Source organism: Colias philodice, chromosome 19 (genome assembly GCF_061535455.1).
Source record: "Colias philodice isolate Cphi_HAF_F1 chromosome 19, ilColPhil1 Martin Lab GWU primary, whole genome shotgun sequence".
In the NCBI taxonomy this organism is placed as follows: Eukaryota; Metazoa; Arthropoda; class Insecta; order Lepidoptera; family Pieridae; genus Colias; species Colias philodice.
Genome location: NC_143104.1, coordinates 963,424 through 1,084,950, shown reverse-complemented (window position 1 = coordinate 1,084,950; position 121,527 = coordinate 963,424). Strand labels below are relative to the sequence as shown.

Sequence of the window (121,527 nt, the reverse complement as noted above, 5' to 3'; positions counted from 1 at the left end):
ATGTAAAATCATATTGCGTTACTGTATCTTGTCCTATTGAATAATATTTTTTTAGTTTTACTGGTACCTATTTTGTTTCAATTATGTAATTGCGATCATGTGATACGTACGTTAAATTACACGTTTTACATTATCATAATAGATTTTACTAAGATTCTACTCAATAGCTTAGCACTTTAAAACTTCGTAGATAAAAATTGTACTTAATAATAATAGTAGATATATAAAATATACTTTATTATTTCCAATTTCTATTAAGTAGGTATATCTATTCATATTTCTCCTATTTTTAGTATTAAAAACCTAGTTCAATAATGTTTATTATGTACTGTAAAATTACAGTTTATATTATTATATTGTAGGTACTTATTGTTTGATATTGTAATGTATTGTGTATTTTTATTATACCAAGGATTGTAAGAAAATCCATTTCATCATAGAGTAAAAATTCTAGTAAAGCAGTTCCTTTTTTTTTGTTATGGTAACCCCATTACTCCTTAAACTAGATTCTTCTCTATCCGTAGATAGGCACTTTCAAATTGTAGCTTTAAACCTTAGATCATTAAGTAATGGATAACACACGCAGGCGTTTCCCCTTTTGCCGAGGTATAAGATTATTCGAATCGAAAAATCTTATGCTTTCATAAAAACTACTTGCGTAATCGATTACGAACACTCTGCGTATTCGTAAAACATCGAAAGGACGTCTGCGAGTGCTCCGCTAAAAATGCCGTTTTGCACTGTCAAGTCTTGCAGAAGCAATTCAAACATGTCGAATATTAAAAAAGATGGAATAACCTTTCATTTGTGTATATTTTTTTATTTTTTTAACGTACATTTCTAATTAAATGCAATTTCTAATAATCGTCGATGTATCGTTTAGCGATATGATCAAGACAAATAATCGAGTCATGTGTGTACTCGATCATTGATGCGGCCTCACGAGACTATCATGGAAAGAAAATATACAAATTTAATCTTTATGAACTAAGCGATAAAGTTGAATTTAGAACGCGATATTGAACCGCACTCCCCACGAGACTATAAAGTGATGTAGCGAGACTATCTTGAAGAGAAAATATACAAATTTAATCTTTATGAACTAAGCGATAAAGTTGAATTTAGAACGCGATATTGAACCGCACTCCCCACGAGACTATAAAGTGATGTAGCGAGACTATCTTGAAGAGAAATTCAAATTTAATCTTTATGAACTTAGTGATAGAGTTGAATTTAAAAACTCGTCGCTTAAAAGGTCGTTATTTTTTACGACTTTCTTAGTGACGGACTGCTTTTAACTTGAACGTCGATAAAAAAATATTTTTCTAAGTATAATTTGAAATGAGATGAGAATTAATCTCTAACGCTACGACCAACAGGAGTGGAGCCACGGGGGTGAAACCGCGCGGAGCAGCTACTTTATTTATATGTATGTACGAATATTGCGTATATTTCAGATTTACAAAAAATCCTGCTTTAAGGCTAAGGTGGATTGAATGCTGTGGGAGAAAATCAGAATGGACACCTCGGTACAGAAATAATAAAAATTTCTGGGCCGATATTTATTTTATTGAATATAATATGTGATGTGTTGAATAAATACATATTCAAATACAAATAAAATGGCGTTTTATTGTTTTTTCGTATGCATATAATAATGATGAAAACGTTACAAATGATCTGTGTAGTATTTTTTATGAATATAATATTAATGTTATTTCTAATTTCAACAAAATTATTATTTTTGTAATATCGATATGGTTACATCCCTTTAGAGCGATTGTATTATTACGTATATGTATAGAGATTTTTCTGTGTAATCGATGTATGTGTGCAAAAACATGCTAGTCTGTCCATTTTGTAATAGTTTGAGTTTGTAAAGACACAAATTATTTTTGTGAATGTGTGATTGTGTTTCAAAGTGTGAGTTACCCTCCCCGCACCAAAACCGGCAGAAAGTTTAGTTAGAACATTTGCCAGCGTGCTCCATCCATTACTTAATGATCTAAGCTTTAAACAGTTAAACCCGATTGATTAAATGCGATTAATGTAATAAGAAAAATGTTTTAAGCTCTCTTTCATTTTTCGTAGAACTATGTTTGTTTGTTCTTTAATAAAAATCTGCACGTTTTTTTAATCCCACAGATTTCTTTACTAGTCACTAACCACTTCAGCAGAATTTATAAATGTTTGCGTGTGATAATTTAGATTAATTGCTGTGTGCGTGAAAACTTAAAAATGTCGAATCTCCATTTTTTTCGTCTGCTATCGTAAGCTAAGAAAAACAGTTACGAGGAATTTTGGGATGTTTCCAGAATTATTATGCTTTCTTCTGATGCTAAACGCATTTTAATTTTTTATGAATATGAATTATTAAGAATTAAGATATATGCCTGTTTGTTATATTGTTTATTTAAAAATAGTTTAAAATCTGAAGTAGTTACAAAATTGTCTAAATTTTTTACTAAATAATATGAATACAATTAAGTAACTTTGTTTATGACCTACAGTAAACTTTTTTCTTTTTTTCAAGATTTAGTTCCCAATATTCAAGTTCTTTTGAACTTGCATTCAAATCTGTAGTATCTTCGTGATTGGGTGCTAAAGGACCACGGATTGATTAGCAGTAAACAATTAATATGAAATCCACAGAATGGACCAAAATACTTTTTTTTTAAATAAATATGCAAGGTCCATAGACAATTTACACAGAGTGCATTAAATGTTTTATGGTGCATTTACACATTCATGCGAAACACGAGGCCAATAAAGAACACGTAATTATTAACAGTCCACTTGCTATTCGCGTATTCGCAACTAAGAGCGGTTTACGGATGTAAACAAGGACTTGAATGGCTAACACGAACTTACTGTACTACAAATTTGTGAGCTGTGGTTCGCGACGATACAGTAAACGAAAGTTTTGTCGAATGACGAGCCGAATAGCGAACAGTGAATACGAATGTGTAAATGCACTACTAAACGGATAGACGTATTAAAATACGAATGTTGTTGTAAAATACGAAAAATGCGTAGACTATAAAACAAGCTTTGTTTGCAAAATACTTAGTGTTTGTACGTTCGCTAGTTAAGAGTACCTAGCACTGGAAAGTTAAAGCAATAATTGATAAAATATAATAAATTGTATATCCAGTAAAAAGTTAGTATAACTACACTAAACACCAATGTTATATAATTACTAGCGGTCCGCCCCGGCTTCGCCCGTGGTACATATGAAAAATAGATGTTGGCCGATTCTCAGACTTACCCGATATGCACAGAAAATTTCATGAGAATCGGTCCACCCGTTTCGGAGGAGTATGCAGACTAACATTGTGACACGAGAATTTTATATATAAGATTTTATTATTGTAAATCATTGTCACTATTTTTTGCTATTTGATTTCCGTGTTCATGATTTACTTAGAAAATATTATGCAAACATTGTGGATTTGTATGTCTTTTTGTGTTTTAATGTTACCATTTTTTTAGTATATCGAGCCAAAGATTTTTGAATAATATGTAAATACTATGTAATGTAAATAAATCTTATGATTAGCTTAATTAAATTAGCTATTTTTTAAATATTTCGTTTGTTTTATTTTTCACATACAAAATTAGCTGCAAGGTATTATGATTTATTAAATAAAACATAGTTGCATTATAATAAATTACAATTTATATTTTAAAAGGACTTTATACAAATAGAGGAATGCATAGTAATAGAAATTACACGCGAGACTGGGTTAAATATTAGTTTGAAATGTAATTAGAATGTACTGCGATTCTACACAGATACCTAATTGATTAACAAATCGCAGCAAGTCAACGACTATTAGCAAAGGTAGTTGGGTCAAACGTCGTATAAGGGTGCACTCACACACATCAGTCACCGTCAAGTCACCGATGACTGATCGGTGACGGTTCGTGTACGTATCCACAAACACCAGTCACCGTCATGTTGTCCGTCAGTCACGTCGCCGGTTTGACTGAATCATTGAACACATACATCAGGTTAGTCAGTGATTAGACGTGTGTCAAGCTAGAGAACATGTAGCAATTGACGGTAGCACGACGCTGACTGAACTGAGACGTGACGGCACCGGGTGAGTGGGGATAAAAGTATGATACATGTATGGAAAGATTATTTGACGTGCCTGACCGGTGACGTCACTGATAGATTTCGTGCCGGCGACTGTCGTGTGGGAACAGAGTCATACTAGAACTATTGATACATATTTTTTTTTAATCCTGTCCGGTGACATGCCGTGACGGTGACTGATGTGTGTGAGTGCACCCTAAACCGTCCGAGCCCCTAGGCACGATCCGTACGATTGCGCCATGAGTCATTGTCAAAGGAAAGCGGCAATTTATAGTATTCGACAGCTAAGCATGTTCTGACAGGTGACAGTGACAGCTATATTGACAACTATTCATCCACAAAAATATTAAATCAAAAGTTACGTCTAACCATGCGTCTAACAATAGTTTATAACATCCATTTGAGTTATTTATCGCACAGAGCAAGTAATATAGGTAAGAGACGGCACTCAGTACTTCGATTTCGAGCTCACGCACACATATGCATGTATTCGCTATGGGAAATCTTTTATACCAACCTATGAGAAGTTCACGTCAAAAATGACCCACATTGCTGCCAACATTTAAAAGTTGATGTTGCTAGTGATGCCTATTTAGGAGTGCTAATATCGATAAAACTTTTTATCGATATCGATAAAATTTTTGATGCTCGGTACAACCCTACTAATTCTCATCCCTAATCAAATTTAGAGGAAATTAAAAATAAAACATCAACAATGTAGATCAATAAGTTTATTATAATATAATATTAATTATATAACATTTTTATATAATACCTATTAAAACACTATTAACAGCAAAAATGGATAATTCCATTTGAATTTTACTGAATATCTTTATTTAGGCATTTAGTACTTAATTCGACTTGATTAGTATGTGAATACAACTAGATTCATATTTTATACTTTTCCTTGAAATATTTTGTGGGATTTCTGTTTTAAAATCTCGTTATAAATTTCGATACCAATATTGAAGCCGTTGTTTTCTTTGTTATAACAATATCTCCTCTCCAATTGATTCTACAGCTAGAACATGTGTTAGAGAATACATTGTTATGTAATTATTATGTTTTATCTTCCATATAGAACAGTCATCGGGTACAAATTGCAAATATTTAGTCACAAATTACAATTATTATTTACACACAGATTACATTGCTTACACATAACACTTTCTTCTTTTTTCACTTTTGGCATAAATATTACAAATTTGCAGAGCAGGCTTAGTTCAATGTATTTGGGATAATTCAATGTACTGTACATTAAGTATTAACTGAGTAAATAACATAATCTACGATGAAGAACAAATTTTAACTCTATCCACCAAAACAAACAATAAAATAAAACGCCATTTTGAATTCAAATCATCAAGACGTTGTCTATGCTTAAGTCTTAACCATTGACAAGAAATCGAAGAAAGAATGAAAAAATTTATTAATGTACTAGCTTAAAATTAAAATGTACAAAAGTAAGGTTTAAAAAAAAAGAAGAAATAATAATAAATAACTAAAACTAAAATATTAAATCTAATATTATACGATTACATCGGAGAGGCCAACATTAGAAATATTTTTATTTTTTCTAAATGTTGGCAAGCTAAACTTAACATAGGCTCTTGAAAAAGTACAAATTAATTTAAACTCTATGTCAATGTAATGAAGTTTAAAATTGCTTGCAAATGTAAGCCTAACCAAAACGATGTTCTAAGTGTCGACCCACTGATTTATCGTTACATTGTCAGGTATATTTTGTTTGTAAAAATGTCTAAGAAAACTTTAGAGTTTAGACTAGAATTTATTTTAAGTGTAACTAACCTTAACTGTAACTAAACTTAACCCGGCGTCATTGTTGCCGGGTATCTAATACCCGACGCATTTTAAAACTGTCATAATTTTAAAACAAAATGCGCACGTCTTTTGTCCGTTATAGTAGCAACGGTCGTTGACCTCTGTTCGCATATTCTCTTCTCTAATCTCTATTTTGTGTTGCTTCGGCTACCTCGTAGTGTAGACATATGTGTAAAGCGAAATGGCGAGGGGGATTCGAAATAATCACCGAATCCCCCTCGCCATTTTGGTAGGTACATATTTTCACTCTATAACTCGAAAAAATAAATTTGACCTCGAACATAGCAACGTTTTATTTTACAACCTTTTCAACTGTATTATTAGGAATTTATTACCTCTATTGTTCGAACAAAAACAAGTTACCGACTTTAAGAACGTGCCGACAATGTAAGTACCTACACTATTGTTTCTTAGTTTCCTAGAAAACATTTTAGGAGTATACGATAATAAATTTATGACTCACGTAAACACGTGTTTGCTTGATTCGACTTAAATACTGTCAGAAGTAGTTTGGTTCTACTGCAATACACATCTATTAGTACAACAGTTAACAATATGAGTGCTGTGAAACGTAAACAAAAAACTTTGAGTCTTGGTGAAAAATTAGAAGTGCTCGAAGCTGTGAAGAGGTGTCAAAAAAAGAAAGATGTTGCTGAACAATTTGGCCTGCCAATGAGTACTCTTTCAACAATAATAAAAAATGAATCAGACATCATGAGAAAAATACAAAACGGTCAAAGTTTGTCTTGCAAAAGACAACAAATTGTAAAATATCCGGCCTTGGAGGAATGCTTACTTAAATGGTTTGAGCAGTGTCGCAGCCAAAATATCAGTGTTAGTGGAGCACGGTTAAAAGAAAAAGCCCAAATATTGTCTAAAAAATTGGGAATCGTTAATTTCAGAGCCAGTAATGGATGGTTAGAAAAATTCAAAAGAAGACAGGAACTTGTTTTTAAAGAAGTTAAAAAAGATGACATAGAAGACGTGAAAAGTACATGCGCTCCATGGGTTTCCATCGAAGAGGCGCGAACCGCATTGATAACCTTACGTAATTTTATAGATCAAACCAGTAACTCTCAAGAAGAAGAATTTTCTGCTCTTTATAGATAAGACAATGCTATAGATAGAGAACAACCAAAATATGTAAAGCAAAAAAAAATTACTGACTTTTTTAATGCCATATTTTTTATTTTAAAATAATGTTGATTTATAATTAATATAAATATGTTTGTCACCTCTGCAAGTTGAATTTTTATTTATTTTACCTCTCTAATTCAAAATTTATAAGAATAAACCTCAAACTCTTTATGTTGAATCCAAATCTGCCTAAGTCAAAATCCTCCATAAGTTGAAAACTCGTTAACTCGAATTTTTTGGCGTCTCCCTTGATGTTCGACTTAAATAAGTTCTACTGTATCTAAAACAATTGATTTCTATTTCATTTTTTATACAAAACAAGATCCATGAACAATTTTATTATTAAAAATATGTACATCTCTCATTCCCTATCTCAACCTATTCACCTTACTGCATGAACTCAAGTAATTTTCTCTGATACAGTCAAGAATATATTTATTAAATAGAATATGAGTAAGAAATTGGTATACAGAGTGAATTGAAACTAGGTGTGTTGTGTGGTAGGCAAAATACAATAAGGTGAGGAATATTTAAAATAGAAATAAAATAATTAAATTATTATAGTATCCACTTCACTAGTTTCAAATATGATTTTATTATTTTGATATTTTTCTATACATCATTACATATTAGTCAAAACTTACAGAAACAATTTGTTCATCATTTTAAAAACAACAAGAACTAGTGAATAGTGTGTATTACTTTAATAATTTAATATCCTATAACTCAGTTACATCATAAGAACCAATAACTTACAAAACAGATGCATTACAATAACTTATTAACATGATTATTATAAAAACTACCACTTAAGTCCCTTAGCAACTAAGTCTTTGTTAGCTTCTTTTATCTGTCTCTGCAACTCCAAAAATGCGGCTTCACAGTTATTAAAGGTGAACACTCTGTATAAGACCACTGTTAAGGCATACAAGCCAAATACTATTATTAACCATATAGGTGATAGTAAAATAAGGTTCATATTCGCTTCAATTAAAGGGTGTTTCACATAACCTCCGATTAACGAATACCATACTGCAAAGAACGCTGATATAGCGGATATCCATTCTAGTAGTTTTGTCATTGTTCTGAAAAGAGAAAAAAATGACTCAATATAATATTAATTCTGATTATGACATAGATTAACTTGTGAGTCGATGTATGATCATTGATCGTAGCGTTTTTAATACATTGCCACATTTTTAATACATTTAAAACTAAAAAAATACATAAATATTTCACTACTACATTTTTTATGAATAGGAACACAAAAATAATTGACATATTATAGTGTACATTTATGAACAGCAAGAAATTCCCACACTCACCTTTTTAAGTTTAATAAATTGTAGAAAATTTATTGTTTGAGGCACTTATTTACTTTACTTTCGCCTAAATTGTTCGGCTACAATCGATTTGACATTAGTCGTGTATACGAAGTGACAGTTGTATGAACCAGTTACCAGTAACCAGTATCGTAGACCAGTATGAACTCAGAACTATGAACTCCAACATTTCTGTCAATGTCATCTAAATTTGCATTCAATTCGTAGACAGAGGGCGTATTCAGAAAGAAAGCTTGAAACTTACAGGTAAATTAGCTTGGAGAAATTTTTGCATATGTAGTGGTGTGTATATTACTCAGATCTTAGAGCGCGTTTCCACTATATCGTTCTGGCCTATACAAAAATGTTTCGATATCCTAACATTACTATTTAACTTTATACTTATTCCTAGCAACACTTTTGTTTTCAATAAAAACAAGTTTTTATTTGAAAGAAAATGGTTTTGACCTCAGAGGAATAAACCTATAGAGTACTTGTATCGAGCGTATACAATTTACATATATTTGTTTCTCTCTATCTAAAGAAAACGTCGTATGAAAGAATGAGATAGCTATAGACTACAAGCTACGTTTCAACATAGTCATGGCACCATTTTTACTATAGGTACGTATTTAGATAGATAGAAGGTGATAGTGATGGGATGTGCTTCAATCGATAAAATCGTGAATGCATTTTGCATTTACGGTTTCGTGAAATAATAAATAATAAAAAAAAACAAAATTAATCATAAATTTCAGTTGAATACATTATTTGTTTAATCCTACGAATATAATAAATGCGAAATTATGCGAGAATGGATAACTTTCTCTTTCACTGCTGAACCGATTACAATGAAATTTTGTACATACACACATAGGATAGGTTTTATACCGGAAATCCCATGTGAACGGGAACTGTGCGGGATTTTCTTTAAAAACGCGGGCGGAAAGCTAGTATATTTTAAAATAAATTTTAAAACTTGAAATGTAACTAATTTAAAATAAAGATCAATAAAGTTAAAGAAGTGAGGAGAAAGGCACAGTCAGCATGAATTTTAACAAGTTCATAAAAGGACAGTCTTAAAGAAAACATTTTCCTTACATCCTACTAATAAAGCGAAAGTTTGTGAGGATGGATGTTTGTTACTCTTTCACGCGAATATTACTAAACCGATTACAATGAAATTTGGAAAAATTACTTTTGATCCCGTAAATCCCACAGGAATGGGAACTATGCGGGTTTTTCTTTGAAAACGCATGTATATTAATTATTAAGTATGTATTTCAATAGTACTTTCTCATCTATGAGAACTGTCATTTAATCAACCGTTTAATTTTCACATAGTTACACATTTAAAGTAAATGTGTAAAAAAATTTCCAAATAAAAATTCACTCACACACAAATGTATTTATTATCTAAAGGAACAAAAAAAAAACGTAAGCGTAAGATTGCACAATTCTTCTAGAGTATCCATCTTGATAACACGCAGGCTCGAAATGCAGTGAACACAATATAGCAAATTTCGACGGCGTCCAATCTACACGTCTCATGTTTTATACCCATTTTTTATTTAGCTCTGGAAATCTAAAACAAAATGAATTTATTAATAATCTAAAAGAGAAACAACAAACTAAACAGATAAGTCAAATAAAACAACCACGTGGTATTTTTTATTTTCCTGCTGTAGAAAATTTACATACAAAATAAATAAATCAACGTTAATATGAAATAGATTTTTTGTCATAAATCGATAATATACGCTAGATGTGTTACAACACTACGGTGGTAAACAAAATGCCAAACGTGATAATATTGTGACATTTTTTAAAAATTATTTAATTCTTTTGTATTCCACAACCCCATAAAGTGGGTAAATGTTACAGTTACAACATAAACTTATAAAAAAGCGCTTGATATAACCTTCAAATAGGGTTAGAACATAAATATTTATCAATTTGCTGAAAATCACTTACCGATGGAAAGATATTTTTTCATTGTTTTCATCCAAAACTCCCATTCGACTAGTAATAGCCGATAGCTAAACATACAATAGTCATTTTAGCACACTGGCAAATAAAAAGAAACACTATACACTTTATATTTTCTAAATATTTCGTTAAAAACACTTGACGCACTGAGCCCACCAGCTGGTTGGAAAACAAACTGACTGCCGGCGCGCTACGTTTAAAGACAGTGCAGATACTCTATCGCTATCTCAATCTGACTTATGCTGTTATTGACTAAGAGTAAGTAGATTAGAAAATATGTATTTTGTTCTGTCTCAATATAAGAACTCTATAGGTTTATTCCTCTGAGGTTTTGACTTTATAAAAAAAAATATATCATTCAATTTTACGTCCTTGAGCAAACGACAAGGCGACTACCGTGAAACAATAAAATATCGTGTCCATAATAATTTGTTTCATAATTAATATTTGACCATAATAATTACGAAACAAAACAAATAAATAAATCGTCACTTGATAGTGGAAAGTGGAAACACGCACAAAACCAGAATAAACCAGTTTACGCTGTCCGCAGGTGCCACGTGCAGTCGTTTGGTAGCGTTAGAACATAAAGCACATTTCATTCAAAAATTATAATTATTATGTACGTAGTTTAATTGATAAATTTTGTATTTGTTGATTGTTGTTATTATTTGTTATTATTGTTATAATATTTGTTGAAGTGAATTACATGTCCCGCAGCCGGAGGCCCCAAATGAAAACTCAGATGTACTTAAAAACTACATTTAATAGCTAAAATGAGACTTTTACACCCATGTCTGCACGATGCAGACCGGAGTTAAAGAATGAATTTATACAGTTTAATAATTATAAAGACGTAAGCTTGGATGCTATAAGGGAAATCGCATCCACATTCTATTCCCGTGCGAACGGCGTATTCAGCAGTTTTGTATGAAGGCAGGGCCATAACTAGTGTTTAATTTGTGTGTAAGTGTTGTAACTTTATATTGTTAATTCAATATGGCTCCAGTGTTAAAACATGGTCGAGGCAAGCCTTTGACTTCTCAAACTAAAGAATTAAACTTTAAATGTCGTTTCTTTTTCAGGTTAGTAAATTTTTCATTTTAGTAACATTGTTAATGTAAAAGTTATATGTATGTTAAATGTGCAAATATTAAAATAAAGTCTCATCTTTTTCAGAGGAGAAACACATATAGTTTAATTTAAAATCCCTTATATATACAGGGTTACTTGTAAAACACCGGCAACCTCGCAGGACAAGATAGCTAACATCATAAGTAACAACATTTCGACTTTTGATAATTTGTTAGATTTTATTTTCATACAAAAATAAATATTCATTTAATTTTCCGTCTGAATATTATAAACTCTACGCCTCCCAAAAATTACGTAAACAAAAAGCGAACGAGAGGGGGAAGGGGGCGTCGCGTCGTCCATCCGATAATTAATAGAACATAGACTTACAAATGTAAGGAGAGTACAATAAAAGTTTAAAAAATCATTTAAAAATAATTTATTGCGTTATGCCAAAAGTCGTAGAACAAATGTTGTTATTTATGATGTTAGCTATCTTGTCCTGCGAGGTTGCTGGTGTTTTACAAGTAACCCTGTATAAAATAAAAACTAAAAATAAAATGTTGTTTTATTTTATTTGCTGACCATACACTACTACAAACGCAAAAATTTCTCTAAGCTAATTTACCTGTATAAGCGCTTATAAGCGCTTATCGGCGCTTATAAGCGCTGGTAACCCGCGCAGGAAAATATATGAACATGCGCTTATAAGCGCTGATAGGCGCCGACAAGTTCCAACAAGTTTCAACAAACTTGTCGGCGCCGATCAGCGCTTATAAGCGCATGTTCATATATTTTCCTGCGCGGGTTACCAGCGCTTATAAGCGCCGATAAGCGCTTATAAGCGCTTATAAGTTTCAAGCTTTCTTTCTGAATACGCCCAGAGAAACCAATTGGATTCTCTGTCTACGATTCAATTTCATGGATTCCTCAGCACAGAGTTCGCTTACACACGCATAACATGAGCATTAACCACGCATTAACATAAATTGATCATCTGCTCAAAACTTGACATTGGCAGAATCCTTCCTCCAAAGAGAATAATGCCTTCCTCACTGGGATCGGGAGTTACCACTTGAAAAAAGAAGAAAAAGAAGATTCAATAATGGATTGTTACTTGTATTTTCATGATTTTCTCCATCCAATTTTTACATATTGCTATGATTGTTATATCTTGTGGTTATATATGTTTTGTGTCTCGTACATTTTTACCCTTTGCATTGGTAGCATTCAAGCAGCAGTTAAACAAATTTTCATATAGCAATACTCATCTCAAGACTCAAGTCATAAATGACATTTGACAATAATAAATCAACAGATAAATTTTTATCTATCCAAAACAAATCAGATTTTGGCAAAAGGAGCAAACAATGAAAATAACTGCAATTTATTAGTTAAATAAATTAATATATATTAAGCTGTGTGCATAAAAAACATTCAAAATGAACGAAATGGACGATAAGTTTTACTATGTGTATAGTTCATCGTTGGACCACAAAGTTGAAATAAAAATGTATGTAGACTTAAATTTAATTTATTGTATGTAATAAAAATATGTATAAAACATTTAACACGCATATAATTCATTTATTTATAGTTTGAAACTAATAAAAGACTAGTGGAAAGTATAAATATAATATGTTACATTTTTTCTTCACTAGTTTACTAGAAAACCTGTGTGATAGAATTTATCATTTTCTAATATCTCATGCGTGAAATACAGATGAAATATTACAATTTACACATTCCATTCCTAACACAACAAGTGTAAAAAGTAGAATGTCACCCACTACTCTATATATTCGTTTTTTATTTAAAACTAGCTATTTACCTTAGCTTTGTCTGGATTGTATGGTATGGTAAAAGTATATAAAACCAGCAATATTCAAAGTTCAAATTCAAATCGTTTATTCAATTAGGGGCCGATTTTTCAATCGTTGGTTAAAATTTATGCGTCCAATAAAGTATTACACGAACATTTTAAAATGTCACCTGTATACTGTCAAATATGGACAAATATAATATATTTTTGAAATGGTAGTTTAATACGTTATTCGATGAATAAGTTTTAACCGAGGATTGAAAAATAAGCCCTAGGACTAATTGGATTGAATTTGCTAATTAGGACTAATGATTTTTCCAACATACTTGTTTTTTCATACAAAACCTAATCACACATAGTCACATGTAATACGCATAATTTGAAAGAATGTGCTGATGAAAGTTGATAAACATTTCAAACTACTTTAAATCACCAACACCCACAGGTATTATGAAAATAATATCTAAGCACATCTGTTGAAAGTGTTTTACTTCTAAATATCATTCATATTAATTATTACTTACATTTCAGTGGTACTTTAGAAGGAAAGCGATCCAAACCTGAATACGACAAGCTCCTCTCCGATCCTATGCTAAAATTCTCTGGGCTATACCAGGAAGGGTGTTCCGATCTCTTTGTGACCTGCCAAGTGTTGTGCGATGGGGTCCCTCTAGCACTCCCAGTCACTACGTCGTATAAAGCTTTTACTAATAGATGGAAGTAAGTAAACCACAACAATATTAGTCATAATTAAAATACATTCATGAATTAAAGCCTATTATATATATAAATGCGATTTTAATTTATAATTGTATAATACTCGCGTAAAATCAAACTCTAAAGTATCGTCTACAAAAAGTTAAAATCGATTCAAATAACTGTAACTGTTACAATGTTTTCTGAAATAATTACTATACACATATTTAAAACAACATCTATGATGTTTTCAAATTGATTATATTTGTAGCAACAATACATGCATAAGGTCTTTAAGGTGCAAGTATATAGTTTTATCTGAAGAAACTATATACTTGCACCTATAACTGATACTTAATATTATAAAGCTGAAGTGTTTGTTTGTTAGCCCATTTATCAAGAAAGGCCATAGGCTATATTATATTATCTCACTCAGACCAACAGGAGCAGAGCACTGCAGATAAAACCACGGAGCACAGCTAGTCTGAAATACATATATGGTTTACATACTATTCAACAAACAAACCACATCATGACAATATCTACACTAAAAATTATGAACTTGAAACTAAGATATATCTTTCTGTTCATAGTTGGAATGAATGGGTGACTCTACCAGTGTACTACAGTGATTTGCCTCGTAATGCTATACTCGCCATGACAATATATGATTGCGCTGGGCCAGGGAAGTTAATGGTGGTTGGTGGTACCACCATTTCATTGTTTGGAAAACATGGCATGTTGAGACAGGTGAGAAAGTTGTATTATAATTAGGTGCAAGTTATATTATACAAATTTTTAAATCAATATTGTTTCATATTACGATTGCTGAGGTCACATATTACAAATCTTTTTATACTGTCTATGACTTATATACAAAAATATTTAGTGAAGAAGATATATTTATTTGCTATATTCTGTGTTTTTATTATCTGTCTGTATCTGTGTTGCATATATTCTATGAATTATTTGAATATATTTTATAAAATTTGTCTATGAAGTTCCAACTATCCATACTTATATCAAAATTAATCCAATTCTTTTGAGGCTAAAAAATATAACAAACCGGCTTATAAACTAGTATTTATGCTCCTATATTTTATTAAAATAAAAAACACTTTACTCATATTTTGCGATGTCTTATTAGTAGAATTAATGAACAAAAAATAAGAATAAAATCGTTTTTTTTTTTAGGATTGTGCTAAAAGCATATAATATGAAGTATAAACAGCTTATCTTTACGTATGCAAAAGGTAAATTATTAAATATTATTATATCTTAAAACACTATGAAGGTTAATGTATAGAAAGGTTCACTATAATTTTTGCATTCACACAATTTTATTTAATTTCCATTGTGTTCTTTATCACACGAAGGTTACTATAATAATAATTAATATCGAAATCGTGTATTTTATAATAATTAAAGTCATTAAACTTATTTAAAAAATGATAAATATTTAACGAACCTTGAAGCTAGCTTACCCGTTCAGCGCACAGCGTGGTACAACAGCGACTTTTTGTTTATATAAATTCACGAATCGGGCTTTATGTGCAGGCTCTTTGTTTAATAGCTATGGATTTTTTCTTTATAATTTTACCTCTCTATGTATGAAACATACCTGTCTAATACAACTATAATTTGGAAAATCCAAAAGTGCACGCCTCATAATTTTTTTTTAATAATTATTTATTAATTATTATTTTTGTTTATTTAATAACAATTAAACCACATCGAATCAGACCCTGAAAAATGAAAGGGTTCTATTCCTGAGCATACTCAAGCGTAAGAGAAAAAAAAAGACTCGATTAGTAAAGTATTTCGGTCGCTATCGTGTTAACAAGAAAATCCTCCGCACATACAGACACACGGACGTCCAAGACAGAACTTTTTTAAACTGTTTTTTAACTAGTTTAAATAACAAAAATGACATCAAAATATCATGAATGTTAAAAATAGTGTTTTTTTCTTAATATGTGTGTGTATGTATTATCTTACAAGTGCAATGTATGATACATAAAGACATTTTAAGTTTGAAAAATCAGATGTTTTGCGCGAAGTGACAGTAGTACCCACCTCAACGCTTCGCTTATGAGGCGTGCAATACACATCATGAGATTTAAGTAATACGGACCTACCTTCATTTTGCCGATCCAAAAACATTCACGTTTAACAATGTCTCATGTCCGCATTTTTACGATTATTTCTATTTGGTGTGGTGGTGGTTATAGCTTCCTAAGAATATTATTATTGTTTCTCGCAAATTCCCATACAATAACATAATTACAATTTACAATTTACTAAATACAACGTACGTGTACGTGTGTAATCAAATCATGCCAAAACAACTTCAAACTACCTACAGAGGCATTCAGCTGAAATGCCGCTACCGTACTCTAAATTAATTATGTACCGATCGTTGATTTAAATAAGCCATAGGTATTTATATCAATGATGCAAAAAATAAAGCTATGGCAGCTTCCCTTTTAATTTATTATTCTAAAATATCTACGTTAATGTTTTTTTTTAGAACCTTTCAGTCGTTTTTGAGACTTAACGTACCTTTATCACAAACAGTAGCTAATAGTTATTATTCTGTGGACTGTGATACTACTAAAACGCAGACCTGACCTGACTATATTAGGTAGGCACTTATTTTTTTTTATATAAAAACGATTTTAGCCATTAGCCAGTCAAAAGTGCATTCGCCACGAGACATGTAAATCATCCTTAATTAAATTGGAAAATTATTATAATTTTTCAAACGGGTTCGTTTATTCGAATATTAGAATCACGTGGATTGGAATTACCTATTCTATCTATATTATTATGTATAATATTTAAATTTTAGGTTGTAAACTGTAATATTAATTAACTTTCTTATCTTTGTTTAAATGTAACTAACATTATTTTAATGTTTAAAGATGTTTTTGAATACACACTTAGCTTTTGAGTATATCTACTTACTTATTCGTTTCGAGCTTTCCGCTTGTGGCTCAGCAGCTTTTTCTAAAACTTAATAAATAATTTACTGAAACTTTATTCAAAAACCACTCTATCTATTAATAAAAACAAATCAAAAACCGTTGTGTAATTTTAAAGATACATAGGGACATACATAGGGACTGACAGACAGCGGGAAGACTCAAAGCTTTATAGTTTATCCTTATCCTAGTGATGACATACATACAAAAATAAAAATCTCTTCTTTGTATGATATTAGCATTACTAATTAATTTTACAATAATAAAAGTCATGTATGTTGTTTGATAAAATAAATACTAAACAGTTAACACGATTTGAACATTAATCTGATGGCGTACTGCATTTGAGGACCGGTTTTTATAATATTATTCAGAAGTCGGAAGATATCTACAAGTTATGTTTTAGACTTTAGTTTGTTGGACGTCGCGAAATATTGCACACGTTGATCGAAGTATTTTCCTTATAAAATTATGTAAATTTTTGTTTACAAACAGTTTTGGTTTCTGTACAAATGTTATTGAAACATGAGAATTATAGTTGGATAACTCGAAGAATGTTAATTGAATAAACTAGGGGTGTTTGTTAGGTTTAATTTAGATAAACTATAAATTGCTATTGTTTTTGTAAACGGTGGTTTTAATAGTTATTGTTTTGAATCGTATTCGCAGTTTTTTTGTAAACAGTGGTTTGCTAAAAGTTAAATTTTTTTGTCAGTGTTGTGTGAAAAATTTGTGCTTCTGCAGCCTTCGAAGCTGGTTTACGTAAATCAACCTACTTTTTTCTCTATTGATCGATTGTCCTAACGTATTATTTATTGTTTTATCGAAAAACAAAGTTTGCTAAAATATTTTTAATTAAATATGTTTCATTAAAAATCTAATAGGTGCATGCGAATTTTATTTACTAAAATAACTTATGATTTTATATTGATCGGTAATTTTATTATTCTGTATATTTTTCAATTTCAATTTAAATAATATATTTCCAAAATCTTATCGTTCTTCATAAACTTATCCCATGGGATGGGATTTAAATGGACCTATTACATATAATTATAAATAACTAGCTTTCCACCCGCAGCTTCGCCCGCGCAGTCAAAGAAAAACCCGCATATTTCGTTCTTTCTTTCTTCTTTCATAGTTCCCGTTCCCGTGGGATTTCCGGGATAAACCTATCCTACCACCCGGGATAAAAAGTAGAGTATGTCCTTTCTTGGATATCAAAATATCTCTATACCAAATTTCATGCAAATTGGTTCAGTAGTTAAGGCGTGATTGAGTAACAGACAGACAGAGTTACTTTCGCATTTATAATATTAGTATGGATTCAATCCTAAAATAAATTGTTTTGTTATAAGTACCTAACAAAAAATATTACAATGTTTTCGATAAAAGCTCCATTTGTGCTGGACATTTTTAAATCTCCATGTTTATTTATTTTAACAAACCTTAATGTAAAAAAGAAATCATCTAGGTAACTGTGTATTGATGACTTGTTTTAAGATTTTTGCTTCGCTTCTGCAGTACCGGCTAAGCCCCTGTTTAACCGGAACAATAAAATATAATACAGCCTATGTTACTTACCCAGCTTTCTACTGAATAAATAATTTACAAAGTTCTACTTTAAGAAAAGTTAAAAAAATTACAAAGTTATTACTTCCATCTTTTTACAAGATTTTTGTTTTGTTTGGGAAGTAAATCAGGATTATTTCAATATAAAATTATGTCTTGTTTTCACATTTTTTTGTAAATGTTATATTTTTATTCCAATTTAAAAAGCGGAAACGATAACATGTTAATTGCATTGCTTAATATTGATTATTCATATTTTAATTAATGCATTTTTTATTCATAATTCACTATTGTTATGGATTATATTTTTTGTTTAATAATAATAATTAATTAATTAATTAAAAAATTAATAAAAGATTTTTAGTTTTCTGACCGTAGGTAATTCTATTCACGTGAAATAGTTTTAGGGGAAATTAAATACCTCCATTAAAATTGGTCCAGTATCCGGGATTAGAAAAATAGACTATCTATACAAATATTATAAAGAGGAAAGGTTTGATTTTTTGTTTGTTTGTTTGTATGAATTGAATAGGCTCCGAAACTACTTGGCAGATTTGAAAAATTCTTTTACTGTTGGAAAGCTACATCATTTCTGAGTGACATAGGCTAGGTTTTATCCCGGAAATCCCACGGGAACGGGAACTATGCGGGTTTTTTTTTTGAAAACGCGGGCGAAGCCGCGGGCGGAAAGCTAGTCTGTTATAATTAGATGAAAAAAAAATTATGAGCTGATTTCAATGTTATGAATCTATTAAGAAAACCTCTACCATAATAACTAGGTACATTGAAGTTAAAAAAAAATAAAAAAAAATAGTAAATAATAATCGCACAACTCAATTATAAATTTATAACTCTTGCCCTACTTTTAATATTTGTTACATAAAAATTGATTCTTAATATGTGAACTTTCAAATTTATGTTAAAAGCGTAGGATGTCGAATATACCTATTAGATATTATCATTATACCACTTAAATAAAATTTAGCATTTTGTCTAGCCAAACAGTTCAGACATGTTAATTATTGATGATAGTTTATATGACAAGGAAAATGTATCTCCAGCATTTTTATAAGTATTGTTGTAAGTTGTAAGTTGTAAATGGCAAAGCACCTGTAACACTTCTAGTGTTACAAGTGTTTATGGGCGGTTGTGACCACTTAACATCAGGTGGCCCACCTGCTCCTTTGCTTGCTCTGACATAAAAAAAAATTATAAGTAACTAGTTAGTTATATAAAAAAAGCATTTTTTTATTAACAAGATAAGCTGCAAAAATGCATTTCCGTTTTCATTAATTACCTACTCAAAAACTTTAATTATGTTACTTTGACAAAGGACATACCTTATCTCAAACTCAAGGTTTAAAGAATAATATGTCGGATCCAAAAAATTATGTATATGAAATCAAAATGAAAATTACATATAGACTTGGTAAATTAGGGTTAAAAAACTTTGAAGGCAAAATCTTATTAAAAAAAAATAATAAAAAATATCCAGTAACTTGTGCTATTTCGAAAATGAGTTTTTTAAAACGTTTTTCATTGTTGTACTTATATTTAACTTTTATTTCCTACTTCGGTGTTTTGTTTCTCTTATTTGCATACCGTAGGTTTTTGTTTTGTTTTTCATGTGAATGTTACTATGCATTTTTATAAATAGATGCTAGTTTACCAGACTTGCAGATCTTCTGAAAATCTGTGTGAATTTTTTATAAATGGTTTGATTACCCAAAAAAAATTAATTAAACAATATGCAATTTTATATGCAAATATGCAATTCTCATAATAATCAGGAAAAAAGCAGCAATATATCATTAATACCTTCAACTGTTTCATAGATACATCTAAATGCTAATTTGATCTCCGCAATTAACGATTAAAAATAATTAGTATACAAAAAATAATGTTGTCACTACAAATCGTATTACATACATAGTTAGTTATGGCTCGACTAGATATCGACCTCATATAAAAACCTTGGAATAAATAAAACTAATGGTGGCTTGAAGGTCTTATCCACATAATATGACGTTATGTATAAAAATATAGTTATGTATTTTAAACTGTCAAAGGAACATTAAAGTAAACAATTAAATACATAATATAATTAAATAATTTGGAAAATCCAAAAGTGCACGCCTCATAATTTTTTTTTAATAAATATTTATTAATTATTATTTTTGTTTACTTAATAACAATTAAACCACATCGAATCAGACCCTGAAAAATGAAAGGGTTCTATTCCTGAGCATACTCAAGCGTAAGAGAAAAAAAAAGACTCGATTAGTAAAGTATTTCGGTCGCTATCGTGTTAACAAGAAAAAGGATCCGCACATACAGACACACGGACGTCCAAGACAGAACTTTTTTAAACTGTTTTTTAACTAGTTTAAATAACAAAAATGACATCAAAAATATCATGAACGTTAAAAATAGTGTTTTTTCTTAATATGTGTGTGTATGTATTATCTTACAAGTGCAATGTATGATACATAAAGACATTTTAAGTTTGAAAAATCAGATGTTTTGCGCGAAGTGACAGTAGTACCCACCTCAACGCTTCGCTTATGAGGCGTGCAATAAATGTGATTAAAATATATTCCGGGATATGTAAGCTTACTAATGGTAGAGTATACCAACTTTCCTTAGAATATTTTTTTCTAGAAGTCTTCAAGTTGTTATTTTAACTGCGTAATATAAAAACAACTGGCACACTGTTTGATTCAATTAATCTTATAACATTACGAGTTTATTTATTACCTTTATGTTTGATATAAACTACAAAGTAAATATTTATCGGGTTCATGACATCTGTTTAAAGGTTACGTGAGACATTTTATTACAAATAAGCTTAATGCAATTAAGTTTTCTAAAAATAAAATATTTTTGCATTTTCATAAGCGTTGAGCACTCATTTGAGACGAGGAATACTAATTAGTTTGGATAATTATATACTAGCAGAGGTAATACCTATTCTAATAGGTACAAATTATGGTATTACCTTGTCTGAACCAGCCATTATACTTAAACTGTATATTTATGCCTTAGTGCTTATTACAATATGTACCTCAATACGGATTTGCATGTATTTCGATATATGTATATTGTAAAGGTAGTTGGAACTTTAGAGATGGTCATAGGCTTTTGTGAAAATATTAATTGAATAGAAGTTGTAAATTTCAATGCTACACCGCAGCGTAAAGCGCACTTTTCTACCAAGTCTGGAAATTATAGAGAAAAGTTCATTTCCTGATGATTTTTTACCGTTTCCAATATTTCTATTTGCTATATTTTTATTTAAACCACCTGCTAAAATAGGTACTTCTGAAAATTCAGAACTTCTTTAACCCATTTAGATTTTTGTTCACAAGCCTTAAGTTGGTAGTTAGTTCTGCGTGACCATGAGCTCATAAGATCAAGTTGGATCCTCGCTGATATGCCGCCCCGCCCACATATAAATAATGATCGATAATTACTCCGTTATGTTTATATTGACCTCAGCTATCGTTGCGTCACAATCCTGCAAGATAGTTCAGTGCGTTTCAAACTCCCGCGCTTTCTAGAACTCTAAACACTAATGTATCGAAAAAGCGGGAAAGCTTGGAGCATGGAGGAATTGACAAGTGATAGTGTAGTGAATTGATATGGTTTGTGTGCGTTAAAATGGGCAATTCGACGAGTACGTTGAACGCCTGCAAGAAGTGTTACCTGTACCTCGTGGGTCAGCTCAAGAAGTTACTGTTTGTCCCAAAGGGGATGTTCGATCTTCGCGTGTGGCCCGGCGTGGAGGGAAGTGAGAAGACGCCAGGCAAGGCGCCGGATAGGGGCAAGGAGCAGATGCAGAGGTTGGCCAAGCTGGCCAAGAAACATCGCAATGGCCACATGCCAAAGGTGAGTTGATTTTTTGTACGTAATAAGGGAACGAATTTTGTATGAATTAGCAAAAGCATATCATCGTGTAGATAGGTTTTGCTTAATATATGTGAATTGTGGACTTTTTATGGGACTTCAAATATTTTGGGCACAAAAAATAATGACTTATTTTAAATGAAAACTTAAAAGGCATTTATTTTTTTTAACCCAGTAATAGAATAGTTAATGTATTTACTTTTTCTTGTAATATACGTAATACATATATTTTAACATTTATAATTTGAATGAGATATTTAATTAGTTTTAATAACAAAAGAAGCGGATACATTATTTAAATAACATCCCAAATGCCAAAGGCGTAATAAGAATAAATGAAGTCATACTTGTAATTATATTTTAAACATTACCATATTAATGGCAATATTACATTTTGGATAATAATAATGTCTGCTACATCTCCACTTTATTGTTAAACTTGAAATATCAAGTTATAAATTACAAAAAATCAAGAAAAAGCTTTGTAGGTGGGTAACACTTACCACCTTATTTTTCAACATAGTTTTTTCAAACTATGACTAAGTATAAGAAAATTTTATTAAGAAGGCGTCAAAAAAAGACAAAAAAAAACTATTGTGTTCTTTTGCAAAAAAAAACTTATATTAAAATAGAAACATGTACCAGAATTTCCATGTTTTTCTAAAACCTACCATTTAAAAATACAATAGAAACCAAATAATATGGTTATAGTATAGAATTAACGAGTAGAAAGTAGATTTGACAAAAGATATAACAAAATAAAAGATTTCTATTAGACTATTAAGATAAAAAATACTATCAATTCCATTCATGGCACTCAATAATATATTAAAATATTCAAAAACCATATGTAGGTTAGAAAGGCTTTGGTTATTGCTTACATAATTAATAACTTATGAAACCGATGTTTATAAACAAAGATGGAAGGCCGAATGAACCTGTTCTATAATTGATAATATATATGGGAGTGACGTCACGGTTCGAATGGTACCATTGAATATTGATACACGTGTCCAATTTTATTAGAAATAGTGTCTTCTGTTTAAATTAAGACGTATCTACACGTGTGATAATTGAATTGGAAATTGTGTATGTCTGTTAGGTTATCAGTTGAAAAGTATTAGAATTTAGTGTGGTAGTGGTTGTCCAAATTTGCAAGTTTAAGGTTGTAAAGATGGGTAAGTTATTAATAACTCAGGCCCCGGAATCACAGACACAATAGAAAATCTATTGTGTCGTGGACCGATCGGGCCGTTCGGGGCTCAATGGGTTAATATTATTTTTACAGATAAAAGCTATTGATCAGATTTTATATATTATCCAAATGTGTTGTCTCGTTCTCTCTTTTTGTATTGATCAGCTATAGACATAGAAATCAAAGAGTACATTTTAAACTTAATTTTATTAAGTAACGATATTATTAAAGTTATTATTTTAATGTATTTCAGGTGGACTGGCTCGACAGACTCACATTCAGAGAGATTGAAATGATCAACGAAAAAGAGAAGAGAAACTCCAACTATATGTACCTCATGATCGAGTTCCCGACAGTTCAGATAGATGGCGTTGATGTAAGAAATCCTTATATGTAAATAGTTGAGATAATCTATACTAATATAATAAAGCTGAAGAGTTTGTTTGAACGCGCTAATCTCGGGAACTACTGGTCCGATTTGAAAAATTATTTCGTGTTAGATAGCCCATTTATCGATGAAGGCTATAGGCTATATATCATCTTGCTAAGACCAACAGGAGCGGAGCAATGCGGGTAATACCGCGGACTACAGCTAATGAGTTATAATTTGGTCAGATAAAGAAAGAGATTGAAAATTGCAGCTATCTCGTTCACTTAATATTTCTGTCTAGTCACATCTAAAGGCAAAAAACAGATTGACAGCTGAGTGACGCCATTTTCAATCTCTTTCTTTATATGACTATTTTATAGTATGTACTAAAGTAACCGAATTTTGGACTATTTACATATGTAAAAAAAATATTATTTTACAGCACGCAGTAGTATACTACGAACAAGACGGCGACGAAATGTACCAGTTCAGAGCGCAAGCTGAAATTGTAACCGTACCCGATTACGAAATACTACAGGTATAGCAAGAACTTCATGCAAGCTATTATGATTGTAATTAAACAATTTTATGTAAAATTGTTATATTTGACTCCATTTTCTATGTTAAAAAAATGTCCATCAATATTGAATTTTTATTTTGTTGTTGAAAATGTAGTTCGATCGAGAAGTAACAACAACAAAAAAATCAATCTCTCATATTTTTCACCCAGGAGAACCTAATAGAAAGCAAACAACATCGCTTAGCTCGTTCAGTCCGCGGTGTGGCACCAGCTCGTGACGCGAAGCCCTCAGCCGGTGAGAGGGATCGTCTTGCGGGATTATTGTCCAGCCCACCGGCACCGCTGTCCGCTGATGAACAGGATCTTATATGGAAGTATCGGTAAGAAATTGATTAGGACCAGGAAACTTGGGAAAAGATGGTTGGAATAGGAGATTTTGAGGGTTTTGTTGAAGTTGGGTGGGTAGACCATGCAGAGTTTGGCGACTTTTTATAAAATAACCTTGCAGAGCACAAACTATATAGCTTTTGGGAGTACGTTTCTATTTCTGTGTTTCTGGACAAATGGATTAAAGTCATTTTTATGATAAAAACTTTTTTTTTACAGATTTTATCTGTCAACTCATCGGAGAGCACTCACGAAGTTTTTGGAATGTGTCAATTGGAATCGACCAGGTATAAAATTTAATTTAATACTTACCTTTATTTACTTTAAAAAATACAAAAAATGGCGATGTATTTATAATTATACATTTTATTTACCAGGTGAGGTACGTCAAGCATTAGCAATGATGAAACAATGGGCGCCCATGGACGTAGAAGATGCCCTTGAATTATTGACACCAAAGTTCACGCATCCCGCTGTAAGAAAGTAAGTTATACATACAAAAATTATAGAAATAGAAATAGAAAATGTTATTTTTTTGCTGCGAAAATTAGCCATACGCAAAATAACGTCCAATAGGTCAGGCTGACTAACGTGTCTTAACTAGATTAACTTAACAGTTAATAATAGCCCGTATTTAAAATAAATTTATGTTTCAACAGGTACGCAATATCTAGACTAAAACAGGCACCCGACGAAGACCTACTGTTGTATTTATTGCAATTAGTACAAGCGTTGAAGTATGAAGACTTTCTCGAAATACATGAAGGTAGGTGGATATTTTTAGATTTTGTAAAAAAAAATATTTTTTTTTTCAATTAATTGTGGCCTTTTGACAGAAACATATGTCCTTGAAATAAGCAAAGTAGGCCACATCGCCGCTTCTCATCAGGTGGGATTAAGGCCAAACGTCTGCCTATTCATAATAAGAAAAAAAAAAGCCCTGATTTGAAATTTAATGTTCTGATAAAATTATTTAATGTTCTGATTGAAATTTAATGTTCTACATAGTCTGACAGTATTTAAATTCACACAATTTCTCAACGGCTCTCTAAATAATATCGATACAAATAGTATCCACCGATTATTTTGTATAGAATACGTGCGAGTGTGTGGGAAAGAGTTGGCGATACCGACTGAGGGAGAGATCCGACCGCAACACCGCGGTAGCCAGACCACATTACTTTCTGCGTCTGGTGAGATTTATATACCTATTTTTTTTATTATTGTAAAAAGTTCAGAAAATTTTGCTCTAAATTTATATTAAACTACAAAATTTATTTTTGGTGTTTAAATAATTCTTGTGGCGCAAATAAATGAAACTAATTACTTAGGTCTTAGGAGATTAAAATCATTTCTGACAGATGTTTACATATTGTTATGTACTGTATTAATCCGTTTTTGTATAATTGTAAATATTTTTAACTTGGTGTGGTACATTAAATTGTTAAATAAATAAATAAATAAATGTTTAAAAGTAAGTTGTATAACCATTCAAAAAATAAGTAAGGTAATAAATCGTTTTAAGGGTTAACAGCAAGCGAAATGACAACATCAACTAGTAGTCGACATTCGGATACAGCGGAAGAGGGGGGTTCCGACTCAACGATACAAACACTCGAGGATAATGCTGAATTCAGGTAATATTTGTAGTTTTTTTTTTATACTAGATTTCCGTCTACGGCTTTTACAGTTTTCAAAGAATATCGCATAGTTCCCGTTCCTGTGGGATTTCCGGGATAAAAAGTAGCCTATGTCTTATTCTGGGTCTTCAGCTACCTTGATACCAAATATCATTGTAATCGGTTCAGTAGTATTTGCGAACATCCATCCATCCTCACAAACTTTCGAATTTATAACATTAAACTAAACCTGACGATGATATTACGAAACCAGTTGTAGTTCTTATAATTAAACTAGCTGTACCCGACAGTCGACCAGGACTATATTCGCGTGAACTGTCAAACGTGAAGTTTAATGGCCATTTATATTTTGAAGTGATACTTCTTTAGGCGCGTTGAGAGTACAATTTCAAGGTCACGTCATGGAGTAAGGTAACGATTCTGTTATCTTTGAATCATGCCAAAGAAGTTTCACTTCTGACACGTTTGCTCGGCACACACGCTCTTTTTTTAATTTACTATTTTATTTTTGTCGCAAATTTCTTAAGATTTAATTTGATAAGAAATTTGAATTGTGGAAATCGGTTCAACCCATCACGCGTGATGCCGCGAGTAAGGAAAATATGGATTCATTTTTATAAGATTTAATTTAAAAGTAAATAAAATTGGAATTAACGAAATTTTTTCTTCAATTCAAAAATTTTAGCTATTTGATTGATATAAATTTATAAATATACATTTGATTGATTTCGCTGTTGCTTTTTAGTTTGTTGCATATTTGATTCGTCGAACATAAGACGTCATTAAAAAGATTATTTTGATATGCCTAATTGCCGATATCGAAAAGATTTCGTGGATGGATTAAAACTTTCCGGACTCAGTTATGCATATGGTGTCCCACAGGGTTCCATGTTAGGTCCTTTTTTATTTTTAATATACAATAATGATTGACTTGAGAGATTGTGCGATTTTTCTATGTTGATAAGTTTATAACGGTGTCCGGAACTCATTTAAATCTAGTATATTCATAGAATAACCATTTTTTATAGAACCAACACCCTTGCACGTTGAAACGGCGATACATTTATGCGTTATTGACAGCTATTTGTATGGAATTTAATCGATATTTTGCTCGAATTTTGTTTTGCGTCTTTAGTCTAAATGACTTGTTAACGAATTGTATGTCAATGAGTGAGTGAGTGAGTATGTGAGTGAATGAGTTAAGTACTAACATTAGATTTAAGTTTTTCTTCGCCTAACAAATGTATATGCGTTATCCGAACTCTTTTTGACGTAAATACTTCCGATTGGCCGTTCAGCCCCACGGAGCCGGCGGAACAGAGTCTGGCGTCGTTTCTGATCAGCCGCGCGTGCCACAACAGCGCGCTGGCCAACTACCTGTACTGGTACCTGCTGGTCGAGTGCGAGGACGGTGACGCACCGCGACCGCTGCCCACGCGCGGCATGTACCTCGCCGTCATGCGTACTCTCTCGCACCGTTTGGCCAAGGGTGAGTGCGTGACGTCACACGCGTGCACATGTGGTGACGTCACACACATGCACAACAAACACATATAGACAACACACGTACACTAGTGATAAATGCAAAACACACGCACGCAACACGCATATACTAACTCACCAAAAAAATATCTACTCACACGCTCACATACTCATGTTTAATACACCCATAAAGTTGTACGCTTGCACAACAGAACATATTACGCACGCACGCGCATATACGTAATAACGCACCTACACATGCAAACACTAATACGTACAAATTTTATATGTTCCAGATTAAGAACAATAAAACGTGACATGTAACCGCACATGAACACAGAACTCCCTCTATATGAAAAAAATAATAATTAAAAAAAAAATCTTCCCTCAGGTAGTTGCGCACAACAGCGCACACGATCTTTCCTAGCGCGACAACAAGTATTCATAGACAAGCTAGTGCGACTCGTCAAGAGCGTCGCACGAGAGAGCGGCTCGCGCCAGCGCAAAGCGGAAAGATTGCAATTACTATTGGCCGATCCGGACCACTTCAAGTACAACTTTGCCAACTTCGAGCCGATGCCCTTCCCGCTCGATCCTACTGTCACTATTAAGGTACAAGAGAGAATAATGTTTGTGTGTACAACTGGCAGACGTGAATTTGACGTGTGATTGTGTTTGGGTGTGTGTGTGAATAGTACATGTTTGTTGATACATAATTTTCTTCCGATAACAAGATGTTAAGTTAGTAATCTATACCGTGATTGCATTCATGATTAATTGAACAAAAAATATTTTATCATACCAATTAATGAAGTAAAATAAAATTCAGAATCAATTACTATAAAATGTATTGTTTTGAAACTTTTGAAACGTTTGAACAGTTGGTAATAGTTTTAACCTAATTGTATTTGATGGAAAAATTGTTGTAGATTTATTCACAATTTGTGAATACCCAACAACATTATTACAATAATATATTTCATTCAATGCTTTCATTTTCAGGGCATAGTAGCGAAAAAGGCGAGTCTTTTCAAATCTGCCTTAATGCCGTGCAAACTAACATTCCTCACGACGGAGGGAAGCGAGTACGAAGCTATATTCAAGCATGGAGACGATCTGCGACAGGATCAGCTAATTTTGCAAATGATAACACTCATGGATAAATTGTTGAGGAGGTAAGATAGAAAATATTAAAAGAAAAAATCAAAAGAAATGTTGTTGTTTTTTTTTTAAGATTTCTAAAAAGCTGTGTTTTTTCTTTCATATAGTGCTTTGTAATAATATCATAGCATCGGTTTATAATTCTGAAATCGCAATATTTAGGTTTTCTTTACAATTTCATCGAAAAGTTTATATGAAGTCATTCTTATACATTATGAATAGCAATGGACCCAACAGATATCCCTGTGGTACTCCAAATATATTTCTTTCCAATGCATCATCAGAATTTTCTCATTTAATAAAATGAACAAAGATGTATTTTAACGTTGCATCTAAGAGCAAATATTGTTTATCCCATTAAACTGGTTTACCGGTTAAAGCTTTTTTTACTGTTTTTTAATTAAGGGATTAAGAATCCTTGTTCGTTTGCATGTTTTTTATTTTTATGGTTGCCTGGAAGTGATTGCTAAAAGCAAAAACACCACCTGTTGTAGATTTTTTCATTAATGTTATTTTATCTTTTCTTATTTCTGGTAATGTACAATAATTCGTCAAATAAATGAGGCACAAGTGGCAAGTGCGTTTCTTGCCGGTTTTTCTCCTTAGACACTGCTTTCCGAATCGGTGGTAAATGTAAAAATATGTTATGACTTGGTTATGACGATTCAAAAGTGGAGGAAGTCTAATTGAATAAATTAAAGTTTTAGTTTGAGTGACATATAAAGGTGTACACTTTACACTCGGTTGCAGAGAGAACCTGGACCTAAAGCTGACGCCATACAAAGTGCTGGCGACGAGCTCGAAGCACGGCTTCCTGCAGTTCGTGGAGTCGGTGACGGTGGCCGAGGCGCTGGCCAGCGAGGGCAGCATACAGAACTTCTTCCGCAAGCACAGCGCCTGCGACACGGCGCCCTACGGCATCCGCCCCGACACCATGGACACGTACCTGCGCTCCTGCGCCGGCTACTGCGTCATCACGTACCTGCTGGGTGAGTGGCAGAAGTGGAACTGCTTCCGCAAGCACAGCGCCTGCGACACGGCGCCCTACGGCATCCGCCCCGACACCATGGACACGTACCTGCGCTCCTGCGCCGGCTACTGCGTCATCACGTACCTGCTGGGTGAGTGGCAGAAGTGGAACTGCTTCCGCAAGCACAGCGCCTGCGACACGGCGCCCTACGGCATCCGCCCCGACACCATGGACACGTACCTGCGCTCCTGCGCCGGCTACTGCGTCATCACGTACCTGCTGGGTGAGTGGCAGAAGTGGAACTGCTTCCGCAAGCACAGCGCCTGCGACACGGCGCCCTACGGCATCCGCCCCGACACCATGGACACGTACCTGCGCTCCTGCGCCGGCTACTGCGTCATCACGTACCTGCTGGGTGAGTGGCAGAAGTGGAACTGCTTCCGCAAGCACAGCGCCTGCGACACGGCGCCCTACGGCATCCGCCCCGACACCATGGACACGTACCTGCGCTCCTGCGCCGGCTACTGCGTCATCACGTACCTGCTGGGTGAGTGGCAGAAGTGGAACTGCTTCCGCAAGCACAGCGCCTGCGACACGGCGCCCTACGGCATCCGCCCCGACACCATGGACACGTACCTGCGCTCCTGCGCCGGCTACTGCGTCATCACGTACCTGCTGGGTGAGTGGCAGAAGTGGAACTGCTTCCGCAAGCACAGCGCCTGCGACACGGCGCCCTACGGCATCCGCCCCGACACCATGGACACGTACCTGCGCTCCTGCGCCGGCTACTGCGTCATCACGTACCTGCTGGGTGAGTGGCAGAAGTGGAACTGCTTCCGCAAGCACAGCGCCTGCGACACGGCGCCCTACGGCATCCGCCCCGACACCATGGACACGTACCTGCGCTCCTGCGCCGGCTACTGCGTCATCACGTACCTGCTGGGTGAGTGGCAGAAGTGGAACTGCTTCCGCAAGCACAGCGCCTGCGACACGGCGCCCTACGGCATCCGCCCCGACACCATGGACACGTACCTGCGCTCCTGCGCCGGCTACTGCGTCATCACGTACCTGCTGGGTGAGTGGCAGAAGTGGAACTGCTTCCGCAAGCACAGCGCCGGCTACTGCGTCATCACGTACCTGCTGGGTGAGTGGCAGAAGTGGAACTGCTTCCGCAAGCACAGCGCCTGGACTTCAAAAAATTAGGAATGAATTAATTTTTCTATCTAAGTTATATATAAAAAAAACTAGTGGGAGAAATTTTTTCCAACGCAAAATCTAATTCTATTCGATCCACATCAGCAAAATATCCCCTAACATTCATATTTATTAATTATCCAACAATTGTTGACCAACTTTAAACACGTCATTCAAATCAACCAAATTCTCCACAGGTGTAGGTGACCGTCACCTGGACAATCTCCTCCTCACGAAATCCGGGGCATTATTCCACATCGACTTCGGTTACATCCTGGGCAGAGATCCCAAGCCACTTCCCCCACCGATGAAACTCAGTAAGGAGATGGTGGAAGCCATGGGTGGGGTCCACTCGGAGCATTACCATGAGTTCCGTAAACAATGCTATACGGCTTTCCTTCATTTGCGCAGGTAAAGACAAAAATAAGACGGGTTGCACTCCGGGAGTGCCGGCAAAATTGAAAACTTGATTATTAACGTTGAGCATGTTTGATATCCATCCGTCTTACGCTTTTTCGATCAGGTCACGTGTCCTGACGCGAGTTTAAGATTTTATACCCAACGCCGCTAAAGAAGTTTTCACTTCAAAAATCCTAAAACTTTTTCAGAAAATGGTAATAGTAATTGAAACTATCCTGATAGTACTAAGATCTTTGGAGACATTGCACAAATGTTTTCCTACATTTGCGCTGGTAATAGACCTTTTATTGAAGATATTTCTCATTGATAATAGTAGTAAGGTTTAGACATAAAAAAATGCTCATCATGCAAAAAAATTACATCAATTTATTTTTAAGTATGTCAATATTTTCAGAATTTGCCATGTGCAAAATAAAAGTACTTTTCATATAAATAAAGTTAATAATCCTTCCAGACACGCTAACCTGATGCTGAATCTGTTCTCTCTGATGGTTGATGCGTCTGTACCAGACATAGCTCTCGAACCGGATAAAGCGGTTAAGAAAGTGCAGGATAAACTGCGGTAAGTTTAGTGGGCTATATTTTGTTTAAAAACTTGTTTTTGTGATAATATTGCGAAGTTTTTTAAAAATGAAAAATAATTTTCCCATTAATTGTCTCTTTTCATATCGTAATTATATTTATTGGCTGTATTTTTTTTTTTTGAGAAATAAAGCCTTCTTTTTTGTTAAACTGTCTTATTTTAATTAATTTTGCTGGCTATCTAAATAAATAAAATAAATAAATAAAAATCATTTATTGAGTAACAATACATAGACATAAATTATACAAACTCGACGATCGCCTCAACTAGGTATAAACCTGTGCTGTGCTAAATTCACTTTCAATTTTTTCATTATTTTCTGGGTAATTAGCCTTGTGGGCCAAACCTTTCACGAATAAGAACTACAACATCATTTACTTGCTACTAACACCTCGCTATTATAGACAAAAATTATTCAATTCCGTTGTTCTACAATTAATTGCGTTAATTTTGCCATTTTAATAACCATGTCTTAAATTTCTCTATAGCCTGGACCTGGGCGATGAAGAAGCGGTACATTACCTACAGAACCTTCTAGACTTATCCGTCACGGCTGTAATGGCGGCACTCGTCGAACACTTTCACAAATTCGCGCAGTACTGGCGCAAGTAACTTGCATGCACTGGCGCAAGTTACTTACTAACTTGCAAGACACTTTCGCGAATTATTTGAGTTTATTATATAAGCTAGCGCAAGTAACTTGCGTTTACTGGCACCAGTAGAATAATTATTACTCCATAAAAATAAAGATTGTGTGCGTATTTGAACCTACTAGCGCAAGTTACTTGCATTTACTGGCGCAAGTAGAATAATAACTCAATTTAAGGAGAGAATGTCGCGAAAAAATTAAATAATCGAAACGAAAATAACATTTCGAAGCAGTCCAAGTATTATTTGGAATTAGTGTGTAATTAATCCCTGCTTTATAATCCCTGAATAATATTTTAATTATTATTTAATTTCAATTCTGTATAAATTTAAACTATCATGTACTTGACCTTTGATTTTGCCTTTAAAAGTAATATAACGGACTTTTTATGCATTGATTAATACTTTCTTGCTAAATTTAATTATTTAAAAAAACATGGTATTGCATATTACAAACTGTTTTCCGAATATTATTTGGTGCAGATGCTTGTATTTATAAAAAAAATCATTTGTAATATAAATTAATATTCATATTTATGTCCCTTTCTTTTCTTACAGTTAAAAGACAGAGAGACGTTATTAAAAAAAAAACTTTATTTATAGTTTTTATTTCTACCTTTAAATATTCGGAGCAAGTAAAACTTTTTGTAATATTGACACAAATCTTAATTGATACATACATATTTTTAAGGCAAAATCAAATGCTATGGGTTTTTCATTAAAATCGGCGCAAGACAATACTTACTTAACCTCAAAATAAGAAGATATATTCTTCAAAGGCTTAGAAATATTTACCACATCTCGGACCAAAAGCTTATTAATATTAAATGCTGTAGATTAATTAAAGTTAATAATATTATACATAATTGCATGTTATGTCGGCTATCTTGCTTGCGATTTGAAGCCGTATTATTAATAATTAAGAATGTAGGATAATTTTTTACTGTGATAAATAAAACGAAATATATATTTTTTACTGAATTTTTGTTTTATTTCAAGCTTAACAGTGATGGAGATATTTATAATAAATATACAGTATATTTAAATCTATACTTATATTATAAAGCTGAAGAGTTTGTTTGTTTGTTTGAACGCGCTAATCTCAGGAACTACTGGTCCGATTTGAAAAATTATTTCGGTGCTAGATAGCCAATTTATCGAGGAAGGCTATAGGCTATATATCATCACGCTAAGACCAACCGGAGCGAAGCAATGCGGGTGAAACCGCGCGGAACAGCTAGTATTATATAAACTTAATGCAATGCATAATCATTAGAATTTGAGATATATGATGAGATAAACAAAGTGAAGTAATAAATAATAATACACTTACATAGAAATAAATATCATTCAATGACAAATGAAGAGGGGATTCCCTCTATAATTAAATATAGGCAGTGCTGTCTCACCAATATATTTTAACAAGTATTAAGACTACCTAAAATTGGTACCCATAATTCCTTTTTTTATTCAGAGTATTTAATTCCTTACTATCTGTTGTAGTAAAAAAACGATGTAAACGATATTACATTCGTACATTAATTCTACTGGTACAATTTACAATCATAATATTATATTGAGAACATAAAATAGTCATCAATATATACACATAACAAATGAATCCTTATGTTAATTTATTCATATATTAGCGGCCATAATATCACTGCCGCTAGCTATACAATCTCCAGCGATAATTATCTTGCTCCCCGTCGCCGCCTGCACAACATCACAAGCAGCTATTTCAGCATACGTCACCCCGCCAATAATAAACACTAAAACCGTCCGAGGCTTTATACATAACCCACTATTCATTTTACTATCACTTTTCAACACTTTCAAAATCGACTTTGCGTCCTTACTACCAAGATCTATATTACTTTGCATGGATAGATTGGAAAGCCTTTCATTCAATGTTTCCATACCAGTTTTTAACTTGTCTACAACAGCGCCACCTACTTTCAAGTCATTTAAAGCTGATAGTTTATTCAGTACTTCCACAAGAGATTCAGAACTCAGTAAAGCATTACAGAGAGTAGCGACTAATGGTATATAACTCCCATTAAAAACATAACCAGGGGATGTACCAGCTTCAGTTTGTGGCAACTGTTTTAATTTATTAGCAATATTCTGAAAGCCAGTCTGCCATTTCGGTAATCGTTCACTAAGATTGCTTAAGTTGCTAATATTTAACGATAATTTTGGACTAGACGGCTGTACTAACAAACCAGCACTAATTAAATTATTAAACACATACAAAAATTTATATCCGAAAGCAAGTAAGTATTTGCTAACTAAGGAATTATATTCGTCATAAGATAGGCCCTGAGTTAAGCTTAATAAACACATAAGACGTAAACTGTTATACATATGAATGTCTGTACCAAACTGTTCATCGACAAATGTGAAGTTTGATTTTTTATTTCTATTATTCAACATTTCACTCTCAGCTTGAGTCAAATTCTCAAACTTATTGTTCATTTCTGCAATAATTGTCTCACTAGCCAACACATGGTTAACTAAGTTCTGTTTAAAAAGAGTCACTTGCTGTAATTTTGTTGCAACAAAGTCTTTCATTTCTTGAATACCAAGAGCTTTTATATCTTCATTCTTCAACAATTTTGCCTTTGAACTTAACACACTTAAAACTTCAGAGAAATGCCTGTGTTTAATTTCACCGTATAAGTTATCTATAGAACTGTCTAACGTCATCACTGTGTTTTTTGATGATTTATCCTCGCTAGACGTGAAATTCATTTTGCCCTTTTTCAATTTTGTTTCTTTGACATTCAGGTCTAAGTGACCACAGTTTATGCTGAAGATTTCATTCAATAGACCACTGTAGGTAGCAGGAGTAAGTAAGCTAGAGGCGTAATCTTGGTCTCTGTCCATGATAATTAAAGCACCTATTTCTTGGGAATTTTCCATATTAACAAAATCTCTTTCATAGCTTTCCTTATACACCTCCAATATATCAAGAACACTGGATGATAATTTGCCAAGCGATAATATACATTTCGGCTGGCCAGTAACATGGAATAAACTCCATAAACACATAGAAATGCTGCTCAATAAAGACTGATTTTGCTCGACAAACATTTGTCTATAGAGAAATGGTAATTCCAAACTTAGTAATTGTTCATCTAAACTAAATAATTCCCAAGAAAATGAGTGTAATTTTACAATGTCGTACAGGCCTTTACTTTCAAGTATAGAATCGTAAGTAGACATTGTTTTGGGCACAATAATAACATTGAAACATTTGGCATCAGTCAGTGAAGGATTTTGGCTGAGTACTGAAGAGATTTGGTCAAGAACACATTTGTATTTTTGAAGGCAAGCCGGTATCAGATATGCACGATTTGTGTTAGCTGTATTTCCCAATTGTGGTTCCATCTTGTAAATTTTATCAACACCATGTTGCCTGCAAGAATTCAATAAGAATTAATGACTAAAAATATTCCTAGGTTTCTCAAAAGTGAGTACAATTGAAAGATAAATAAATATTTATTTAGAAAAGAGGTATAACAGAAAACGTTGAAGGCATAGTAATTTTAGCTACTTGTTGCTTTGTAATTTTTAGTTTGATTAATATTAATAAAACTCTTTTCTCTCAGACGTACCTTAACCAACTCACTCCACATATTCTTTCCAAAGGTTTAATGAGAATTGGGTCAATAATCAAATCTAATTTACTGCCGCAAGCCGACAGTATACATTGGAGTTTGTGTTGGGAAATTAGGCATAATGATGCTAATTTTAACGACAGAGGTTGATCCATCACTGAAGTGTTTTCATACTACGTTCATTCAATTATTTAAAACATTCAATACAGTATTTGAAACAAAAATAAACAGTATTTTGTTATTATTTTTCAGCAAGATTTTGGCCAATTCGCAAACATGAAACAGCTGACAATGACGTTTACGAAATTATTGACATCTGGCATTAAATTATCATGCGTTCAGTAATTTTTTATCCATTTAGAGAAATCATTGTTAAAAATATTAAATAAATTTAATTATTCACATGTTTTTGTTGATAAGTATGGTATAAGGTAATCTCTGCAATCTCCATATATATTTTTGTAAGAAGATGCAGGTGTAATAAAATATTTTATTTAAATCGACCTTGGTAATTTGACAGTACTTTCCGGTCATGCGTCGATGTCTTGCTCGCAATTTCCTCCCCTCCGCCTCTTGCCGCGGAGTCTTGTCGTCGTAATATAAAATTTTAGTGAAATGGCTGCAAGATTTATTAAAAAAATCGTAAGTTTGTGATTCGTGAATGCAATAACTAATTTCTATTGTTTATCTGCATGCTATTTCTTCTTTCTAACACATAAAAGCCGCTTGTGTAGTTAATTTTTCCCATCCAAAAATAGACTTATAGTTATGTCGAAGAATTACATAAATGCGCTTTTGAAGCCTTTTCGTGAGAGTAAAGTCGTAGAGAGCTTGTTGAAATTGTTCGATTCGGGGGTGGAAAAGTCGCCCAGTGCGGTCGGGAGTGTCGTTAGTAAGGTTAACATAATTTTATTCAAGGATGTAGTTAAGTGTGCGAGGTTAAGATAGTGGTGATATATTTTGTGTTTTATTCAGGTTCCGGCGAGCAGGGCAGGTGCTGCGCAGTACAGCACTGGAGTGCGGAAGGTGACTTTGATCCCTGGACATGGAATCGGGCCGGAAATTACCGTGGCGGTGCAGAAAATATTCGAAGCAGCCAAAGTTCCTATCGAGTGGGATGAAGTCGATGTGACAGCTGTTAGGGTAAGTACCTGCGACAATTTAACTAGATCTTGTTGGTTATGTACACTACTTCATAACAAACATTCTTCAAGACATTGATTATGTTATTAAATTTAATTATGATTTATAACCGTGCATTAAAATTAACCTATAATTTTAGGGTCCAGATGGCAAATTCGGCATTCCTCAAAGGGCGATTGACTCTGTCAATGAAAACAAAATTGGGCTGAAGGGTCCATTAATGACTCCAGTTGGTAAAGGCTACCGATCCTTGAACCTGGCTCTCCGTAAAGAGTTTGACCTGTATGCTAATGTTAGGCCTTGCAAGAGTTTAGATGGGTGAGTGAAATATGTATATTCAGTTAAAATTTTATATTTGACTAAGTATACCCGTCCGATTAGGGCCCTTCTGGCCTCCTCCACTCAAGCGACAGCTCAAGCCGAGGTTCGTGGTCCCCGTCAAGGGGGGACGCCCTTGTGCATGTCGCTACCAGGGTGAACCTTCAGTTCACCCCCGCGTCCGCGTTAAAATGTAGAAGCCCTTCTGGCTAACATTGAGAGACACCACACAAAAAAAAAAAAAAAAAAAAGACTAAGTATAATGCTCTGCATTTTTACCAGTGTTTCAAAAACAATACACATTTTTGTATGTTGTTTTTAAATGTAAGTACGCATAAAATATACCTAATTATATCTTAAAGTGATGGTTACAGTTTTTTCATCATTCATATACTTAAAGGGAAAATTTCATTCATTGTATGTATAAAATATATTCATGAATAAAATGAATCATTATTTTAATTGACTTATCATAAACTATTTTATTGGAAGATAGGTGTAAAAATAAACTAAGTATTCATATTTGTGTCATAAAACCTTGATGTTCCCTTACCATAAATTTATTTTTAACAGCATTGAGGATAACATGTAGATAAGAGAATAGATATTTGAAATATTAAAATTACTCTGATAGCAAAATATGGGTAATCCCAAAAACTTCTGTTGAAATTTTGTCACACTGAATTGTATCAATTTTATACACTGTATATTCAATATACAGTGTATTAAATTATATAGATATATTGTTTTAATATACATTATCAACAAGTTAAACAGTGTGATCATTATTAACTTATGAATAGTGTCCGACCGAACTTTCGGTTTCGGTTTCGGTTTCGGCCGAGTTTCGGCCAAAAATCAAGTTTCGGCCGCAGTTTCGGTTTCGGCCAAAATCGGCCGAAACTTTTGCCGAAACCGAAACTTATTTCGCAAGTTCAGTGAACTTAGTTCACACACGTTCACGCTCGCCTAACTTCGTTTTCCTCGGCAACGCTTTGACGGACGCTGTCAAAGCGTTGGTTGACCCACGCTGGTGGAAACAATTTTTGATTATCTATGTTGAGATTGGAACTGGGTGTAATAGTAATTAATAATTATTATTTTTATATAAGAGGTACCTAAAAGAGACTGATTATTCTTCTAAGTACAAATATCAATCCAAAGTATTAAAGACTCTTTAATAAAGAGAAAGATCTCAAAATACCAAAACTTAGTATTTAAAGTAACAATAACAATTACTGATTTGATTTAGATGACTGATTTTACTGAGAACTTAATTTGAAAAAATAATAAAAATTAAAATTGTTATTATTAATATTTTAAAAAATATTATTTTTTTATTTTATATTAAATAAATGATTACAACAAATTTAAAATATGTACTGTGTTTTCATTTCATGCCCTAATTAAGGCAAAATAGTAGGTAAAATGCACCAAAGTTCAGTATTTTTAGAAATTTCATACTTGACCACGTGAGTTTCGGTTTCGGTTTCGGTTTCGGCCGAAACTGAAGCCACGGCCGAACATTCGGTTTCGGTTTCGGTTTCGGCCTGGAAACCAGTTTCGGTCGGACACTACTTATGAACTACTAGCGGTCCGCCCCGGCTTCGCCCATGGTACCTACATGTTCAAACTATCCTATCTCTCAAGTTGGATCGAACTGCACATGGTGTGCGAATTTTATTATAATCAGTTAAGTGGTTTAGGAGTCCATTGAGGACAAACATTGTGACACGAGATTTATATATATATTAGACTAGAGGTCCGCCCCGGCTTCACCCGTGGTACATATTTCGCAATAAAAGGTAGATAGGTAGAAGGTCCTTTCTCGGGTATCAAAACATCTCCATACCAAATTTCATGCAAATTGGTTCAGTAGTTTAGGCGTGATTGAGTAACAGACAGACAGACAGAGTTACTTTCGCATTTATAATATTAGTATGGATAGGTTTTAACTTTTAACATTGGCTATTCAATCAAATAAGTCCAGCCATTATGTGAAAAATTTACAGAAAAAAAATGAAGTCCCATGTCCCCTAGTGGGGTTAAGGGGCAGATGTATTAGACATCTGTTACAGAGATCGCTACAAAAGTTCCCAATCAAAAGAAATAGAATAGTGATTTAAAACATATTTATAATTTTAATTCTAATTATATAACAAACCTATTTTAAATATATATATAAATCATATTTAATTAGTAAGAATGGGATTAAATTAATAATCTGCAGGATATAAATGATTGAAATCCAAAGTATGTCGTAAACGGCTCGCCTATCAGTGATTGATTTTTCACATTCAGCATTGACTGATTATGCTTATCTGTAAGTCAATGTTGCATTACAATTATAAAAAAAGTAAATCATGTTGTCTGTATGTAACTTTATTTTTTCACCAAAAATAATGACAGGATGAATGTATTATTTCCAAGAAATGTTTACATTGTATCAGTTGACTTATATGACTCATTTCATTTGCATATTTATTTGTTGTAACATGTAAAGGATTGACAAAAGTGTAAGTTATTAACTTAGGATATTGCTCTTGCTTCTCAGTTTTATTTAGAAAAAAGACATAGTCAATTTTCTTATTTATTTTTCTCATTCCCAAGCCCACAATACAATAAATTTTAATGCCCAATAATACCAGTTAAGTATTTTTTTAAAGTTTTGATTCACATACAAGTTTTTCCACACCGTCTATAAAAAAACGCCAAACGTAAATATTTGATTCTATTTTATAAAGTACTAGCGGTCCGCCCCGGCTTCGCCCGTGGTACATATTTACGTTTTCTCTACATAAAAACCACCCTCGTACTTCAAGGAATATAATAAAAAAAGAATTATCAAAATCGGTTCAGCCGTTCTCGAGTTATGCGCTTACCAACACATTTTGCGATTCATTTTTATATATAAGAGAAGAAGATTGTAATTTGGGCAAAAGAAAATACCATCTGTGACAATGTCGACTTTTCACACAATTTAATTTCAGACACAGTCACACCAAAGATTCATAATAGGCTTCTGTTTGTACCTCTAGAATACAGAACCCTAAAAAGTGACTTATTAATTAAGAATAACATCAGACAGTCACGTAATTGTAAAAAATTGATAAGTACTGATAACAAAATGTACGTAATCCGTTTGAATTCCGCACACGATAAAGTCAGGAAATATAATCTGATCGGGAAACCTGATAGCCCATTATCTACAAGCCATTGTCGTATTTACTGATATGACATACAAAATTACAATCAATATGTAGCCATATCACTTCAAGTATGTTTTATTTGGAAGTCAGATACAAGGAGATAAAGTAATATAAAAATCGATCTAGCCGATTTGATGTATGAATTATGTGACTTTGTTTTATATGATATGATACTTCACCTTAAACGCACTTGAAAACGCTTATATCTTGTCTACTCAATGCGCTCACTTACAAACTCATCAATACAACGACCTCGCCTTAAAGTTGCATAACACAAACAGTACCTATTTCAAGTATTTCAATACAAAAATGCTAATTTATTAAAGAAAAACATGAGAGACGAAGATAAATGCCAATTTAACCAAACTATGAAATTGCACAGCTCAGAGCTATGAACTATGAATGAAATAAACACGACGAAAGCAAAAAAAATAAATTAGGTCCGAATGCCGAAGTGAAGTGTTTGTTTTTATTTCGTTGTTTCACTTACAATGTATCAAGTTGGGAATACTGCCAACCGCGCGACAGAACCATGAATTATTCAAAGCGTTTAAATATCAAATTATCGTCAATTTGAACTCGCAATTCAATCTATCCACACTTATCTTTCAATTTGTTACGCTTCCTTATTCCGTTGTCCAGTAAATATGATTATGTATTCTTTCTATGAATAATATTTTTGTAGTGAAACTTCTTTAGGCGTGTTGAGAGTAAAATTTCAAGGGTGCGTCATGGCAATGCCGTCACGTCATGAAGTAAGGCGACGGTTTTGGTATCATTAAATCTTGTTAAAGAAGTTTCACTTCTGACACGTGTGCTCAGCACAAACGCTCTTGTTTTTTATGTAGTGGATATAGTACTAAGTACCCACATCAAATGCAGAACTAAATGAAATTGATAACAGCAAAAGTGACTAAGAAGTTCGTCAGTACAGGGTCATCGCTTTTGTTTTATGTCTTTTGTTTGTACTAGATTTACAACGGTTATTTTGTTACTCACGCTTTCAAGCCGAAACGTCCTTTTTTTGTCAGATTTCTTGAGAATCATCGGCATACATTTCGTTTAGAATGCCATATACCCATTAAAATGAAGACTTAGATGATAGATCCGTATTAGGGTATCGATTCCTAATAGAGGCTAATAAAAATAAATTTAATCTCGCATAGCACCTAAATATGGTTCACCCTGCTCTTACAGAAAATCGATCAATTAAACAGCTTTCCGGTAATATTTCAGTCTGTATCTGTGTCTGTTTCAGTTTGTATGTTTGTTACTCCTTCACGTAAAAACTACTGGACTGATTTTCATGAAATTTGACACACACATAGAGGGTGACTTGGATTAACACATAGGTTATAATATATCAAAACTCTAAGACCGAATAGGAGGGGAGCAATGCGGGTAGAACAGGGCTCTCAGGGAACTCGGGGCACAGCTAGTTATCTATGAATATCTCTTCTCCCTTACAGTATCAAAAGGAATGCGGGTAAAACCGCGGGACACAGCTAATAATAAATTTTTCTTCTCCCTTCCAGTATCAAAACCCTCTACGACAATGTGGACGTGGTGACCATCCGTGAGAACACAGAGGGCGAGTACTCTGGCATCGAGCACGAGATCGTAGATGGCGTTGTGCAATCTATCAAACTGATCACGGAGGAGGCTAGCAAACGTGTCGCTGAGTTCGCGTTCCAATTCGCGAGGGATAATAAGAGGAAGAAGGTCACTGCTGTCCACAAGGCTAATATTATGTGAGTATATGTATAGGATATATGCGGGTTTTTAGATCTACCCGCATATACAACGCGGTCAAATTAAATTGACACGTCTCTGGAATGCGAGCGCCTCGGTAGATATAGATAATGGTAGGTACGTAGATGTATTGCAAGATTGGCTAATAAAAAATTAAAATCTAAGGCCCAAAATTAAATTGGTAATTTTAATAGTAGATGCTTTTTATAGTAAACCAATTTGAAGTAATCAACGCTAAGTTTCAGGTGACCGCGTTGTACACGAAAAACAGCGTGTTTTTATTTGGAATTGTTGAATACGGGGGACCACAATTCTTTGTTTGGATAACAGATTTAACTGGTTGCAATTATTTGAATGTATGTTGCGCTTTATGGTGATAGTGTTGACATAACTATTATTAAAATGATTATAAGCTCCTAAATAATAGCAAAGTATTTGTATTCCTACGAAAAAGTCATTCACAATTTTTATTGAGAATAGTATCATATTATTATTCAGAAAAATATCCGATACCAGTAAATACAAAAAATAAACCAGAATACTGTTGACTTTACTTATCAATTTTATTTCCAAAACACCGCAAAACTGCTAAACTTGTTTATACAACTTAATTTTCATCTATCCAAAACCATTTCATACAATACAGCTAAATACTGAACACACATTATGCAATAGATATGGCATAGTGATAATAGAAACATATAGTCTTGTTAACGAGGTGTCGGGTGGCCCATTTGTATTGTGTTACTTGGCAATTGTGGCTTAAGTGTAGATATGTGATACTTATACTAGCTGTTTGATCTGACTTTGTCCATTTAGACATAATATTTAAAGTGAAACTTTTATTACATCGTCTCAAACTTTTACTCAAGCAGTGTTCGGAACCGTTCGAACAGTTTCACTTTTACCGTGGTTTCATAAAACCACACAACATTTTATTTTTGTTTTTCAAGTATCTTCAATTCAACGTTTTGAAATAAACACAATTTTCGTGAATATAACGTCTATTAATTAGTGAAAAGCATTAAAATAAGTAAAACTGTTTCTGAGATTAGCGTGAATGGATTCACACTTCACAGGCATCGAAAAACAGTAAAAATAATAATCATTAATATAGAATGTCATGACCGCCTCCTTGGTACAGTGGTGCGTGAGCGTAGAACCGAGGGGTCCTGGGTTCGATTCCCGGTGGAGACGCAGAGTCTCGGTCTGGCAGGAAACAGAAGGCTGATCACCTACTTGTCCCTAAAGAAAATCGATCAGTGAAACAGATGTAGGAATAATGCATCTGCCCCTTACCCCACTAGGGGACATGGGACTTCACTTTTATAGAATTTCATACCAATATCTATCTCCTCATATAGGTACAGGGTGTCCCACTGTTGGTATACTAAGCTCAAAGGAGGTTATAGTTTTGCATACGCTGAGTTTGTAAAAAATAAATAAAATTCCAGACGCATTCTTTTTTCAAAAATATGAATTCTTAAAACTCTATGTGTACACCCATAACAAGCAACCCATCCAACTTTGCCACCCGCACGTGAGCTATTGTTTAAGATTATGTTTTCATAGACATAATGCTCACATTAGCGAAGCGGTATAGGCCGGCTGCACCAAGCTAGAGAAGAAAACATGGATTTTCAGGAAAAATTTAGCAAAAAATTTTTGGCGTAATTTTGTTGTTTAAATATTTTTTACGTGATCAGTGCATGCAAAACTACAAGTCCCTTCGCGCTTAGTATACCAATAGTGGGACACCCTGTATAGCCCTAAAGATATCTTGTTTGTACAGACAACAATCAGTTATACTTTTCTTATGTGTAAAAGTTATTATGTAACATGTTTAGACTGCGACGGTGTAATAAACATCTAAACTAGTTACAATTAGAGATTAATTTACACATTGATAGTGAAATTAATTTTATTCCAATACTTGAACCATATGGAATAAATTAATTTGCCATAATTAATATGATTTACAAAACGGTTAATATAAAAAAAATATTATTATTTTCTTATATCAAATATGGACGCACATACCTAGATTAATTAGGTTTAGAGACATTTTTTTTCAAAGAATTTACAATTCACTTATTCTAAAATTAGGTAATTAGCCTTTGATAATCCACACAATAATCTATCTTTCATGATATTTATAAATTACTAGCAATGCCCTGCGGTTTCACCCGCATAGATAGCGATATCGTTACAGTGAAAAGTCTACTATAGGTCGGACTATAGGTTTAATTTTTAATCACATGAAAATCACCTTTACCCCGTCCCGCACTACGGCCTTTTTTTTTTTTAGTGGGGGAAATCTTTCATAGATACCCACGGCCTCCCGGGGAGGGGCCGTGGGTTATGTCGGATTCCTACCGACCAAAACCCCACTGTGTTCCGTCAAGACGCATATTGGTAGAATTCCTCCGTGACCCCCGCACTACGGCCTGCTCGAACAGTATACCTACTATTTTCTGTAGATTGACACTTTTAAAAATTCGTTATATCTTTTGAATGGAATATCCAATTCTTTTCATTTAAAAAGTATTTTGCTGGTATTGAAACAGTCTATAATTATATATAATGGGATAAGGATTAACCCCTCAGCTGTCGCGGCGCGCCGCGTCAAAAAGGTGCTGTCGGAGAAATTCGAGCGGTCGGCGCTGATTTGCCGATTTTTTTCGATATTAAAATTTGTGATATAAACTTTAACCTGTGACACTCTTGTAAATTTTGATGCTAACTAGATAACCAAACTTTATATTAGTTACCTTACTTACTCCCTGGCGTGTTTATTTTACTTATTAGAAGCATTTTTTCCCACACATTTTGAAAAAATATGACATTGTAAAGAAAAATACTCATAAAAAAATAATATCAAGGTATTTTAGATTTTTATTTTTGTATTTTCACACTAGAATAGACAATCTTTTGAGTGAATATAACAAAAACATAGGTTTATTTTATAAAAATTCGAGAAAGTTGAGTATGAATATCATCGTTTACGCATGAAAATAAGTGGACGCAATCTCCACATATGTTCATACAAATACAGACATTACAGTCTGCTCCAAAATTAGAACATTTCAAAAATTTTTGCTACTTTTTTTTTATTTTTATTTTAATCAAAACTAGATAAAAACTAACAGTAATTTTTACTTTTTTTAAATATTTAGGTTTTTATTAATGTTTAAAAATCGTCTTATTCCTAAATGACTTCATTCTTATGGTGGACTTTGTTCTAACGTCTGTATGTATAACGTCTCCACATCAATTTTAATTTTAATTTATTTTTTCTTAAAATTAGCGATTAAGAAAATATTTTTTGTGGTAACAATTATGCCCAACTAAGCGCAAAAGCGGTAACTCAAAGAAAGCGAGTTTTGAGATAATTGAAGTTATGTAAAAATAGTTATATATATACTTTATGTATAGTTTTTTTTATTTGTTAAATATTATTTATATATTATATAGGGTGTATTTGTTATCACATTAGTTAAATTATCAAAAATGTATAATAATGTACTTTATTCATGAGATACGGTTACACCGCTTAGTAAACTATAGAATTAAAATTGAGATACCGCTTTTTCGTTAGCTCTTCTGAAACATGTGTGTATACAAAAAGGAATGTATTTTCTATCGAATAAAATATGTATTATTTGAAAAAAAAAACAACTAAAGTATATATATAACGTTTTTTTATTATTAAAATTTGAAATTACATAAAAAAATATTTAAAAACAAACGGTTTTTGGAAGGAATTTTAGTAGTCAAAAGTAGGGAGTTCTCTCCAAAAGGACATTCTATTTTGTGGTATTATATTTTGAAAAGATTTCAAAATATTTTCTTTTTTGTTTCTTGAAATTCCTTCCGGAGCAGTTTTCTTTTTTGGTGGAGGCAAGACATGACTTTTTAAAATTTTTTTTCCTATAATGCTAGCATTTTGATCGAATCCTGTCAAATCATAAATTTTGTTTTTCATGCGTTTTATGGACAGCTCTACCCTATGATGGAAACTATCAGCTGACATAAAGGTGTGGCCGGATTCAAAATATTTGATGACAATCTTGTCGGCGTTGATATCCTTAGAATTTATAATATAAATTAAGAAAGAAAAAAACGTCCAGTTTTTGTTCTGGGAGGAACAATTATCAACCCATAGTATGATATTTTTTTTATCCCGATGAAAAATAAAAAATTGATAGTATGCACTTATAATTTCGGCTTTGGAACGTCCAAACAACCCTTCATACCATAGTACAGGAAAAACACTCAAATCTTTTCGGCCTTGACCAGTTGGCACGAAACTTTCGTTGTAAACCACTATCCTATGAGTAAAAATCCTACTTACCGCTTATCGGCTAAGCAAAAGTTGTGTATTTATTTAAGAATTTTAGCGATATTTAAATTTGCGGCTGGTTGCCTACGTAATATTAATATACCTCTAACACCCTTAGTGATATATGGTAAAACTGAGATAGAAAAATCTTTCTTAAGGTTTTTTCATACGTTTTGAACAAGATAGTGCTAAATGGCTTAGTCCAGTAGATGCGTATTTTTTAAAGCTATCCGATGGCATAAAAATCAATTTTACGATTTTTTTTGAGATACCGCTTTTGCGCTTAGCAGGGCAGATTATAGCATTATGAAGAAATGCTTTTTTTTCTTTCATGCTCTTAATTATTATAATATAGTACCTATAAAATGAAATGTTGTCCAACTACAAATCGAAAGGCACTGTATCCATACAGAAAAATGTCTAAGCTGTACAAAAGTGAAATCTACATTTACTTAATTTAATTAATTATAAACCGTTACATTTAACTTACTTATAAATCAAAAATTTCGGAAATTCGAGTTTTAAATATTTTTTATAAAATACAGCTTATGTTAAGGATAAAAATCAATAAACTTAAAGATTCAAAATAAATAAACAATTATACATCTAAATGTTTTATTTACTTAAATAAATTTTACTTAACTGACAGAAAAAAAAATTCTTATGAAGCTTTTTGTGTCTGTACTATTTATATACTCATGTGGTTGTAATGTGTGGTGTTGACGCCAACATTGGCCAATAAATAGGAATATTTGCAACTTAGCATAAATAACGTTAACTTCTGTACATTTTTTCTTATAATACATCGGACACAACGACCGCCTCAAGACGACGATTTATTACCACGAGGTTCCACTTGAATGTGATCAGGAAAGTGATGAACGCTATCCAATCTAGTTTTTATTTTACTTCAATACATGCAGTATTTCCAAGCATATTGTAATTAAGACATAAACTAATCGGTAAAATTGTATTAAAATCGGTTCAGTAGTTTAGGGAGTCCATAGTACACAAACAGCATGAAACTTAAAAATATTTTGATTGGAATAAAGTAAGACGTGTTATGTGTAGAATTTCATAAAGAATCCTGGTATCAGGAATTAAAAGCTGTAAATTCCCAAACACTGATCGTGTTAGTATGATTAACTGTTCATTTGACAAAATATAAAAATATATTTCTTGATTTCAAATACTGTTACGTCCTATTGTTAAAGTAAGCCTTATTCGGAGTGTCTTGTCTTCCATTGCCACAAGAATCGTTGTTTAGATCCATTTGAATTCTCTTTTATTGATACTCAAATGCTTACGAATCAGAAAAGGTTATCCTATCAAATACAAATTTTTATTTTCGAAAGATAATTAAAATATCACGACGGAAGTTTATTTTAGCCTAGGGTTACCTAACAAATAAGTTATTATTGTTTATGTAGTTTTAGACAGCAATGTGATATCTTCAAATAGAAAAATTGCATTCTTCTTCTGGGTAATAGAAGCAGATTTGACACCAAAAGGCAAAAATACAATAATTGTTATCGCTAGTCATTTACAAAATGAGAGGGTAGATCTATATTTGCGGGCGTACTGCAAATGATGCATTTAATTCGTTTTATTAAATAAGTAATGTTCCAAGGCTATTTAAAGTCATGAATGCAAAAAAAATAATCTTCTTCAGACAGCGATCTACATCTTTAACATTCTGCCTACGAATGTACTACATATAGTACATAAGAATAAAAAACCGGCCAAGTGAGAGTCGGACTCGCACACCGAGGACTCCGAACAAACCAATTTTTTATTATGTTGTAACTCCAAAATTTTATGTTTTTCGAAATTATTCCTCAATCTGCGCTATAAGACCTTATTTTACCCCAATTTCAAAACATACACGGAAAGTACCCTGTAGGTGTCGATTCCCTTGCGAATGTCGAAATTTGCAGCATAACCCATTGAGCCCACAATAGATTTTCTATTGTGTCTGTGATTCCGGGGTCTGAGTTAATAAACGGCTTTATCTTTTGATTGCGTTGGTTTATAAGTTTGACTTTTTCACAGCTTCAATCGACTCAAGTAATCAATATAAATTTCAGTTTTATGTCACATCACGCGTTCCTGTGAAAATGGGTCTTGAGTCTTGACAGACAGATGGGCAGATGGGATGGACAGACGTGATCCTATTAGGGTTCTGGACCCTTAAAAACCAAACCCTTTGGGATGCAGCCGTTAATGCTGCAATTTGTAGCAAATTTTGACATTTGCAAGAGAATCAAAACCGACAGGGTACTTCCCAAGTACATAAAATCTTTAAATTTGGTAAAAATCAATGTTTTATAAAACAGATATAAGAATAATCGCAAATAACATGATTTTTTAATTACACTTTATAAAAAAAATAATAATAATTTCAACTTACATATACATATTCACATTAAAAACTCAGATTTATAATACATTTAAGCTATGCAATCAGAAGAAATAATATTCATATGCGGCATATTCTGAAAACCTACTAGCAAGGGAATCAAAACCTACGGGTCAAAAGTTAAGTGGACTTGGTTAAAAGCAAGGTATTACAGCACAGATAAAGAAAAATTCACTAAAAACATAAATTTTAAAGTTAAAACATAATAAAAAGTAGGTTTGTTCGGAGTCCTTGAAGCGCGAATCGTATTGAGGTTCAAAACTCTAAAAAAACATTCTTCCAGTTTTAAAGAAATAACCCCAAAATATGTGTGTGATGACATCTTTGGACTATCTGGGTTTCAAAAATAGAGATAAATGACAACTCCCGTGTTGTCGTTCATTTTGAAATTGTGAGACGACAGAAAAACAAAATAAAAACAGTTAATCAAACATATATGCCAACGCAATCAAAAGATACAACCGTTTATGCTGCAAATTTTCGTAATTTTCGACATTTGCAAGGTTATAAAAACTTACTTTCCGTGAACAGTCTTGAAATTTGTTAAATAGCAACGTCTTATAGCACAGATAAAGAATTCTAAAATATGAATTAAAAGATGCCTACAGCCTTCCTACAGCATAATTAAAAAAATAAGTTTGTACGAAGCCCTCGGTGCGCGAGTCCGACTCGCACTTGGCCGGTTTTTTATTTTTTCAGAAACATATGGTTCCACAATAAAAAATAATATGTTGCATTTGTATGAAGGTAAGAATATGTTGTACAATTATTAATGTGTTAAATTTCTTTTCCAGTTTGTCCTACACAAATTACATAGTAACATAGACACTTTGTCCTATATATAGGTCATAGTGAAAACCATTGTTCCCGATGTAGGTTTTTTTTACTATTTTTCCAGAATATATACACTTTTAACCATAATATACTAAAATTAAAAGAATTCCAGAGAGGTTACGGACTATAATTTTTATAGTTGATTATATCGTTTTAAACCTGAGGACAATAAATACCACAAAAACGATATCTATCAATATGAACAAAACATATTATGTACATTTTATATTGTATGAAATTGAAAAATTTAATTGAAGACGATCAATTAAATTTTTCAATTTCATACAATATGCGAACATCCTGTACGCGGATTTTACGGGGAAATTATTGTCGGTTCTGAATTGAAAACGAAATATCTCTAAAATGGAACACAGTATCAAATTTTGAATTATATTATAAAAATCTTCATAAAATTTCTTGTAAAATGATGTAAAAAACAAATACAATATTAAAAATAAAATACGATTAACCAGGGGTCAAAAACTAAGCAATGTACAGTTAAATGGTAGATACATATTTGGAGCCATTATTTGTGGTATAATTATTGGTAATTTTCATTATTTCGGCACATAAACATTAGGATATAATAGTGAATAATAATAAAAAGAACAATAAATACTTACCGTTTATCAACTTTCCGCAAAATTTTACATTTTTATAAAACTTTAAAATTTAAAAGTTACTCGACTAAAGTATGACATAATTACTGTTATATTTCGAATATTTATCGGTCAAATTATTAATTGATGGACTTTAAATATTCAGTAATTCATAAGCTATCAACTAAATAGTCGTTTATGCAGATTTGAACTATATTTGCGTTACAATGAGCTAATTTCCAACCGGAGATGATTTGGCACAGATCTGTGCCACGACAGACAACGGGTACAAAATTTTTGGCTCAGATCTGTGTTCCGACAGACGAGGGTTTAATATATGTGTATGGATAACATGGTTTGATTACTGTCGGCACTTCTATTTACTTTGAAAACGTAAAAAAGTTGTTGTAGTAACATAACTACTGAAGATGGACATATGGTATCGCGGACTTTCTTGTAGATATTGATCCATTCTATAATACCGTAGAACATTTTTTTGTTCTATCTTCAATAGATTCCGCAGCGTACGCGATGACAGAAGTTTTATTGAGGATTTTTTTACACCTTGGGTTACATTATTGCATTTTTGGTAAGGATCTCTAATTTTTTTGAAAATGCAATATAGCCTATGTTGCTCAGTAAAGATGCAGCTTTCTAATGTTGAAAGAATTTTTGAAATCGGTCCAGTAGTTTATGCGTGAAAACCATACATACATACATACATACATACATACTTACAAACTTTTCCTCTTTATAATATTAGTATAGATTTAGGTACTTATTTATGTACATACATATATTTATTTATGGCATAATTATTTTATTTTTAAAGCAAACATATAACATTAACACGGCACCACAATAAATTGAATCCTTCTGTTTTTGGATTGTCTTGCAGAAATCGCTTACCGCGACAAGACGGCCCCTCTTATTTTGTAATTCTGTATTTAGTGTGCAATGAAGAATTTTTTATTCATTCAATAATTCAAAATTCAATAACAATTCTACTATCTAAATATTCCAGGCGTATGTCGGACGGTCTGTTCCTGCGTTGTTGCCGCGATCTGGCCACCAAGTACCCGGACATTAGATTCGAGGAACGCTACTTGGATACAGTCTGCCTTAACATGGTGCAAGATCCATCGAAGTTTGATGTCCTTGTGAGTATATGAAAATATTAAGCTATTGCATAGCTTTTACCGCGGGCCTTGAGCGCGGGGACCGAATCGAGAGATTCCGTAACGAAAAAACCTCACGCTCCCCACGGGGACGGGCGCGGAGGTGTGGCTTGAAGGCATAGCATGCAATAGCTTTACCGCGGCAGTCCCCGAGTGCCACACGTTTTTTTTTATTATAAAAGATGATATATTATATAGCACTTCTCTTCTGCGTTTTTAGATGAATAATTATATAGTTGACAGATTTAATATAACTGACAGTCTTGAATGTTTAAGAATACCCTCAGAAGTCGAATAATCACTAAGCAATTGTCTTGTTTTCACCGGTTATTTAAAACTAGATTTCCGCCCGCGGCTTCGCCCGCGTTTGCAAAGGAAAACCCGCATAGTTCCCGTTCCCGTGGGATTTCCGGGATAAAAACTATCCTATGTGTTAATCCAAGTTACCCTCTATATGTGTGCAAAATTTCATTGTAATCGGTTCAGTAGTTTTAACGTGAAAGAGTAACAAACATCCATACAGGTAAATTAGCTTGGAGAAATTTTTGCATATGTAGTGGTGTGTATATTACTCAGATCTTAGAGCGCGTTTCCACTATATCGTTCTGGCCTATACAAAAATGTTTCGATATCCTAACATTACTATTTAATTTTATACTTATTCCTAGCAACACTTTTGTTTTCAATAAAAACAAGTTTTTATTTGAAAGAAAATGGTTTTGACTTTATAAAAAAAAATATATCATTCAATTTTACGTCCTTGAGCAAACGACAAGGCGACTACCGTGAAACAATAAAATATCGTGTCCATAATAATTTGTTTCATAATTAATATTTGACCATAATAATTACGAAACAAAACAAATAAATAAATCGTCACTTGATAGTGGAAAGTGGAAACACGCACAAAACCAGAATAAACCAGTTTACGCTGTCCGCAGGTGCCACGTGCAGTCGTTTGGTACTGTTAGAACATAAAGCACATTTCATTCAAAAATTATAATTATTATGTACGTAGTTTAATTGATAAATTTTGTATTTGTTGATTGTTGTTATTATTTGTTATTATTGTTATAATATTTGTTGAAGTGAATTACATGTCCCGCAGCCGGAGGCCCCAAATGAAAACTCAGATGTACTTAAAAACTACATTTAATAGCTAAAATGAGACTTTTACACCCATGTCTGCACGATGCAGACCGGAGTTAAAGAATGAATTTATACAGTTTAATAATTATAAAGACGTAAGCTTGGATGCTAACTAAGGGAAATCCCATCCACATTCTATAATTCCCGTGCGAACGGCGTATTCAGCAGTTTTGTATGAAGGCAGGGCCATAACTAGTGTTTAATTTGTGTGTAAGTGTTGTAACTTTATATTGTTAATTCAATATGGCTCCAGTGTTAAAACATGGTCGAGGCAAGCCTTTGACTTCTCAAACTAAAGAATTAAACTTTAAATGTCGTTTCTTTTTCAGGTTAGTAAATTCTTCATTTTAGTAACATTGTTAATGTAAAAGTTATATGTATGTTAAATGTGCAAATATTAAAATAAAGTCTCATCTTTTTCAGAGGAGAAACACATATAGTTTAATTTAAAATCCCTTATATATACAGGGTTACTTGTAAAACACCGGCAACCTCGCAGGACAAGATAGCTAACATCATAAGTAACAACATTTCGACTTTTGATAATTTGTTAGATTTTATTTTCATACAAAAATAAATATTCATTTAATTTTCCGTCTGAATATTATAAACTCTACGCCTCCCAAAAATTACGTAAACAAAAAGCGAACGAGAGGGGGAAGGGGGCGTCGCGTCGTCCATCCGATAATTAATAGAACATAGACTTACAAATGTAAGGAGAGTACAATAAAAGTTTAAAAAATCATTTAAAAATAATTTATTGCGTTATGCCAAAAGTCGTAGAACAAATGTTGTTACTTATGATGTTAGCTATCTTGTCCTGCGAGGTTGCTGGTGTTTTACAAGTAACCCTGTATAAAATAAAAACTAAAAATAAAATGTTGTTTTATTTTATTTGCTGACCATACACTACTACAAACGCAAAAATTTCTCCAAGCTAATTTACCTGTACATCCATACATCCTTACAAACTTTCGCCTTTATAATATTTATTAGATAGATATAAAAGATAATTATCTAGATAATATGATAATATGATATGTTAGTATTGTTAGTCAATCAAATAATGTAGCTAATCCGTATCGGACTGATACTGGATATTTTTTACAAATTTAAACGTGATTTATTCATTATACTACGTTTCAAACACTTTAAGATCAGTCTTAATATTTTTAATTTCGAAATGTATAATACTTGCGTAAACACAAGTTTCCTTTCAATTCCTTTTTTTTAACAAGTTAAAAAAATATTTTTTTGTAAATTTTTTAGCATTTTTTTACAGATTGCAATTTTTTCTATTTTACAGGTGATGCCCAACCTCTACGGTGACATTATGTCCGATATGTGCTCAGGGCTCGTCGGTGGGCTCGGGCTCACGCCATCTGGCAATATCGGCAAGAATGGCGCGCTTTTTGAGTCTGTGAGTATGAGATATAGGCGTTTGCCGCGCTTTTTTGAGATTTTTTGAAGTGAAAACTTCTTTAGTTGGGTATAAAATCTTAAACTCGCGTCAAGACACGTGACCTGATCGAAAAAGCGTAAGACGGATCGATATCAAACATGCTGAACGTTAATAATCAAGTTTTCACTTCTGCCGGCACTCCCGGAGTGCAACCCGTCTTTTTTTTTTTAAGTAAATACGACAAATTGCAGAAGATGGTATTTTTTGGGGACAAAATGGTGTAAATACAAATGCATTTTCAAGATGTGGTAATATCTTGAATATCTTGAAAATGATATGACATTTGACTGAATCTAGTACAGATGTAAATTGAATGAAATGTTCAAATTTTATTTTAATTTTCGTTCAAGAAACTCAAACACAAAATATAAGGTACATGCCATTAACGTTTCATAAAACTATAATTTAAAATTATACATGTAAATGACCGAAAATCGTTGACTCGAATCTTAAATAATTCTGTATGCTATTATTTCCTTACTTAAAGCTATGAAATGTTCATAAATAACGAGAAGTTCAAAATTACTATTTTTGTCTGTATTTAATCAGAAAGTAATATTTATTTAGAATAAGGATGTCATTGATTTAAAAGTAGCTAGAATATGTACATGTTAGGCTGGTTTCAAAAGAATGAGTCATATAATAACATGACAATATAATAAAATTATCTCTGATAAAAAGATTAAGGTCAGGTGGGGTAAGAGGAACATATTTCATTTTCAGTAAAATATTTTGACTGCTAGGAACAACATTTATAGCTTTTTAAGATGTTTGAAACACACAGAACTTACCTTTATGTATTAGCTTCCCGTAGGCTAAATGTCATTAGTCTAATAACAGTTCTTACGAAGATATTGACATTACTGTCAAGATTGAGTAATCGTTCCTCTTCCCCCTTACAAGGGGTAAGAGGGTCAATCATTGTATTTCCTAAGATTGGAGTTTGAATTAAAATATTCGTTGCTAAATGTTCGTTAATTTGTAGATAGAATGTCTTTGGTCAATATTAGATCTTAATGTCGATGAAATAAGGTATAATTTGGAATAAAAAACAAGAATACATCAATTCGGGGTAAGAGGGACATACAGGTTCGATCAGGGGTGGCAAACTAAAAAGAAGTCGACTAGTTATAATTCTATTTTTATTTAATCATACATAGTAATGGTAAACAGTCTGTCCCTAACTAGTTTTCCTAGTTAGTTACACTTTAAAAATAACAATGGCACTATGTGATGAGATCAATATTGCGAATCAGTATTTTAATTCATCTATTAAGAACCTTCTCCTTTTTAAGAAGTCAGTTAAAAATATAAATGATCTTCTTGATCCAAAAGAAATTCTTTGGAATTTCTGGAATTTTGAGACAGGCGAACTTAGCGAAACTTGGCGAATAGTGGTGCTTGCATCACTGTGTTCCGGTTTGGTGGTGAGATGAGGCCCTGAAGTAATTACTGGCACAGGAGGCATAATCCTTTAGGCCAGCAACGCACTTGTGACTCCTCTGGAGTTGCGAATGTCCATGGGCGGCGGAAATCGCTTAACATCAGGTGATCCGTATGCTCGTTTGCCCGCCTATTAAATAAAAAAAAAATATAAAAAAAACACATGAGCGAGAAATTTTTAGTTATAATTTAAAATTGTAATAGGTACAGAACAGTCAGTCACTTCTTTTCATTTTATCCACATATAATTATAAATTAATCAAAATGTTGGTCACCCCTCACACGGGGGAAGAGAAACATATGTTCCTCTTTCACCGTCAATAGTGAGCCTCTTACCCCAGCTATTGTTTTTGAAGTCTAGGATTTTCAAGCGAAAGAAACTCACAATATTTAGTTGTTTCTTAACTAAAATGATTAATAAAAGAAATACTTACAGTTTTCTCCGTGTATCAGGGTATTTAAAATATTTCTAGCACACTTTTATCACTAAAATATGGGTTCGCAAAAAAACGAGCCAACTTGGTGTTAGCCGAATTCGCAACTGTCAAATTTGTTTACATTTTTTGTGATGTCTGTGCTACGTAGCGACATCTACTCAAAACCGCTCAAACTAATTCGCCTTCACTTTTTTATCGACGGAAAGTACCTAGTCATAAACGCTTCGGTTTACTAGTTATGGTCTCTAGGCCCTCTTCCCCCAGTGACCCTCTTACCCCACCTGACCTTACCTGAAAACGATTCAAAATTATATCAAATATTATTATTTTTATATACGTGCTACTGTACTATTTCACTATATTAAACTTTTTATCATATTTATAGGCAAAAGATTAAAAACATGAATTGTAAAGCAAAAGAAACTTACTGTCAACAAAAATCAAATGCAATATATTCTATTATTAATGTTCGGTAGATCTGCGATTGGTTTTCAACTATTTTATACCCCTTAGAAGAGGTGTCCTGCCCCCCTAGGCAAGTGGCTTTCTATTAGCGTAACGTTCAATAGAATAGATTATGAATGTATGAGATTGACGTAATCAATCGTCGTCGTCGTCGTAATCAAACGTCAATCTCATACATTCATAATCTATTCTATTGAACTTTACGCTAATAGAAAGTCACTTGTCTAGGGGGGCAGGTAGACATTGGTAATAAAAATAAACAAATAAAATAAAAAGAACAAGTGTGCTATATTATGAGGCCGTAAGTTGTTATCAATATAATATACACTAACAGGTGTGGTACAGAATGGCTGCATGCAAGATATTTGTTAACACATTGCTATACTGTGATGTTTTTTAATAATTTAATAAAATACTTATTTAAAAAGTCGCTTCGTACTTGTGTTTGTGGGATTAAGATTATATGTAACATAGGTACATGTTTAGAAGTTTTTTTTTATTAAATCCGTTTTTCTAACAATTCTGATATTAAATTATTATAAACTGTTACATATTATCTTATGGAAAATACATTGGTTTATGTCACAAATAAAATCACATCAATTCTCCATATGTTTCGAATTTTTACTTTAACCTACAAGTTATAAGTATGTATATAAAATCCATACATGATATCAAACTAAATCCAAGATAGTTTTACTTAAATTCATACTTATAGTAATTATAATAATTCATTTATGTATTGAACATCAACTAAATCACACATAATATTTATAATTAAAACATACCATAATCCGCCATAAATATCAACCAGAAAGTTTTTTAAATTTAAAATCTTACTTTATAAAACCCATTTATATACCAAATTCATACTAAATATAACACTATATGTTAGTCCCGTCCCAAATTTACTAACTCCGTTGGTTCAGGCCATTGTAAACCGCATGCAAGAAGCTTATATCGAATACATTGGAGATTTCAGTATGAACTTGTAACAAGAAAATATGACCTTGAATGACGCCTATATGTATTTTTGTAACTTGGCAAGTTAGGTGTGAAAGGGATAAAAAACATACAGGCGTCATTCAACGTCATATTTTTTTGTTACAAGTTAATGTTCATACCGAAATCTACAGTGTATTAGATATAAGCTCCTTGACCGCATGTCTGTCCGTGTGTAAAACGACTAACATTTGCAGGTCCACGGCACCGCGCCAGCTATCGCTGGGCAAGACAAGGCCAATCCCACGGCTTTGCTCCTCTCCGGTGTCATGATGTTACGTCACATGCAACTAAAAGAACACGCGGACAAAATTGAAACGTCCTGCTTCAACGTATTGCGCGAAGGAAAAGTTTTGACAGAAGATTTGGGCGGGAACAGCTCGTGCACAGATTATACGAATGAGATCATAAAGAATCTGGCTTAGTTTTTTTTTTTAGGCAAAGGAAATTTGCGGTTGTCGATGTTGTGTTGCGCCGTTGGAGCGTGTTTGTAACGTCGGTTAATTTAATGAAATAAAAATGGTTAATTTAATTATATTGACTAAACATATGAAAATCAAACTGACAAGAATAATTATATGTTTAAAATCTAATTTTAATGACGATTTATTTTTAATGCTTTTCGTATTAAAATGTTTTATGTGAAAAGTCGAAATCGGAAATTCATTAAAATTGTATATTATAGTTTGTTAGATTCGAAAATATAACACGTTACGAACGCGTATCTTTTTTACAGTATTGACGATAGTATTAAGTTATTTTTTTCCTCACCAAGTGACGCAACATCGACGTGTAGAGGAATTATAGCTGAATTTAATTTAACGAGCCGAATGCGTTAAGCCAAAAAGTATAAAAGATAAGATCTGCGAGGAATTGAAGGGATTTTCCAAGAAATACAATAAAATGTGTTGTTTTATGATTTTAATTATCATTTTATGACACGACTGTTTATGATCAGGCTATGGCTAAATTTTGACGTTTGAAGTTATTTCAATATAAAAATGTAAATTTCATAAATATTTTCACATAAGAAAAATATAATATGAATTAAATGTTCTTGGCGAATTCCTTCATTTTCACATTTGCAGTGGATTCAACAATTGGAAACAATTATCTGCCATGCTCTTTATCGCATACTCGTATTACTAATGTATTAATTTAATATGGCAACTTTTTATCTAAAAATTAGCCCCGAGATTTATAGAACATACTCCACTTGTATTTTAAATACCACCGACATTTATGTCATGTAGAAGTTGCCAGTTCCTTGTCAGCTAATTAGTGTTACCATAATTATTTATAAATAGTGAGAAATGGCTGTTTTATGTATTGTGTTGTCTGCTTATTTTCTTAGTATTTTTTTTCTAATTTATTCATTATGAATTATGTATTTTACTTTTAAAGCTATTCTCAGTAGTAGGTACAATTAGTGAATAGGTACTTATTTAATTTCAGTATTTATAGAAATACATTCCTGTGCATTTTTATTAGTATTTATTTTTATGTATTATTTTTTGTGTGATTGATCGTGTTTATTTAAGTACAATTTCAGATGAAATCTGACAATAATGCTAATCAAATCTGTAATATTCGATTACACGATGTTGGTGTGGTCTCACATTAATTTATGTAGATAATAAAGTTGATTGAAATTATTGTTGCTTTATTTACCTCATTTCCCCGTATTATCCCTATTATCCCTAGTATTTTTTTTTCAAATCCCTTTCTATTTTTTTAAGCCGTAAAAGCATAAAAATTTTCATTTCACTATTATAGTCTTATATAAAATTCTCGTGTCACAATGTTAGTCTGCATACTCCTCCGAAACGGGTGGACCGATTCTCATGAAATTTTCTGTGCATATCGGGTAAGTCTGAGAATCGGCCAACATCTATTTTTCATATGTACCACGGGCGAAGCCGGGGCGGACCGCTAGTAGTCTTATAAATTTTCTTTCTTATGTTTGAACAACTCTTGATAGATGGCGTATTATTTCCATAGAAAAGTACAATTGAATGTTTAGCCACTGATACGGTGTTACGGAAGTTACAATTGTGAAGTGCTTACGGAGTTCTAAAAAATATATTTACAAAACTTGGAATACTATTTCTATTGGTTTAGTTTACGCCTATAAAACAATGTTGATAGTTGATACAGAGGATCGTTATTATTACCAACTTGCATAGATAATAGATACCTGGCTATAGTCTATTAACTGGGGGATTACCATTTGTATTAAGTGTTGCCATTCTAAAATTTGTTTCGGAAAAGTAATTAGTAAATCATTACAGTATATTTATCAAAAAAAAAAATCATAGATAGGCCAAGTGAACTTCAGTAGGTATTACAGTAGCATTATATTCTAGCATTTTTCATTTAACTGTATCTTTACAGGTCCACGGTACAGCTCCCGACATAGCTGGCAAGGACATGGCCAACCCGACCGCTCTGCTGCTCTCCGCTATTATGATGTTGCGGCATTTACAATTCAACGAACACGCTGATAAAGTACAGAACGCCTGCTACGAAGTATTGAGGGAAGGAAAGACACTCACCGGAGATCTCGGAGGCACTGCTAAGTGCAGCGAATACACAAATGCCATCATTTCAAAATTGTAAATAATTTTGTTAGTATTATATACCGTGTTACAGTGAAATGTTACTTATACATAATATGTGAAAAGATAGTCCTATTCAGAAATTATTGATGTTATCAATCAAATTTCCAAAGACCATTATTTTTAAGTCGATATTACAACCGAGTTGTTGTCTCATGTTACCTATTTATTCCCAATTCAACAAATTCACGATTTAGTGTAGATTTTGTTAATAAAAAAATACTTATAATTTTAAATTGTCTTTATTTAATCACCCTCTCAAAAATCGAAATTTAAATAGTTATTAATGTTTTAAATTTGAACCTTAGATTTGAACAGACTATAAAATGTAAAAATATTTCGCTTTTTCCAATAACTTTTTTTAAATAGTTTTAACAAACAAAGCAGTATTTAAGAATAAGGTCGTTTATTTATATTGGTAGTTTACCTCTAAATTATAAAATATAATTTTGTATACTTCTGCTCACAGACTTCTGCTCATGCCTCATGTAAAACTCATATGCTGTCGGTACACGTTACGACGTAAAATAATATATTCCAAGTGGAGTATTTTAAATTGCACAATATAAAAGTGTTGTACTGCACTATAAAGACTGAAGTTTAATTATTGTAATCAAATAGATAATATGAACAAAATACATGATTTCTGTTTTTTCTTTCTCTTTCTTGAGAATATATTGATAATCCCAAGATAATCCAGATTTTAAAATATCTGCACAGAGCACAATATGATAGTAATAAGTAGTAATAAGTGTTACGTGGTATAGGTATTAAATTAACACGTTGACCTAAGATACGGTCGTGCCTGACTAGAACTGCCCCTTCTATCTGGGACGTGTCATGGACTGTGGACGTGCCAGTGAAGGGTTCTTATTTTTTTATGAATGGCAATCATTTTGACAGTTGTCAATAATTGACATTTGACATTTGTGTTGACATTGACAAACTAAAATTCACAATTATTCACATGTGAAGTGAAACATGTTGTTTACGAAAGTGTAACCTCAAATATTGTTATTTTGTTCTTAAAATAAATGTTTTAATAATATCTTGAGTGAGAAAATGGTTAAGAGCGTGAGTTTTACGTTTTCAATATTTATTTTAAATAAAGGACATCAGGCTTTTCATTGTAAAATATCGTAAAAATATTTTTTTTAGGAAATGAAAACATCTATCTCAGAAGACGATGGGGAATCAAATATTCTCAATGAAAATGGGAAAAGGCCGGCAGAAGAAGCTTCTAAAGATGGCAAGAAACGTATTAGAAATTTATACCGTCAACCAACTGCTAAAGAGTTGAATCGTCTACAAGAAACAGAAAATTTGTTCAACTCCAATTTATTCCGGTTACAAATAGAAGAGATATTGCAAGAAGTGCAACTTAAAGAGAAGACGGTAAAGCGATTTTATGATTGGTTTAATTTACTGAAGGAATACCTGTTATCCATCACTGAAGATGGCACAGAATATGATTTATCAGAAAAAGCAATTACGAAGCAATTAAAAGTAAAACTGCCTTTATCCACTGAATTGCATAAAACAAAGGCAATGTTTAAGTTCCTTAAATTCAAGGATATAGATATAGTTGGTTCATATGCCTCAGGCAATGCTATAAGCTCAAAATTGATTGTAGATTTACAAATAACAGTCCCAGCGGAAACATACACAAAAAATGACTCGATTAATTACAGATATCATAAAAAACGTGCAGCTTATCTTGCTTATATCGCCTCACACTTGTCGAAATCTGATTTAATAGAGAATATTAACTACTCATGGCTCAATGGAGGTCTCACAAAGCCTGTATTAGATATAAATCCAAAGGGAAAGCTAAACAATATATTATCAGTAAGAATAAACCTTACTTGTGAAGAGGAAGCTTATAAATTACACAGATTTAGCCCTGGACGTAACAATCTACGTGAATCATGGTTGTTGAATGAAGAAAACACAGAAGTTGGTTCACCAACACCTTATTACAATGCTAGTGTATTGTGTGACTTGACGGCAAAAATAAATGAAGATTTCATGAAACAGACACTTGCAAATAGCGACAATTTGAAACAGGCTATAGTGTTACTAAAGATTTGGATAAGGCAAAGAAAATTGAATGTATCTGGACATGTGATTAGCATGTTAGTATGTTGCTTGGTGCAGATGAAGCGGATCAATAATATCATGAGCAGTTATCAGATTGTTAGGAATGTGTGGATATATTTAAGTAAGTATAGTTCTCAACTATTTGATAATAATGTTATACATAGGTAAAACAGTAAAACTTATATCATTATCTATACTTCTATACTAATATTATAAAGAGGAAAGGTTTGTAATTATGTATGTGTGTATGTATGTATGTATGGTTATCACGCATAAACTACTAGACCGATTTTGATGAAATTTGGCACAGACAATCTTTAGACCCTGAGAAAGAACATAGGCTACCTTTTATTGCGAAATATGTACCACGGGCGAAGCCGGGGCGATCCGCTAGTCATGTATAAAAAAAAATAATAATATCATTGAATATGTAAATAATGTACCTGATAGATAATGTTGCCATACTACAGTTTATTTATATAACAATTTTTGTAATACAAACTAGGACCTAATCACATGTCATTTTAATTTGAATCTATTTTTCATGTCTGCATTGAGTTCTTCAATATAACAATTTAATTTTCTTTATAGAAACCTCAGAGTGGGACACAAAAGGTTTATCTCTATACAAAGAAGATGACACACCACCAATAGACGAGTTCTTACAATATTTCCCAGTAGTCTTCCTAGATAAAACTGGGTATTATAATATTTGCTGGCAAATGTGTAAGGGCACTTATAATGCATTGAGGCGAGAGAGTGGTATGGCCGTGGATATATTAGATCATCCAAAAATTAATAGCTTTATACCGCTTTTTATGACTCCAGTGGTGCCTTTGACTCAGTTTGACCATATTATTAGGTAAGAAACATTGTTGCAAGTCTGATTTCTAATTTTGGTTATTTTGGAATATTGCAAGACTGATTTCTTATTTAATAGCAATTTTCTCAGGATTAAGTATTTTTTAAAATAGTTATTTACAAAAGTAAATACATATAAAAAAGTAGCTTTTATGGGACAATTTTGGTGATATTTCTATGACTAATAAAATTATAAATTCATTTACAATAAAACTGATATATTAATTTACAATATTGATAAGTTACCTATCGCTATTACACAACTCTAAACAATTTATCGAATAAGATGAGAAAATTTTCAACATTGCATACATTTAAATCAATCCATGTTTTTAATAAACATTTGTAATACACAGATTCAAGAACATACAAAATTTAAAGACGTCCATCCTAAAAGTAGTATCCAAGCAAGAAAAACTGAACTATGGCATTGACGAGTTACCCTTAGTAGTGGAAACTCTGTATTCTCTCCTCACAAAAGGTCTTACTGATAGAGTTGATCTTATACTGCAATTGGTTGATGCTGATTTTACCTGGTCTGTGAAGAGTACTCCAGAAAAAGCTAAGGATGGGTAAGATTACTTTTGATTTAGATATAAGCTTGTAAAGTGGCCAAAAAATTTAAAAATAGTGATCTATAGATCACTCTCTAGCCTTCTTACTATATTCAAGTACAAAAATCGTGTCTTAAAATCTGTTGTGGCATAACAGAAAAACAAAAAAACACTTTCACATCAATATTAGTGTGGATAACAAAGTTACTGTTAAGCATTTGTTGTTTAGTGATTAAATTGCTCTGTCTTCAAATAATGAAAATTTATGTGCAAAAATGTTTTATTTTTTTAGGTTCGAAGAGAAGTTATCATTTGGATTAGTTTTGAACTCGTCAAATGCAACAAGAATCGTTGATAAAGGCCCAGAAGCTAATCTCCCGGAGGCAGAACAGTTTAGGTATGTTATTCATCTTATTGAAATCCCATTCCTGCAAAAAAAATCTTTATAATTGATGATAATATTAGCATAATTGTCAATATCAAGATAATTATGAAAAATCGTCTAAATTATATATTAGTGCACATAAATGTTGAAAAATCCTATTACATATTATAATATGTATAATAAAAATTCGAAGTTATTTCGATGTTATGCTTAACATTTAAGAACTGCCTTAATATATTGTTATTGATAGAACAAGTGTATGAAAAGTAGTAACGAAATTAGTTATCATGTGTCACGATAGAAACTATGGAAATATAAATACAATAAAATATAAAATTTCCTGTAAAAATGAATGTGCGTAGGTTATTCTGGGGCGACAAATCGGAACTGCGTCGTTTCCAAGACGGCACGCACACAGAGGCGTGTGTGTGGAGCGCACACACACCAGCGCAACGGAGGAACGTGTCCACACAGATTGTAGACTATTTGATGCAGTTGAAATATGGTGAGAGTCTTTGTTTTGGAATTAAATGCTTAAAATGAAATCACTACATAGTATAAAACAAAGTCACTTTCTCTGTCCCTATGTCCCTTTGTATGCTTAAATCTTTGAAACTACGCAACAGATTTTGATGCGGTTTTTTTTAATAGATAGAATGATTCAAGAGGAAGGTTTTAGTATATAATTTATTAGGTATTAGACATGGCGGGTGAAGCCGCGGGCGGTTAGCTAGTTTTATATAACAGATGAAATGAAGAAGTGGTGTAAGAAATTTTTGAATAATAAGTCACTGTGAATTATTTTGACAATACATGATTTTTATTTGTTTTTGAAATGAAATTAATGTATTTATATTGATGATTGTTTTTAAATTTGGTCCTTCGAGCCGGATTGTAGACTTAAAAGATATAAATTGTATCAATAGAACATGAAACTATTAAAAACTTCTTGAATATGAACCATCGCTAAACAGATATATAATTACATATAATGAAGCAATTAATTTTAATTCTAATTAAGCAATGTTATATTTTGAAAACCAAACTTATAAGATTCCTATATGTTTTTTTTAACCCTGTAAAATTTGTGAAAACATTTATATTTTCATCATATTTCTTTTCAATACAGGTATACCCTCATCAGAAATATACCACATATCCGGGCAGTTCGACAGCCTGCTGGCCCGTAAGGAATCCAATGGAGATCAGATGGAAGAACTGGCGGTCCACGTGCTGCAGACCTTCGACGAGTTGAGGAGGGATCTGAGAGGATTGACACAGCTTCCCTTGGAGATTAGCGCTGTTTATGGTGAGTCAGTGCTGTTTCTAGTGGTCATATATTTTTTTTTTTTAATTTATTTATGACACTTTATTGTACAATACCAGTAATAAAAAACATACATAATTTGAACATATAGTAAAAAACATACAGTAATATGATCTGGATAATTAGTGCTTTATCCCGCTTTTGCTGTTTTTTTATTATTAGATGGTGGAAATAAAAATCATTTTTTAACCGACGAAAAAAAGAGGATGTTCGGAAGTCCACGTGTATTATTTTATGTACAACTACATATTATCGCTTTTTTACAGAGTAGCCCAATTAAAAAAGATAAACATTCATTTTAAAGCGACCTTATTGCTAATACATAATATGCGATCTCAATCAGGGAGTAGTAACTCATGTAAACTTTTTCAAGTGTTTATTAAATATACACACACATCTACAGAGAATAATCAGCAAAGCACTATATAGTCACTTTTTAAAGTATCTTTGTCCATCACTACATAGTATAAAACAAAGTCACTTTCTCTGTCCCTATGTCCCTATGTATGCTTAAATCTTTAAAACTACGCAACGCGGGATTTTGATGCGTTTTTTTAATAGATAGAGTGATTCAAGAGGAAGGTTTAGTATATAATTTATTATGTTTTAGACAAAGCGGGCGAAGCCGCGGGTGGAAAGCTAATATAGTACAAAACATAATGATGATAATACTCAAGTAAAAAATTGGTTGTTTGTAAAGTAGGTTTACGATCGAGATGTTTACGTGATAACGTCTTATTGGTGGCAGCGCTCGAGATGAGACGGGAGATCGGTCCGTCTCTCTCTCGTTATACCTGCGATCGCGCTCGTGAGGTTTTGGTGTGACACAAATTTCTGAACATGTCACCCGACTAAAACGATTTTAAAAACGTTATCACGTTAAAATTGTTTCCAGGAACATCCCCCGTGTTCAGCTACTGCTGCCCCACACCAGCTGTGCCCAGTTCATCAGACCCTCGGGCCTGGAGACGGGCTTCCACCTGCCTCTTGAAGCTGCCCCAGGATGATAAGAAGCCATTCATACCGGAGTACACACCAGCTAATAAGGCTATCGTTGAGTTGAGTAAGTTATAGAATTTATTAATTGTCAAATTGTCGTAAATCATAAGAAGGAAAATTATTGAAGTGAAACTTCTTTATCGGGGTTGGAAAAAAATTTAGTGTAACATTTTTTCGTTACGCGTGACATATTTCCGTTACGCGCCATCTTGTTCTTATCCCTACCACGCGTGTCGACGTATTTCTGTAAAGTTGCATATAGTAAATTATTTTTTGAAAAATGAGGTCATTAAGAAGTTTCACTTTTTGCGTGTGTACACTAGTACACGCACACATCTTTTTATTTTTTTTTTACGTTTTCAAATTATGTTTATGTTTTAAATACGTTTTATATTTGTCTTCAATTATTCATAGATAGTTATGCAGCCAAAACCCGCTGACTCTATATTTTAATAGTTTACATAAATAGTAATACGTGCAGGAATGTGTTTACTTTGTTGCAGTGTTATGATTTGTAAGGGAATGATTATGGAGAATCGCCCACTCGACCGTCGCGACGACATCCTTAATCGTTTCCAAGAAGACGAGATCTTCATACCATGATATTGTTTTAGTCTAAGTTTCGTCAGTTATACTCTAAGCATCTCACTGTAAAGACACTAATTAAAGTCTTATTTAAATTAAATAAATCTTTTTTTTAAAAAGACATCACGCGGTCGCTCGAACTTGACTGGCGCAGCCGGTAGGATTTTCACGTGGAAATCTTTATTGAGTAATCCTTATATTACTGTTTTCGCTGGAAATTCAAAAATCAGTTTCCGTGAATAATTAAGTGAAAGGAAAAATCGATAGGATTCCGCAATCCTCTACTATCTTCGTGAAAAACTCGAAAATCAGTTACGCGAAAGTATAAGTAGAAAGGAACTGTCTTTACGCAGAAGTGAAAATCTCGAATCTAATAAAAATACGTCAAGTGAACGTGTGAAGTGTCGTGCAGTGAAGTGTACAGTGTAACTCAGGGAGAATGCAGATGAGCAGCTTGTGAGTAAACCTTTTCACTTCCCTGTCTTGTCTCATTTTTCCATTTCCAATCAACATCATTGGAACATATATGTTAATCTGGTTTTGTTAAGCACAAAAATAGGCTCGCATAATTAGGTTGCATATAATAACTACATCGTGTAGTACTTATTAGGTTAAGAGTAATATATTGTTTGTTTTTGAAATTATAAATTATAAAAATTAAAAATGGAATCTTTCAAATTAATTCCACAAGAAATTCTTAATATAATACCAAAATATGATGGTAGTGAAAGTTTATTAAATTTATTTATATCAAAGAGTGAATACGTTATAAGAAATTTTAAAGTAGAAGGGAATCGCAATCAGAACGAGTACCTTTTTCATGCGATTACAAGTAGGCTAGTTAGTAAAGCAGCCAGTCTACTAAGCGAACACCAGGATATTGTATCGTGGGAGGAATTAAAAACTCTCCTTTCCCAACATTTCGGGGATACACGATCCGAGGAATGCATAGCGTTAGAGCTAGAGTCACTAAAAATAAGAAATGGCGAATCGTATAATCAATTTTGTCAGAGAATTCAAAGTATTAGAAGTAGTTTGGCAGCCAAAGTCAATAGGCTGACAGACACAGGTATAAAATCCGCGAAAAACATAATCTACGATAACGCCGCATTAAACGTATTTTTGTATAATTTACCGGAAGATTTAATTAGGATAGTCCGTTTAAAAGGATGTACTAATTTAGAAAATGCCTTAAGCACCGTCACCGAAGAGGTGAACTTCATTAGCCAATATAACGCGAAAAATAAAATAGTTAAAGGAAACGCGCACAATCAAATGCGTCCAATACAACCTAACTTTATACCTAACTTTAAACCGATTTCTAATAATAAATTTAATCAGCCAGTAGGTAATAATAATTTTAAATTCGGTATTCCTAACCAACCGCAGGGATACAGACCAAATTTTAACCAAAATAAGGGATATAAACCCCCTACATTAAATCAATTACCACCGAACCGAAGTTTTGGCCAATTCACCAATCAATTGCGTCCACAAACAAATAGTTTTAATAATAACTATAAATATGGTATTCCTAATACAGGAAATTTTAAATTTGGCATACCTAATCAATTCAAACAGAATCCATTACAAGATTCTGATGTATCTATGCGCACCGCGCCCATAAGACAAAATATGTTAGAAAACGTAAATTACGAAAATGAAGCAAATTTCTATGAAAATCCGTCACTCGAAAGGTGCATGGAAAATGAAAATGAATATTATTATGACAAACAATTAGATCCTAATGAAGGAAATTTTCAAGAAAATGCCTCAATAGAAAACCCGAGGTAATAAATTTAAACTATTGTGATAGTATATTTAGATTACCACATATTGTAATACCGGAATTGAACTCACGATTTTTAATTGATACTGGTAGTAGCAGGTCGTTTATTAGCCCCGAAAAGGCAAATGAATTTTACTCTAAACATAAGTTTTATGAACCATTTACGGTAATAAGCACACATGCACAAAGTATGCATAACGAAGTTATAAAAATAAATTTACCTGAATCATTTAAAAGTGCATATTCACATAAATTTTATATCTTTAATGTAGACAAGAGATACGATGGTCTCGTAGGCTCAGACTTATTGAAAAAATTAGAAGCAAAAATTGATATGCAAAATCAAGTTTTAATTACTAAAACAGCTCAAATTCCAATAATGTATAGTCCACCGTATGAGGTACATTTACAACCCAGATCGGAAAATAAAGTAAAAATCCCCACTAACTTGCAAACGGGTGATGCGATTATTGAATTTGAAGATTTTTATGAAGGCGTGCGAATGCCCGCAGCAATCGTTACGTGCGAAAATTTCTTTGCTACCACTATTATACAAAATCTAACTGAACAGCCTTCAAAAATAACGTTTACAAAACCGTTACAAGCAATTCCGTTTAACAATGAAAATTGTAATATTAATTTTACTTCAGATAATTATGAAAGAAATTCAATTGATTCTATGTTAAGACAGAATCTCTCTAAGCTTCGTTTAGATCATGTTAATTACGAGGAAAGGAAACAAATAGAAAAATTGTGTTTCGAGTATCGTGATATATTTTATTGTGAGAACATACCGTTAACATTCACAAACCAAGTTAAACATAAAATAAGGACAACCAATGAGGATCCGATTTATATTAGGCCTTATAGGCATCCGCCCTCTCAAAACGCGGAAATACAAAAACAAATTGAAAAATTATTAGCAGATAACGTAATTCAAAATTCTCATTCACCTTATAGTGCCCCAGTGCATTTAGTTCCAAAGAAAATGGACGCCTCTGGCGAACAAAAATTTCGCATGGTTATTGACTATAGGCGTTTAAATGATGTAACTATTGATGATAAATATCCTTTACCGAATATTTCCGAACTATTTGATAAGCTTGGAAAATCGCAATATTTTAGTACCATCGATTTAGCGAGTGGGTACCACCAAATTGAAGTAAATAATGAGGACCAACATAAAACAGCGTTCACAACGCAAACGGGTCATTACGAATTTAAAAGAATGCCGTTTGGTTTGAAAACAGCCCCCGCAACATTCCAACGTGCTATGGATAATGTCTTGCGTGGATTACAAGGGATACATTGCATGGTTTATTTAGATGATATTATAGTTTATTCTAGTAGCTTACAGGAACATATTGAAAAATTAAGGAAAATTTTTGAAAGACTTAGGGAAACAAATCTCAAAGTTACGCTAGATAAGTGTGAATTTTTAAGAAAGGAAGTCCTTTATCTAGGTCACACAATTACGAAAAATGGCCTTATGCCAAATAACGATAAAATCAATGCAGTATTAAAATTTCCTTTGCCTAAAACAGCAACTGAAATTAAGAGCTTTTTAGGTTTAGTCGGTTATTATCGTAAATTTATTAAAGATTTCTCAAAGGTAACACAACCTTTAACTTTTTGTTTAAAGAAAAAGAACAAAATAGATTGTACAAAAAAAGAATACGTAGAAGCTTTTGAAAAATGCAAACAATTACTAGTTAATGCACCAATTTTACAATTTCCCGATTTTTCAAAGCCATTTGTATTAACTACCGACGCCTCTAACTTTGCATTAGGCGCCGTACTTTCGCAAGGACCTATTGGTAGCGATAAACCGATAGCTTTCGCAAGTAGAACTTTAAATGATGCCGAAACAAGATATAGTACAATAGAAAAAGAATTATTAGCTATTGTATGGGCTACGAAACATTTTCGTCCATACTTATATGGTAATAAATTTACAATTTACACAGATCATAGACCATTAGCGTGGTTAAATTCAATTAAAGAACCGAATAGCAAGCTTACAAGATGGAAATTACGCTTATCAGAATTTGATTATAATATTGTATATAAAAATGGAAAACAAAATTTAAACGCTGATGCATTATCAAGAATTAGGATTAACGCATTAGGCGAACAGGATAATATATCAATGATGGTAAACGTCGATAAAAGTAATCATAGCCCTCGACGTAATTTAAATGTACCATTAGATTCAAATAGGAATTTAGAAAATACAAATCAAACTCCAATGGAAATTTCTCCAAATTCAGAAAAAACCGATAGTATTTTATCTATAGGAAGTAGCACCATAACTGCATCTGAAAAATCAAAAAATGATATTAATAGTACTATACATTCTGCTGAAGATATAGACACAGAAGGTATACTTATATTACAAGAAGCCGTGGACACGAAGCCCAATCAGGTTCTCGTATTTCCCTGGAATAGAAATGAATTATCAGTTAAAATCACAAATAGAATTAGACAAAAAATAATGCAAGTACACTTACCTTTAGATAATGTAAATCTTGTTAAACAATTTCTTAAAGAGTATACTAAACCAAAAATAAAATACTTTTTCTTTTTCGAAAACGAAACGCATAGGAAACAATTTACCACAGCTACAATTAATCTCTTTAAAAAGGGAACAGTTAAATTTTATGAATGTACAAAACGCGTTATCTATGTTAGTAACGAACAGGAACAACGCGAAATAGTTTTAAAATATCATGAAGGTAAAAATAGTCATAGAGGTATTAAAGAAACATTAATCCATTTAAAACGAACGTATTATTGGAATAACATGGATCAAACAGTAGCGAGTGTGATAAATTCGTGTGAAACTTGTAAAAGAATGAAATACGACAGAAATCCATTAAAACCGGAATTACAATTATCACAGACTCAAGAATACCCTTTTCAGGAATTATTCATCGACACATTTACTATAGAAGGAAAATATTACCTCACTATAGTAGACGCTTTTAGTAAATTAGGTCAAGCATTCGAAATTGATACTAGATCAACCCCCGAAGTGGTAAGAGCACTAATAAAATACTTTTCATTGTACGGTGTACCATTAAAAATAAGCGCAGACCCAGGCGCCGAATTTAATAACACTTTATTAAAAGAATTATTATCATTTTATAAAATTAAAATACACATAGGAACACCGCATAACCCAAATTCGATGGGAATAGTAGAACGTTTTCATTCTACTATCATAGAAATATATAGAATAGCGAAATATGAACGGAAGATTACCGACGCCGCATCAGTAATGACATATGCAATAATGTCATATAATCATACCATACATAGTGCAACGGGATTAACGCCATTCGAGGTAGTTTTCGGTCATACAGAGTCAAATGACGCATTTCACGTAGATTTTAATAAACAGTATACTCAACAGTTAGTTAAAGATCATGTTAGAAAAACTAGATATCTTTATAAATATTTAACAAATAAAATAATTGATCAAAAACAGCAAACCATCGATAAACGAGGTGGTGAAAAGGAAATAGACATCGATTTAGGCGATACAGTATTTATAAAAGGCGTAAATACACGTCGTAGTAAGGATAAACCCCGCTATCAAAAAGCTCAGGTAGCAGGACCAGTTCATAGGAACGTGGTACCTATCGTTACTCAAAAACGAAAGACTACAGTTCCGATTAAAGACATAAAACGCCCTTCGCAGGTGTGTACTGCTGGTAGCTCAGGCGATCCTCAGCCAGGCCCCTCACGTGCAGCAGATTAGAGAAAATCCAGGCCTTCTACCCTTAAAAGAAGGAAATGCCGTAATTACGTACGACACATGGATAGTTATTAAGATATTAGATTTAGAACCTATATACAAGGATTTAGAATTAAATTTAAATAATTATATAGAGTTAAAGAAATACGTAAATAGTTGTTTTAATATTAAGAATTTTGATTTAGATTTTAAAGAGGCACAAATTCAAACAGATTTTATAATGAATATTACTATTAATAAATATAAGCAATTAGTGCCATCAGTTAGAATAAAACGTGGTTTACTTAATCCAATTGGTTCTTTTATTAAAGCAATTACTGGTAATATGGATAATGACGATGCCATAAAATATGAACAGTTAATTAGTAAATTAAATAACAAGCAAAACGCTATGGATTACAAGGTGACTGTCATTACAGAAATGATGGGAAAATTTAGCAATATTATAAATGCTACAGGAAGCAATTTCATTCAAATTAAAGAAAAACTAGATGAAATTCATATAAATTTAAATAAAACGGAAAGATTATTATTAAGTCATAAGTTAATTCATTTTTATAACATTTTTACACATAATTTTCAAATAATTTATACTAGATTGAATGAGATTGAAACCGCATTATCTTTTGCAAAAATTAAACTTTTGCATCAATCAATTATTGATACCGATGAACTTGTGTATATCCTTAAAGAAATAGAAATTACGAATAAATTAGTGTATCCTGTAAACTTAGAAAATATTGTTAAAATAGAGCAAAGTATCGAGCTTAAAGCTTATGTAAAGCAAAACCAGGTTAAATTCATAATGCATATACCTTTAATTAATAATGAAACTTATAATTACTATAAATTGATACCGTTACCTGTTCATAATGATTTTGATAACATTACTTCCATCATCCTTCCTAAGTATCCCTATATCTTAGTGAAAGGGTTGAAAATAAGCATGCTCGCGCAGCCCTGTGCAGAACTAGATGAGGCACGATTCCTATGTCCAGAAACGGAAAGCACATCCTTACTGCAGGACAAATGCATTATAGATCTTATTAATTTTTCAACAAACATAAGTACATGCATTTCATTACCAGTTAGCATTGGAGATCTAAAGATTGAATTTTTACAACTTGATCGATGGCTCGTCTACACCAGAAATGAAATAATTATATCAAAGTTTTGTAATAATGAGGTAAGCCATGAAAAACTCCGTGGTACTTACCTGATCACTATAGATGATAACTGCTATGTCAAAATACAAGACCACACTCTGAGAAAGAAACAATCTCAAGGCAAGGACATTGTTTCCACCAATATACCGATTATTAATTTACCACATATAAGGAAAGCAGCATCAACCGGTGAAAGAAAACCGTTAAACTTAAAGGAAATCGACATCACTGATATCCAACTTTTAAATTTGCTGTTGAAGAAAAGTGAAGTTATGAGTGAAAGGACAATCAGTGAAAATAGTGAAAATAGTGCTATAGATTTTAAGGGTATAAGTATAGGAAACATAGTTCTAACAATTTTAATTATAATTTTATGTCTTGTATTCATAGTTTATAGGAAATCATTTAAGAAGGTAAAGCGAAACAGTAATGTTCGAAATCATCCCCATCCCCTTGAGGATAATCTCGAACTTACGGAGGGAGGAGTTATGCAGCCAAAACCCGCTGACTCTATATTTTAATAGTTTACATAAATAGTAATACGTGCAGGAATGTGTTTACTTTGTTGCAGTGTTATGATTTGTAAGGGAATGATTATGGAGAATCGCCCACTCGACCGTCGCGACGACATCCTTAATCGTTTCCAAGAAGACGAGATCTTCATACCATGATATTGTTTTAGTCTAAGTTTCGTCAGTTATACTCTAAGCATCTCACTGTAAAGACACTAATTAAAGTCTTATTTAAATTAAATAAATCTTTTTTTTAAAAAGACATCACGCGGTCGCTCGAACTTGACTAGATTGTAAACATAAAATTCAGCAAACACAAAAGAAATACATTAAAACTTATCACCATCATCACTTTACTTAAAATTTCTGTTTATGTGTGTGCGCTGATGCAATAATATAATACTGTAACCCTTTTTATGAGAGTTATGAAAAATTATGGTATTTCAAACGAGAGGAAAGAATATTCTAGGAAATGCTGATAATAATGACTTTTGACGTGACAACGTCTTATAATTCGATAGAGCCGGCTGCACGCACGAAAAAACATGACTCATGCGGCGTTACCTCGCTCTGACTCATCTGAGGCGTTCCATGTAAGGCTTGAAGTGCAAGCGAGAGCGCGGAACGAGCGACAAAGAAGCACAATCCCACGTTGTCACGTTCAACTATCGTCAGTAAACCGACTTTACAGACAACCAATTTTTTTTTAATGATTATAATAATTATAATTATTTCTTTGTTCGTAACGTGAATATATGGTTATTGGTTATCTCTAAAACCATCCATTTTCCAGCACACAGCGGTAAATGGCCAGGAGAAATCGAAGCCTTCCGATGCCTTAAAGCAGCTTTCCACTTGCAAATTTCCGACCGAATCACACAACAGTACACATTACCGAGCCAGGCCTATCCCACGCACATCGATGTCATGAAAAACGGCTTAGCATTTAGACTGGAGATAGCGCATCCAAAGGAAATAACTCTTTTGAGACGGGAAATGGAAAATGGAGTGGTTAAGTTTAAGGAAAGTGAAGGTAGTTTGAGATTGCAGTGTGAAACTGTGCTCTTGCCGCGGTTAAGGAGCGCTTTGCATGGGTAAGTCAAGGAATAATCTTTTAGTTTGGTTTAAATAATAGTGATGTTTGCGGTAAAAAAATGATATTTTTATTGAGCAGATATGTTATATTTTAGAGAATTCTGTGTTAAAAGGTTGATTGGCGTAGTATTTTGTTGGTCCGATAATAATAGCAGTTGTTTTATTATGTATAATAAATTAAAGGGAATATCAGTTTAAAAGTTAATTTCTTTCTAATCCTTATTTTTTTAATGTTAAAATGATAAAAGTAACTTTAAAAAGATTTATAATTTATTGGCGATAACCACGAGACCATACATGCATTAGTATAGTTCGAAACAAGTACTAGTAGAAATAGTTTTATATTAATTATCCAACTACCCGCAACACACTATTATTATTTACTATATTATAATATCCATCTACCCGCAGCCTCCACACAAAGCACCCAGCCTACGGGCCAACCGCGTGCATCCTCAAACGCTGGCTATCCTCCCACCTCCTCTCTCCCCCCCACTTCCCCGCCCCCCTGGTCGAACTCCTCGCGGCCATCCCCTTCATCCTCCCCTCCCCACTATCCCCCCCCATACATCCCACCACGGGGATGTATAGAGCGTTGAAACTATTGGCCGATACAGACTGGAGGAGTCAGATGTACGTGCTAGACTTTAATGAGGATATGACGCGTGAGTTGTTTTGCATTTATTTATTGAAATTATATGGTTTTAGTATTAGAAATTTTGTTTTGTGTAAAAAAAATTATGTAATTATGTTCAATTATTTTACTTTGTGTTGAAGATATAATTAGAAATTTTTAGAATCTGAATTTGTTATTTTGTTATTCATGTTATGTGGAAATAATAGTTGAGCATCCATTTAAACATTTAAAATGCCAGCCGAAAAATTGTTAGTTCTGCTAAAACGAAAAGTTTTACAAAATATATTATTTTTAAATTCTACTTATCAAGCAAATAAATAATTGTAGTCGATTTTTAATGATTATTTTTTTGTATAATAGAATATTCAAAGTCATAAAATGTACTCCAGGTGAAGAAATAACAGAAATAGAGCGGAAATTCACGGAATCTTCCAACAAACCGGCGATGTTCATAGCCACGTCGTACGATGGCGATCTACCATCCGCATGGAGTTTATCAAATCCGACTCAGCAAGTCGTGGCCCGGGCACAGGGGTTGGCTAGAGCTACCCTGCAATATGTGGAGAAGGGGGTGGAAAAAGGGGAGGAAAATTTGCTTGTAAGTATTTTAGTAATAGATAAAGTTGAGATTGTTTTTTATTATTAAGAACAATCTCATTTATAAAGCATTTTATAAATAGGAAAATATATTACTAAAATTTATAGTTTGATTAATTTGATTCACATCCGGGTCGAAGGACCACTATTCTGATGAAATACATCCGTACAATATCTAACCATTTTCTACGAAAACGATAATCACAAATTCAAAATAATAAAATTACTTTAAGTCTATTTGATTAATGTTGTCAATCTTCGTTGCGTCTCGTCCCTGTAAAAAAATGTGGACCAATTTTAGACTGATCGTGCGGGGTGAGGTAAGTGTTTAATTTTGGCGGGAGGCGGAGAGTGTCTGTTCTGTAGCGTTTAGCTACTATTATGTATTCTGTGCCTATACCGTTGTACCGTTCCCAGGGCGCGTTTGTCCCGTCCCTCTCAGGCTATGACGCACTACTCCAACTACGCTCGGCGCCGCTCCGCACTGAGCGCGTGGACTCTGCTCCACGGGCACGCAGTGTGCACGGGACCTGTGACGTCATACCCGTGCTTGATTTTCACGTAGTGGAAGAGTATTTGCGCGATTTGAGGGTGAGATTTTAGAAATTAGCAATCCTTCCTACTAATATTATAAAGTATCTTTCCGCCCGCGGCTTCGCCCGCGTTTTGTTTGTTTTCAGTAGTATTTACGTTAAAGAATAACAAACATACACATACACATCCATTCATACATTTATAATATTATATTAGTAGGATGCGAAAGTTTGTATGAATGGATGTGTATGTGTATGTTTGTTACTCTTTCACGCAAATATTACTGAATCGATTATAATTAAATTTAGCACACATATAGAGGGTAACTTGGATTAACACATAGAATAGGTTTTATCCCGAAAATCCTACGGGAACGGGAAATACGCAGGTTTTTCTTTGAAAACGCGGGTGAAGCCGCGGGCGGAAAGCTAGTCCTATATAATTTTTAATACTTAACTCATTTTTGTTCTTAACTGCTATTTGTTGATAAATTTTACAAAAATAAATTGTTTTTTACCTATATGCTACTCGTAAAGTTACTGTTACATAGTTGTGCGACTATTAAAATATTGAAAACGTCAAAAAATTAAGAAAAATGTTGTGTGGTTTTATGAAAGCACGGTAAAAGTGAAACTGTTCGAACGGTTCCGAACACTGCTTTGTGTAGCGCATGTCGCGTGACGGTCGGCTGCCGAGTAGGTATACCTACTCGGCAGCCGCGATACACGCGACATGCGCTACACAGACCAAAAAGTGAAGAGACGATGTAATAAAAGTTTCACTTTAAAAAATTATCGATTTCGCGCTTTACTCATTCTGAATGCGACTACGCTCGCTGTAAATGTCGAAAAAAACAACTATAAATAATATATGTGGTAATAAATTCGTTAATTATAATATAGATGTGTGAAACTTTTAATATTATTTCAGAGTGCATACGACGAGTTCGCGCTATTTTTCCACGACCACTACGGCGGTGACGTCATCGCAGTGTTATGGAAACCACACATCAAAGAGCATAGAGATTTTCAGGTAGGTTATTTAGAATAGACTTTTTGGGTACACATTATACAAAAATATGTATTAAAAAAAAGTCTTTTATGACGGAAAAAGCCTCCTTTTACTAAGTTTTTACCTGTATAATTTTTAGGATAATTCCCGTATTTTATTTGTTATTTTTATTTATTAATGATTTTTTTCCAGATTATAAACGCAAACGGAGTGAAACCAATCAAAGTGAACGGAGAAACAAAATATAAAGTGAATATTGAAGCCATTTTAGAAGATTTCAGGATACTGGGAAATGGTCTTGTTACAGATATTGTGGTTAATTCTTAGTATTTTTATGGAATAAATTATATTTGATTCCAATTAAATAAGTTTTTTTCATAGCTATAAACCTCTATTTTTTTCGGTTAAAACTTTGATAATCTATCTTATGCATAAAGAAATGATTGATAAAGATAGATAAATATGACAATTTGTTTTTTGATAGTACAAATGTTAGTAAGACATAAGTTCAGTAGAACCCTATAAAACTAGCAGTTCTTTTTCTGAGGAACGAGGGTGAGAATAAAAAAAACGTCTTTTAACATAATAGTTTATGAATAAAAATACACGAACTTTGATACATTATTTTCTACTCTATATTAAAACTTATTCTACACCTTTATAAAATAAGGCAAAGTATCCAATGGCGCTGGATAGCCTCGTATCCAATCACCACCATCATGTATTTTGTCTGGATTTCCTTGCGCCAGCCATTTTCCGTTTGGCAAATAGACGTCACGTTTCTTAGCGCCATGTTCTATTACAGGAGCAACTAAAATTGTTTCACCTAGCATGTACTCTGAAAACACGAAATGTATAATTTAGAGGAACATTTAATACGTTCTTTAACGAAAAAAAAAAGGTAATATTATATCTCTTCAAAATTCATTTGTAAATTGTTTAGTAAATGAACTTTAAATAAAAATCGTGACTGCCCCATCGAAATAATATGTTACCTAAGTATTGCCATGCATCATGTAGGTATTTGTTTAATTCTAGGATCAAAGAGATATTAATTAAATTTACAAAGACATCTTAGCTCATTCTAGTCAAATTTTATAAGTTAAGTATTTTTACAAAGACATCATATTTAAAGTTAAATTGTTAACTCACGGTCCCAAATATCATAGGTTTCAGTATTATTAGGTTCTATCCACCAAATAGGCGGGTTGACAGGTGACCCGTCTTGTACCGCTCTCGAACACGCCTCTAGCAGTTTTGGCGCGAATGCTTCGTGTAGTTCAGTGAATTTCTTGCTTATTGCTATTGTCTGGAATAATTAAATACCATTCAGTATTAAGCTGTTTTGTTACAGACTTTTTAAACATAAAAGCTACTGAAACACAAAAGATTGTTCAGTTCTCTAGTACTTTTATGGGGTTCTAATGAAAAACTGAATTGAATTTTGCCCTCTACAATTTATGTATAAGAACGACTAATTCATATATAGGTCTACCAGAATCTGATGGCATATTTATATTTATGAAATAAAAGATTTTTATGTGGCAACTTATTTGACAACTATCAAATTGGATGTCAAATTATTTGTCTTTTTTGCAGTCGATGAATAATTTTTAGGATTTTGTCTAAAAAAATCTTCGAAAATGTCGAAAAAGCCGCTGCGATCACAATCTTGCTTGTGATCGCAGCGGCTTTTTCGGTGTTGTTTATAATGTGTATAGAAATACATTCGATGAAGAAGGGTCAAACACATCACAATTTTCAATTTTGAAGATTTTATTGGTAAATTGGACTTACCCGTTTTGATACTATAAATTAAAAAATATAATAATATTGTTTGTTGATTAGAATATAATTTTATGAAAACTTATTACAGGAGTTTCCAATACGGCTATTCGTCAAGTCCAAGCTGTCCAAGTCAATTTTATAATGTGTGTCTGTTAATACTTACGAAAATAAACATTATTTTATTTTATTTTATTAAAAAATTATAATCAGTTTTGATCTACATTATCATTATATCGATATTTTCACATGGCATACTGGTAATGAATATAAAAATAGAGGTATGTGTAAATAATAATATGTATTACCTGTATAAAAGTAATTTGTATAATTGTATATTATACATGTTAGTATGTACCTACATAATATTAAGTGGATATCTCATTATTAAGTACAGTATTTTCCACTTATGTAATGTGAGTAATGATATTGAGGACAAAATAAAAAATAAGCAGTATCAAGATCGTTCAGTCCATTTTCCCTAGGGTTGCACACTCAAAATTTTTGATTTCCCTAATTGCCATCAGATTCTGGTTTATCTATACTTGTTAATTAATTAAATATTTGCCTTTTGTCACGAAACATAAATCAATAAAACAAAATATATATTTTGCATCTAAAATATTACTGAATTTTACCTCATTATCAAGATCCCACGGCACATACGAAAACTGTAGACTCGGCATAAATGGCAACCACCGTATGAATAGTTCTTTCGAAGGAGGTTCATTATAGCCATTGCCACCGATCATATCTGGCAGCACCAGAGAGTAGCCGTTCATGTTCAGTTGGAGTAATGTGGTGATGACTGTTGGAAGACCGTTCTCGAAGGTCCAGTAACTATCCTTGTCTATCATGCGTAGGAAGACGGGTAGATCTTGCGTCCTAGAGTAATGCTTTCATTAACTGGTGTATAGTTAAAGGTACAGGAAGGTATGGTAAAATAAGACACGTTCCTAACGTTGGAGTGCAATTCTGATTGGTGTTTGCTTCATCGCTAAATCCAACACTTTATTCGCTGTGCGATGACCACAATAATTATTGTAGGCTAAAGTTCTGTCAAATTTAAAATTATGAAAACTTTACACTTCTTTTAAATGTTACCTATATCCAGTTCTAACTTCAACTAAAGGCCCAAACTGCGCCACAGTTCGCACGTAGTCTGCTGTTATGACACCCGGCTGGTCGTTGATATCGCCTTTAAGTACTGGAATCTAAAAAATACCAATAGAATTTTAATTTATCCTAACTACTTCCTCATAATATTTAAACGCGAATGTTTGTAAGAATGTATGAATGTTTTATATTCCTTCCCACGAAAACCACTGAACGAATTTTGATGGTTCTGCTCAATGCTACGTACAGCTCAAGGCTGGGATTTTCTAAAATAAAACTGCTAATTTTAATAGGACAGGTTTTGCTCATTTGGGAATAAGACTAATCTACCTATTTCTGCGGAAAATAAATTACCTGCGGCGACCAACTAGACTCTCCACCGTCGAACTTAAAGCTATCCACTCCATACTCCATTTGCAAGTTCTTCAATCTGTCCGTGTACCACACACGCGCGTCTGGGTTGGTAAAGTCGATGTATGCTGTGGTGGTACCATTGTCATTCCACCAGCTGGTTTCTACTGAACCGTATTCGGATAACACTAGGTAACTGAAAGGGGATTATAATTGGTAAGATTTTTTTTAAAGTGATAATAGATACATATTTTTTTTGGATTCATGTGATGTTATTTTTTTTAATAATACAAAGAAAAATAATACTGAAACAAAAATATTCGAACGTTTCTTTTTGCAAAAACTTCATAACGACTCAACCTGTTTTTGATGGGAAAATCAAAATATATTAAAGCAGGGAAGGTTTTCATAACCGCAGACACCATATCAAACGAAGATGAAATCGAAAAAAAAAATTAAATAACAGATAATATCATTGAACTTATCCTTTTTTTTCTGCTTACCCTTTTTCCACTGCCTCAACATACCAAGGTTCACAATCCTTATTAATAAACGGATGAGCCCACATCGTAACTCTAAATCCCATCTCTTTTAAAGTAGCGATAGTATTCTTAAAATCGGGAAACTTCCTCTCGTCTACCGTAAGAGATCCATAACATTTTTCCCAAACATCATCTATCTCTATGTGACTGCGTTTAAAATCATGGGTAATGATTTCATTCGCAAACTTTAATACTACGTCATGGTTAATGCCTCTTTTATATCTTGCCCACGTAGACCATATAGGGTACGTTAGCATGCCTTCATCTGGCAATCCATTGGGTTTCTTCAAATATTTTTCTATGGCAAACTCATGAGCTGCCCTTGGATTATCAAAAATACCCAAAGCGTAAACTAATTCGTTTATTTCCCTCATTTTTGAATAGGGAGGTTTTATTTCTGCATAGAAACACGCAGCATTCTTATCTATGTTATTCTGGTTGACGAAAAGGGGAACTTTCTTGTCGAAATAATAAAAAATGCCGTTAGAATTGAGCCAGTATGGTTCGGCTACAGCGCAATTGTCTGCTTCTTTCGTGATGTAGGAGTAATCTTGCAAGAGTAGTTTTTCAATTGGCCAGTACTGTCGTTTTTGTTGTGGTCCTCCGTACCAATGATGGCTACCTAAAAAATAGTGTTTGATAAAAAAAATTGGAAACCGTAATCACGGATTAATCATATAAAAGTTAGTAGAGCTCATTGCTGTAGTTTTCTTTGAAAGCCATTGTGATTGAAAATAATAGATAAGCTTCAACAGGAAAATTCCTTTACACGTTAGAAAATACATTCTTATGGTCAATAATTACTACAAACAATGGGTTATAAATACCTAAATTAACGCAATCTTCAAGCCGCTCTTTATTTCCTGAGAGCCAGGTAAAAGTAACGAGATGGCCATTGGTCACTTCTTTAGCCGTAATAGTGAGTCGTGTGTCGTTCTCGTATTGTAGGATGATGTCTCCATCTTGGTTTGTTTCTTTAATGTCTCCGGCGTGACGGCCTATCACGGAAATGGTTTCTCGGAGACCCTCTGAGGAAAATGTAATGGTTAAAAGATGAGATCTTGCTTAAAAATTGATGAAAGACTATTTAACTGATATCGGCTTAAATTTAAAATATTTAAGTAACTTCGTTTTGGTTACATCGATTTGTCATGGGCAGTGCCGTCTTTAGGATCAACGAGGCTATGCGCCAAGGTACTGGCTGGGGCCTATGTAAGGGATGGAAAATCCCTTTATCATTTTTCAGTTTACAATAACGCAATAGGCTAAATCGTAACCCCGTCTCTTAACACCCCACATATGAGAGTTCAATAAATAAATTTTTTGAATCTAAAAAACTAATACCCCACCAATTCTAATTTAAATAAAATTGAATGAAAACCATATATTATAATCTATACAAAGAACAATACTTATATTTATTCATATACAAATATATGAAAGTGACGTCATCCGTGACATCATAGCCTATAACAGCAAGAAATCGAGAAAAAAAGTTTTTTAAGCTGTATATAATTACTGTTATTTTAGTGCAAAAATAAATTTTTAAACAAATTTTCTAAATCTTGTTTCTATTTTACCAAGTGTGTGATTTGATATTTTTCTTATTATGTTATAAAATTTGTTGTTGTATATCGAAAATTTTCAGAATTGTGGGGCCCCTGCCTACCTCGGGGCCTCGGGCCAGGGCCCTGCGGGCCCTGCCTTAAAGACGGCACTGGTCATGGGAGACTTGCCCTATCGGTTCAAAAAATGAATTTAATTGATTTCATTAAATCTCGGTACTACACAAAATTGGTGGTGATAAATGTGTGATCCTAGAACTGAGAGGTCTTCGATCCCTGGCATATATAGGTACAAAAAAATATAATCATTAAAATTAGTTTGTATGCTAAAAATAAATAATACTTACTGCGATCGGATATAACGTTAAGTCCGCCATAAGGATTGTTTTCCAGTTGAAGTTTTATGTCTGGTGTATCCAATATCTTGATATCCACAGCATACACACTCGCAGATAACACTGCGAGCACTATGCAAAAAAATAATAAAACTTAAACGATTGTGCTAGAAATTATCTTTAGTTGTAATTTGGTTGTAAGGCGTACATTTTTGGTGTTACGTATTTCGAAATTTAATATTTATAAGATTCATCTATGCATTCATCTCATCTATGAATACATATTGGCATTTTACAAAAATCATATCTGTACATCTCCTTACAATAATTAGAGGATAGGTTCCTACCTATTATTGTCTAGATTTATTTATTGTCCAGATTTTCAGGACTATGGACTATATTAGAATATTTAAGAGCAACAATTAAGGTAATATTTGATACAATTGGAAACAGCTTTTGCAAAACCTTTGCAGCGCCGAAGAATGGAGATCTTAACTTAGTTCGGCTCTGTTTTCTCTTTATTTATCGGTATCTTTCTATCTATTCGCAATTAAAATAGAACTATTAGCTTGTATTTAAAATATAAATGTCCTAATATCAATAACTAGCTGTTCCCTGCGGTTTTACCCGCAGTGCTCGACATCTGTTGGTCTTATCGTGATGATATTATAATTTATAGCCTTCCTCGATAAATGAGCTATCTAATACCGAAATAATTTTTCAAATCTGACCAGTAGTTCCTGAGATTTGCGCGTTCAAACAAACAAACAAAATCTTTAGCTTTATAATATTAGTATATAGATAAGAAAAATGTATTCTCACAGAACAATAATTTGTGGTCCATATCGTAGGTCAGTACATCGGCGACTGTGTAACTCGCGTCCCTGCGTTTGTTTTGTATCTGTTTTTGCTATCATTGGAAGTAATTACATCTCTATAATTATAGGCAGATCAACTGATCTGTTTCAGCCATTTAATCTTTCTTGGAAATCGTATGGAAATTACAACTAAGTGTTCGTAAGCGGATCTTACAAATCACTTCTCATGACTCAAAATTTTACTTATTTTTTAACATCTCTTAAACACCTGTTTACAGGTATTATTTAAATAGCTTTCTTTTAAGACTGGCTTTTCAATCGTCCAAATGCTAATTATTTTACTGCGTAAACATAGTTTCCAGAAAAAATAATAGGTAGGAACTCGGTTCCTGTCTAAATAAATCTTATCTAACCTCTCGGTTTTGAGTTTTTGAAATAAAACAACAACAAATTCTTAAATAAGTATAATTTATTTTATCTTACTAACTACAGTATTTTATTTACAATTTACATTTTAATATATTAATACAATATTAAAACTCTCAAACGTTAATTAAACGAAAATCATAGCTAGAGCTAATAGGAAGGTAGCTAAAGTTAAGGTAGGAATAGCTGCGGAATCAGATACATTTTCTTTATGTTTCACGAAGTATGGGAGTGTTTCTAAAGGAGCTGGGTAGTTTTTGAGCCAAATAGGTCCCAAATGAGCCCTATCTGGGTCGCCTTCTTCGAACCAAGTGCCAGCTGGTAGGTAGATGTTACGGGTTCTAGCACCTTCCTTAAGAACTGGAGCGACGAGGATTTCTTCCCCTAACAGGTATTCTGGGAAAGATGGGAAAATTATCTTGTGTTTTATAAAATTCGAGTAAAACACAACTTTAATATTTGAAAATTTTGTAAGCTGAAATAAAAATTATCCTGATCGTTCGCTGTTCAGTGTTATGACAGGATACAAAACAAACTTAATGAATACTACTAATTTTATGAATTATTTGCCAAAGTTAAAGTTTTTCACTTTTTAGTTAATCAAATGTAACCCGAGGTTTCTTACAGTGTATCGTGAAGCATCTAAACTGCTCGTTCAAGAGACATATCAACATACTTATCTATCATAACCTTCCTCATGAAAAATAGTATTCATAAGATATATAAGAAAATTTTTTACCATCAGCTATAACTAGGGCCTCAGGGTCCGTAGGGTCGATCCACCACAGCGGAGGGTTCACAGGTGACCCGTCATGCACGGACGCATGCATGGCCGCATAGATCTGGTCAGCATATTCTGCATGGAGGTCTGTGTACTTCTTGCTTATTTCGATCGTCTGGAATATATTGAAATGATGTCTGTAGGGTTTTTCCTTGTTCAGGTACCAAAGATAACGTGATAAACTAAAATGTAATTAAAATATGCTATAAGAATTATATTACACGCTTTATATTAGCTTCACCTGTATGTTTGTAACCGACTTCTTTGGGCGCGATTTTGACCCACTTTACGGCCAGATTTCGTTCAAACTTTGTAGATTTATTGAGGACCGATGACAATACACTAATTTGATAAAATTTTCTATTATTTAGTTCGGTTTTCTATAAAAAGCGTGTTTTTTAGTTTTTTTTAACTATTATTATTTTTAACTATGTTTGTTTCATTTGGATATGAAAATGTCTATGTTCAAGTTTGGTGTTAGTGGTCTAAAATCTTAACTCTGCATTGTTATAATAAATCGTCTAAATTCGAATGATTTAGTTAGTTTGTAACGAAATCCGACCAAAGGTGCTTATTTCACTAATCAATAGTAATTACTCATTCAATAAGATAATTGATTATTGACGATTTAATATGCTATAGATATTACGTCTTATTATTCCTGAAGGTGTCTCTGGCAATTAGAGTTAATTTGTATTTAACAAAGGTGATGACGAAGATTGTAAACACGAAGCCTAGCATTAGAAACACTTTCATTGTTATTAAATATTGATTGTTTTATTTGTGAGATGTAGGTACTATGTCGTAATCGATGCGATGCGAAATGCGATGGACAAAAAATTCTAGAGATTAGTCTAACTGCAATCTGTTAAAATAATGATTTCTATGATGTTTCTATACGTATAAAACACAATAATCTGCTTTACAACAGCTGTATAATGCTGTTAATTTAGTCTGTTTTAGATGGTGATATGATTTATTTAAAAAATCACAATAATTATTTCGTTTCAATTTTTAACATATTTTTTTGTAAACTGTATAACGAATATTGACGCAAATCGTATTATTCAATTACTCTACGATAATTATGCGATTAACGCATCCCTATTTCATTTTGAATAGGGATGTGTTGATGTGTGACGAATTAACTGTGCTTTCCATTGGTTATGGTACGAAAATAGACTTGGCCGTTTCTTTTAATCTCCAAAAATGCTTAATAGGTATATTTTACCTCATTGTCAAAGTTCCACGGCACATACGAATACTGCATCGACGGTAAGAACGTGTTCGCTTGAACCCAGCGAATAAACAGTTCTTTCGAAGGAATGTCAGCTTGCGCGTGGTTCAAGTTGTATCCGTTGCCGCCGATCATGTCTGGCAGCACGAAGGGGTAGCCGTTCAGATTCATCTGGAAGGTGGTTGTGATGACCGTGGGCAGGCCGTTGTTGATGCCCCAGATGGAGTCCCTGTCTACCATGCGCACGAAAATGGGGAGGTCTTGAGTCCTGTAAAGTAAAGGTTTTGTGTATGATGATAGGAGTATGGAGTTAAAAATAAACTTTTTTTAACAAAATATTCACAGAAATAATAATTTTTCACGACGTAGTTAATCAGATAATTAATGAATCAATTTTTATGTGGAAAAAGGTTGGATAAATTGATGGTTCAAACGTGGTTCAAAGTTCAAACGTATAAATATCGTTTTATTTAGTATTAGTAGGTATTTATTTTCTTACATAAATGCTGCTCTGACTTCCACCATGTCTCCGAATTCTGCGCAAGTTCTCACAAATGCGTCCACTATGTGGTGTGGGTGTAGATCTATATCTCCATTCTGTACTGGCACCTAAAAATAATTATACAATAAAATAAATAAAAAAAAAATGTGGTGTGGTTTTATGAAACCACGGTAAAAGTGAAACTTTTCAAACACTGCTTTATACCTACTCGGCAGCCGACCGTCACGCGACATGCGCTACACAGACCAAAAAGTTTGAGACGATGTAATAAAAGTTTCACTTTAAAAATATGAAAGCTCGAGTAATGTCGTTACATATTTTTTATTCATATTCTATGTTATAGACCGGGAGATACTGACACAAAATTTCGAGTCATTTGTAACAGGATGGCGGTTCTACAGGGTTCTTAGTACGCAATGACAAAAAGAAAAATGATAGTGTGAACGCTGGTACCGGCGGCTTAGTCGCGTGGGCGTTAGTCGAACTCGTCGGAAAATAGCGAAAGTCAAACGATTTGTAACAGTATGGCACTTATTTTTCCTGGAAGTTTGAGGATCAAAGAATATAAATACAAAATTTCAAAGATCTAGGTGTTGGAAATCTTCACTTATATAAATTAATACTAAATTAATTTTTCAAGTATGACAGCACTTTTTCCCCCTACTAGAAGTATGGCAAATATAATAATGGTCACATTTTATCAAATACTCTCCAAAAATCCAAATGCAATACTGGTACAAAAAGTTTGGCGAAATAAATTTTTTTTGCAGATTTTCGGCGGTATGGCGACCATTTGGAATCGTCCGAAAAGTATGGCATAGCGATTTTCGTAAATGGCTGCACGACGATGGTTACCTGTGCAAAAGTTAGCCTGGTACAAATGGTTGAATAATTGTTTTATTTTAATCAACATATTCGCGTCGGTATGGCGGGCTGTAAGTCACACCGGAAAAGTATGGCATGACACTACCGCCTACTTCTTTTTTATGGGCTATCGGTAAATACTAAAATTTTTGTGTTACAAATCGTTTGACTTTCGCTATTTTTCCGACGAGTTCGGCTAACGCCCACGCGACTAAGCCACCGATATCAGCGATCACACCATCATTTTTCTTTTTATCATTGCGTACTAAGACCCCTGTAGAACCGCCATCCTGTTACAAATGACTCGAAATTTTGTGTCAGTATCTCCCGGTCTATTAGCAAGGTAAAATTCGTTGTGGTAGTATGCTGTAACTATGTCATCATGTCATGTCGTTGGCAGGATTAATTTTATTAATTGATATTTCTTTCGTTTCAATAACATAAACGTTATTGAAACGAAAGAAAATATCTTTAATTCTATTGTTACCTGTGGCGAATAGCTGCTCTGTCCAGCGTCAAACTTAGCGCTATCAAAGCCGTGAGTATCGAGAAGGTTCCTCACTCTAGAGGACCACCAGCCCGCCGCGGCCGGGTTCGTGAAGTCGATCAGACCTGGCGACGTGCCGTTGTTGTTCCACCAGGATGCTGCTGGGCTGCCTTCTTCATTGAGTACTAGATAGCTGAAGATGGAAGTTTATTGAAATATTTTGTAGGTTAAATATTTGGAAAATGATAAATGGGATTAATGTATTATGTAAAATTGTTTGTATGTGTTATTAGCGACTACTTATATTTATTTATTTTTTGTTGAATATTGGACATATTAATCGTTGATGACAGACGATCGCATCAGAGATCAAATCTACTTAATTATGAAAAGAAAATATTTTAATGAAGTCTTGTTAAAATGATGATGATATGATCGAAAAACAATGCACTGTCGATAACTGAACCAAATGCAATTACATAATTCTGTGGAATTTTAATGTTTTTAATCTGCTTACATAATATTTTGTATGCAAATTTAATGCAACATCTCGACTTACCCATTGCTCAAGGCTTCAGAGTACCAAGGTTCACATCCTCCATTAATAAACGGATGCAGCCAGATTGTAACGCGGAATCCCAATTTCTTTACCTCTTCAACGAGATGAGTCATATTCGGAAACTTATTTGTATCGACTTCCATCGAACCGTAACACGTCTCCCAAAGATCATCAATTTCCAACTGCGAATCGTTAAATCCGTGCTCTCTTATTTCATTAGCGAAGTCCATAACTTTCTGTCCAGTGACATCATAAGAGTATTGAGCCCAAGTTGACCAGATGGGGTGTTGTACCATGCGAAAGTCTGGTAAGCCAGACGGTTTCCCCAAATAGTTGGCCACTGCATGTTTATGCGCTGCTTTAACGTCCGACAAAAACCAGATATCATATGAAAGTTCAGTGTGTGTTCTTTTAGTGGAATAGGGTTCAGCGATTTGAGCTCCAAAACAAATGTGATTTGGCTGAAGGAGGTTGTAGTCAACGAATAAAGGTACTTGTGGGTGCACGTAGATGTATTCGCCGGCAGAGTTGAGCCAGTATCGCTCGACTATGTTTGCGTTGTCGGCTTCTTGTGTCACGTATGCTGTGTAGTTCTGATGTGCGTGCTGAATGGGATACACTTGGTCCTCTTGCATTGGCCCTCCATACCATTGCTTATCACCTGAACACAAAGTTCAATTTAAATGAAATTTCGAATTTGTTACTTTAAGCTACATTAAAGATGTTTAAAGCAGTCTGTTAAGATGTAGGCGCCGAAAAATATTGTTACTTATTGATAAACTATCGATTTTATATTATAGATATAGATAGTTCATTCAAAGTAGCGACGTACTCATAGTCAGAATTAAAATATTAAGTAATTAAAATAATTAGACTTATAGCATTCACTTATACTGTAAATATTCCTTACCAAAATCTATACAGTCTTCAAATCGCATCAAGTTCTCTGTATCCCATTTGATCTTAACGCCTCTCGCGTCAGCGGTTTTATCGAACACTGTGTTAACAGTGAGGTTGGTCCCTCCAATTTGGATAAGAACACCTCCCTCTATATCTTCTGACGTGAATGATGAATATAACGTCTTTCCAATGTGGCCATATACAGTTCTCTGATCACCTATAAAATAACGTTAAATATTGAGAAACATTCGGTCGCGGAAGAATTCTAACAAATAGGGGCCCCATCATTAAAGCGGCTCAACGGAACACAGTGGGGTTTTAGTCGGTAAGAATCTGACATAACCCACGGCTCCTTCCCCGGGGGTCGTGGGTATCTTTGGAAGATTTCCCCACTATAAAAAAAGGTGTTTTTCTTCTGAAGTGTTATCTCTTGAAATCGTGAGTCATATTGTTATTCGGTTAAATTCCCTGTATTATCAATGTTTTATCTTCTTCTGTCAAATAAACGAACCTAACATACCGACAAGAAAGCGCCGGAAAATTCGATAAGGATCTTTTGCTTTTAAGTTTCTTTTTAAAGTATATAAAAGTACCTTCTGTTAGTACCAAGTGGAATCCGCCAGTGAGCTGTGGTTCTAGCGTCAGCTCCACACCATCAGCTCGGAGAGACACTGGCATTGCATGGCCTATTGCGCTGAAGGCCAGCACCGCTGAAATTGAAGGAAAATATTAAGTATATTAACGGACTTGATATAATATGCTTTCTTGTTTCAAACTGAGTTCAGTAGATACTAAAGAAATTAGGCAACGAATTCAAAGCAAAACTCGAAAACAATATTCATATAATTTCCTATTATTTTTTACTAACTAAAAAAAAAAACTAAAACTTAACGTAAGGTAACGGCACCAGTCGTGGACAAGCATCCAGTAATGGACAAAATAAATATTAAATTTAAATATTAAGACCAAAATTAACGTTATATAATTTTACAATACTTAAAATAAAAGTTTGGTTCATAAGCTATCAAAATACGAAATTTCATCTTATTCGGCCAAAATGTTTGAAGATGGCAGAACGTTATGTTTAGTTGCTGCGACCCGTTTCGAAGAAATCCGTTTTTACTAAGAAAATCCTTAAGGAAGTGAGCACACAATTTTGGTTATAAGAATTTTTGTATCAATGTCAGAAAAATTTGATATTACTTTTATTTATAGTAGTTAAATGTACGAAATATTACACGATTTAGTATCATGATAGGTTATGTTGTTTAAATAAAATTCATCAGTGTCCATAACTGGATTTAATTCTATGGATATATCCATTTATGGACATATGTCGAAAATAAACTTTTTTTAAAGGTATTAATTACATGCGCTTTTCTGTATTGTCTTTTCTTTCTGATTAATAATATACTTATCACGACCATTTCAAACAAAGGGTTCCAATATTGTACAACAATTGTCCATGACTGGATTTGCTTTGGTTCCTATAATGGACATTGATATTCTTTGTTAAAATTACACTAATGGGTCCAACAACTTAATATCTATCTAAACATGAAGAATATATTTTAGAACAATGGGTCATTATGTGCTGTGCGACTCGTTCTCGGCTTCATTCTCTATCACTGCGTAGAGAAGTCGCATAGGTACTTATGCGTATTGTAACGCATCTATCATAGAGAGTTCTCTGATGAACTGTTTGGATCGTTGTCTGCTGCTAAATTCCACCACCATATAGCACACACGCTTAAATTTCATCCACACCATCTTGACAACAGTTTGAAAAAAGCTTTTTGTCTCGTGCTACAATTTGGAATCCATATCGATGGACCGATCAGATTAAAGGCTGCTGGCGGATTCAGATTGGCGATTCACTTCACAAGTGTAGCGGAATGCCAGGAAACAGAGAGATATGGCGGAACATCGTGAAGCGGGTAACATCTACCCCCCTAGAGTGATATGACGAAGAAGAAGAAGTCCCAAATTGGATGGAATGGCAGTACTTTTTTAGTTATATTTTTCATCCCTGACTTATTGAGAAAAAAAACCATATTGGTGTTTCTTAACGGACATAACTCGTATTTAACAATGCATTTGTCCAATTTTTGCCTAGAAAATGGAAATTAAGACTGTTTTAAATATTATAAGTATGCAAAATAATTAATAAGTACTATTTTTTATAAATACATCCCCGATTTATTGTATTTCAATCATCATTTTCAAGATTCTATTGATAACTATAAGTCTTCTCCAAGTGTAAATAACTGGAGAAACGACATTAGGTACAGTCCATAAATGGGTGTTCATAACTGGATGTTGTCCAAAACTGGGTGTCCATCATTAGATTTTTCACTGTCCAACACTGGTGCAAAAAAGTGGTTTTTTAATTTATAAATAACTTCATTATTTATGCATTGTAATCTTTTTTCTAACATTGGTTACGTTAAAATAACATAGAACTAAAGGTATAACTAAACAATATCCAATAAAGTTAAAAAACCTACGAGAAATTTGCAAAAAACTTCAATTTTTTCCTTAATCTGTACAAGACTGGTGCCGTTACGTTAAATCTTTACAATTTTTTAGATTTAAAAAAATAATACAGGTATTCCTACTCCTACGCTATTGTGCATTTTTTTAATATTAAGTTTTAAATAATTTATAAATTCTGTACCGATGCGCGATGGTCTAGTGGTAGCCATGTTCAAATCGAGATGTCTCAGGTTTTAAGTCGAAAGAAATAATAATTTAGTTATTAGATCACTAGAAGCCCGCTATCAAGAACATAGGTGTTGTTCCTGTTTATGTTCATGGATTTTTCATCAATTATCTACATAGTCCGATTCCCTAGTTTGCACCAATATATAGCAAATCTTCCCAGTTAAAATAATTTAGCACCCTTTATGCGAAATTCAGTCGAGAGCACAGTCTAGAAACCTTTACTTAGTTGTTTTTCTGGGAATCATAATACATAGTATAAATTAATTAATTACATACCAATAAAAACAGTCAAAGCCGCCATCTTTGATCGCACAGCAGCCGCAACTAACTCGTGATTTATTATCATCTTTTATCGAAATCTCTCGAAATAAACGATGAATTTATCAGATAACTTATTCTAACTCCTGTTGACAGTATCGATTTAAGATAAATATCTATAATGGTAAATATATATTCAATTGTAGATTGAAGATTTCCTATATCAATATTCAGTACCTAGGTCTTGAGTGATTATTGGTTTAAATTTATAACATTTTTTTTTGATACTGTGTTATTTAGTATCAGCATAGGTATCAGTAGTTATCATGAGATGAGTATCAATTAGGATGAACAAGATTAAGATGTAGGTCTACGTTATTTGTAATTAAATTACTCCAACATTACACACCCAACAACGTAAACGAGGTGAAAAAATAAAAAATAATAGTTAAAAAAATATAAAAATGTTGTGTGGTTTCATGAAACCACGGTAAAAGTGAAACTTAGGCACAAAATTATCGTATTTATACGATAATTATTATCGTACGGTTTGCCCGTCACGCGACATGCGCTACACAGACCAAAAAGTTTGAGACGATGTAATAAAAGTTTCACTTTAAAAACTAAAAAACACGCTTTTTATAGAAAACCGAACTAAAAAATAGAAAATAAAGGAGAATGGGCATTTTACTATGGAAGTTGGGCCTGAACCCTTGAGTTGGACCAATACACATGAGATATTGTTTTTATAATAGATCATAACACATACATAACGAGAAAAATATATATAAAAAAATAATCAACCGGGTTTTTGTACAGTCACATCAAGTTTTATTTCTTAGTGTATAATATTTTTTGCATTAAGTAACTGTTATAAGACAATGACAATATCTTTATGTTACTCCAATTCACTTTCACTTACAAATACGTATTAATCTTAAGCCTTCTAATAACCGAAATAAGGTACCTATACCTTGTTTATTATAATTCAACGTAGTTAGACGTTTTTTGTGGTTAAACTCAGTCACTCCAGTAACATTTAGATTTATATTTACTTCATTCGAATTAAAAACACCGTTATTGTGCGCAAAATAATAGCCAAATAAATAAAACTTTTTGCCTTGACTGTACAAGAACCCGGTTGATTTATTTTTTTATTTTATTTTTTTCGTAAGGTATGTGTAATGATCTATCACAAAAACAATATTTCGTGTGTATTGGTCTTAGCCCAAGTTTCAGGCCCAATTTGCCCATTCTCCTTTAAATGAATTTAAATTAAGAAAATAGTGTTAAAAATTTCAATGAATATCTATACTAATATTATAAAGAGGAAAGGTTTGTATGTATGTATGTATGTATGGTTTTCACGCATATACTACTGGACCGAGTGTACTCCTGTCCCGTGTTGCCAAAATATAGGTATTTTAGTGTGATATAAAAAAAATACAAGTTTTACTTAAAACAATTTATTAATTGTTTAATCTTGCAATATAAAATAGGGAAGGATATCCAAAGGAGCAGGATAGTCGTACAGAGTGATTGGCCCAGTGTAGTCCTGGCCAGTGTTGCCAAAATATAGGTATTTTAGTGTGATATAAAAAAAACACAAGTTTTACTTAAAACAATTTATTAATTGTTTAATCTTGCAATATAAAATAGGGAAGGATATCCAAAGGAGCAGGATAGTCGTACAGAGTGATTGGCCCAGTGTAGTCCTGGCCAGTGTTGCCATCCTTCCACTGTCCGCGAGGTAAGTAGATGTCGCGGGATACAGCGCCTTCTTCTACCACGGGAGCTGAGAGGATACGTGTGCCGAGGAGGAATTCTGGAAGATTGTGTGGTTGTTAATTATTTTACACAAAACACAGATGGAATTTAGCAATTAAATAAAAATATACGAAGAGTTTTAGCAGAATATTATTATTTAGCAGCATATTTTGTCACAGTTAAGGTTAGGTTCTTTCAATTATTTTTGTGCGTATTGAAGGTAAACTTTGAAATAATAATAATTTTAATATTTTGTAATTGTAATAGATAGGTACACTATATAAAGCTTTATTTTGAAAATTCTCACAATATAAGATAAAAGAACTAAGGGTTTATCATAAGTATCGGTTAAGCGCGTCACACACGGTGAAGATACTAAAATATTTCATCTTAAGATACTGTAATATTTTATATTACAGTATCTTTAGGTATCCGGTATCAGCGTTCTGACCATCATTTTTTCTTTTTGTCATTGCGTACTAAGACCCCTGTAGAACCGCCATCCTGTTACAGATGACCCGAAATTTTGTGGGTCATTTGTAACAGCGCGGACGCGCTTAACAGTGGTAAGCGCTATTTTAAAAACATATCATTTTTATTATCAGTTAATTATTAATTGCACCACATTTTATTAAGGCGGTATACAATATTGTTTATAAATAGTAGTGAGTTTTTTAAGATAACATATCAACGGAAATAATATGTCTAATTATCTCACCATCCCAAACAGCAAGTGCGGCTTCATCAGCAGGGTCCAGCCACCACACGGGCGGGTTGACCGGCGTCCCGTCGCGGACTGACGCCTCCATGGCCGCTGCGATCTCATCCGCGAACTGCGCGTGTATGTCTGTGTACTTGCGGCAGATTTCTACCGCCTGGAATATGTGAAAACGAAAATTAAGTGGTTGTTAACTGATGAAAATTGTAGCTTTAAGTGACAATATTCATCAGTAAAGAAAATTTAGTTTCATAAAACTAATCCTATCCAAAGTTTGCATAAAACTAATCCTATCCAAAAGTTGCCTGGCAGAGATCGCTTGAGAGCGATAAGGCCGCCTATTTAACATGTTTACCTATCTTATATGTTTTTCTCTTTTCTTTTTCTTATCTTCTGTACCTATGTGTGTGTTAAATAAATAATTTTGTATTGTATTGTATTTAATAGTTTTTAAGTAGTATAATTTTCATCAGTAAATACTAATTTTCGAGTGGTATTCAATATTTGTTTATTTGAGATGCAGCTCTAATGGACTACGTGGATAATTTGACATATAAAATCTTACGTAAAACTTAGCTGTCTTCATTTATAAAATTGAAATTTTTAACATATTATTCTTCTGAGGAAAACAATCATATCATCCATATATGTAAGGTAACATCACCACTTAAAACCGATGAAGTAAATAATACCTCATCATCATGATCCCATGGCACGAAAGAGTACTGCAGTGTAGGCATGAACACGTTCACTTGTAACCACCTCACAAACAGTTCTTTGCTCGGTTTATCATTGTACCCATTACCACCAATCATGTCTGGTAAGACAAGGGTATATCCATTGAGGTTCATGGCCAAAAGAGTTGGTATCATGGTCTGGAGACCATTGTTGAAGCCCCAGTATGTGTCCTTGTCGACCATTCGCACGAATACTGGGAGGTCTTGTGTTCTGCAATGGTGGAAAGGAATTAGTAATGTATTTATGAAGCTTGAAAAGAAATGGATAAACAGTGCATTTTGTCGTATTTATTTTCATTTATTTAGCAATGAGATCATCAATATAATAAAAAAAAATGTGTGCGTGTACTACTGTACACACGTAAGAAGTGAAACTTCTTTATGACCTTATTTTTCAAAAAATAATTTACTATATGCAACTTTACAGAAGAGAAAAAGGGAGGGATAAGAAAAAGATGGCGCGTAACGGAAAAATGTCACGCGTATCGAAAAAATGTTACACTAAATTTTTTTCCAACCCCGATAAAGAAGTTTCACTTCAAAAATATTTCAACTAGTACAACTAGTACAAGTAACATGTACAAAAATAATAAATATATCAACCCAAAAAAAAAAGGTTATCGATTACGTATTGCGTTATTATGCTTCAAGTTTGATGAATTGCTTATCTAACATTTTAGCTTTATGTAAGGTTATAAAATGAACACAATTCAAAATGCTTTATTTAACATAAAACTAATAAACTTGAAAATATACCTCATTCCAGATCTAACTTCAATCATGGGTCCGAATTCAGCGACAGCTCTCACGTAAGATTGGACAATGTGTCCGGGATGTAAATCAATGTCTCCGTTTTGAACTGGAATCTAAAAAAATAATTATTAGATTAAAAATTTATCCTTTAATTTGGGATACACAAGTATAGAGTAAGCATTTTGTAAGTAAGCATTTTGAGAGAGCGGTTCATATACCTTACCTGAGGGGACCAGCTGGATTCACCAGCATCGAATTTTAAAGTATCAATATCATAAGTTTCAATCAAGTCTTGAACTCTGGTAGTGTACCACTTTGAAGCTTCTGGGTTTGTGAAGTCGATGTATCCAGGGATAGAGCCATTGTTGTTCCACCAGGTTGTGTCTGGACTGCCTTCTTCGTTTAGAACGAGATAGCTAAAATAATTGAGCAGATAAGAATAGCACGTGTTATTTGTTTACTATAAAAATATTTTTAAATAAGGAATCCGTTGGCATAATAATTGATTTATTAAGATTATATTACATGTTAAAATTATACAAAACTAGAATTTAATGAAAAGCTGAATGATCGATAAATATTAAGTATCGCATTAGCAAATATCACATACCCTTTCTCTAGAGCTTCTGAGTACCAAGGTTCACAGTCCTTGTTGATAAATGGATGCACCCAAATAGCAACTCTGAAACCTAATCCCTTGATATCCTGAATCAGCTGTTTAAAGTTTGGCAATTTAGTTTCGTTCACTGTCAGAGATCCGTAGCAAACTTCCCATAGGTCGTCAATTTCGAACTGGGCATTGGGGAAGCCACTATCTTTAATTTCATTAGCGAAAGCCCATAGGCTGTCTTGATCAATTTCCCTGGAATACCTCGCCCATGTAGACCAGATGGGGTACTGAATCATTCTGTAATCTGGGATGCCAGAAGGTTGTCCCAAGTAATTGCTCACTGCGTGTTGGTGGGCTACCTTTGCGTTCTCGAAGAACCAGATATCGTATTTGAGCACATTATGTGTACGCCTTGAAGAGTAAGGAGCTGCTACTTCAGCTATGAAACAGATGTGATTGTCCAAAACGTTGTGGTAGTCAACAAACAGTGGTGCATCAGGGTGGACGTAAACGTAAACACCGTCGGAGTTGAGCCAATATCTCTCCGATACAGCTGAGTTGTCGTCTTCCTTTGAAATTGTTGAGTATTTTTGCAGGTTGGATTTTTGAATTGGCCAGTATTGTTCTTTTTGTTCCGGTCCTCCGAACCATTGGGCTGAGCCTTATTAAGGAAAAGGAAAATAATTAATTCCATTATTTGTTGTGTAACTAATCGTAGATCAAGGTAAATAAATAAATATTAAAAAGTTTTGTGTGAAAAAAAAAATGCATTTTTTGTAAGTGCAAGTAACTGTACACTTTTTTTTTTTATCTTGTGTTTGGTTGCCTGGAAGAGATGGCTACTAAAGCCATAAGGCCGCCATTTGTGCATGTCTCTCTTCTGTATATGTATGTCTTTTTCCTGTTTGTAATGGTGTACAATAAAGCGTTTTCATTCATTCATTCATTCAAAATGTAAACTGCATTTGGCTACGTATAAATAATTCTTACCGAAGCTATAACAGTCTTCAAATACTCTGTCACTAGGCCCGTCCCACGAAACAGATAGCTTGTAGCCCTGGATATCGTCGTAGTAAGTACCAGATACGTCGAATGATACCTCATCATCATCGAGGGAAATCTTGCGCCCAATGTGACCCACGAAGTCCGAATTACCTAAGTATCAAATAAAAACACAGACTATGAAATACTATAGTATATTAATTTAAACAGAATAGTAATCTTATTACAGTAGTTTCCTTGTAATCTTGAAGGGATGATTCAGCTACTTTCAATTAGGTATAATTTCGGATTTGACATACAATAATGGCATGGTATTCTAAAGTAATACGAATTTAATTGATAACTAGTTTAAATTATTCGTAGAAAATATAAATAATTTGGAAAATCCAAAAGTGCACGCCTCATAATTTTTTTTTAATAAATATTTATTAATTATTATTTTTGTTTATTTAATAACAATTAAACCACATCGAATCAGACCCTGAAAAATGAAAGGGTTCTATTCCTGAGCATACTCAAGCGTAAGAGAAAAAAAAAGACTCGATTAGTAAAGTATTTCGGTCGCTATCGTGTTAACAAGAAAAAGGATCCGCACATACAGACACACGGACGTCCAAGACAGAACTTTTTTAAACTGTTTTTTAACTAGTTTAAATAACAAAAATGACATCAAAAATATCATGAACGTTAAAAATAGTGTTTTTTCTTAATATGTGTGTGTATGTATTATCTTACAAGTGCAATGTATGATACATAAAGACATTTTAAGTTTGAAAAATCAGATGTTTTGCGCGAAGTGACAGTAGTACCCACCTCAACGCTTCGCTTATGAGGCTTGCAATATTACTAGATCTTACTGATTCTGTTACTTCTGTTACTCTTCCTAATGACTATATTAGTTTTTTTTTTTATTGTTAAGTACTTACCATTTGAAGGAGCAGCAATGAGTACCTTTCCACCGCTCTCATGGTCTTCCATGATAAAGGAGCGGGCGGTGGGCGACCGGGGTACACCCAGGGCCACCGAAAAGCCTGTGAAAAAATGATGATGGTTAACAATATTCTGGTTTGATGTTATCGAAACTTTATTAAATATGAATTTGCGAGGTTTACTAAAGATGCGTTATACGATCCTAAATTTAAAAGGATAGTCTAAGCTCTTAAATGTAATGATCATACTTAACTAAGCAATGAAAAGACAGTAAGCCGAACCAGTGGGCAAGTGCTTATACTTCATAGAATTATTATCAAAATCTATTCAGTGGTTTTTGCGTAATTCATTTTTTTTGTACTTCAAATTCAAATTCAAAATTCAAATTCAAATTGCTTTATTTGCAGAATGTAGAATTACAAAGATATTTGTAGATACAGATAATATAGATCCTTAAACATTCTGCTCGTAATTGAGCGTGCAAATATATTATAAACTACATTAAATACAATATTATATCCCACAACACTTATAGATCCCAATACAGTAGCAGAAAAAGATTAAAATATTAATTTATGTCCCGATATGATATCCATTAATTTTAAATTACTATTTTTGATTTGTCAAGTCACTTATATCATAGAATTTCATTAATTATTCACAAACTTTCGAGCTTATAATATTAGTAGAATGTTCTTTAATATTCTACAAGTTCATAACTATGTCCCTGATAATTATAAAATTATTAAATTAAGTAATTCAAGCAATCTAAACAACAATTTTCTAAAATAGGTAGGTACCACTCGCCCTGGCTCCAACAAGATAGATTTTTTTGCAAGTTTTTCGAAAAATTTAGCTTATTTCGCATTTGTTAAGCTCGATTAACCACTAACGCGTATAGCTAGAGAGCTAGCGCAAAGCTACCTGTATGTATTTGACCAGACCTGGATTTTTGTGTGTTGATTCCCCTATACCTACTATACATGAGATGCATAGTAGGTATAGGGGAATTTAACTTGCATGTACATAAGAGAAGTATGTTTATTTGTAAAATATCACCCGGAATACTTTAAGAAGAAAGGAGATGTAAATTCGCATATGTTGACAAGATACCAAAACAAATTACATTTCCCAACGTGTAGAATTAACAAAGCTAAAAACAGTGTAATATTTATGGCTATTAAAATATATAATAAAATACCGGACAATTTCAAGGAACTACCAGTAAACTTTTTCAAAAATAAACTGACGAACTGGTTGATGGTGAAACAATTTTATGACATTGAAGAATTTATGACTTTTAAGTAGTGTAAACTGAATTGTGTGTGATAAGTGTGTGATATAATCGTGTTAATCGTAGTGCGTTCGCGTAATTGTGAAAATTGAATTGTGTGTACATTTAAATAATTAGACTAATCAACTTTCTTTTTCAATATTTGCACACCCAATCAATGGGTAGAATGTATTAGCCACATAATATTGTAATTAAAAACATCTATAATTTGTAACTACATTCTTGCAAATAAATATAATTTGAATTTGAATTTTGAATTTGATGAGGAGTCACTAAGCCCAGAGTGGTGGACGAGCCGCGCGCTTAGGTAAGACAGGTGGTAATTTTTGGCGAACTTTGAAACCATTTGACCACGTCTGCCATTTTGATATTTGAAAATAGATTATTATTACTATCGGAAAATAACAACGGCAGACCATTATCACGCGGATAACATTCTGGCAGACACTTATGAAAGTGCTGAAAAAAATACAATTTTGAAAGTATTTGACCAGATCTGCCATTTATATATTTTATTTATTAGGGTCTTAAAAACTTATTTTCGAAACGGCAGACATTTTCATTGCGTACAGACTTCAGCAGACAACAAAACATTACAGACTTCAGCAGTCAACAAGACTTAGCTTCTACATGGTCAGATGTATATACATATTATGTATTACGTTCCCTGACCTTACATCAATGATTTACTTTATTAATGTTTGTATGGTCATTTACATTTAATTTTGAAAACTATGGAATAAAATTTATAAATTTGATGATACAAAACTAAATACTTACATTTGTAAAGAATCTCAAATATAAAGTTGTGTTGCAAATAACAAATCATCATTTAAATATTTAGTTTATTTCTTTATTTAAGAAACAATTAACAATTACAAAACAACATAAAAAACACGCATGCATTTATTGAAATGTTCATTCATCATCACTATCGTATGGCGTTGTGTGACTCGTCTTCATAATCCATTGAATCGGATTCTGTAAAAGTAAAACGTAAATTATATAAGTTATAAAAGAAATGAGTAAAGTCAAAAATAATTATTAAAGAGTTAATCATTATAAACTTACCTAGTAAGGCAATGCCTTTGATGTCGCACGATGCCGCGGCCGCCGCGCGCCGCCAGTGTAGGTACTTCTGCTGCTACATGAAAATATGCTAGGGTTGCAACAAATGGGAAATAAAACAATTGTGATTATTACTATTATGATGTAATCAATTATTCATATGTACATTCAAAACAATTGCGATTATTAAATCTGATGTAATTATTTTTTCATAAATATATAATTATTATTAATTACATAATATATTGCACTGTGAAATATTTACGTATCACTTTATTTTTGATGTTCTTAATTGTCTTTTATAAAATTTAAGTGACGCATTCGCATTGGGATCAACAATCCGATAAGAAAAGAATGGAGACAACATATACATAGCTTTGATTTCAATTCTACAGATACAAAATATACAATCTATCTAAAATGATACAACGGATGTTTCCTGTGTTTTCTCGTCAAAATACCGAAACAACGTAATTATTGTATAGTAGTTGGGCGTGAAAGTAAAAAAACAAATGAAAAGTGTTTTCCATATGATTATTTATTAAATTTACGCGATTAAGAATAATTTCAACGATACAATTTAGTAAAGGATTAAAGAAAATACCTGCCTGATCATTTTATCAAACTCTAAAAGAATTATGGTTATTTCGCATCACTCGGTTTATTAGTTTGGTAATAATTATTAAAGGTAGTTACAACCCTAGCCATTGAGTCGAATGGTAGGCAACACAATATCGACTTTGTGCGGCTACATATGGTACATTTCTTCTTGCTGTGAAGCGTAATTATTAATTATTATTATTAAGATTTTTTAGGCTATTTATAGCGTAGTAATTTTCACTTTTGCATGGAAGTGATGTATCTGCTAGTATCTAATCTGTACTGAAAACATCTGGCAATAACCGTTAGAGTGGGAACCGAAAAGAGCCCTCTCAGTTATAAAACCTAGACTATTTGAATGCTAGTAACTATATAAAATAAAAATACTATAGGCTAGAGTGAGAATAATATTGATATACATGGAAAAAAATAGCTACAGAGATAGTACTGTATGCATAGATCTGACCATGTAGTAGCTAGTTTTTGTTGTCTGCTGAAGTCTGTACGCAATGAAAATGTCTGCCGTTTCGAAAATAAGTTTTTAAGACCCTAATAAATAAAATATATGAATGGCAGATCTGGTCAAATACTTTCAAAATTGTATTTTTTTCAGCACTTTCATAAGTGTCTGCCAGAATGTTATCCGCGTGATAATGGTCTGCCATTGTTATTTTCCGATAGTAATAATAATCTATTTTCAAATATCAAAATGGCAGACGTGGTCAAATGGTTTCAAAGTTCGCCAAAAATTACCACCTGTCTTACCTAAGCGCGCGGCTCGTCCACCACTCTGGGCTTAGTGACTCCTCATCTCATGTATAGTAGGTATAGGGGAATCAACACACAAAAATCCAGGTCTGGTCAAATACATACAGGTAGCTTTGCGCTAGCTCTCTAGCTATATGGTACATTTCTTCTTGCTGTGAAGCGTAATTATTAATTATTATTATTAAGATTTTTTAGGCTATTTATAGCGTAGTAATTTTCACTTTTGCATGGAAGTGATGTATCTGCTAGTATCTAATCTGTACTGAAAACATCTGGCAATAACCGTTAGAGTGGGAACCGAAAAGAGCCCTCTCAGTTATAAAACCTAGACTATTTGAATGCTAGTAACTATATAAAATAAAAATACTATAGGCTAGAGTGAGAATAATATTGATATACATGGAAAAAAATAGCTACAGAGATAGTACTGTATGCATAGATCTGACCATGTAGTAGCTAGTTTTTGTTGTCTGCTGAAGTCTGTACGCAATGAAAATGTCTGCCGTTTCGAAAATAAGTTTTTAAGACCCTAATAAATAAAATATATGAATGGCAGATCTGGTCAAATACTTTCAAAATTGTATTTTTTTCAGCACTTTCATAAGTGTCTGCCAGAATGTTATCCGCGTGATAATGGTCTGCCATTGTTATTTTCCGATAGTAATAATAATCTATTTTCAAATATCAAAATGGCAGACGTGGTCAAATGGTTTCAAAGTTCGCCAAAAATTACCACCTGTCTTACCTAAGCGCGCGGCTCGTCCACCACTCTGGGCTTAGTGACTCCTCATCTCATGTATAGTAGGTATAGGGGAATCAACACACAAAAATCCAGGTCTGGTCAAATACATACAGGTAGCTTTGCGCTAGCTCTCTAGCTAGTAGGTTTTTACCAAGATAAATAAACGGAATTACGTCATCTTAAAAATTCTTAATAAAAAAAATAACTTACCTGCCAACAAGACAAGCCACTTCATTTTTAACTCAGAGAGATATGAGCGTAATTCATTTTTAGAGATCAATTTATTATTTCTCCATATCACCTCTTATCTTGTACAGTTATTCTTGACAGTATCTTTAATCCCCGGTTAGAGAAAACATATTCGGGAAAGATTCGATATTCGAGTGTTTAACTCAACTAGTCTTCAACGTGTTGAAAATATTCTGTTCAACTTCATTGTGTTGAAAATATTCTGTGAAAAAAAGATCCTTCCTAATGATTACTCTTTGACTACTGAGAGATTTTCCAATTTTTTATTCAATTGTTGGTAGAGAAATATCGGCATAATATATACAAATGAAGAGCGTTGAATCTCGATCAAGGCCTAGTTATACCTTTGTAGGCTTAATGAAACTTTATTACTTTTTTAATTAATCTCTTTCTATTGGATTAGGCGCTCTTCAATGTTTCATAAATGAAAATGTTTTTTTCTTAAAATAGGCATTTTTGCCTTTTTAAGTTGTTGATATAATATCTATGTATTATACTTAAATCAATGCGGTAGAAGATAGATAGAATTGTTAAATAAATAATAAATAAATTTACATCTTATTCAGAAGGCGATCATACATGACAACCAGTAACCACCTTTGATATATAATTTGGACTCCATAACGGTTTTATCGAGTGCTGATAAAATTTTGTCTGATTAGATATTGTCATCTTAAAGTGTTTTGTATAAAATATGATGTAAGTAATAAACAATATACGTAATAATTCATCAAACTTAAGGTGAAGTAACTTAATATCCCCTTGTTGGTCGTTAATCGTTAGAGTATTAAACATATTTACCTCCATAAACAATACAACTATTATTTATAAAGAAAATCAATTAGCCTGTTTCACTCATTGATTTTCTTTATAAATAAGTAGGTGATCAGTCTTTTACGTCCCGCCCGAACAAGATACCTAATATTTTTCCATATCCTCACCGCGAATCGAACACAGGATACCTCGATTCTATGCTAACGCCTCAAATCTCAACCAATATGTCAAGGTGGTCTGTTAAAAAAGGTTTAAATCAGAAATATACGTCATAATGTGAGCTTACTTAGAATTGTTTTTGGTGTATGTGTATACACATAATTTAACGAATAATTCTCATCCCTAGACCCTGTCCTAATTATTACCCATGTACTCAGAAACCTTATTATTGACTTAGCGCAGGTTGTGGCCAATGCAACATAGCAAGTACCTAATATAGCCAGCGCTTAAGATAATTGCAGCCACTGTGCCGCAAACGATAGCGGATAGGGTCTACCCTGTGGGTCAACTTAATTTTGAAGATCATTATTTGAATTAAACCGAAGAAGTAAAGTATTAGCACGTATTAGGTATTTTGAAATAGTTGCCATATGAAAAATAATCAATATAGTTAAAAAAAATCTCACATGACGCTAAATTTTGTGCAAAAGATAAAAAGTTACACGTGTTTACCTATTCATTCAAAAATACTTTTGCATACATACCTACATTGAATATATTTTTTGGGTATGATTTGCAAAAGATTTGCAATGTACAAATACGTAGTTATGTCAAAGTCAAACCGAATTTGAACTTTGAAGGTGGTGGTGATTCATTGAACATGAATCATGATTCATGACACTGTCATATTTGGAAAAAAACAAAAACGAGCGTGAGCAACAATGGCAGATCCCCGCATTAGACAAATAAAAATTAAGACTGGCGTTGTAAAACGCATTGCTAAGGAAAAAGTAGTTTACGAAAAGGAGGCCGAGCAGCAAAGGAATAGGGTACAAAGAATAAAAGACGAGGGTCAGGACGAACATAATATTCGGAAGCAGGAGGAAGTTCTTCAGGAGTCTCTTATGATGGTCCCTGACTGTCAGAGACGGTACGTATTTATTTTACTAACATTTCTCTCGATGGGGCTGATTTTGAAACACATTTTGAACGTAGACTTTACGTAATTACAATTAAAAATGACTTTCTTTTCACATGTGTGCTAAGGTTATGTTTTGCGGTCAACATATTAGTTGCATGATTCTTTTGTGATAGGCGGTCGCAGTGTGATTAAACTGTTTAAGCATACTTGAAAAGATTTTAATTCGTCTGATGTAAGTAAAATTAATTTAATAATCATCGTATTTTCCAGACTTATGAAAGCATATACAGACCTGAAATCAATCCTGGAATCAGAGCAGGACCTAAAAGAAAACGAAGATTACCAATTAGCTGAGCAGGTGCTCAAAGACGCTGAAAGCCAGCTGCCTGAATCAACCTAAAGCTAGCTTTTAATTTTTCTTATAGTATTATAATTATTTTAACAATCATGGCTAATAATCGAAACTTTTATAATGTTTATCACGGAAGCAATTCTACATTCCAAAATCAATATCCAAACCCACTACCTACTCCTCCACCCCCTCCTGTCACCCCTTTTTCTTTAACACCTCAATTGACTGATCAAGAATTTGTTAAGAAATTTGAACGCCATATAAAATCATCACAGCAAACTAAGCCAAAAGATATAAATATTGGGCAATTGAAAGAAAAACTAACAACATTAATGTTGCAATTGAAAGAAATACAAGAGAAACACAAGGACTTATCAGAAAATGTTGATAAATACACAGAAGAAGAATGGAAGTCTATAATGTACACTGTTATGGAGAAAAAGGCTATAATCAATGGAATAATTACACAATTTGATAGTCCATACATGGAGTTAGCAAGGAAATCCCTGGCAAAGAGATCCGCTAAACGGTTGCGTATGAAAAGATTGCGAGATGAAAGGAAACTGGAAAAGATAGAAAGAATAAAAGAAATTGAGGAAAGATCTAGAAAGATTGATGAAGATCTGCAAAAGATAAAGGATGATTTACTCAAGGTAAAGTAGCTATGATTTTTGTGAGCTATTTACTGTGATAACAAGTTCTTGTTATTATCAAGTTACAGGTTGACTTATAAAATGACGATTTTAAGCTTTTCTGTGATGGTTTTTTTCAACTTTAAAGTCCTAAGATATTATTTACTATTTAACTGTTGTCTATACTAATATTATAAAGCTGAAGAGTTTGTTTGTTTGAACGCGCTAATCTCGGGAACTACTGGTCCGATTTGAAAAATTCTTTCAGTGTTAGATAGCTCATTTATCGAGGAAGGCTTTAGGCTATATATCATCACGCTACGACCAACAGGAGTGGAGCCATGGGGGTGAAACCGCGCAGAGCAGCTAGTATTATATAAGTATGTTATTTGGTTGATTGTGCAATCGTTTTAAATTGTCCACAGGAAGAACAAGCTAAATTAGAGGCGGATACAGTACTCAAGGATGTTATCAGAAAGAAGAATGACACCAAAAAGTGTTTAGCCAAATTGGATGCTCTTTTAAAGTTGCGGCAAGCAAGACAGAACACAGCCAAAGGCAGGGGTCAAAATATATCTGATAATGAAACTGATGCCTTCCAAAAAAATATTGGTAAGTTTTTATTTTTGGTTCTTCATGTATATTTTGGGGTGTAGCATAACATGAAATGTTTATACTGTAAATTAACAAAACATGGTGTTTCAATAAAAAAAAAAATAAGTTTCAAATCTAATTGGCAATTTTTTAACTTGCATTTCATTGTAAACTAATTTTTAATACTATTCATTCACATTTAAAAATAATTTGTTTTTTATTGCAATACTAGTGGTCCACCCCGGCTTCGCCCGTGGTACCTACATGTTTAAACTATCCTGAGAAAACCCCGCATAGTTCCCTTTCCTGTGGGATTTCCGGAATAAAACCTATCTTATCTCTCAAGTTGGATCGAACTGCACATGGTGTACGAATTTTATTATAATCAGTTAAGTGGTTTAGGAATCCATTGAGGACAAACATTGTGACACGAGATTTATATATAATAAGATAAGGTTATCTTATCTTACAGAAAAGTTAAAAACCCTATGGGCACAAAGGCTAGAAATGTATGATAAAGAGGAAACCAATTTGCGCACTCAGCTGACCAAAGAAGCAAAGCCAGTGGAAGATGCCATACAAATAGACACTGTTTTGGATGATTGGAGGCAGGTGCTCTTTGGTGGGACAAACCCACAAGTTGATTTTAAAGGAGATAATGACAAGTTTGTTTCCGTCAGGTTGGTATTTTTTTTAATTATCTGTACTTAATATTACAAAGCCGAAGAGTTTGTTTGTACCTGCTAATCTTAAGAACTACTGGTCCGATTTGAAAAATTATTTCGGCGTTGGATAGCCCATTTATCGAGGAAGGCTATTGGTTATATATCATCACACTAAGACCAACTGAAGCGGAGCCACGTGGGTGAAACCACGGAGCGCAGCTAGTGTTATATAATATTATGTGAAATATTCATGTACCTATTCATGTACTTGTTGTTTTATTGCATAAAAAGTTCTAGTAAAGGTACAGATATAAACTATGTATGTATTATACATTGAATAAAAAAATTTATAGGAAATTTTCTCAATAATTATTTTTTTGAGTCAGTCTATGAATATTGCTGTGTAAACAATATCATCTATAACTAAAAATCCAATAATTATCAACAAAAAATTACATAAAAATATAAAATTTATAATAGATAACTTCATGTCAGTACTTTTTTTTCTTAATCTAATAGAGAATTTTTATTGTTTCAGGTCCCAATGGGATCAATACATTGATAGTGAAGGCACTCCGCTTCCACCTGGATGGGTTGTCAACATATAAGTTTGGATTGTATTTACAGCTTTTCAATACATTTGATATTTTTTGCATTTATATCGCTTCCTAATAAATAATTTGATAGAATCTGTTGTTTTATTTAGACATCCCATACTATGACAGGAAAAAAATGTCGATTATAACTTTATTTTATACTAGCTTACCGCCCGCGGCTTCACCCGCTTTGTCTAAAACCTAATAAATTATATACTAAAACCTTCCTCTTGAATCACTATCTATTAAAAAAACCGCATCAAAATCCGTTGCGTAGTTTTAAAGATTTAAGCATACAAAGGGACATAGGGACAGAGAAAGCGACTTTGTTTTATACTATGTAGTGATAGATATCCTTAAATTTATAAGAAAAACAATATACTGTGTATCCAAGTCTTTTAATCATCCTTTTTTTTAAGAAAATTACTTGTAAAAACACACCAAACGCATCTCCATTACATTAAATTACATTGCATACATTTATAACCTATGGTCTATGGTTTTACCTGACAGCGCGCCAAAATTACTCGGTAAGTGGTATTTAAAACTAATCTTGTATAAAGTTCTTAGAATGAACATATTACAATATTATCGCAGCTCAATAAGATATAGATTGTTTTCAATAATAATAATTAAATTTTAGCGTTTTGAGCGACATACCTACAAGAATATTTTTCTTATTACGATAACTTAAACATTCTTTCAATCGAGTTTTTGAGAATATTAGTTATCAATTTCTTTCACAGTAAATATATGGTTTCAAAGCTAAAATGATATAATTTCAAGGTTGCTCCCGAAACACGACAAATTTAAACACGGCCATTTCAAACTTTTAATCAATCCTAAGAATAAAACCTACATTACATCAAATTGAGGTAATACGGCTTCATACCAAACAACAACGTAGAACAGACTATAAACTACATGATTTACTTACCTACATGCCTATTTTAATGCACAGATCGATTTTTTTAAACCTGGATACATACTTGCCTTGCTTTAGTTTGTAGGCTGTTCCACGATGCTATTTGCTAAGTATTTCACTCACATTTATGTTATCATAACGTATCCATCAATCTTATAATATTATAAACATTAGAATTCTTAGGTAAATAATTTGCCAATCATTAGCCTTTAATAATAAAACTTCGTAATTTTCCCTCCCAAATTTTTGACGTAAGGCCAATGTCACAGATCACAAAATAGCGGTAAACTTCATAAATAAATTAATCGTTTACGATTGAAATTTCTAAACTGCATGGAATAATCTGCAATAATAATCACTCAATGATAGAACTGTTTTTAAATTGGACTTAATTAATTTTAAAGTTACGAAGAATATGATCACTTGATGCGCATTTCGCATTTTCGCTGTTTTTGTAAACGCTAAAAAATGACAAGTGCAATTATCATAACATTTTAATTTTTTTTCATATATTGCATTGTATTTATTTCAAAATCAATTTATAAAAATACCGGAAATTAATAGTTTTACAGAAATAAAATAATAGAATACATAAATTCATCACTACCTATTTAGAAATCTTCTAAGGAGTGATTTCATTGCTCAAATAACAATAATAAAAAAATAACTTAAAATATTATTTAAACACAAATATCATAGTGTTTTAAAATCTTTACATTTTTACTATTTGATCACATAGTCATTAAAACAAATAAAAATAAAACATAGTTATTTGAGCAACGAAAAATCACATGATGTTCAGTCAGCTAATCTTACGTTTTTTAATTTCTTCAGGGAAATGTAATGGCATGTCACAAAGTAAAAAAAGGTCTCAATTTTGTTTAACATAAAATATTATTTATAATAGGCGATACTATTACATCCATTGGGTAAAACTGCGAAAAAGAGGGGAGAGGCAACTGCTGTTTGCTGATTAATATACATTACTTAAATACCATATAAAAATTCTATAGGTACATAATATTAAAGGCATTTAATATTGCATTCGTTACCTTTAAAATCGCTTAAATCTATAATTTTGTCAGAACATTTAATACAAAATCTCCAAGCAATCCATATTATATTAAAACCATTTTCATAAAATCTAATAGCATAATATTTGATTATCTTTTTAATTTTTATTTAGATATTTATCATCATGTTATTGCGACAAGCCCTTCTTGCGTATGATCAAGCCAGCCAATACAAGAAATATCAGCTACCGTTCGACTCTCTTTTCTTACACAATCAGCTAGAAGATCTCCTGCCCTCTTTTCTTACACAAACTGTTGCCTATCCCCCTTCCCAAAACATGAGCCCACTTTTATCACACAACTAATCGCCCCCCTTTTATCTTCCATACAGTCATCCGTAGGGGATGACTGTATTCCCCTCTCGTTCCCTACTGCCAGGTTCCGTTTGCGTGAGCTTCCTCCCGCTCTTCTGTATGCTTCCCCCTCCCACTCTTCACACTGCCAGAAGCCGTATATTTCCCAACGTGCGACCTCCCCATCCCCAGCTTCCCCCCTCTGCCTCTTGACTTATAGAACCCCCCTACTGCCAGATGCCCGCGTAGTTGCTCCCCCCTCTACTGCCAGATGCCCGCATAGTTGTCCCCCCTCTCTACTGCCAGATGCCCGCGTAGTTGCCGACGAGCGGCGCGGGCAGCGGGCCGCCGGCGGTGAAGATGCGCGTGCCGCTGTCGTCGTAGCAGTGCGTGTATATCGCCGGCACGTACTTCACCTGGTTGAACCCCTCCGCCTCCTCGTCGGGGAACTGGCGCGTTTTATGTTGTATTGGTGGCAGATTTTTTTGGTAAAATTAAAAAAAAAATTGATACTTGACAAGCGGGATTCAAACCCGCGTGCTTCGCCTTAATTTACTTATTTTTTTTAATTTATAAAAAAAAAATCATTAGCAGCAGGGATGCGGGATTCGAACCTGCGAGCTTCACCTTAATAATAAAATTTCAATCATGATTGAGCAGGGGCTTCGCCTTAATATAGTGACATAAAATAATAATTGGCAGTGGCGAATTTATATGATAGCCGACGCCCGCGACTTTTTTCACTATAAAAATTACAAAAATTAACAAAAAAAAAAGATATGATTTCAGCATCATCCCATTGAATTGAAAATCTTTTATAAACACTTGAGCTACATTTTCTTTTTATTTTATTAATATGTGAGAATGTTCGATTGTAGCAACATCTCTGCACAAAATAACCTCCTCCTTCTTTTTGAAGTCGTTAAAAAATTGTTATAATTAAAATAAAAAATACCTACCACATATCCTCTGGAAGCTCTAAGTGTGACTGTTTTTGACGAATGAATGTTGCTCTCTAGATATTTGCCCGCCCTTAGGTCGTAGAACATTAACAAGCCTGAAAAATACATTTCTTTAGTTTAAAGGATGCGAAATAAACACTTGGAACAATGCATAAGTTACATATCCATTAAAAACGCGTCTTTTTACCTTAGTTGTTTTATTAAAAATTGTCCGACAGCAAAACTCTGCCTACGCGTGTATTTGGCAGAGTTTTTAAATAAGCGACAATAGACTTTGAACCTTATTGTTACGGGATATGGTGAAAATTTTAATGAATTTTTATACAACGCCACTGGGATATTTTTTGACAAATATGAATAAAATTAATCGACCAGCCCCCCTAGTCAAGTGGCTTTCTGTTAGCGTAGCGTTCAATAGAATAGACTACGAATGTATGAGATTGACGTAACCTGTAGATACGTTTATCTACAGCCTACGTCAATCTCATACATTCGTAGTCTATTCTATTGAACGCTACGCTAACAGAAAGCCACTTGACTAGGGGGGCAGGTGTGAGTAATTTAAAAATAATCTTACGACGTACTGTCGTTCAATTTAGGTTATTGTCAAATTTTTATTTTTTGCGTAATTATTTTTTATTATGATTAACCAATAAGTTTAATAACTAGTCTGTTACTTACCCAAACCCGTGCCAATGGTGAGCATATCGCCTCTAAACGTGGCCGATCGGATGCCGCATCCATTGTATCTCGATGTGATCTTCTTAACTGATTGTAAAGTGCGACAGTCTAATAATAGAGTGTAGGATTTGCAGCCGATCGCGTAGATACCGCTTTCCTGTAATTAAAAAAAAAAATTTAGGTTAGGATTTCGGTTTCAGATACCTCAAGTTAAATTGAAGTGCTGAAAATGCGAAAGGTAAATCACTACTGATATCATGTATGTATGTAGATATATTTTATCCTATACGAACAGATAAATCTTAAATAAAAGAATTGTTTTCATGCAAACATAGTCTTAAATTATAAAAAAATCCGACAAAATCGTTCTTTTTTTGTCACAAAATTTTTTTTAAACATTGCCAACTTTCATTTGAAAAATAATTGACGTTAACAAAAAAAAAACCCATGTTTTGTGTATATCAACTTACCTGTGTAGCCAAACACACTAGATCCTGGCACGACGGCAGCTTCCTTGACAGCGTCTGTCGGAACGTCGCCGCGTTGAACACGTGTATGTAGCCGTTGAGAGTGAGCGCTGCGATTTCGCGCCATCGCTTGTTGAATGTTAGTGCGCGGACTTTTTGACCTGGGGTTAATATTTTTTGTGAATTACAGTAATGATTTTGTGAATTTCGTGTTTTATTAAGCTGCTACAATTTTTATATTTTTGGGTTTAGTTGTGTTGTGTTTGGGTTTTTGTTGTTGGAACACTGTTAAATTGAATTTAATTTATTAAAGAAGGTTTAATAATACGTGTGTGTTATGTTTTCATGTACAATGTCCGTGTTGGGTGGAAGTAGAAGTGTTTGTGGTTGTTTGCGTGTATAAACAACACGTATATGTGTGAGTAGGGTGGAAATGCGGGTAATGTGCATGCGTGTGATCGCGGCCCTGGTTTGCAAACAAACATGTGTGGTTAAACATTCTGTGGTTATATGTGTTTGTATGTGTGTGTATGTATGTCTGTGTGTGCACGTACCGGCGCGGCAGTCGCGTGCGGCGTGCGGCGCGATGTAGCGGTGCAGCGGCGCGAGCGGCGCCGGCTCGTCGGGCGGCGCGCGCCACAGTGCAAGACGCGAGTCACGCGACCCGGTCACTACGAACTCGTCGTCTAGCCAGCACATGTCCAGGATCTGGACGATACATTGAGCTATTATTATAGAGAGGACACCAACAAAATCTGTGCGACAAGCGCGGCGGGGCGGCTAGTGAGTCATACAATTTGCAAATATTCCGCCTATTATTACTTATAAATTAAAACCAATCAATGTAACAAATAAATATTGTTTATCTTATTATAAAAATATGAATAAACTTATCAATGTAACAAAAAAAAATAGTTTGAGACGATTGACTCTGACTCGTGTTAGAAAAAGAGTAGTAGCGATGGCCTCTCTAGTACGTAGTAACATAGTAACTCAATGGGACGATATAAATATTTCTGCACTAGCTGTGCTACGCGGTTTTACCGACTCCGCTCCTGTTGGTTACTCCTTAGTTCCTATGTTATATAGCCTATGCCCTATAGCCTTCCTCGATGATTGGGCTATCTAACACCGAAAGAATTTTAAAATCGGTTCCCGGTCGGTTCCCGAGATTAGCGCGTTCAAACAAACCTCTTCAGCTTTATAATATTAGTATAGATTAGCGATCCCCCATCCACGTTTGCTCACAAAATTATTTTTTTTTTTCCATTTGTGCAACATTTTATTTTGCTGCTCTGCTCATATTGAGAAGCGCAACAAATAATCATATATTCAGCTCAAAAATAATTTTTCATTACTTATTATTCGAGTTATTTTAGAGCTAAGCTCGTTCTAGCTAACAAATTCTTAAGTTTAAAATATCAATAAATATAATTCAGATGAATCAAACATGTCAGGCCTTTGACATGGGTAACATTACCCATTAAGCACTAAAATTTGATTCGGGCAGAATTTTCACACGCGATATTATGTACAAGACAGTGACAGTTACATTATTTCTGCCCTAATTATTATCTAAAGACACCGGTTTCTAGGCTTTATACACGATCCTACAACGAATTGGTGTTTGGAGTTCCACAAGGACATCATTTTGGACCATTGGTATTCCTGATTTATATTACTTATAAATGAATTGTTATTCAAAAAAAATGAAACTAATTGATAAATATAGAATATTAAATATCGCATTGACAATTTATTACAACTCTAAAATGCATTTAATTATTTCGAATTGGTTTGGTATTTTAGAATCGTCGTAATTAAGGGACAAAACCACCGCTTTGAATAGTAGTTTCTACAGAAAATACCTGTGAAGTAATTTCTCCTACTACCTCTGTTCATATCATACTAATTTTACAAAAAAATAATGATATCAAAGAACTATCCTGTTTTTATAAATTGAATAATATGTATTATTGACTTACCCAGTCTTTATGCGCTTCACCCACACACACAGGGTCTAGTGTTGGCAGACGGTAGATAGCCAACTCGCAAGAATTACGTGCGCCTGTTGCTAATAGTGTTCTGAAAAATAGGCAATGTCATACTTAACTAAATTGTAAAAAAAAGGTATTACCTAGTAATTTAAACAAAAATTATATTTTTATATTTTGTCAACAACAAAAATTTTAAATATGCTAATTCTACTACGTTCGCTTCATTGCTAAAATCATATAAATAAGAGAAAGAAAACCAATATAAAAGCATTTACTACTAACAATTCCTATCACCAAAAAAAAAACGCCCAAAAACCGCCTCGCGTGTCAACAGCCTTACCTCGACGGGTTGATTTGCAACGCATGTATGCCCGTCTGGTGCTCGGCGCCCGGCCACGGCGCGCGCGACCGCAGCGTCGGGATCGCGTCCAGCGAACGGGAGCGCACGTCGTATACCATTAACTGTACAAGTAATAAATAAACATAAATCACTACATAGTATAAAACATAGTCGCTTTCTCTGTCCCTATGTCACTTTGTATGCTTAAATCTTTAAAACTACGCAACGGATTTAGATGCGGTTTTTTTTAATAGATAGTGATTCAAGAGGAAGGTTTTAGTATATAATTTATTGGGTTTTAGCTAGTTAAATTATAATAATTTGTTATTTTGATTATCATGTTTCCACACTAATATTGTTATCTAGTCTATTTAATATTATTCAGAGAAAAAAAATGTCCTTGTTAAATGTATGCCGTTATTGTCAGAATATCTTAAAGCAAAGTCTGTTGTCTGAAAAGTATTTTATAATAATATCATCTTTTATAATATGAACAATGTTGTGTTACTCAAATAATTTATGTCATACATTTTAACAACTTACAGAAGGAATTATAGAACAAACAAGAAAAGCGAAATAAGATAGATCTTTATACTAACACAGAAGGGAAAAATCTGTAAATCATTACTCAGTAGTCCACATGTGCAAATGATTTCCTGAAAACAATTATTATGGACATAAAACTGCACTCAAATGCACTCACCTTATTACACTTAGTGCCGAACACAATCTGTCTGTCGGAGAGCCACTGGGAACAGAACACCTTGTTCATGTTACCCAGGTTGACGGGGGTCTCGCGGTACATGTCGTGCGTGAGCATGTGCCGTGTGGCGTATACATGTAATCAATATTGTATATCATCCAACCCCTTTACATAAGACTTACCTTATTACACTTAGTGCCGAACACAATCTGTCTGTCGGAGAGCCACTGGGAACAGAACACCTTGTTCATGTTACCCAGGTTGACGGGGGTCTCGCGGTACATGTCGTGCGTGAGCATGTGCCGTGTCGCGTATGATGGGTCCACGGAACGAGGCTGAAAAAGTGAATGATAGTTTAAAATGAAACCTGTATTTTATAATAAGTGAATAGCAACTTTGATTTGAAAATTTAATTCTCTGTACGAACGGAAAATTAAATTTGTAAATAGAATATTCTTCAAACATTGTTTGCATGTTTAGACAGAGTTCAACTAATATGTGTTGAATGAAGGTTTAAATAATTTGTAGTTGGCCTGTATACTGTTCTTTCAATTACATTATGCTTCATCATTCACGAAAAGAATAAGTTTGGGAGGAAATTCAATACCAACATTTATCTTTCCACAAAAAATATAAATATTGTGATTGACACATACCAAGTATGCATGATACTACTTAAGCCACTACACTATACCGGATTATAAAGTTTGTTTAACTATATTTTTTCCTCTATATAAGTCTACAATATCATATAGGAAGCACATGGTTATTTTCTGTGTACTAGCTTTCCACCCGCGGCTTCGCCCGCGTTTTCAAAGAAAAACCCGCATAGCTCCCGTTCCCGTAGGTTTTCCGGGATAAAACCTATCCTGTGTTAATCCAAGTTACTTACTCTCTATATGTGTGCTAAATTTCATAGTAATCGTTTCAGTAGTATTTGCGTGAAAGAGTAACAAACATACATACACATCCATCCTCACATACTTAGGAATGTATATTTCATACTAGCTGCGCCCTGCGGTTTAACCCGCATTGTTCGGCTCCTGTTGGTCTTAGCGTGATGATATAATATAGCCTATTGCCTTCCTCGATGAATGGGCTATCTAACACCAAAAGAAGTTTTCAAATCGGACCAGTAGTACCTGAGATTAGCGCGTTCAAACAAACAAACTCTTCAGCTTTATAATATTCGTATAGATGGGAATTAGTAAACATGTTTAACAAGCATAGCCTGTTAAACTTATTTTTAAAAACAATTATATAATAAACTAGCGGTCCGCCCCGGCTTCGCCCGTGGTACATATGAAAAATAGATGTTGGCCGATTCTCAGACTTACCCGATATGCACAGAAAATTTCATGAGAATCGGTCCACCCGTTTCGGAGGAGTATGCAGACTAACATTGTGACACGAGAATTTTATATATAAGATTATTAATTTATTTAATCTTCTTCTTCTTCTTCTTCTTATATATAAAAATGAATCGCAAAATGTGTTGGTAAGCGCATAACTCGAGAACGGCTGAACCGATTTCGATAATTCTTTTTTTATTATATTCCTGGAAGTACGAGGATGGTTCTTATGTAGAGAAAACGTAAACATGTACCACGGGCGAAGCCGGGGCGGACCGCTAGTTATTAATAATAATCATTAGTACTTCACAAATGTTGATAGGGCATGACAAAGTCAAAGTTTTCCAAAGGTCATCTTGATATTGATTTTTGATAACTTTGGGAATTGATAACAATATTATTATTACATACACAATTTTGCACTTCAATTTGATATCACTATATCATTTTTACAATAGAATTTAGTGCGAAAATAAAGTTACTTGAAACTTGAAAATCCATTTTATTTGAATTTATTCAATCTAGCCAAAGAAAGATGCAACAATTTACGTATAAATATGCCATTAGCATAATACAAAAATATTCTCAAATTCTATCAAGGCATTAAAGACGCATAAATGTTTTTGTACCTGTTTTTGTTTCACACAAGCATAGTATGCATTCTTTCTTGTATAGAACAAGCTTATGACTGTGTATGGTTAAATAGAATGCCTTTAGTTCATATTTTTTTGCAATTTTCCATGTATGATGATGTCTTTATAGTTTACTAGCTTTCCGCCCGCGGCTTTGCCCGCGTTTTCAGAGAAAACCCCGCATAGTTCCCTTTCCCGTGGGATTTCCGGGATAAAACCTATCCTATCTCTCAAGTTGGATCGAACTGCACATGGTGTGCGAATTTTATTATAATCGGTTAAGTGGTTTAGGAGTCCATTGAGGACAAACATTGTGACACAAGATTTATATATATTAAGATGTATATCATACCTCGGGAGCCTGTATTTCCCTGGAGCGAACATAGTCCACAAAGTTATAGGACGTGGATAGGATCCTGTGCTGCTGAGCTGGTGTCTCTTCCTCACTATCGCTATCTGAGTAACAAACAAAGTCTTCCGGCTTTTCAGGCTTTCGTTGCTGCTCTAATCTACAACAAATAGTAGCGATGTATAGATAGGTTTGATTTAAGTGATTATTTAATAATTAAAATTTAAAAAGTCCTATAACTACTTCTAAAATATCAAACTTAAAATCTTTTTATATAGGTATTTATAATGTTAGTTTTATTTATTAAACATACATACCAATTACCAATATAGCATTTCTAATCAACAAAATTAGAGACTTTGTAAGCATTATTGACTTTTTATGTAATCTATTCTGCCTATTTTTCTCTTATCTTATTTGTATTTCGCTAGTTTACCTTAGATAAATAATCCAATACCATGGCAACAGTTAATCAGCTTTCCTAATTTATTTGTATATAAATAGTAAAGCCTTCTCATTATGTTATACAACAACTAAAATACGATCATAAAGTTGTATGCAGAAGTTTACATAAGTTAGTAAATAAACCAATAAACACTTTTGGCACTATAAAGTTTGCAATTAAAATAGGTCAAATGAATCTTTATAACAAAGATAAGTTTGGTAACAAAAATATGAGGTCACGTATTCGTGTCATTGATCTCGAGTGTTTCTTTATTTACATTTAATTACCTCAATGCCCTTGCCTTCGCTCTTCTCTCCTTAATTCTGCTAGGTATGTAACAAGAGGGATATCTCCCCTCGATGGCACGTCTCACCGTCTGCGCCATTTTTAAATAACACTAAAAAATAAACTAAAATACACTAAGTTTACACACGATCAACTCGTCACTTTCTTTTTGTTCTGTTGTACATGGATCCATAGTGAGGTTGCGACGACATGTTTCATTATTGCGATCGAGTTCTACAATTTTAACACGTTGCACTTTCCCAAACCAGTCCGCGCTATTGATAACACATATCGATGGATATTTAACGAGTACAAAATGTTAAATTATAATACTGAGCCCTGATTTATTGAGCTTCAAAAGTTAATGAGATGACCACAGAGTACATTGAATATACGGAGATGACGGTGACGGAATATAAATTGTCAAGTTAACTCAATTTGTCAATAATGTCTAAACATTGAAAAAAAGTACAGCTATGTCATTTGCAAACCGGTAAAACCGGTCTTTAAAATATAGTTCAATGCAAAATATAATATATTATGAAAATTAAATTAAGAAAATTAGTTAATAATAGTGAATTGTTTAATCTGTGAATATCATTAGGACCGAGCATTAGGACAAGTTAAAGTTGCTCTAAATACTTATTGTCGAAATAGATATAGCGCCATCTATGCTTGAATAATGGTAATATTATAATTTTCATTTTTAAGTAATTTTACAAGATGTCGCTACATTCTGCGCGCGCTGTATAAAATTAAAAATTAAAATTGAAATACATATTAGCTTAGCATATTAGTTTATTATAGTTTTGCGACAAGTTTGTCAATAAGATATTTGTGAAGCTCGGGAGGCGGCCCGCGGCCGGCGGGCGCAGGCCGAACGGGTTTTTAGAAGCATGGATGATAAGGGCTTTCTC

The 121,527-nt window shown here is 33.3% G+C and overlaps 11 protein-coding genes across 16 annotated transcripts; 5 read left to right on the top strand and 6 right to left on the bottom strand.

Annotated features, from left to right (window-relative positions):
- Nucleotides 1-7,147: 7,147 nt before the first annotated feature.
- Dpm3 (Dolichyl-phosphate mannosyltransferase subunit 3) lies at nucleotides 7,148-8,540 on the bottom strand. Its single transcript, XM_089707520.1, has 2 exons — nucleotides 8,410-8,540; nucleotides 7,148-8,169 (listed from the first exon to the last, which is right to left on the bottom strand). Exon 2 carries the CDS (start codon nucleotides 8,163-8,165, stop codon nucleotides 7,887-7,889), a length of 279 nt encoding a protein of 92 aa, XP_089563646.1. The 5' UTR covers nucleotides 8,166-8,169; nucleotides 8,410-8,540; the 3' UTR covers nucleotides 7,148-7,886.
- Nucleotides 8,541-12,763: 4,223 nt separating this feature from the next.
- Nucleotides 12,764-33,756, top strand: Pi3K59F (phosphatidylinositol 3-kinase 59F). 3 transcript variants are annotated; one of them, XM_089707026.1, is made up of 19 exons: nucleotides 12,764-12,982; nucleotides 13,823-14,011; nucleotides 14,581-14,737; nucleotides 22,294-22,431; nucleotides 23,898-24,020; nucleotides 24,457-24,552; nucleotides 24,745-24,914; nucleotides 25,141-25,208; nucleotides 25,299-25,404; nucleotides 25,581-25,687; nucleotides 26,016-26,114; nucleotides 26,447-26,558; nucleotides 27,860-28,050; nucleotides 28,435-28,655; nucleotides 29,046-29,218; nucleotides 29,955-31,249; nucleotides 31,566-31,779; nucleotides 32,243-32,350; nucleotides 32,860-33,756. In XM_089707026.1, exons 1-19 carry the CDS (start codon nucleotides 12,912-12,914, stop codon nucleotides 32,981-32,983), a joined length of 3,762 nt encoding a protein of 1,253 aa, XP_089563152.1. In that variant the 5' UTR covers nucleotides 12,764-12,911; the 3' UTR covers nucleotides 32,984-33,756. The 3 variants fall into 3 exon arrangements, with proteins under 3 accessions (XP_089563152.1, XP_089563154.1, XP_089563153.1); XM_089707028.1 differs by lacking the exons at nucleotides 12,764-12,982; nucleotides 13,823-14,011; nucleotides 14,581-14,737 and adding an exon at nucleotides 17,384-17,423 and having other exon boundaries at nucleotides 22,042-22,431; XM_089707027.1 differs by lacking the exons at nucleotides 12,764-12,982; nucleotides 13,823-14,011; nucleotides 14,581-14,737 and adding an exon at nucleotides 17,385-17,444 and having other exon boundaries at nucleotides 22,042-22,431.
- Nucleotides 33,757-34,079: 323 nt separating this feature from the next.
- Vps33B (vacuolar protein sorting 33B) lies at nucleotides 34,080-36,932 on the bottom strand. Its single transcript, XM_089707348.1, has 2 exons — nucleotides 36,640-36,932; nucleotides 34,080-36,440 (listed from the first exon to the last, which is right to left on the bottom strand). Exons 1-2 carry the CDS (start codon nucleotides 36,795-36,797, stop codon nucleotides 34,658-34,660), a joined length of 1,941 nt encoding a protein of 646 aa, XP_089563474.1. The 5' UTR covers nucleotides 36,798-36,932; the 3' UTR covers nucleotides 34,080-34,657.
- Nucleotides 36,933-37,167: 235 nt separating this feature from the next.
- Idh3a (isocitrate dehydrogenase [NAD] subunit alpha, mitochondrial) lies at nucleotides 37,168-61,248 on the top strand. Of its 4 annotated transcripts, none has more exons than XM_089707032.1 (7): nucleotides 37,168-37,284; nucleotides 37,618-37,785; nucleotides 37,925-38,103; nucleotides 42,848-43,063; nucleotides 52,283-52,418; nucleotides 54,892-55,005; nucleotides 60,789-61,248. In XM_089707032.1, exons 1-7 carry the CDS (start codon nucleotides 37,258-37,260, stop codon nucleotides 61,011-61,013), a joined length of 1,065 nt encoding a protein of 354 aa, XP_089563158.1. In that variant the 5' UTR covers nucleotides 37,168-37,257; the 3' UTR covers nucleotides 61,014-61,248. The 4 variants fall into 4 exon arrangements, with proteins under 4 accessions (XP_089563158.1, XP_089563157.1, XP_089563155.1 ...); XM_089707031.1 differs by lacking the exon at nucleotides 60,789-61,248 and adding an exon at nucleotides 58,592-60,049; XM_089707029.1 differs by lacking the exons at nucleotides 37,168-37,284; nucleotides 60,789-61,248 and adding exons at nucleotides 37,336-37,539; nucleotides 58,592-60,049.
- Nucleotides 61,249-61,980: 732 nt separating this feature from the next.
- On the top strand, nucleotides 61,981-79,292 carry Mat89Ba (nucleolar protein 6 Mat89Ba). The gene is made up of 14 exons (XM_089707450.1): nucleotides 61,981-62,086; nucleotides 62,171-63,233; nucleotides 63,704-63,974; nucleotides 64,330-64,545; nucleotides 64,820-64,924; nucleotides 65,275-65,417; nucleotides 66,042-66,221; nucleotides 67,135-67,302; nucleotides 75,844-76,144; nucleotides 76,557-76,810; nucleotides 77,172-77,380; nucleotides 77,797-77,970; nucleotides 78,844-78,945; nucleotides 79,117-79,292. The coding sequence occupies exons 1-14, from the start codon at nucleotides 62,075-62,077 to the stop codon at nucleotides 79,249-79,251; spliced, it is 3,333 nt and encodes a 1,110-aa protein (XP_089563576.1). The 5' UTR covers nucleotides 61,981-62,074; the 3' UTR covers nucleotides 79,252-79,292.
- A 249-nt stretch (nucleotides 79,293-79,541) lies between these two features.
- Nucleotides 79,542-85,462, bottom strand: LOC149479715 (alpha-galactosidase MYORG-like). The gene is made up of 9 exons (XM_089707632.1): nucleotides 85,441-85,462; nucleotides 84,631-84,750; nucleotides 83,546-83,746; nucleotides 82,680-83,340; nucleotides 82,180-82,372; nucleotides 81,814-81,923; nucleotides 81,348-81,594; nucleotides 80,077-80,233; nucleotides 79,542-79,762 (listed from the first exon to the last, which is right to left on the bottom strand). The coding sequence occupies exons 1-9, from the start codon at nucleotides 85,460-85,462 to the stop codon at nucleotides 79,575-79,577; spliced, it is 1,899 nt and encodes a 632-aa protein (XP_089563758.1). The 3' UTR covers nucleotides 79,542-79,574.
- A 425-nt stretch (nucleotides 85,463-85,887) lies between these two features.
- On the bottom strand, nucleotides 85,888-94,317 carry LOC149479714 (alpha-galactosidase MYORG-like). The gene is made up of 9 exons (XM_089707524.1): nucleotides 94,193-94,317; nucleotides 91,786-91,902; nucleotides 91,203-91,409; nucleotides 90,293-90,953; nucleotides 89,734-89,926; nucleotides 88,380-88,489; nucleotides 87,875-88,148; nucleotides 86,602-86,758; nucleotides 85,888-86,258 (listed from the first exon to the last, which is right to left on the bottom strand). Exons 1-9 carry the CDS (start codon nucleotides 94,260-94,262, stop codon nucleotides 85,990-85,992), a joined length of 2,058 nt encoding a protein of 685 aa, XP_089563650.1. The 5' UTR covers nucleotides 94,263-94,317; the 3' UTR covers nucleotides 85,888-85,989.
- Nucleotides 94,318-95,784: 1,467 nt separating this feature from the next.
- Nucleotides 95,785-105,556, bottom strand: LOC149479713 (alpha-galactosidase MYORG-like). The gene is made up of 9 exons (XM_089707526.1): nucleotides 105,374-105,556; nucleotides 100,688-100,792; nucleotides 99,750-99,914; nucleotides 98,760-99,420; nucleotides 98,373-98,565; nucleotides 98,153-98,262; nucleotides 97,352-97,607; nucleotides 96,660-96,816; nucleotides 95,785-95,999 (listed from the first exon to the last, which is right to left on the bottom strand). The coding sequence occupies exons 1-9, from the start codon at nucleotides 105,396-105,398 to the stop codon at nucleotides 95,812-95,814; spliced, it is 1,860 nt and encodes a 619-aa protein (XP_089563652.1). The 5' UTR covers nucleotides 105,399-105,556; the 3' UTR covers nucleotides 95,785-95,811.
- A 1,444-nt stretch (nucleotides 105,557-107,000) lies between these two features.
- Tbca (Tubulin binding cofactor A) lies at nucleotides 107,001-107,678 on the top strand. The gene is made up of 2 exons (XM_089707035.1): nucleotides 107,001-107,276; nucleotides 107,538-107,678. The coding sequence occupies exons 1-2, from the start codon at nucleotides 107,068-107,070 to the stop codon at nucleotides 107,665-107,667; spliced, it is 339 nt and encodes a 112-aa protein (XP_089563161.1). The 5' UTR covers nucleotides 107,001-107,067; the 3' UTR covers nucleotides 107,668-107,678.
- A 36-nt stretch (nucleotides 107,679-107,714) lies between these two features.
- Nucleotides 107,715-110,199, top strand: LOC149479711 (uncharacterized). Its single transcript, XM_089707033.1, has 4 exons — nucleotides 107,715-108,272; nucleotides 108,677-108,863; nucleotides 109,318-109,525; nucleotides 110,049-110,199. Exons 1-4 carry the CDS (start codon nucleotides 107,715-107,717, stop codon nucleotides 110,116-110,118), a joined length of 1,023 nt encoding a protein of 340 aa, XP_089563159.1. The 3' UTR covers nucleotides 110,119-110,199.
- A 289-nt stretch (nucleotides 110,200-110,488) lies between these two features.
- On the bottom strand, nucleotides 110,489-120,978 carry DCAF12 (DDB1 and CUL4 associated factor 12-like protein). The gene is made up of 11 exons (XM_089707036.1): nucleotides 120,613-120,978; nucleotides 119,884-120,040; nucleotides 117,730-117,882; nucleotides 116,845-116,966; nucleotides 116,493-116,592; nucleotides 115,062-115,215; nucleotides 114,511-114,668; nucleotides 114,041-114,197; nucleotides 113,357-113,454; nucleotides 112,621-112,846; nucleotides 110,489-112,417 (listed from the first exon to the last, which is right to left on the bottom strand). The coding sequence occupies exons 1-10, from the start codon at nucleotides 120,708-120,710 to the stop codon at nucleotides 112,694-112,696; spliced, it is 1,350 nt and encodes a 449-aa protein (XP_089563162.1). The 5' UTR covers nucleotides 120,711-120,978; the 3' UTR covers nucleotides 110,489-112,417; nucleotides 112,621-112,693.
- Between the last annotated feature and the right edge of the window lie 549 nt (nucleotides 120,979-121,527).

Bases quoted from the DNA above. Each gene is read 5' to 3' on its own strand.
- LOC149479715 (XM_089707632.1), bottom strand. From the start codon at position 85,462: ATGGACCACAAATTATTGTTCT. The intron at 81,924-82,179 runs GTAATTTATTTT...GGTATTTTTTAG, and splicing joins AGTCTAGTTGGTCGCCGCAG to ATTCCAGTACTTAAAGGCGA. The intron at 80,234-81,347 runs GTAAAATTCAGT...TAATTATTCCAG, and splicing joins CGTGGGATCTTGATAATGAG to ACAATAGCAATAAGCAAGAA.
- Pi3K59F (XM_089707026.1), top strand. From the start codon at position 12,912: ATGAACGAAATGGACGATAAGTTTTACTATGTGTATAGTTCATCGTTG. The intron at 24,915-25,140 runs GTAAGAAATTGA...TTTTTTTTACAG, and splicing joins GATCTTATATGGAAGTATCG to ATTTTATCTGTCAACTCATC. The intron at 32,351-32,859 runs GTAAGTTTAGTG...ATTTCTCTATAG, and splicing joins AAAGTGCAGGATAAACTGCG to CCTGGACCTGGGCGATGAAG.
- Tbca (XM_089707035.1), top strand. From the start codon at position 107,068: ATGGCAGATCCCCGCATTAGACAAATAAAAATTAAGACTGGCGTTGTA. The intron at 107,277-107,537 runs GTACGTATTTAT...CGTATTTTCCAG, and splicing joins GTCCCTGACTGTCAGAGACG to ACTTATGAAAGCATATACAG.
- Dpm3 (XM_089707520.1), bottom strand. From the start codon at position 8,165: ATGACAAAACTACTAGAATGGATATCCGCTATATCAGCGTTCTTTGCA.
- Vps33B (XM_089707348.1), bottom strand. From the start codon at position 36,797: ATGGATCAACCTCTGTCGTTAAAATTAGCATCATTATGCCTAATTTCC. The intron at 36,441-36,639 runs GTACGTCTGAGA...GAATTCTTGCAG, and splicing joins TGTGGAGTGAGTTGGTTAAG to GCAACATGGTGTTGATAAAA.
- Idh3a (XM_089707029.1), top strand. From the start codon at position 37,411: ATGTCGAAGAATTACATAAATGCGCTTTTGAAGCCTTTTCGTGAGAGT. The intron at 38,104-42,847 runs GTGAGTGAAATA...TCTCCCTTCCAG, and splicing joins CCTTGCAAGAGTTTAGATGG to TATCAAAACCCTCTACGACA. The intron at 43,064-52,282 runs GTGAGTATATGT...TAAATATTCCAG, and splicing joins GTCCACAAGGCTAATATTAT to GCGTATGTCGGACGGTCTGT.
- Mat89Ba (XM_089707450.1), top strand. The intron at 76,145-76,556 runs GTAAGTCAAGGA...ATCTACCCGCAG, and splicing joins TTAAGGAGCGCTTTGCATGG to CCTCCACACAAAGCACCCAG. The intron at 76,811-77,171 runs GTGAGTTGTTTT...AATGTACTCCAG, and splicing joins CTTTAATGAGGATATGACGC to GTGAAGAAATAACAGAAATA.
- LOC149479714 (XM_089707524.1), bottom strand. From the start codon at position 94,262: ATGATAATAAATCACGAGTTAGTTGCGGCTGCTGTGCGATCAAAGATG. The intron at 91,903-94,192 runs GTATGTAATTAA...CTTCAATTTCAG, and splicing joins GGCTTTGACTGTTTTTATTG to CGGTGCTGGCCTTCAGCGCA. The intron at 91,410-91,785 runs GTACTTTTATAT...GTTATTTTATAG, and splicing joins CCACTTGGTACTAACAGAAG to GTGATCAGAGAACTGTATAT.
- LOC149479711 (XM_089707033.1), top strand. From the start codon at position 107,715: ATGGCTAATAATCGAAACTTTTATAATGTTTATCACGGAAGCAATTCT. The intron at 108,273-108,676 runs GTAAAGTAGCTA...AATTGTCCACAG, and splicing joins TAAAGGATGATTTACTCAAG to GAAGAACAAGCTAAATTAGA. The intron at 109,526-110,048 runs GTTGGTATTTTT...TTATTGTTTCAG, and splicing joins GACAAGTTTGTTTCCGTCAG to GTCCCAATGGGATCAATACA.
- LOC149479713 (XM_089707526.1), bottom strand. From the start codon at position 105,398: ATGAAGTGGCTTGTCTTGTTGGCAG. The intron at 98,566-98,759 runs GTATGTGATATT...CAATTATTTTAG, and splicing joins TCAGAAGCTCTAGAGAAAGG to CTATCTCGTTCTAAACGAAG. The intron at 98,263-98,372 runs GTAAGGTATATG...TTATTTTTTTAG, and splicing joins AATCCAGCTGGTCCCCTCAG to ATTCCAGTTCAAAACGGAGA.
- DCAF12 (XM_089707036.1), bottom strand. From the start codon at position 120,710: ATGGCGCAGACGGTGAGACGTGCCATCGAGGGGAGATATCCCTCTTGT. The intron at 116,593-116,844 runs GTAAGGCTGTTG...CCTATTTTTCAG, and splicing joins TTGCAAATCAACCCGTCGAG to AACACTATTAGCAACAGGCG. The intron at 112,847-113,356 runs GTAGGTATTTTT...AAAACGCGCCAG, and splicing joins GAGCTTCCAGAGGATATGTG to TTCCCCGACGAGGAGGCGGA.